General features: G+C 34.3%; 10 protein-coding genes, 1 long non-coding RNA gene and 1 other non-coding gene across 69 annotated transcripts in view; 9 read left to right on the forward strand and 3 right to left on the reverse strand.

The window, feature by feature from the left end:
• The first annotated feature begins 2371 nt into the window (after positions 1–2371).
• On the forward strand, positions 2372–3828 carry LOC132051220 (uncharacterized). Its single transcript, XR_009413626.1, has 3 exons — positions 2372–3209; positions 3290–3449; positions 3547–3828. It is a non-coding gene; the product is annotated as an uncharacterized LOC132051220 (long non-coding RNA).
• Positions 3829–12938: 9110 nt separating this feature from the next.
• LOC132050560 (protein FLUORESCENT IN BLUE LIGHT, chloroplastic-like) lies at positions 12939–19679 on the forward strand. Its single transcript, XM_059441859.1, has 4 exons — positions 12939–13277; positions 15148–15316; positions 16806–17129; positions 19335–19679. Exons 1-4 carry the CDS (start codon positions 13098–13100, stop codon positions 19535–19537), a joined length of 876 nt encoding a protein of 291 aa, XP_059297842.1. The 5' UTR covers positions 12939–13097; the 3' UTR covers positions 19538–19679.
• Positions 19680–21552: 1873 nt separating this feature from the next.
• Positions 21553–28733, reverse strand: LOC132050561 (uncharacterized). 43 transcript variants are annotated; one of them, XM_059441875.1, is made up of 9 exons: positions 28217–28733; positions 24765–25589; positions 24088–24357; positions 23898–24008; positions 23205–23343; positions 22440–23108; positions 22321–22395; positions 22213–22254; positions 21553–22179 (listed from the first exon to the last, which is right to left on the reverse strand). In XM_059441875.1, exons 1-9 carry the CDS (start codon positions 28478–28480, stop codon positions 21887–21889), a joined length of 2688 nt encoding a protein of 895 aa, XP_059297858.1. In that variant the 5' UTR covers positions 28481–28733; the 3' UTR covers positions 21553–21886. The 43 variants fall into 43 exon arrangements, with proteins under 43 accessions (XP_059297858.1, XP_059297883.1, XP_059297881.1 ...); XM_059441900.1 differs by lacking the exon at positions 22321–22395 and having other exon boundaries at positions 22614–23108; XM_059441898.1 differs by lacking the exon at positions 22213–22254 and having other exon boundaries at positions 21553–22212; positions 22321–22353; positions 22614–23108.
• A 1237-nt stretch (positions 28734–29970) lies between these two features.
• LOC132050564 (probable inactive histone-lysine N-methyltransferase SUVR2) lies at positions 29971–37559 on the reverse strand. 3 transcript variants are annotated; one of them, XM_059441907.1, is made up of 7 exons: positions 37410–37559; positions 34830–34983; positions 34627–34698; positions 32748–32980; positions 32376–32411; positions 31941–32262; positions 29971–30686 (listed from the first exon to the last, which is right to left on the reverse strand). In XM_059441907.1, exons 4-7 carry the CDS (start codon positions 32928–32930, stop codon positions 30280–30282), a joined length of 948 nt encoding a protein of 315 aa, XP_059297890.1. In that variant the 5' UTR covers positions 32931–32980; positions 34627–34698; positions 34830–34983; positions 37410–37559; the 3' UTR covers positions 29971–30279. The 3 variants fall into 3 exon arrangements, with proteins under 3 accessions (XP_059297890.1, XP_059297889.1, XP_059297891.1); XM_059441906.1 differs by lacking the exon at positions 34627–34698 and having other exon boundaries at positions 37410–37558; XM_059441908.1 differs by lacking the exons at positions 32376–32411; positions 34627–34698.
• Positions 31035–31139, forward strand: LOC132051286 (U6 spliceosomal RNA). The gene has a single exon (XR_009413663.1). It is a non-coding gene; the product is annotated as a U6 spliceosomal RNA (small nuclear RNA).
• A 5632-nt stretch (positions 37560–43191) lies between the features above and the next one.
• LOC132050565 (mitochondrial import receptor subunit TOM9-2) lies at positions 43192–44584 on the reverse strand. 2 transcript variants are annotated; one of them, XM_059441910.1, is made up of 3 exons: positions 44308–44584; positions 43805–43840; positions 43192–43279 (listed from the first exon to the last, which is right to left on the reverse strand). In XM_059441910.1, the coding sequence occupies exons 1-2, from the start codon at positions 44582–44584 to the stop codon at positions 43815–43817; spliced, it is 303 nt and encodes a 100-aa protein (XP_059297893.1). In that variant the 3' UTR covers positions 43192–43279; positions 43805–43814. The 2 variants fall into 2 exon arrangements, with proteins under 2 accessions (XP_059297893.1, XP_059297894.1); XM_059441911.1 differs by lacking the exon at positions 43805–43840 and having other exon boundaries at positions 43192–43304; positions 44245–44584.
• Positions 44585–49243: 4659 nt separating this feature from the next.
• On the forward strand, positions 49244–56601 carry LOC132050566 (uncharacterized). The gene is made up of 9 exons (XM_059441912.1): positions 49244–49671; positions 51394–51686; positions 52820–53032; positions 53125–53325; positions 54004–54111; positions 54208–54345; positions 54437–54688; positions 54989–55309; positions 56232–56601. The coding sequence occupies exons 1-9, from the start codon at positions 49332–49334 to the stop codon at positions 56397–56399; spliced, it is 2034 nt and encodes a 677-aa protein (XP_059297895.1). The 5' UTR covers positions 49244–49331; the 3' UTR covers positions 56400–56601.
• A 7960-nt stretch (positions 56602–64561) lies between these two features.
• On the forward strand, positions 64562–69164 carry LOC132050567 (uncharacterized). 3 transcript variants are annotated; one of them, XM_059441914.1, is made up of 3 exons: positions 64562–64840; positions 65635–65814; positions 68212–69164. In XM_059441914.1, exons 1-3 carry the CDS (start codon positions 64813–64815, stop codon positions 68472–68474), a joined length of 471 nt encoding a protein of 156 aa, XP_059297897.1. In that variant the 5' UTR covers positions 64562–64812; the 3' UTR covers positions 68475–69164. The 3 variants fall into 3 exon arrangements, with proteins under 3 accessions (XP_059297897.1, XP_059297896.1, XP_059297898.1); XM_059441913.1 differs by having other exon boundaries at positions 64589–64840; positions 65618–65814; positions 68212–68777; XM_059441915.1 differs by lacking the exon at positions 68212–69164 and having other exon boundaries at positions 64591–64840; positions 65618–66148.
• Positions 69165–80339: 11175 nt separating this feature from the next.
• On the forward strand, positions 80340–102581 carry LOC132050568 (myosin-6-like). 6 transcript variants are annotated; one of them, XM_059441919.1, is made up of 40 exons: positions 81358–81681; positions 84716–84844; positions 85069–85212; positions 85315–85460; positions 85925–86081; positions 86425–86483; positions 86568–86727; positions 88009–88158; positions 88256–88392; positions 88684–88830; positions 88981–89082; positions 89978–90035; positions 90126–90227; positions 90952–90989; positions 91144–91270; positions 91365–91535; positions 91641–91772; positions 91856–91965; positions 92038–92098; positions 92910–93087; positions 93167–93372; positions 93547–93666; positions 94501–94599; positions 95241–95453; positions 95561–95700; positions 95800–95908; positions 96004–96048; positions 96595–96675; positions 96772–96942; positions 98108–98263; positions 98706–98885; positions 99570–99698; positions 99809–99879; positions 99959–100058; positions 100149–100205; positions 101101–101157; positions 101257–101337; positions 101431–101513; positions 102097–102222; positions 102260–102581. In XM_059441919.1, the coding sequence occupies exons 1-39, from the start codon at positions 81679–81681 to the stop codon at positions 102209–102211; spliced, it is 4524 nt and encodes a 1507-aa protein (XP_059297902.1). In that variant the 5' UTR covers positions 81358–81678; the 3' UTR covers positions 102212–102222; positions 102260–102581. The 6 variants fall into 6 exon arrangements, with proteins under 6 accessions (XP_059297901.1, XP_059297903.1, XP_059297902.1 ...); XM_059441918.1 differs by lacking the exon at positions 81358–81681 and adding an exon at positions 80340–80461 and having other exon boundaries at positions 102097–102581; XM_059441917.1 differs by having other exon boundaries at positions 81358–81660; positions 84715–84844; positions 102097–102581.
• Positions 102582–104132: 1551 nt separating this feature from the next.
• Positions 104133–114775, forward strand: LOC132050571 (cullin-1-like). 6 transcript variants are annotated; one of them, XR_009413450.1, is made up of 19 exons: positions 104134–104281; positions 105363–105531; positions 106149–106248; positions 106714–106902; positions 107000–107047; positions 107161–107364; positions 107456–107533; positions 108881–108970; positions 109085–109165; positions 109265–109324; positions 109911–109937; positions 110024–110110; positions 110202–110413; positions 112809–112898; positions 113270–113350; positions 113452–113511; positions 114036–114062; positions 114150–114232; positions 114428–114775. XR_009413450.1 is itself a non-coding variant. In XM_059441923.1 (13 exons), the coding sequence occupies exons 2-13, from the start codon at positions 105395–105397 to the stop codon at positions 110319–110321; spliced, it is 1221 nt and encodes a 406-aa protein (XP_059297906.1). In that variant the 5' UTR covers positions 104134–104281; positions 105363–105394; the 3' UTR covers positions 110322–111279. The 6 variants fall into 6 exon arrangements, 1 of the variants encoding a protein (XP_059297906.1); XR_009413453.1 differs by lacking the exon at positions 112809–112898 and having other exon boundaries at positions 104133–104281; positions 109265–109312; XR_009413449.1 differs by lacking the exon at positions 112809–112898 and having other exon boundaries at positions 114428–114773.
• An 8835-nt stretch (positions 114776–123610) lies between these two features.
• On the forward strand, positions 123611–127886 carry LOC132050570 (cullin-1-like). The gene is made up of 12 exons (XM_059441922.1): positions 123611–123866; positions 124491–124590; positions 124973–125161; positions 125250–125297; positions 125396–125599; positions 125700–125777; positions 126423–126512; positions 126620–126700; positions 126800–126859; positions 127151–127177; positions 127264–127350; positions 127411–127886. Exons 1-12 carry the CDS (start codon positions 123736–123738, stop codon positions 127537–127539), a joined length of 1224 nt encoding a protein of 407 aa, XP_059297905.1. The 5' UTR covers positions 123611–123735; the 3' UTR covers positions 127540–127886.
• A 14979-nt stretch (positions 127887–142865) lies between these two features.
• The window catches only part of LOC132050572 (probable indole-3-pyruvate monooxygenase YUCCA8), a 3324-nt gene continuing 2960 nt past the window's right edge, over positions 142866–143229 (forward strand). Inside the window, 1 exon segment of the mRNA XM_059441924.1 lies at positions 142866–143229. This exon segment is cut by the window's right edge and continues 674 nt beyond it. The gene's annotated coding sequence lies outside the window, so the exon portion shown is untranslated.

The following is a 143229-nucleotide window of genomic DNA, read 5'->3' on the forward strand; positions in this document are numbered from 1 at the left end:
GGAAATGGGATGAAATGGCCACTTACAATTTCAAATTGGGTAAACGACCCTCTTAGTTTTAGCATTTTTTTTTAATTATTTTTCTATACATTTTCCTACATGGCATTTTACATGGCAAAAAAGGGTATGTTTTTGTAAAACTGAATTTAAAAAGGGTATCTCTGCAAAATTATAAAATTTTGTATTAATATCAAAGCAATACAAATGTCATTCTGTGCAAAACATTTGGGTCGTGTTTTCCTCAAAACCCTAAAGCAAAGTTTCTCAACTCCTCTTAACATCAAAAACGAGTTTCTCCATTGATTTTCAATTAGCTGCAAATTGAGCTACATTCTCCATTGATTATCAAAGTAAAGTTCTTCAATCTCCATTTATTTTCTTCAATTTTATTGGGCTACAAATTGTTCCCTTGTATTGGATGTAAATTGTTCTCTTAGCTTCTACTCTCCGAGTGTTGCTGATACAAGCCGAGTTGCCTCAAAGACGTTGTCATGGGCTGTCCCGGGAAGTCTAAGAGTGGATGATAGCATGGGAGGACAGATTGGAGATGGATGCACATTGAAGGGGCCAAACGAGCAAGGAAGGCTATGTTTACAAGAGGCCACATTCGCAAATTCAAGATTTCCATCTCCACAAGACTAGCCGAATAAGGCCCTTGCCTCATTAATGGCATTTATGTAATAATAGGGTCTTCTATTATTTAGTTAGTATAAATAGCTAGTCTTTTATTTCATTTGGGAGCTTCTGATGAATTGATGAATATTTTGAGTGTTTTAGGGTTATTTCTAGAGAGAGAAACTTGTGAGAGGCCTTTGGTAGGCTCTTGTTGAATCTTGTGTTGTTGAGAGGTTGGTTGCTCGGGAATTCAATTCCCTTAAGATCAACTTAAGAATTTGGTGTTTCTTTTGATAATAATTTAGAGGTCTTAGTTTTATATAACTTTGGTTGCTAAATTGAATCTTAAGTTGTGTCAAATTATCTATCTTTTCTTTTCCTTTCGTTTATCTTCTTAATTTCTCATTTCCGCGTATCCGTTATTGTATCAGTTGTTCTTTTCACTTTTTCATTGCATTTGATCTTTAAGAGATGACCAAAAAAGCTCCTTCATCTAAATCTATTGGGTCGGAGTCCCATGGAAATGACGCTGAATTAGAAGAAGTTTTCAATGAAACAAACGAGAAGGAGAGAGACGAAGAGCAGGCAATTGATGAAGAGAGAACAATAGAAGAAAGTGATGGGAATGAGTCAGAGAAGGATGAATCTGCTGCTAAGGAAGAGAGTGAGCATGAATCTTCTGCTCAAAACGGAGAGAATGTCGAAGTTGGGGAAAACGAGGCAATTCTATTTTGTTGTTCGGTTCTCCCATGGTAATGGAGGAAAATTGTCATTTCCATAATTTTTTCAATGAATTAGTCAATACTTTGTGGGTTCAAGAGCCTTGATATTTTCATAGGTGGTGTTGTTTACTTTTATGAGGAATTGATATGTGACTATTATGATCATTTTTTACGAATTAGTTCCAGTGCAAAAAAAAAAAAAACATGTATTTTCTAACTTCTAATTTAGTTTATAATTTTTACAATTTTTGTAGTTAATAATCTTCTGTTTACAATCTCTTTGAAGTTAACAATTTTTAAAGTTAATAATCTTTTGTTTACAATATCTTTAAGTTTATAATTTAGTTAACTTTATGTTTAAATCAGTCATCTCTTATGTTTTGTTATATAATCTCTTGTGTTTAAAGTAATATCTCTCCTGTATTGTTCAAATATCTCTTATGTTTGTCTGATGATCTCTTGTGTTTAAAGAAATATCTCCCATGTATTGTTCAAAGATCTCTTATGTTTGTCTGATTATCTCTTGTGTTTAAAGTAATATCTCTCCTGTATTTTTCAAAAATCTCTTATGTTTGTCTGATGATCTCTTGTGTTAAAAGTAATATCTCTCCTGTATTGTTCAAATATCTCTTATGTTTGTCTGATTATCTCTTGTATTTAAAGTAATATCTCTCCTCTATTGTTCAAAGATCTCTTATGTTTGTCTGATTATCTCTTGTATTTAAAGTTAAATATCTTATGTTTTGTTCTGAAATCTCTTGTATAACTAGTTGAAGGTCTTGCTACTGTATCTACTCTATAGTTTGTACCATAACTAGTTAATAGTCTTTACTGATGTGTGATTGAATATGCAGGAAAACTAGTAATTCAGTTAATAGCCATTGTATTTAAATAGGTGATCTCTTATGTTTTGTTTTTATTATCTCTTGTGTTTAAGATCTTTTGTATAACTAGTTGAAGTTCTTACAATTGTATTTACTATACAGTTTGTACAATACTAGTTAAAAGTCTTTACTGATGTGTGCTTAAATATACAGGAAAACTTGCATGGCGATCCACCCCCTACACCTATGAGGTTGAAATTCATTTTTAAAACTGTTCAAGGTGAAACCAGCTATTTCCCTGGTAGAGTGATAGTTAGGTGTAGAATGGGATTTGCTATCGAAAATTTGAGAAATTCCCTTGAAAGGATAGAACCCGACGAAGTAGTTCGTCCCTTTTTGCGTAAGGCTTGCCTAGATCAATTCCTTGACATAAATGTTGATTGTTGGAAAAATAGCTTTCACGGTCTCTTGTGTCATTATTTGTTGCTGAGGGAAATCAAGACAAAGAAAAAAAAATGAAATGTCATTTTTGACTTGCAACAAACCTGTCCGCTTTGGAATGAAAGAATTTTGTCTTTTTACTGGATTGAATTGTCGTCCTTTTCCAAGTGAGAGCGAGTGCTATCAAGTATATCCGCGTGGTTTGAGTTTTGTGTGTAGAGTGAAGGAATATTCTTTTTCATTAAAGGGGGACGATGATGATAAAAAGAATAGTTTGGTAGGTGAAGATCTATTACAGATTTTGAATGCGAGAACAAGGTTATTCAAAAGAGCCGAGAAAAATGGTATTATTGCCTTATACACAATTCATTCAGTCTTATTAGCTGCAGAGGATGCTAAGCAAATGTCTGAAGAATACCTAGCGTGGGTAACAAATCCAACATTCTTTGCGGCATATCCTTAGGGTCGAGTGTGCTTTGAGTTCACACTTAATAGTTTAAGGAAGGACCTTCACGAAAAGGCAAACAAATGGAAGCAAAATTCAGAAACAACGGAGAAGAAGAAACCACAATCATACACTATAAGAGGCTTCACTGATGCTTTTCTGGTAAGTTTAATTATTAGCTAATATTTTTTTTATAACATTGTATAGTTAAATGAAATATATACATTTGTTTCCCTGAATAGGTGTAGGCTTATGAAGCGATAGATGTGTTTGGAGCCAATCTTGGAAAGAAGTCTTTGATTTTGAATAATGCAATACCCCGAATACCTCGAGGGCATTCAGAAAAAAACTCCACAACACTTGCGTTACGATTGGTATGATAAGTTGATAAGTGAAAATGAGGTATGATTTTGTTATTGATAAGTTATTACTGGTATTAATAAGTTGGCGAAAAGATACTTTATTACTAATATTAATAATACATGTTGTTGTCTTACAGGTGCACTGTATACCAATAATGAACCATCTAAGAAGGAAGCTAAAAGTAAATGGGTGAAGCTCTTCGAAGAATTGGTGGATGAGAAGGATGAAACTATTAATGAGTTAGTAAGCGAGCTGGATAAAATAGATGTTTTAGGTCCTCTTGATGGCATAGATGAGCAGCAGCAGCAACAACAACAACAACAATAAGGACATGACCAACAGCATGAGATTGAACAAATGCATGTGGTTAACAAAGAAGCTGGTGTTGAGCAGATGCAAGTGGTTAATGAAGAGGATTGTCTTAATCAAAGTCCTACACATGAGACGCCTTGACGAGCGCAAAACACAATATAAATTAAGCGCTTCGCTAGTCAAAGATATTATAGTTTAAGATCGTCTCCACAGGGATTGGTACAAATAATTACTCAAACAGAACCTTGCTCAGTATTATTCAGGAAATAAAAACTTGAGTTTGTTGTGGTTCTAAACCACGATTATCGACTACAACGTAATTAAAGACAATTGACAACGAAAGAAAAGGTTACTATTAATATGAGAAGTAAGGGTCGTAGACAAGACAAATGCAAGATTTTAGCAATTAGCTTCGATTCGTTTTATCATTCTCCTCTAAATTTTATTGAGTCTCTCGAATTCAATAAGTAATTAGTTTACTCTAGAATCTAATAAACATCTTCCGATTATTTATACAGATTTCACAAATTAAACTAATGCAAGCCCTGAGAATGTTCAAAAATTATGGATAGAAATAGATCTTCAGACGACTTCTCACGAATATCGTCAGCTTATAACCCAAGATAAATTATTCAAGAGTCTCTTCCGATTACTCAATAAAATCATTCAATCATGAGCTAAATCAGATTTATATTAAGATAATTCATAAAACACTTTCTCTTCCGATTAAAGCATAAAAAAATCTCAATAATCAAATAAAACTACTATCCATGAGTTCAAGACTGATGAAAAGCCTGTGAACATATGCAAGAAAATATTAAGGGTTTAGTCTAAAGGAAAACGTCTCTCGACTATTTTCCTCTCTTGCTTCAACCAATAATTCAAGAAGCTCTTTCGATTACTTAGAAGAATCACCAATTAAAACCAAAAAAAATAATGCAAAGATATTCACCAAACTATTCCTCTTTGGATTAAATAAAATGGTAGATAACTTTGCAATTCAATTCAAAATCCTGTTAACGAATTCAAGCAATAAAACAAGAATTGAATCTAAAAACGTCAATCAATACATCATGTCTGTCAAAACCCTATAACAAACTACTCCATAATAGAATAAAAGAACATAGAAGAAATAGAATTAGAAAACATTACAACCGACGATTGATCCAAACTCCTGTATTGAATCGAATCGTGATGGAAAGTAATGAATTCGACCGTCAAATCCTCTTCTACGCTCCTCCAATGCCTCCTAGGTCCAAAGTTCCTTCAAAAACGTGTGTTTTAGGTATTTAAACCTTCCAAAAATAGGTCCGGACCGAAATACCCTTTTAAAAGTTCAGAATAAAATCACTAGCTGTGAAAAACACTGCCGCGACGCGGGTTGCCCCGCCCCATGAGCCGCAGCCGTGTTACTTTTCTGCAGCTGTGCCTTTAATTTTGTTGCTTATCTTCATCTAATTGCTGCTCTTGATCACTCAATGCCACATAGACAAAAATAATGTGGCCTCCATTTTCATTGGCTGCCAACTATATAACTTCATATCAATTGCCATTTCACACGTTCTTTGATATCAATTGTTACTTCATCCACTCATTGGCATCATAATGATTAGAATCATTAGCTAATCATTGTAACTCTTTACTTCCTCCTTAATTTGGTGATTTTCTTATTCGTTCAATCTCCGATTTAGCTCGTTTGCTCGGGAACAAGTCCTACAAAATAAACTCACATAATAAGTATAAGAATACTAACATTATGTGTAACAACCCGATATTTTTAGCGAAATTTAGAGTTACTTCGTTAATTATAACTTATTAAATTTAATGAGTTTCGTATTAAAATGTATTGATTATATCCATAATGTATATATATATATATATATATATTAGTATTGAAATACAATTATGTAATATAATATTAGGTGGTTAAGTTTTGTACATCCCAAGGTCACGTTTAAATGAATATGGAGGCACAGAAAAATCATTGTCTTATTTCTAGTCAAAACAAAAAAAAAAAAAAAAAAAAAAGAACAAGGGAAGGAGAATCGCATATTTGCAGTTGTATAGCAATGATTTCTTTGAGTTAAAAGAAAAGCATCGGTATTTATGTCATTAACTTTTAGGATATAAAAGTTACTATGTTGGAGTGATGTGTTGTCTAGTGTGATAGGATTGACAAGAATCTATTGGGAGTAAATGATTAAGGGGGTGATGGTGCTAATATGAAGAATTGTAGAATTAAGCATGAAAAGTTGGTTTCAAAAGTAAAGCTATTCTCTTCTGATGATTTTTTTGGGTTTCCCTTTCTTTATCTTATAATTATTTTCCTAATAATGCCAAAGGGGTATACCCATTATTACTAGCTACACATACATCATTCAAATTGTTTATTAAATTTTTTGCATATAGGAAAAGTTAACGTGAGGATTACGTTAAGCGTATCTTTAGTTTAAATATATAGATATTATGTTTATATACAATGCTTATTAATGGTATTGAATTACATTTCTACCTTTTAAAAGATTATGGAATCAAGGTTGAGGATGTTGGGATTTAGTTCTAAAAAAATTATGGGATTAGTTTTTGACTAATTTGGACCATTTATTTATGGTATTGAATAGATTAAGGCTATTGGAGATTGTTTGAAGGAATTTGGCACTTTCGGGAGAGGTTGCATTCCGATTATAAGGCAAGTGAGGCTTAAATCTTAGTTTACTTGATAAAAAGCATATGGTTTGTGTTGTATGTATGCATTTAAACCATTTAGTTCGTGTGAATGGGCAAGCATGATCTAAATTGGATAATTTTCAAGTTTCTAAAGTAATGACCGTAAATTTAGTAATTTCGAAACATAGATACTATTTATTTAAATGTAAAGTTTAGAATTGATTGGAATGTTCCACTTATCGTATCTTCGATCGTAAGGCATACTTCCACAGTCCCATTGATGTTCGGTGAGAGATAGATGTTAGAATTTTAAGTAACCCGGGTAAGATGGGGGTAAATAATGCCCTCTTCGGAAGACGGAGTAAGACATAGACAAATACGTACTATGTCCCGTGAGCATACATTCAAATTCAGTGTATTTCATGTATTACTCGTTCGGGTAAGATGGGGGTAAATAATGCCCTCTCAAAGACATAGAAATACATAGATTCGAGCAAAAGAATTGATGATGATTTCAACTTTCATGTTTGTATATATTTGATATACTTTTTAATTGCTTTTATGCATTATTCAAAGACTTTCCCCGGGGTAAGCCGAAGTGTCGATGATCTTGCTGGGTCTTTTAGACTCACTCTTGTTGATGTTGTATGTGTACGAGTGTGGTTAACGGTGACCAGTAGCCGATACTTGATTTATTCACGGCTTTGAAAATATAAATTGACTTAGTTAAATTTCTTTTTATATTGTCTAGTAGTTCCATGTGTTTGTTTAAACTATCGCTCTTTATATTAATGCTTATTCATTTTATTCGTTAATTTTCGCATGATTAGTAGTTCACCTTTGCGGGTCATGACATAAAATATCAATCTTATTTCTAGCCTATCATCACGCCTATGACGAATTATGTTGTAAATGATTTTGGTGTTTCTGATATTGCTATTTTCTTGAGAACTCTAATTTTGATGGAATGGTGTTTACAAAGAAACTGTTGAGAAGCGGTTAGACAAAATTGAAAGTTGTTTGGGAAAAATGCAAGCATCTTTGTATATGTAAAAAAAAAAAATGGATCTTTGATACTTATGCTTTGTTCCTAGGAATATCTTGTTTTAACGCCAAAAAATGAAACATAAAGTAGCTGAATTGATAATGCAATCGTGCAAGCGTCGATGATCCAGAAAAGGTGTAGTAGAAGTAGTTACTCCAACTGCCTTGCATGATGATTGTGTAGAATGAGCAAAGGATGTCAAATGAACAAGAGCAAAAGAATTGATGTTAGTTTCATGCTTTGTTCCTTTTTGATCATATTATAAATATTTTAAATTTCTCGGATTTGGGATAAAATATCAATTTGTGTTATTTCTAGTTATTTCTTTACAACAAGTTGCTACTGAAAAGCTTGTATATGGTGAATCTCTTATGCTATTATAAGTCATAATCTCTTGAGTTAAGCATCAATTCTCTTGAGATTAAGTAATAAATCATATTGCTCGAGAGATATCTAAGTTATTTCTACATATGATCTTAAGAGATTATTGTAAGTTGAACTTGAATTAAGAAATAATAAAGTTTATAAAATGCGATCACTAAATATAACGCGAGAGATACAAGCTATGGTCTTAAGAGATGTTTATTGTGCATAAGAGATGATTGTATGTGCACAAGAGATTATTGTATGTGTATAAGAGATTAAGATTGCAAGTTGATAGTTAGGACGAGTGATAGCCCAATAAAATAATCCCGCTTAGTATTTCACGAGAGACTAAGAAGTGTTATAATATAAGTTGATCTTGAATTAAGAAATAATAAAATTTATAAAATGCGATCACTAAATATAACGCGAGAGATATAAGCCATGGTCTTAAGAGATGTTTAATTGTGCATAAGAGATGATTGTATGTGCACAAGAGATTATTGTATGTGCATAAGAGATTAAGATTGCAAGTTGATAGTTAGGACGAGTGATAGCCCAATAAAATAATCCCGCTTATTATTTCACAAGAGATTAAGGAGTGTTATGATATAAGTTGAGCTTGAATTAAGAAATAATAAAGTTTATAAAATGCTATCTCTAAATATAACGCGAGAGATTTAAGCCATGGTCTTAAGAGATGTTTAATTGTGCATAAGAGATTATTGTATGTGCATAAGAGATTAAGATTGTAAGTTGATAGCTAGGACAAGTGATAGCCCAATAAAAGAATCCCGCTTATTTTTCACGAGAGATTAAGAAGTGTTATGATATAAGTTAAGCTTGAATTAAGAAATAATAAAGTTTATAAAATGTGATCACTAAATATAACGCGAGAGATATAAGCCATGGTCTTAAGGGATGTTTAATTGTGCATAAGAGATTATTGTATGTGCATAAGAGATTAAGATTGCAAGTTGATAGTTAGGACGAGTGATAGCCCAATAAAATAATCCCGCTTATTATTTCACGAGAGATTGAGAAGTGTTATGATATAAGTTGAGCTTGAATTAAAAAATAATAAAGTTTATAAAATGCGATCACTAAATATAACGCGAGAGATATAAGCCATGATCTTAAGAGATAATTAATTGTGCATAAGAGATCAAACAGTAAACTGCAAGAGATCTAAGTTGAGATTGAATTAAGATTAATTAAGTTTAACATAAGAGATAAAACAGTAAACTGCAAGAGATATAGACCCTAAGAGATATATATCCATGTTGCAAGAGATTAAAATCATATAACAAAAGAGATAGAATCCTTATAACATAAGAGATAAGTAAACCACAAAAGAGATCAGTCTTCAAATTACAATGTATCATCAGTTATCTTCCTGGGCACTTTGTCTTATAGTGACCCGTTTGCCTGCATATTGACCAACTTCTACACTGCTTCTTCCTCTTTGGATTCTCGCCAATTGAAGGAGCACAATTCTCTCTCTTGCGACCATTAGGCAATTTTATGGAAGGATGATGAACCACTCTTTGTTCCTCTGATTGTCTCATCCATGTTTTTGGATGAGGAACATGATAAATTGTTCTATCCCAAGATTTTTTCCACATCTCATTCAGGTACTTAGAATCACACAATTTATATATCTCCTCCCATATGTCTTGGCCTGGGGTTAGTTTCAAAACTGCTATCGCGTGCTTACACGGGAGTTTATCCATCTGAAAAAAACCTTACAAGTACATGTTTTATGCTCCAGATTAACCAAACAATCTATGTCACCATGTACATGAAACTCATGTTCGTTTAAACCGGTAGGAACTAGCCAACAAGAGGCAACATATTGATCCCGAACCAACCCCTTAGCTTTAGGGGTTAAGAAATGAATGCTATTTTGAGCTCTGCCGCTGCGTTCAATGTACTACTTGGTCATATTATCTTGGATAGCTTTGAGTACAGAAACAATAGGCCAGCTTCTTTGAACCTTTAAAACTGCGTTGAGTGATTCTGAAATATTTGTTGTCATCAAATTGTATCTATTTCCAGGAAAACAGGCTCTCGCCCATTTCTCAAACCCAATATCATTTTCAAGATACCAACTAGCTTCCACATTTGATTCCATTATTGTATCAAAAAAAAAAAAAAAGAACTCATCTGATATGTATGCTTTTGCAGCTTCTTGAAAATTATAAAGAATGTTACAATCACCATACTTGGACCGCAAATTCATAGTAATATGATACATGCAAAATCCGTGATGTTCAAGCTTGTACACATCAACAACACTTTATGCTTACATGTCTATCTGATAAAATGCACAAATCATCACTATCAGGAATACATTCAGCAAGCTTCGTGAAAAAATACGTCCATGAGTTATCATTCTCCGAGTCAACAATAGCAAATGCAATTGGAAAAATATGATGATTACCATCTTGTGCACATGCTAAGATAAGTACACCACCATATCTTCCAGTCAAGAATGTCTCATCTACATAAATTACTTTCTTCATATAGAAAATCCTTCTATAGTTGTTCCATAAGCAAGAAAGCAATAGTTAAAGTTGTTATCCTTATCTAACTTTAAGTCTATCCTTGAACCCGAATTTGTTTGCTCCAATATATGCAAGTACCCTAGAAACAATGAATAACCTTCTTCTGGGGTACCTCTTATGATAGCCAAGGCTTTTTGTCTTGCTTTCCAAGCTTTCCAGTAACTTACTTCACATCCGATTTCATTATATACCAAAGTTTTTATCTTGTTTGGTGTTGGCCCGTGTCCTGATGTATCAAAATTTTTGTGCATCATGTTTGCAATCAAGTCAGATGTAGCTTGTTTATGGTATTTTGGCGCACTTTTGATACCACAATTATGTTCACCACAATACATTTTGACAACTAAGCGCGTCGAATTTGCCAACTTTATAACACGTACGCGCCAAGTGCACTTTTCAACAATGCATTTTACAAAAACCAACTTAGGATTAGACTTCTTTGTCTTCATTTGAAACTTAGCAGTAAGAGCAATTTTTCTTAACTTCCTCAAAACTGTCTTTTTGTCTTCAAATATTTGCCCAAAATGAAGGTCGGAAAGATTACTAAATTTACCTTCATTGCGACACTCGTCGCTCGGCATGGTTGTAAAGTTTTCCTCCCAAGCCACATCTACCATAGGATAGCCCCCTTCCGTATACACTGCTTCATCATCAACAACTTGATAATCGGAGGTTACATTTTGCTCCAATTGACGTTCGGCAAACTTATCAATTGGTTGTTCTTCTTCCACAAAATAGGACTATAATGCTCTTGGATCGCATGCTGCTCCAATTGACGTTCGGCAAACTTATCAATTGGTTGTTCTTCTTCTTCCACAAAAATTGGACTATAATACTCTTGAATCACATTCTGCTCCAAGTGAAGTTCAGCAAACTTATCAACTGGTTGTTCTTCTTCCACAAATATAGGACTATAATGCTCTTGGATCACGTTACACCCATTACTTCCCACAAGAACTTGTATTTCACCACTTTCACAACTTACTGCACTTGTCTTTTCTATTCTCTTCCCATCTCAAGTAAACACACTTTCGGTGTGAATCTAGCACCTCGTTCATCAACAATCATAAAATAGAATTTTAAGTCAAAATCATCCTCTAATTGAACATATGGTGTCTCTTGCCAAGTTTTATCCAAAATCATTGGCTTGTAACTCAAACTAATGTTGCCTGGATCACATGTTATCTTGCATTGTTGACATATTACTTCTACCAACTCATTATAACATATTCTTTGACAACAATTAATATATTTTTCCTCCTTGAGTTCAGGCTCAATGTAAATAATCAGATTTGCCATTGTTACTTATAGATGATCACCTGCAAAACAAAAACAAAAAAAAATTAATACCAATATCTTGCATCTTATAAAAAAGCTCTAAGTATTGATATAAATCTCTTGCTTAAATCATTAGTTCTCTTTTCTTGTTCATCTTTTACTTCAACACCCAAATATCTTGTGTTTTGACTTCAGATCTCCTACATTATTACACAAATCTCTTGCTTCAATAATCAAATCTCTTATCTTGTTTATCTACTACTAAAATACACAAATCTCCTCTGCTTCTACTAATATCTCCTATGTTTTAATACACAAATCTCCTACATCAACTATCAAATCTCTTTTCTGGTGTATCTTCTACTTTTATGATTCCTCCATTTTTTGAATTTCACCCACAAAATAAACATAAAAATAAACTTCAAAGAATACATCACTTACCCATAAATCTATCAATTCAAAACAAGAATCTTTTGCAAGATATCTATTTTTTTGACACCATGAGAGTTTGAGAAGTTTGATATAATCACAAAACAAAATTTGAAAGAATATAATACTTACCCAGAAATCTATCAAACTAAAACAAGAATCTTTTGCAAGGCACTATTTTTCACACCATTTTGTTTGAGAAGCTTGATCAGATGGAGGGAAAAGAACTGGTGGTTCCAAATATGTGCTTGTTTTTTCAATATTTGTTTTAACAATCTTTTAATTGCAATAAGGCCCTTCTATTTTGCAAGGGAATCACAAATGCTGAGTTGGCAATTTCTTTTGAATATGTAGGTCCCACAAAGTTCATAAATTTTTAAAAAAAATTGTAGAGTTCCACAAAGCTAAAAGATCTTTTGTAAGGGGTCAAATAACCACTTGACTAGGGCTGGGCATAAATACCGAAAATCGAAAAACCGAACCGAAATTTCAACAAACCGAACCGAACCGAATCACACCTTCAAAAAATCGAAACCGAAATAGTGAACCGAAGTTTGATAAACCGAACACATTTCTTACATTACCCAAAAAAATTATGTATTAAGTTTAAAGCCAAAAAAACCCAATTGTAACAAGGGTTTGTATCCCTAATTTTCTAAGAAATCAAATTACAATTGTGTCTTTGGATAGAGTTCCTTAATTATTCTTAAATGCTAAAACCTAGAATCCTATCATGGTTTAGTTTTCTAATATCCCGGGATTTTGATTTCAAATAACCACTTGAGAACCAATATTAATCGCTTCTAATATCATATCAAAAAATCGAAAAAACCGAAACCGAAAAAAAAAAAAAAAAAAAACTCAATAGATTAGATTACAAGCCATTTTATTTCTGCTAGTTAGAAGCAGACATACGAGCTTAATCTTGCAAAAGTACATAAAAAATAAAAGAAGAATGTTATCTTGAACCGTTGGAGACAAAAAAAGATAATCCTAAACAGAGAGGCAAAGTAAAGAAGAAGAAAAATGGTGATGATGATGAAGCAAGGACTTCTTCTAGGGAGTACTTGCACTCATTTTCTCTCATCAAAAACTCCCTCTTTCAAACAACACATTTTTCAGCTCAGTAACAAATTGAAAGAAGAAAAAGAAGCTCTGTTAAACATCAAGAAAGCTACTGAATGTGTCCCCATTGATGATTTCAAGGTAAAAAACTGAAAATTTTGGCTTGTGGGTTTTGTTTATTTCTAGTTCTTGATTATTGGGTCTGCTTCAAAATAGTTTTTTTTCTTTTCTTTTCTGTTTTGTTATAATTTCGTCAGAGTAATGTCATGATCATGGTCCTTTTTTTTGTTTCTTGCACTCAGAGGCGGAGTCAGGATTTTTAGTTTACGAGTTACGGATCACAACTCTTGTTTGCTTACTAGGTTTTGGATAAATCATTTATAGGGAAAATTACAGTCAAATACCAATCGGCCATTTAGTTTACAAGATATGCACACAGTGCATAGGTAGTGTATAGTTTATATTAAATATACATATACTATACATCCTATACATATAATATACATACTTATACAGCCGAAGTGTATAGGCAGTGTATACTTCAGCCATGTTTGGCAAAACTAGATGGCCGAACTCTACATATTTGTAACTTTTCCTTATTTATACATATTAAATGAATTACTTAACGCAAATAGAGGATTTGAGCCTAAGCTATTGGTTCTACTGAACCCGTAACTGTTCCTTGATGTCAATAAGAGCATTTTAGGTAATGGTATTTGGCTGAATACAAAGTGTTAGGATGACATTAATTTGACTTATTCTATTTGTAACAGTTTAACTTATATACAGTACTAACGGTGTAATGAAATTTTTATATTATCAGATTACCTGAAATATAACTACATGTAACATTTCATAATAAGTTGAATTAGCAACTCAGAATATAAAGCAGGCAACCTGCTGCAATGGGAAAGATTCTTTACGCTATCAGTATACACAACTTAAATCCTATTAGTAATACTGAAAGAAAATATTAAATTAAAGTCTCAAAGTTTTTAACTTTGAATTGTTTAATTAGTTTAATAAGTTTGAATTCTTGATAGTCGTGAAAGTTACATAGAAGCTATATATGTTGGATTGAAATGACGTTCTTGCAACTTTGACATTACAGGAGAAAGTGAAGAACTAGCTTCAGTTGTAATGTACTTCAGAGAATTCTGAATTTTGAACTAATCTGTTGTATATGTTAAAGACCAGGCCTTGACTATACCTGTGAGGAGAAAAACGGCTTGACTAGGAATCGTGTTCAACGGGCAATATAATTGATGAGTATTGTTGTCATCACACTAATATCAGAAGAAATATTATACTTTGTGTAAATGTCTGTCGAGAAAAAGTATCTCTTGTTTTCATTCCTATTCCCGTAAGAATGAATATTATGATTTGCATTTCGAACCGGCATGAATACAACATTTATAGGATAACTTCCATCTTGAAAGTTATGTGGCTTTTTCATAAGATATCCATGATTTCTCTCTATTTGTAATCCAGTACAAAAATCAAAATGTTCCCCTTTTCTTTTTTGATAACCGTGGTGTCCGGTCCAGCTTGCGCACACCTCGACTAATTCCACGTGATACCTGCTGTCTCCCACCAATAATAGTTACCAGGCAACTCTGTCCACCAAGGCTTAGACAGTTTGGACAAAAACCCTAGTGTTTGTCTCTCCACTGGGTTGAACCTGAGACCTCATGATTCTCCTCCTACTTCATTGACCATTAGGCCACACCCTTGGCTGCAAGATCAATTGGTTCCGTTAAACTAGCTATATGTTGTGTATTAACTATTTCTACATAAGGAGGCAAGAAAATCTCTTGAGCAGTTTCATATCCAGGACCTCGACACAAATGGACGCGTCAGAAGTTCCATATAGATTACTTCTCTATACAGTTTCTTTTAAATTAATTCAATGTGTTGATTCTCAATCCGGTAAATATGGCAAAAAAAGTTGCTTGTTGATCAGATTTCCCGGCTTCTCTTCATGTTGAATTTCAATTTATACATATGGCAGGAAATCCTGCAGTTTAGGCACACCGCAACAACAGTAATTGTGGCTAATGCATTGATGATGACTTCACCCTTAGATGCCTTGGCTGAAACATGTGAAGCTGATAATTCTCTCTTTAATATGAATATGCCCTTACTGCTGCTGGTTGCGCTTATTGGGGCCACCGTCGGAGGTAAGGTGCTTAAATATGTGTAGTGCCCATGAGCCCATCATTTTCTTCCTTTGCGGTCTGTCAACTTTGAAAAGAAAAAGGTGTTGTGGATGGCTGTGAGCCTGTAACTCTTTAAGTCATAGCGCTAAATAAATTCTAATGTTATTATGAAGCGAAAATGATAAAAATGGCCCTTATGTTTGAGGGTAGGTTTGTAATAGTCCCTTAAGTATGCATTTAATAGTTTTGGCCAAAAGTTAACACATTTAGTCTCCGCTAAATATTTACCGAACTCTGTCCGTTAGATTTGACGGGACAGTGAAAACTAAAATCAGCGGGAACTCTCATTTAGAGGTACAATTTCTGTACTTTCTACTATCTTTGATTTATTTGTAATGTCTGATGCAACTTTTTGAGGTATAATTTTTGCTATTTTTTAGGGTCTTTTTAGTGTCTAGTGCAGTTTTTTGTGTTGCGTATATTAGGTTTTGATAGGACTTTCTTGGTATTTATGTATAAATCTTCTTTTCCCACTATTTCCGTCTTTCCGTCAAATCTAACGAACACAAATTGTCAATATTGTAGGAGACTGTAAGTGTTAACTTTTGGCCTAACAGCAGCAGCAGCAACAACAACAACAACAACATACCCAGTGTAATCCCACAAGTGGTGATTAACTGAAGGGACCAAAATTATTAAGTGCATACTTAAGGGATTATTCTGAACCTATCCTCAAACATAAGGGACCATTTTGTCATTTGTTCTAATTATGAACATAAGCATTACATGTATGAGAATATGTTGCATATGATGTTACAAACTACTCTGTTCCAGAAAGGCATTTGTAAGATTGCATGGGGATTCAAAATTCAATCTTAAGAAGTTAATAGCTTTTCATATCCAGCATGATACATTTTGAGATCTGTTTAGAACCACTTCATTCATCATTTCACTGCCAAAATACTGGATGAACTTCCTATTTACAAAGTTCTGTTAATGAGATTCACGACTGGTCAAAATTTTCTATATCTGTTCATGGAAATGGCTTCCTAAGGTAAAAGGTTAATGAGTCTTCTATTTAGTTCATGAAGTTTCGCACATCCAGTGTATGCTGACATCCTGTCTTAGCCGGAGCATGGTTTTACTTGTTCCTATTCTGTGATTCCCTTGTTTTAGATATTTGTTAGTTGTCTGCGCATTCTACAACTACAACAACAACAACAACATACCTAGTGTAATCCCATGAGGTGGGTTCTGGGGAGGGTAGAGTGTACGCAGACCTTACCCCTACCATGGAGGTAGGGAGGCTGTTTCCGAAAGACCCTCGGCTCAAAGAAAAGAAAGAAAAGCAATCACATCAGTCCGGAAAAAGAAATAACAGTCTGGAGAAATACTAAATAAAGCATGACAAAGCAGTCTGGAGGAAAAGAAAAAAATACCGTAACTAACACAAAATCATATGTCAATCGGGGAATTGCGTTCTACATGTTCTCTAAATTTGTATTTGCAGGACTAGTTGCACGTCAGCGAAAAGCGGAATTGCAGCGGTTGAATGAACAGCTCCGTCAGATCAATGCTGCTCTAAGAAGGCAAGCCAAAATTGAGTCTTATGCACCCAACTTAAGTTATGCTCCTGCTGGTAGTAGCAGGGTTGCAGAAAGTGAAGTAATTGTTGATCCAAGAAGGGAGGAATTAATATCTCGCTTGAAAAATGGGAAGAAATTTCTTAGAAACCAAGCGCCCGAAAAGGCGCTATTGGAGTTTAAAACTGCTCTTGACCTTGCACAGAATTTAAAAGAACCTTTAAAGGAAAAGAAAGCAGCTCGGGGCTTAGGTACTCCCTCTGTTTCAATTTGCTTGTCTTACTTTCCTTTTAGTCTATTTAAAAAAGGATGCCACTTTCTATATTTAGTAACTCCTTACGCCCTAAATCCTGACATATTTAAGACCACAAGATTCAAAGAGTATTTTGGTACATTACACACATCTTTAGTTTAAGACCACAAGACTCAAAAGTCTTCTTTATTTACTTGGACTCCGGGCGGACTCAAACTAAGACAAACAAATCGAAACGGAGAGAAGGTCTAGAAATCACTTACTGCATAGTATATTTGTTTGTTTCCGTATGTTAGCATTTATTCGAATTAGCCATGCAACCAGCTCTCTTCTTTGCTCTCACTAGAACTTACTCCCTGAATTCACTTTTACTATTCCACTATACTAAAAATGAATTTTCACCTTTACTTGTCCACTTTAGCATATCAAAAGAAATATAATTCTTTTTTTTCCTGTTTTACCCTTAACAGTGACTACTCATTCCCAAATCTTTTTTGTTTTTTGTTTTTTTGACAATGTTAACATTCTATATATCCACAGGTATACTATACCATAAAAGTATAGTCCCCCAACCAAACTATTACAGATTATAGCAAAAAAGCGCCTTCCTATATTGCTAGTTACATATTATCCAAAACATAAAAGATATCTTCTGTTTCAACTAGACATTCCTGCTTACACCAAAAATAGTAGAGAGCTAAACAATTCATCTTCAGCTTCTGTATGTCGCTATGTTTACCTTCAAAGCATCTCTGATTTCTCTCTTTCCATACAGTCCACCATATACATGCAGGGACAACCCTCCATCTCTCCTTCTGATTTGACAAAAGACCTTCTCTGTCCCAACTGCTAAGGGCCCCCTTTGTATTACCTGGCATCACCCGTCTGATTCCCCTCAGGTTAATGAAGATCTTCCAGATTTGGTATGTCCATTTGCAATGTAAAAAGAGATGGTTGGCTGTCTCTGATTGTTCCCCGCATAAATAACATCTAGAACATAGATCAAAACCCATTCTTCTCAGTTTCTCCTGTGTCAATACTGCTTCTTTGGCCACCAACCAAGAGAACCAAGCTACTTTCAGAGGTATCTTTTGAAATGCTATCTTTGGCCACCCATTCCCAAATCATTTTGAAATGCTAATAATCATGGTTATTATGGTAAAATATGCTCTTTATTTTATTATTTCTTCAGGGGAGTGCAAAGTCCATTGTGAACTTTGGTGAACAGAGGGATTGGTAGAAATGATTGGTATAAGTACTAGTCAGAGTATAATCAATTTAAACGAATGTGTTTCCTAGAATTGAGTCCCTTAACCTGTATATACCTTCTTTTATCTGTCATATGGTGGCTGTTTGGTTCGTGTTGATAGTGCATGTTTTCAACTAGTTTGCACTCCCTTCGTTTTAATCTGAGTGTCTTACTTTCCCTTTTAGTTTGTTTTAATATAATGCATCTTCCTATATTTGCTAACTGGCATATTTAAGACTACAAGATTCAAACAACATTTTGGTACATAGCATACATCTTTAATTTAAGACCGTAAGATTCAAAAGTCTTCCTTATTTTCTTAAACCCCGTGCCTAATCAAATTAAGACACTTACATTGAAATGGTGGGAATAATATCTATGAAGTGGATTGTCCCCATAGGAAGGCTATATATATTAAAGGACTTGGTATTTTCGGTTCTTATTTGAAACCTGAATTTAAATATAAATGTAAATTTAAAAGGGCGGTCTTTCCATGAAATAAGATAACTATTTTCTATAGTCTTCTTTCAACCTTATAAATTCAAATAGCAGTATAAAGTAGCCTTGTCGTATCAGGGACTTGCCTGTATTTCCTCAAATAGTATACGGGCAATATCTCTTTAAAGATAGTGATAGTGATTCTTTCATGCTTCAAAGCGTTTTTTCTTACCTTCTCTCATTATATTTTTCTAACACATGTTTCCCTCTGGTTGATTTCTGTTTTAATCTGCTTTCGAAAATGTAGATCTCACTTCTACTTTCGACTCCAGTAACTCTTGGTCCTTATGGTATAGAGAGAGAGGGGGGAGAGAGAGAGAGAGAGCTCTTTTATCTCTGGATGATTTCCTCGTGTTTGTGTGTTTATTGATACATGCAAACATGGCCACATCCGCAATGCTGTCATTCCCTCGTGTAACGTGATATACGAGTGAATTTCTTTATTGCATTTTCCAGGGGCATCATTACAACGGCAGGGCAAGTACCGGGAAGCTATTAAGTACCACTCTTTGGTTCTTGAAATATCAGCAAAACATGGAGAGGATTCGGGTAGCACAGAAGCTTATGGAGCAATAGCTGATTGTTATACTGAGCTTGGAGATTTGGAACAAGCTGCAAAATACTATGATCAATATATTGCAAGGTTAGAAACTGATTGAGCTGCTAGTGGTGAGGATTTTTGTAACTATAAGTCATCTATTATGGATATTTGTTTATCTTCATACATTCCAAGTAGAATACTTAGATCCTGAGATCCTTTTTGTATAACCATACTTTATTAAGTCGTCCCTTCCGTTTTTACTTTTGGATTACTCTTTTCCAATATATCTATCTGGAAAAGACTTACTCTTTTTTTTTTTTTTTTTTTAATGACACGGAACTGTTTACATCAAACTACATTAGTTTACCATGATTACTGTAAAAATGAGAATGTGTATCAATTAATTATGGCTAACTGATAACAGTTTATATGAAGGCATGTGTCATGTATTTATCGTGCAATTATAAGCACCAGGTGTGTGAATTTTTTCCTATCCATCAAACTACATTAGTTTACCATGATTGCTATAAAAATGAGGCGAGAATGTGTATCAATTACTATGGCTAACTGATGACAATTTATATGAAGGCACATGTCATGTATTTGTTGCGATTGTAAGCACCAGGTGTGTGAAATTGTTCCTATCCATGGGCTTCCCACCAGATGCAACGGAAGACAGTCAACAAATAGAAGTACATCTTGTTCCTTACAACAACATACTTGTGGGGTCTACTTGGGGTAAATGCAGAGCGTAGAGAGAACAGGCGCTACCTTGTCCCTACCTCGGGAAGATGGAGAGTATATCTTGTTCCTTATCTCGAAATATTCTGCCATAGTTAGAACAATCAAATCAAATCTCATACGAGTTTCCGATCATTTAATTATATAATTGTAAATCGTAAACTACGGCTGCTTTTGATTCTGTAATATTTTCTGCATTAGTCACCCCAAGTTTTTTCATGGTAAGGTCAGCTCCTTTCTAAGTAAGTTCACCTAATCCGCCGAATAGAATACACCCATGTGAGCTATATTTTTAGTGCAATTGGTGTTTAGAATTTCTATCAAGTGAATTTACGTCAAAATTTTCCAATGAACCTGGTTTCTTACACAGCCATCACTTCTCTCTCAAATCTGAAGTATGTTAAATATTGTTTTCAGCTCTGAAATATTATAATATGATAAAGTAATCAAAAATCAGAAGAGATATCCACCTTTAGAAACTAGAAACTGCGGATGCTGAATGCTTCTTATTTTGTTTTTGTTTGTAAAACTCCATATGGATGTAGCTGAGGTCTATTCAAGTTATTCAACCTCGCTGCATTATAATATAGATGTCAACAAAAGAAACATAGTAAAGCAAGTATGCGAAAACTTAGTCCAAATAACATGTCAAAACCAATGTGCATATATCAAATAGTAGTACACAAGCAACATAGCAATTTCACTATAGGATGATGACTTTAGGGAGCCGCCTTTTACCCCAGCTATGCCTAAGATGTGAAATGGGTGCATAAGGATGTTGTGCTCAACGTCATCTTGCTTAGGAAAGACACATCTCCGTCAAGACAAGACCCTTTGTTTTCTGAGGGTGAAGAACGTCTTCGATTTTGTTAATGGTGAATGCCTATTTAGCGCCTTTCCAATCGTAACCGGTTAGGTTGACTTTGGAAAGGCTACTAAGGACCGGGTGAAGAATGAAAAATGTTCCGATAAAGCCCACGGGATAAGGTTTGCAAAGGAACCTGGCCTAAGAGCGGTTTTCAAGCTAAAAACTGGTCATTCTATGAATTCGAGATAAAACTCCGATCCTGCAACTCCTTCCTTTGATAGCCTTGAGTTGTTAAAACTCCGATCCTGCAACTCTTTCCTTTGATAGCCTTGAGTTGTTGGTTACACGGACCGGAAAGCAACAACCCTTTCATTTGATATTTTGATCTTGTAAATGAGCGAAAAAATAACGACCCCAAGCAAGAGAATGCTACAATACTTTCATTTAATATTGATCTCGTAAATGAGTAGAAAATCGTTCGTTCTCTTGTTATCATTGTTGTTGAAATATGAAGGCACATATGAAGGAAAGGTATCAAAGAAAACAAAGATTTCTCAATTGCAATGTAGAAGATACAAAGAATAAGAACTACAAACTCAAACTGCACTTTAATCACAAATGAATTTAGTAACCAAGTCTCCTGTTTGGTAGCCTTAATACTGGAGGAACCTTTGTCAGGGAGGGAAATGTTAGCTCTACATTTTGTCAAAACGAGATTATCATCATAGGTTCACCTAACATAATACACTTTTTCGACCTTTTCTTCCTACGATAAAGCAAAGAAGGTTCTTAACAGCGTCAACAGCAATAAGAAGGATGCATAAATAATAACAGAATAACAGAAAAGCCACCACAAAATACTAATTCCTCCCTCTCGATGCTTCATAGGTAGCAAAAAGTGAAAGAGTCATATCTGTACTAGCTTTGTTTCTTCATCCCTTCACCAACCCACTTATCAAACTCGGTCAACAAACTATAATCAACATTATCAACAATATTGCTCGACCTCTTGGAAGAATCTTCAACACCGGTGTCACCTTGGTTTTCAGGAACTGGTTCGGGATGGCTTGGTTTTGTCAACTGTTCCGGTGTGATGTGATCTGACACCTCACATGTATCTGGAAGAATCTGAGACTTGGATACGTCCATCCTTTCGACCTCCTCCACAGGATCTCCAGGTGTCTCCCCCACCTCAACATCACCGGTAGCACCTTCATTCGCTTTCTCAACATCACCCATAGCACCTTCATTCGCTTTCTCATTATTGCTCATGTCACCCATAGCACCTTCATTCGCTTTCTCAACATCATGCCTAGCACCTTCATTCGCTTTCTCGACATCACCCATAGCACCTTCATTCGCTTTCTCAACATCACCCATAGCACCTTCATTCGCTTTCTCATTATTTTCCTGGTCACCCATAGCACCTTCAACTTCTCCATTCACCCATTCTCAACATCACCCATAGCACCTTCATTCGCTTTCTCCACATCACCCATAGCAACGCCATTCGCTTTCTCAACATCATCCCTAGCACCTTCATTCGCTTTCTCAACATCACCCATAGCACCTTCATTCTCTTTCTCATTATTTTCCTTGTCACCCATAGCAACTTCATTCGTTTTCTCAACATCACCCATAGTACCTTCATTCGCTTTCTCAACATCACCCATAGCAACGTCATTCGCTTTCTCGACATCATCCCTAGCACCTTCATTCACGTCCTCAACATCACCCATAGCACCTTCATTTGCTTTTTCATTATTTTCCCTGTCACCCATAGCAACTTCATTCGCTTTCTCAACATCACCCATAGCACCTTCATTCGCTTTCTCAACATCACCCATAGCAACTTCATTCGCTTTCTCGACATCATCCCTAGCACCTTCATTCGCTTCCTCAACATCACCCATAGCACCTTCATTCGCTTTCTCATTATTTTCCTTGTCACCCATAGCAACTTCATTCGCTTTCTCAACATCACCCATAGCACCTTCATTCGCTTTATCAACATCACCCATAGCAACTTCATTCGCTTTATCTTCATTCGCTTTATCAACATCACCCATAGCAACTTCATTCGCTTTATCAACATCACCCATAGCACCTTCATTCGCTTTCTCCACATCACCCATAGCACCTTCATTCACTTTCTCGCATAGCACCTCGCTTCTCCACATCGCCCAAGACCTTCATTCGCTTTCAACATCCCCCACACCTCATTCACCCATAGCACCTTCATTCGCTTTCTCATTATTGTCCTTGTCACCCATAGAGTCCTTGCCATTCTCTTGCCCTTCACTAGCACTGAACTCACTAGAATCGCTATCGCCATGTCTGTCATGGGGGTCATTTCCTTCATCAAGCTGTTCAAACTAGAAAAATGAAAAACATTGTTTATTTTTCAAGTATATACTAAAAAAAGAGCACATAATATGTGCAATCCAGTGAAAAATAAGGGCAAGTTACACATTTGGCCGGTCAGCCAAAAATAATTACATTCACTAGCCAAATATACAAAAAAAAATGTACACTACTATGTATAAAATATGTATATTTTACGTACATTACACATTACTATACAAAAAATATACATAATAGGGTACATTTTTTTATATTTGGCTAGCGAACACGGTTGTTGAGACACACTAAGCAGTCATGTAATAAATAGATGTCATCTGTGTGAAGGATATTGAGATAGCTTCTTCCTTCCATGTACGTGGGTTAGCCCTTGATCAGATAATTATTCTTACTTGAAGTAAAACAATAGAGTTCTTTTCACTTTAACAAGGAGGGGATTCGTTATGTTTCAAAGGCAATAAAGGATATTAATATACAAAGAATATACATTTGTTGGTTATTATTTTGGAGGACGGCTATTTATGTCAATTTCCTCAAAAAATAAAAGGATTCCTACGTTGCGCATTACCTCGTAAGCAGTCTTTTCTCCTTGTTTCTTCGACAGAGACTCGATGGCTTTAAAAATATTTGCAAAGGATGCCGTCATGCAGTCCTTGAGCGATGCAAACTCCTTGTTGAGCTAGTGAAAGAAATAAGGTTAAAAAGTAGTTGTGTATGAAAATTCAAATGTTAAACTAAAATAGCTCAAGTGTCCATACCATCTGAATCTCACTCTTCAACTCCGACTGTCCGTCCGACAGTCTTTTGAACTCGGTCCTCCAGTTAACATTTTTCAAGGGGGGGTCAGGTTTGGTTTTAGGCAGCTTCCAACTTGCTAGAGGAAGTGCACTGATAACGTCTTCATCACTAATATGAACTTCAGCACCATCTCCAGATGCTACCTCGTTAACCCTCTCAATTTCAACTGATTCGGGCAAACCAAGTGTTGTTTTCTCAAATTCTGTTGGAGATATATTCCTCAGCTTCAACTACATAAAAAATATTAGCATGAGTAGAGAAGAAACAATGACTTTGAGTACACCACTTATATAACCGTCTAGATCGTATATTACATATTTTACATATTACATGTATAACAAAACGTTACAATATATATACCCTAAATTTAAAAAAAAAAAAACATTAGCACGAGTAGAAAATAAAAATGATTCATAATTAATGATGCTAAGTAAACTTTGAATACACCATAGATATACCATTCTAAGCCGGTATATTAATGGTATATTACATGTATAAACATTATGACATACTAGAAATATACCATTAGTATACAATTTTAAACTGAGAAAGTATCCCACAATGGTGGGTACATGAATGGTTTATCAAATTTATATGTTAACACAATCAAAAATAAATGACTATACTTTCCAATTACCTGATCATCCCGCCTCTTATTGAAAATCCCACGCGACAATTCCTTAAAACTTGGCTGCTTTGTAACTTTCCAACTAAGTATGCGGGGCACTTTGTCATCAATTCGGAAAGCAATCTTATTATTAACATAAGGGCAACACTCATAAAACCAACACTGGAATGCCAATGGTAATCCACCAAGCCTGTACATCGAAGGCTTCCCCTGCAACTTACCCTTCATAGACTCCAGCGTGGCTTTAAAGACAACTTTCCCCCAAGGATACGTTTCATACGCACCGCTCTCAACAAGCTCAATTTCATCCCTCGAGATCTGTTTACGATTCACAGTGGAGAACAAAAATGTGTGTATGAAATATAGGACAGCAATCTTGACTGCATCCTCATCAGATTTCCATCTCTTTTTAAGGAAGCAGTCAATTAAGGATTGCTTAGGTACCCTGGTAAGCTCCGAAAAGTCAGAAAAGTACGTATCAACTAACCGGCCTGCTCCATCGGAATCATAGCATTTATCAGCATCGCCAGTACACTTTAACCCGGTGATAAGACCAAACTCAACAAGCCCAAAACGCAGACTGACATCTTTAATTGATATCCACAACGCATCCTCTTCCTCCTCAACCACCTCCTTCAGCAATAGGTGGTGTATCAACTGATGCTGAACCACTACATGGGGCAAATCAAGAAAATGCCCGAAGCAGGTTTCCCTGAACATCTGAATCTGCTTAGCGTCCAACTTCTCATTTAACAAGTTAACGATATCAACATTAGTGTGTGCCCCAACCCTTGGGTTGTAACGCTTCTTTGGTTTAACATAAAAATCGCCAATCTACATAACAGCAATGATAAAGATATATGTTAATACACGAGAAGGTTGTCAAATATACTATAATCCTAATGTACAATTCAAAAGCACAACAAATAGAACTAGAACATATATACGGTTTTGTATCCAGTTTGTACACTGTATACTATCAGTGGCGGAGGCAGGACTTTTGCCAAGGGGGCCCAAAAAATCAATGGAACGAGAAAATGTTGTAAGAAAGACTCGAAACTGCATGCTCTTTGAAAATTTGAACCCCCTTTACCACTTACCACTGAGCTAAGTCTTTGATTTGTGTTAAGGGGGTTCAACATTTCATATATACACATAAAACATAAATTTGACCCTATATGCACAGTGTAACTTTTCGACGAAGGGGGTTCAGATGAACCCTTGCCTCCGTGTACATCCGCCCTTGTATACTATATAGGCTAAAGTAATACGCGTCCCCATAAACTTGTCAATATCTTTTATTTTGATGCTAGAATTCAGACTTGTTACTGTTGAACACTTCAATCTTAACAAATGTGTACCTATTAGACACACACATCATGTACACAAATAATTTTTTTCCATATATACTGGATTTTTTACTGAGAAAATTTAGGGGTTTTTTGAAACTAGAACTTGGACTTGTTCCTATTGAACACTTCAATCTTAACAAATGTGTATCATATACACAAAATATATATACACACACATATATACGGTCTTATATCCAGCCTGTACACTGTATCATATACCATATATGCGGTCTTGTATCCAGCCTGTGCACTGTATACTATCAGTGGCGGAGGAGGGATTTTTTCCAAGGGGGTTCAAAAAATCAAAGAAATGAGAAAATGTTGTAACAAATACTCGAACCTGCATGCTCTATGAAAATTTGAACCCTCTTTACCACTGAGCTAAGTCTTTGATTTGTGTTAAGGGGGTTCAACATTTAATATATAGACATAAAACATAAATGTGACTATATATACACAGTGTAACTTTCCGACTGCCTCCGTGTAAATCCGCCCCTGTATACTATATAGGCTAAAGTCATAGGCATCCCCATAAACTTGTCAGCGTTTTTATTTTGATGCTAGAATTCGGACTTGTTCAGGTTGAACACTTCAATCTGAACACTTGTCTACCTATTAGACACACACATCATATCCACAAATAATTTTTTTCCATATATACTAGATTTTTAACTGAGAAAATTTAGGGGTTTTTTGACACTAGAACACTTCAATCTTAACAAATGTGTATCATATACACAAATTATATATACACATACATTATATACACAAATATATATACACATCATATACATTTCATATATACACACACAGAGTATACTAAATATATACTTCAATTATATGTATAACCACATCATGCATACAAATCTATACCAGACCCTACTTGTGGGGTTATGTTGTTACATACAAATATACATCACATATATACACCTAATATACAACAAAAGAAGATGGAAAGTAACTCCAAATCCTCGCTTTTCTCCTTCTCTTCATCATAAACTTTTGTCCTTTAGCAACAATAACACGCAAATTACTACTATTCATCAGCCTCTTCCTCTTTTTAGATTTTTTCACATAAATTTTTTCATACGCTCGCGATTTTTTACTGAAAAACTTAAGGGTTTCCCCTTTTTTGGAATCCTCAAAAGTACAACAAATAGTACATATTTATGATTTCTATTCTGTTCGTACACTGTATTCTATACACACACACACACACGCACATCATATACACTATATATAGACACATAATATACTATACATCTACACATCATACATACAAATATATACACATCATATATCACAACAACATGTCCAGTATAGTCCGACAAGTCTACATATCATATACATTTCATATATACACACAGAGTATACTAAATGTATACTTCAATTATACGTATAACCACATCATACATACAAATCTATACCAGACCCCACTTGTGGGATTACACTAGATATGTTGTTATTGTTGTTACATACAAATATGCATCACATAAATACACCTAATATACAATAATATACAACAAAAGAAGATGAAAAGTACCTCCAAATCTTCGCTTTTCTCCTTCTCTTCATCATAAACTTTTCTCCTTTTAGCAACAACAACACCCATATTACTACTATTCCTTAACCTCTTCCTCTTTTTAGATTTTTTTCACATAAATTTTTCCATACACTCACGATTTTTTACTGAGAAAGTTTAGGGTTTCCCCTTTTTTCTATTCCGTTCGTACACTGTGTTCTATATACACACACACACACACACACATACACATATCATATACACTATATATAGACACATAATATACTACACATCTACACATCATACATACAAATATATACATATCATATATCACAACAACAACAACAACAATAACATGTCCAGTATAGTCCGACAAGTATACACATCATATACATTTCATATATACACACAGAGTATACTAAATATATACTTCAATTATATGTATAACCACATCATACATACAAATCTATACCAGACCCCACTTGTGGGATTACACTAGATATGTTGTTGTGGTTGTTACATACAAATACATCGGATATATACACATGATATACACATAATATACAATAAAAGAAGATGAAAAGTACCTCCAAATCTTCGCTTTTCTCCTTCTCTTCATCATAAACTTTTCTCCTTTTAGCAACAACAACACCCAAATTACTACTATTCTTTAACCTTTTCCTCTTTTTACTTTTTTTCACATGATTTTTTCCATATACTTTGTTTTTTTTCAAGAACAAACTTAGGGTTTTTTTGGGTTCTTTTCGAACAGCAAGTGTTTGAGATCGAGTTCTTCTATCACTTGAAATTTGTACTTTTTTTGAATCATCAGAATTAGGTGAATTCTCCATTTCTTCAACACAAAAAGAGTCAAAAATTGCAGTAATAAACCACTTTTTCTTCGAATTCACTATGAAAACTGAGTTTTTGTGGCCAATTCTGTAAAAAAAAAAAAATGAGAAAATGGAATGGGGTTTTAAGTTATCATAGCTAATTATTACTAATTATTACTAATTATTAGTGTTATGAAGAGTAAGAGAAGATTAATAATAATGGAGGAAAAGAGAGGGTTTGTGAAAAAACCTGGTTTACTGTTTTTGCGGAGTAATGAGAGAGTCTAGTGGAAAAAAAAAAAAAAAAAGAGGAAAATAAAAATTAGAAAAAACGTTTTGATAAACATGATTAAATAATGGTAATTTGTTAAGATTTGGGCAAATTGATGACCCGACCATTTATCATTAAATTTATTTTGATTTCAAATTCAATTTAGCTAAAAGTTATGATTGATTTAGATTAAAAAAGTAGTTTATATAGATTTATAATAATCTTGTTAATATTTTTAAAAAATTATGTTTGGAATTTAATATATAGCATTTAGCAATAATAATTAAAAAATTATTTCTTTTATTTAGTAATAAAACTAAGCAAATTATTAGTAGAAAAGAAAAATTCTACCTGCAGGTAGAGTTTGAAGTTTTGCGTTGAAATTGTGTACGCGGCTATTTTCACATCTTTCTGTAAATTTTGAATGCAAATTCTCACTGCGAGCACGCGTAGGTAGAGTTTTCTTCAAACCTGTTGCGCTTGCGAATTTTTTTATTTTTTTAACTGAGCCAAAATTCAAATCCCAAACCTCATAATATTAGACGAAGAACAAATATTAAAGACCACCCCAAAAGAAGGGCATTCCGGCGAATTGCCCTTTTCTAGCTCCCGCACACTACAAAGAATTTGATGCCATTTGTATGCTACTGCATGACATGATTTTATTTGTGGAATTATAATATTGAAGATGGACTATGCTTGTGATGGTTGTACCTTGTGCAGTTCGAGAACAGTGAGAGTTGATTTACAGAAAGACAACACAAGTTTCATTATTTACATTCAGACCCCTTAAGTTTAGTTTTCATAATTACGCATTTACCTCATGTCCATTAGTTACGCTTTCTTCCTTTATATTCTGTTCTTGTAACCCTGTTGAGGTTCATCAACGCAAAATCATATTTTAGCTCTCAGTATAGTTTTAGATTAGCTTAGTTACTAGCTAGATTTCTTCCCAAATTCAAACTTGTATCACTGCAAGGAAGGTTTTGATAGGAAATATAATTCAGGAGGTAACAACATCACTCCATAATTTAACTATTAAATTGACAAAACGTAAACAGTTTAAGAGTTATTTTTAGGTATTACTCGACAAAAAGAAGACAAAAGTCACAATCTCTACCTGAAGTAAAGGTATAAAAGAAAACAAAGATTTTCTTGACTGTGAGTGTGATGTGCTTAAATAAAGCAGAGAAAACATAAAAGGCAACAAACTCAACTGCCAATTCACAAATGAATATAGTTGCAACACTCCGTTTGTTAACCTTATATTGGAAGAAGGGAAATACCTCTTCATTTTCAAGAACACAGGTTCACTAACATATTACACATTTTCCTCCTCTGAAAAGCGAACTTCTTAACAGTAACAACAGCGAATTCATGCCACATAGATACATAAAAGAACACGGGAAAGAAAAATAACAGAAATCGGGAAGATGTTATTAAGCTCAATTTGAGCTTAACACAAAATGTTGTTAGCTCAATCTAAGTCTGCTAAGTTAAACCTGTCTCATTCCTCCCACTCCATGCTTCTTAGGACATATGTCGTTCATTTGGCGGATGATTTATTTGTTGATTCACTGCCCATCTCCCAGAAGCACTGACAAACATCGGTCATGACCTTCATCACGGAAAAATTAGGATCAAGTTCTTTGTATTCTTTGAGACATTTATCATCCATTAACTTCACCACTGCATCAAGAGTAGGCATTTGGAAACCTGATTTTCCAAGAACCGAGTCATAATTCAACATAATTTTCACCTCTCCAGATTGTGAAGAAGCTATCTCAAGGCCGGAAGGAGATTTAACCCTGTTTGTTTCAGGCTTGCCATTAGCTACTCCTGGACAAGGTGGATCTCCATCATTTTTATCTGATTCGACTACAGTTGCCAATGCGTTATCTTGTCTGCCTATTGAACCACTTGCAACTGAAGACTTCCCTTTACTTGATGAACCTGCAAATTCAGATCACATACTCTCAAAGAAGCAAAAGACACACCACGTAGTTCTTGTACCAAAGTTAAAAGACAGACAGAAAGTATACTGATAGACTATTAGTAATAGGGGTGGCAACATTAGCCCATGTAAATATGACCCGCCAACCCGTTTAAGTTTGGGCAGGTGGGTCATTATTGGCTCAACTCATTTTGACTCGCTCAACTGAACTCATCTGAAAAGTGGGCTGATGTGTAGCCCAATTTGACCCATGAGAAATCTTGTCAAAATATTTTAAAAAGACTTTTGTTTTGTTTTGTTTGATATGTTATATAATAGTGATCAAGGATACAACCATCATAATGTCCTTCAGAGACATCCCATAAAATTGTAAAATTGGAATGATAGAGAGAAGATTAGCATGGCCCTAACGCAAGGATGACATGCACAAAAAGGATACTGCCTTCATAATCACAACTAGCAACTTTTCATGTTTCTTTAACATTCCTGTATAGATTGGAATACTTTCTGTACAGTTGGCTACAAGAACAAATGGAAATGGATAATCTTACCAAATCTGAAGTTGGATATACGAATAGGAAATTTGAAATTCAGTGGAAGAATTGGGAAAAGCTTAATTTAAATTTGACTGTAAAGGCATCATATAGTATTAAGCTGGTGCCTTGAAAGCAAAATTTTCAGAGCAAAGCAATCTTGTTGTAGAAGAAGGTATCAAACTAATCATCAACCTAACATGTTATTCCATAACTTTGCCAATCTCAACAGCACACATAAAAGAGTGCCTTCCAACACTTAGGGTGTGTTTGGTATGGAGGAAATAGAAAATGTTTTCCAGTTTTCTCATGTTTGGTTGGTCAAAATATTTTGGAAAACATTTTCTCTAGGAAACAAGTTCCATAGTAATGAGGAAAATGACTTCCCTAAGGGAAATAGGGAAAACAAGTTCCATAAGTAACATTGCAAGTTCATTGTCTCCTCCTCACACACCCAATTCCCCCAAGCCCCACCCCTTGACCATCCCACCCCGCGTCACCGCCAAACCCCCACTCCCCACCCCATCCTAGCCCCATAGTGTTTTGCTAGATTACATGTAATTGGTCTTGAGATAATATTTTTTTGCGTATTCACCAAACACTAGAAAATAAAAAGAAATCCACTTATTTTTCAAGAAAACATTTTCCTTTGTGCCAAAAACACCCTTATTCTAATATCATAAGATTGAATTATAAGAACGGGGATGAGAGAGCCTCTACCTGGGCGGATGATGGAAAGTGGAACTGCATTATGTGGCAGGTCATCAGTGATTGGCTCATCCTTAGGTTTGATAAAAGTGTGATTAGCAACAGCATTCTTCTTAGGTGACAGTGGGATGCCAGAACCAGAAGTAAAACCAATGGGTTGCTTTCCTTTGCTTCTACTAAGTGATTCGTTGCCCATGGACTGAGGGGAATCAAAAACACCTGGTGACTGGTTTTGCAAATGAGATTCAAGAGGCTCATTTGGTTGACTTGAATGATTTTTTAAGCGCTGCTTTTTCAGAGGTGGTTCAGGCTCATCTTGCCCCAGAGCCTCTTGCTGAAGGAAACCGAAAAACGGAAGGAAGTAAAGGTGAGTAGAGAGACCTGAGGAAAATGACAAATCAGGAAATACAGTAGCAACAAAGCAAGAACATTAAAGTAGTTCAATACTTCGGCAATCTCGGGTGACTTTTTACTTTCTGCATCCTGAAATGAAAGAAAGCATGTCAGCAAAAAATAAGCTTACTTGAAAGAGACGGCAGAAAACTGAACAAAGTACTCCCTATGTTCCATTTTATGTGACCCTCTTTCCTTTTTAGTATGTTCCAAAAAGACTCAAACTTTTCGTATTTGAAAACAATTTTACATGCTTTTATAGCTATAGAAATGACATGCCACGTTTAAGAACACAAATTCCAAGTCTTCTTTTCCTTCCTAAAATCCATGCTCAGCCAAACATCCTCATGTAAAATGAAACGGAGGGAGTACTCATTGGAAAGGAAGAGAAACAAAAGTGCATTGAATAATGAAGGAAACTAGCACCTTTGCTTCCTCGTTATCAAATATTGCATCTGCAAGGACCCTATAGTTCTCCTCTTCTATAAGGTCCCAATTTTTGTTATACAATTTTAAAAGATTCTTCAACACTGGCTTCACTTTCTCTCCAGAAATCCCGAGAGCTTTCATAGCACGAAAGGCATTATCGACCCTAGGGTTTGGAGGCATTGCTGATCAAAGCTGATCTAAGATAGCAGGTTTGAAATTAGTCACTGAGCCTGCATTGACATCATCTGCTTCAGACGGGGATAAGAATACAAATACAAGATAGCCAACGGAATCACACAGCCATAACACCAAAGACATATAAATGAGGCCATGTATACCCAATTATAATAACTAATCTAAACATCCACACCATGATTTTGATTAAAAAAAATTAAATTATTTTGCAAGGTAAGTCAGTAAGAAAGCCACATAAAGCTGATAGGGGTGTCTTCTACTGGCATATAAAGATGGCTGAATATTCTAAGAGTAGGAAACCAAAATAGGATTTTTAAAAATAGGATTTGTTTATTTTCTATTTAAATATGTTATATATATATAATGTCATTTTTTCCCCTTCCTTGAAAGGGTAAGACACAGGTACTTGGTTCGCTCTATTTCTTTATCTCCCCATGAATAAATAACACTGAAAGCTTCTCTTACCATCTTAAGAAAGCGGTTATGAGCACAAGCAGACAAGAATAAGAATATAAACAAATCTATTATATAGTTCATTCTCTTCTAACAATGTTGAACCTAGTCTAAACTTTATTCATCCAATGAGAAGTCTATACACGTCAAAGGACAGGTATTTTTAAAGATGTTTCAGGTTGTACTTCAGTTGTATAGAAATATCCCTCTGCATAGTAGGTATCTTTCCTCTTCCATTAACTAATTGCTCATTCTGAATTATCAACTCACTGAAGGTGCAAACCAGATATTCGAGAACGGATACACATGTTAGAAGGTCACTCAAATTCTTGAGCGTCATATAGCTGTCATGTGGCACTTATGTTACATGTAATTGCCGTTGCCATTTATGATGAAAATACATGCTTGTCAGAGTTTAGCCAAGACTGGTATGACACGAGGGGCATGCTACTGGAAAGCGTCCTTATAAGAGTTTTATTTTGCATGTAGAACCTAACCATGCTTGATGGTAGTACTCATTCAGCCAATGGTTCTTTTTATAAAACAGGAGCTATTTCCTAGTATGTCCTACCGCGGATTGCAGGCACTCTAGTTAGGGATGTAAGACGAAAACATAGGATAGTAACTAATAAGTAGATTTGATAGTGGACAATAAGTATGCATGTAACTGGATTAGAAGCCTTAAGAAGAATAAAGAGTTACAACCTTGGCACACACAAATTCTCATTTCATTATCAAAAAGAGTTCCAAGAATTTATGATCAAACTATCAACTAACAGTATAACACAACCATTATATCACTAAGGGTGTGTTTGTTAGGAGGGAAAGCATTTTCTAATTTTCTCATGTTTGGTTGTTGAAAAATATTTTCTCGAAGAAAACAAGTTTCTAGAAAATCAGAAAAATGAATTCCCTAATGAGTGTAGGAATAAGTTCCATAAGTGGTACTTCATGGGGATTTTTTTTTTTTTTTTTTATATTCTTATCAAAAAAAAAAAATCCCCAACACCCCCACCTACACAACCATACTCACCCCCTATTCTAACCTACCCCACCAGCAACCCATAATGTTTGCCTAGATTATATACAAAATCTCTTGGGACAATATTTTTTGCTTACTTACCAAACATCCAAAAAATAAGGAAAACATTTTCCTAGGAGACCATAAATAAACCCTAAATCATGAATAATCATAAATACTGATATGCTCTAAAATTAACATTATTACCAACATGGAAGACCATAAGAAAAATATAAAAATCTTTATGAGCATCTCCTGTAACTGAAACCAAAATTCCATCCACACGTAGCAAAAAGCAACTTCAGTTAGAAATTTTATAAGAACAATTGAATTGCCACAACTGAAAATACTGTACAATATTAAAGAAGAAGAACCCAGTCGCCAAGTGGTCTCAAAGCTAGAGTAATGACCTTGATTGTACGAATCCCAGCAGAGTCAGCGGGTGGTGAATTCTTTCAATCTGCCTAAGTCTTGGCGAGCAAGGTTACCCTTACCTCTCTTGATGGGAGGCAGCAGGTAACCTGTAGATTTGCGGAGGTGCAGGCAAGTTCACTCCAACATCACCTTTATCCAAAAAAACGAATGTACTGTCAAAGGAGAACAAAAACGTGGTAATTCATGCCTAAAGCACCATAGCAGATAGAAACAGAATGCAGCACCAAAAACACTTGACACTTCTACGAAATAAAACTCAAAGCTGTTCTTACACTTGTTAAACTGAGAAAATTCACCCAAACTGTAAAACTGAAGGGGCATTGAAGAATAGCAAGTCAACGATCCTCATTTCTACCTAAATAATTTTTATTTAAAATTAATGTCAAAGGAGAACAAAAACATGAAGTAATTGAAGAATAGCACAAGAAACTCATTTCTACCTAAATAAATTTTTAAAAATTATGCAAAGGAAAAAAAAACATGGTCTGTTCATGCATAAGTCATAAGTGTTAAATTGGGCAAATTCAGCCAAACTGGGAAAATAAAATTCAAATCTGTTCTCATAAGTCATAAGTGTTAAACTGTCATAAGTGAAACTGGGTCAATTCACCAAACTATAAAACAAAGGGACATTCAAAATAAGAACAAAAACATTTTAAAAATTAATGCACAAAGTATACTCCTAAAGCACCACAGCAGATAGAAATACAATGCAGCCACAAAATCACTTGACACTTCTGGAAAATAAATTTCAAAGCTTTTCTTATATTTTTTAAACTGGGCAAATTCACCCAAACTGTAAAACTGTTGGGACATTGAAGAATATCAACTCAGCGAAGTTCATTTCTACCTAAATAAATTAATAAAAGTACTATCAAAGGAGAACAAAAACATGGTAATTCATGCACAAGAATTCTCCTAAAGCACCACAACAGACAGAAACAGAATGCAGCAACAAAGGGTGTGTTTGGTATGGAGGAACACATTTGGTTGGTCAAAACTTTTGAAAAACATTTTCTCTAGGAAAACAAGTTCCTTAAAAATGAGAAAAATCTAACGGAAACAAGTCCCACAAGTGTCATTCCACATCGACTGTCTCCTCCCACCCACCCCCCACCCCCACCCCCACCCCACCTCCCCATGGTGTTTGCGTAAACTGCAGGGGCGGAGCCAAGTGGGAGCAAGGGGGTTCATCCAAGCCCCCCTTTGGCGGAAAATTACACTGTATATACAAGGTTAAAATTATTTTTTATGTATATATAGTAGATGTTGAATGTGGTTTTACTTATTCAAATTCTGAATCCCCTTAGTGAAAATCCTAGGTCCACCCAAGGTAAACTATATACAAACAAATTTTGATATAATATGTTTTGCTTACGTACCAAACACAAGAAAATAAGTAAGAAAACCACTTATTTTCCGGGAAGGTAATTTTCCTTCATACCATACAAACCCAAAATCACTTAGACACTTCAAGAAAATCAAATTCCACATTTGGTATGGAGGAACATATTTGGTTGATCAAAACTTTTGAAAAACATTTTCTTTAGGAAAACAAGTTCCTTAAAAAATGAGAAAAATCTAACGGAAACAAGTTCCACAAGTGTCATTCCACATTGACTATTCCACATTGACTGTCTCCTCCCACCCTCCAACACATCCCACCCCCACCCCACCTCCCATGGTGTTTGCGTAAACTGCAGGGGCGGAGCCAAGTGGGAGCAAGGGGTTCATCAAGAACCTTTGGCGGAAAATTACACTGTATATACAAGGTTAAAATTATTTTTTATGTATATATACTAGATGTTGAACGTGGTTTTACTTCTTCAAATTCCGAATCCCTTTAGTGAAAATCCTAGGTCCACCCCAGGTAAAACTGTATACAAACAAATTTTGATATAATATGTTCTGCTTAAGTACCAAACACAAGAAAATAAGTAAGAAAACCACTTATTTTCCAGTTAGACACTTCAGGATCAAATTCAAAGTTGTTCTCATAGTTATGAAACTAAGCAAATTCACCCAAACTGGATTGCAATAAAGGGGTTTTACAAATTGTACCAAATCACAATTCAAATTCAACAAACCCTAAAAAACCAAAACACCCACAATTAAAAAAAAAAAAAAAAAAGATCATGCTCTCAATTGAATTAGGTACATAATTGAAACTTTTTTTAATTTGTAAAAACATATATTTATACTGCATTTGTACTCACTGCAACAAAATAATAATTGCAGTTAAAAAAATTCACTTAATATGTATAAACAAGGTTGTTTCCATTTATTTTTTTCACTCCAAATCGCTCACAAAAATTCAAAAAAAAAAAAAAACAACTCCAATTTGTATTAATAGCTAAACATAACTCCAATTTCCAAACAAAAACTACTTTTATCAAATTTTCATGGCCAAACGAACCCTTAAAATTCATAAACTCAAAATTCTATCTCTGCTTCTAACTACAGTAATATTTTTTAACTGAGTGATTCTAAATACTGTAAATAATTAATTGTAAAAATAAGAAAGTGTTTGGTACTCAAAATAAGTTTAAATTTACCTGCAGCAATGGGTAAATGTGAAGTGAAAGAGCACGGCGGAGAAATATATATGAGGAGCACGAGAAAAAAAAAATGGAGTTATTTGACGTGTACACTGGCATTTGTATTATTGAGTTTTTTTTCCTCAAATAGTCCCTTAATTTTGAGGTAAATCTAACTTTATTATTTTTAATTATGGAAAAGGTTAAAAACACCCTTTTAGCGTTTGGAAAATTTATCTGAATGAGAAAAATGATTCCTTATATTTAAGGGTTGGTTTATAATTGTTCCTTACGATTCATATGCATGGCAGCAGTTGTGTGAGCACTATTTGGTAGTACGCAAAATTTTAGAAAAGAAGAAGAGACTTTTAAACTTGTAGTATTAAATGAGTTGCATATATCTTGTGTGGCTATAGATAATTATATAAAGGTAAATTACTTTTAAATATAGAGAAAGATCAGTCTTTTTAACACGGATCAATAAGAAAATAAGTTCACATAAATTGAAACAGATAGAGTATTAATTTAAAATTGTTATTGAAATCGATAAGCTTCAATTTTAGATCTGCATCTGTTGAGCAGGTAAGGTCCTTTGTTGGAGCTTTACGTCGGGTCATTTGTTTTAGCTCACATGTGGGCCTTTCAGTTGTAAAAATTGGAGACATTATTCAATTGACGGGATCGGAGGGTATAAAGATCTCTTAAACTCCTACAATTTGAATAAAAGAAAATGACTATTTCAAATCTCTTATGTTTTTTGTTTTATTGGGGGATCTCTTATGTGTAAATAATTAAGATCTCTTTTAAAAGGTCATAAAAATAAATAAAAATTGTAAAAGGCCAAATATTTATTTCTCCCAACTTTAAGTGGATCATTTAAAATTAACGGAAATGTCACACGTCCATATCCGTGTTACTAAGCTTGATAAAATCGCTTCGAAGTCTTTCTACACAATTAATTTTTCCTCGATCATGATTTATATTCTTTTAAGAACTTCTGTTTTATGTATTGCGATGATCCATCCTATTAACACTTCTATTTTGCTTTTGCTATGGTTAGTATTGAAATTGGAAGAAAGATAAAACAGGAAAGAAAATTTCTATAGGGTTTGTTTGCTCCCATTCAGCCACATTTCTAATAATTTGAGGGACTTGTTTATATATTCAATTAATTGGACCAAAAGGGTTCACTTTTTGGAAATTTAAAGAATGCAATCAAGATAACATAATGGAAGGAAATTGCCCTCAAACTTAAGGGACCATTTGAGTCAAAAACTCAACAAATAAAAGGGAGCTATGAAGAGCAACTTCTGATTTTGCATAATCTACGATTTTAGGAAAAATAGCAATGCGTTAAAAGTAAACTTTAATTATAAGAGATATTTGACTAAATTTATACCAAAACCAACAGATTTTTAAGATAAATACTAACAATTAGTTCAATCAGCTCGATCGATTTTCAAAGAACCATTATCACTTCACTTAAAGGTGTGAACACGTTGTTCTTAAGGATATTTCGCCTTCATAGTGAATGACTTAATCAAATATATCCCTCAGAGTCGACGAGCTCTTCCATAAGTTAACTGGGAGCAAAAACATCATATTTCTAAGAAGGTAAACCCATACCTATTAGAAGAAAGAAGTAGTAGAAAGGGAATGCAAAAAATAATTTTCCGAAAAATGGCTTGAACTAAAATTCTTTATAAAGAGAAAAAGAAACTTATCCAACAGACATTTCCTTTTGAGATACACCACACTAGTTTTCCAACAGAAGTAGTGTGTTAGTAAACGTATCAAACACCAGAATTTATAAGCACACTAGCCTAAAATTAAACTTCATTATGCCTCACGCATGATATGGAAATGTAACAAACAGCAGAACATCACATTAACAAACATCTTTATCCAGGAAATGAAAGATTTTGCGTACATTAGAAACAACTGATTCTGATATCACCAACCTTGGATCCTACCCTTTTTTCTTTTCTGAGAAGTATAACCTAACCAAATCTTGTCAACATGTTCTCTGTTTTCCTAGATATGCACAAGTAATCATATATTCATTTGAAAGTTGCACTCACCAACAATAATAGTTCAGAAAAGATTCAGTCCATGAACTCCTAGAGAACTCAGAATATCTACCAAAGTCTCAGACTGCTTCCTTGGCATCTAAGGAGAACTTGAACAATAAGTTAGCAAGTGCTACAAATAGCTGTCCTTTGAAAAATACTACGATATGCAAATTGGCTCTAAGTTTATTTTTACAAGTACAACACACCAAGCAGCTGATAAAAAAGGAACCATGGCTGCACTGATCAGCCTTGGTGCGACTAGGAAAGTGAAACTATTGAAGAGAACATCCTCAGTGTTAAGTGTTGTTTATGTTTGTACACCTTAAACACCGCCCAGCATCTTATTTCACCAATTATTACTGATCTACTAGCAAAGGACTAAACTTAGCAGAGAATACCCAAATGATCAAAGTTTTGTGACTTGACTCTTTTCGGGTTATCATAACTGTTGAATACTATGCAGAAAAGTGCATCTAATGGCATTAGGTTTAAGAAAACCATCACATGTCCCCTTAACTGTGACTACCCTTGTTCTTTAAGATGCTTGGTGAACATTGAAAGGGACTTGGGGAAACTGTGAAACTAAGAGCCTGTTTGGATGGGCTTAAAAAAGCGACTTCTAAAGGCATTAAACAGCTTATAAGCCAAAAAAAAAAATAAGTTGGGGTAGGCCAACTTATTTTTTTGGCTTATAAGCTGTTTTCGAACATAAGCTGTTTAGATAAGCTAAGTCAAACAGGCCTAATTATTATTTTGGGCTTATTTTAAGCACAAAATGGCTTTATGACCGACCAAACACTCAAAAAAGCTGAAAACAGCTTTAAGCTGTTTTTAGCAACTTATAAGCCAATCCAAACGGGCTCTAAATCTGGTTAACTTATGCTGCTAACTGTTTTCCCTGATACTCTACTTTTTTCCTCCCTTACAAGTCTGTCTTGCTTTAAAGTCTCCGAACAGGAAACATTAGCCTTCTGCCTTGTTTATCATCCCCTAAGTTTGCTCATCATTTTTCACCACGCATTTCGGCAAATGCACAAAAGCTGATAAGTCAGTACCACATTAACCTCATAATAATCAAACCACCAGACAGATGACCTGACTAACCAGCTTCTAGGAAATTTATCCATAATTTCTCTTCCAATGGTTACCTGCGATTCAGTTCAAATCTCACCTTTTATGTCTTCATTAAAGGATTAGCATCAGCAGATGCTTCTAAAATCATGTTTTTTAATAATCGTGGTGTGAGGGCTTATCTTGCGCGCACCTCGAGTAATTCCACGGGTAACTGTTACCTCCCACCAGCATAGGCATCAAGTACCTTTGTCCACCAAGACTTTGAACAAATAGGAAGAAATCACCTGGTGCTTTTACTTTGACAGGGATTTGAACCTGAGACCTCATGGTTCTCAACTCACTTCTATGACAACTAGGCCACACACCCTTGGGTGCGCCTCTCAAACTATCTATTATGATAATGATAAACGCAAATCCAATCCATTGAATAATTCTACATCTATTTCTTGTAAAAACCAATTCTTAGTAACTATGATGGTTTAAGAAAGTAGTTTGCAAAAGAAAGAAACAGCACTGATGCATAAAACACTTTATTTCCAGGTAGAATAATCAGGGACTTGCACAGAAGCGGGGTTTACCCTGTGCGTACCCAAAGGGTAGCGGCTGCGGGTTCCCTTGTCATCAAAAAAATAATCAGGGACTAGCACTTCTACGGGATTGAGGGAAGTTACAAGCATCATCTTGACGAGGCAAAAATAACCGTGACACTAGGGCTGGCCATAATTTACAAGTATGAAATCAGCAAATAGTGAAGCCAAATTGTCGCATTCAAACAAGTAAAGGCCAGTGGGCTAGATGTGACACACTCCTTATCACTTGAGCACTCCTGGCCCTTGATACAGGCGTAAATCTATATATGTCTAGACCATCTTAAGTTCAAACACCAATCTTAATATAATAAATAAAACACACAGAATGAATCAATCACGTGCATCGCAATCCAAAATTGGTTGGGATCGGCCATATGAATCGTCTTATCCGTTCCACTCTATCACACAATATAAAAATAAAAAATAAAAACAATTACCATCATTCTATCAGATTTAACAGATAAGTTCTAACCAGTTTTGCTGTACCCTCACAAATTTTTAGTTCTTAATCACTGGATAATGAATTTGACTTCATCTAACACCGATGTTTAGAATATCAGACAACTAAACCAGAAATATCTAGGTATTTAGTGTAGGAGGTTCAGGTCTCAAACTCGACATTTACTGTTTTTCCTCAACAGATTAGAAACACTCAATCACAATCCAAAATTCCCAAAACTTACTCAGGCAGGCTTCAGCTGCCCAACAATCTATAACCCTAGTCACTACCTAGTCACTATCATTAGCTTTCAGCCGGCAGGAGAAGGTGTACCCAACAAGCTAGCTTATTGCATCTCAAGCTCAGTAAGCTGAGCATCCCAATCCATCTCAATAATAAGCGGAACAACAAGTATCAGGAAAGTAGTTACGGCTATCCAGGCAGCTTTACCGGTGTTTTTTTGAAGTTTTTTGGCCACGAAGGCGGATCCAGGAATTAAGTTTTATGGTTCAACCTTTAAGGTTTTGAGCATTGAACTCATTATATTTTTAAAGTTATGTGTTCATATCAACTATGTATTGCATTTTTACACATAAACCGAAAAAGTAACAATAAGTCGTATACCTACCACTGAACATAGTAATAGAGAAAGTAATTGCCAAAATAAGATTCATTACATAATGAAGACTCAAAGATTAAATCCATCACATTAAAGAAATTGCGAAACCCTAAAATTGAAGAAATTCCATAACATCATCTTATTGTAAGGTCTTTAAAACCCTAAATTTGAACTCACTTTGCACCTGCAGGAGGAGATGTACCCATCAAGCTAGCTTGTTGCATCTCAAGCTCAGTTAACTGCGCATCCCAATCCATCTCAATAATAAGCGGAACAACAAGTATCAGCAAAGTAGTTCCAGCTATCCATGCAGCTTTTCCACTGCTTTTGGGAAGTTTTTTAGCCACAAAGGCGGATCCAGGAATTAAGTTTTATGGTTCAACCTTTAAAGTTTGGAGCATTGAACTCATTATATTTTTAAAGTTATGTGTTCATATCTACTATTTATTGAATTTTTACACATAAACCGAAAAAGTAACAATAAGTCGTATACCTACCATTGAACATAGTAATAGAGAAAGTAATTGCCAAAATAAGATTCATTACATAATGAAGACTCAAAGATTATAAATCCATCACATTAAAGAAATTGCAAAACCCTAAAATTGAAGAAATTCCATAACATCATCTTATTGTAAGGTTTTTAAAACCCTAAATTTGAACTCACTTTGCACCTGCAGGAGGAGGTGTACCCAACAAGCTAGCTTGTTGCATCTCAAGCTCAGTTAACTGGGCATCCCTATCCATCTCAATAATAAGCAGAACAACAAGTATCAGCAAAGTAGTTCCAGCTATCCATGCAGCTTTTCCACTGCTTTTGGGAAGTTTTTTGGCCACAAAAGCGGATCCAGGAATTAAGTTTTATGGTTCAACCTTTAAAGTTTGGAGCATTGAACTCATTATATTTTTAAAGTTATGTGTTCATATCTACTATTTATTGAATTTTTACACATAAACTGAAAAAAGTAACAATAAGTCGTATATCTACCCTTGAACATAGTAATAGAGAAAGTAATTGCCAAGATAAGATTCGTTACATAATGAAGACTCAAAGATTATAAATCCATCACATTGAAGAAATTGCAAAACCCTAAAATTGAAGAAATTCCATAACATCATCTTGTAAGGTTTTAAAACCCTAAATTTGAACTCACTTTGCACCTGCGAAGGAGGTGTACCCAACAAGCTAGCTTGTTGCATCTCAACTCAAAATTTTTTTGCTCAGTTAAGTTTTTATGCAACCTTTAAGAGCATCCCTATCCATTTCAATAATTTTCATGTTTTTAACGAACAAGTATCGGAAAGTAGTTCCGGCAATCCAAGCAACTTTTCCGGTGCTCTTGAGAAGTTTATTAAATTATGTGTTCATATCTACTATTTATTGCATTTTGAACTCACTTGAACTGCTTACGCATAAACTTATCCACATGTAAAGTACCGAGTTTTTACACATGAACCTAAATAACATCATCTTAATAGAGAAAGTAATTGCCAAAAAGAGGATTCATTAACTCACAAACACAATAGATAAAAATCCACATTAAACAAATTTGGATGCCAAAACCTAAAATTGAAGAAATTCCATAACATCATCTTTATTGTAAGGTCATTAAAACCCTAAATTTGAACTCACTTTGCACCTGCGGCTCTTGGAGGTGTACCCAACAAACTACCTTGTTGCATCTCAAACTCATCTTAATAAAAAGTTAACTCACAAACACAATAGATAAAAATCCGATCCCTATCCATTTCAATAATAAGCGGAACTACGAGTATCAGGAAAGTAGTTCCGGCAATCCAAGCAACTTTTCCGGTGCTCTTGAGAAGTTTATTAAATTATGTGTTCATATCTACTATTTATTGCATTTTTACTGAATTCTTACGCATAAACTTATCCACATGTAAAGTACTGAGTTCAGATGAACCTAATAACATCATCTTAATAGAGAAAGTAATTGCCAAAAAGAGGATTCATTAACTCACAAACACAATAGATAAAAATCCAGCACATTAAACAAATTTGGATGCCAAAACCCTAAAATTGAAGAAATTCCATAACATCATCTTATTGTAAGGTCATTAAAACCCTAAATTTGAACTCACTTTGCACCTGCAGGAGGAGGTGTACCCAACAAGCTAGCTTGTTGCATCTCAAGCTCAGTAAGCTGAGCATCCCTATCCATTTCAATAATAAGCGGAACGACGAGTATCAGGAAAGTAGTTCCGGCAATCCAAGCAGCTTTACCGGTGCTTTTGAGGAGTTTTTTGGCTACGAAGGCGGCATCGGATGCGGCGCGTTTTCCTTGGTAGACGATTGGTGATGATGAAACCCTAGATAGGATACCGTCTCCGGCGCCGGGGCGGTCTGGTAGTGATACTCCGCCTTTTTTGGAAGACATTGGTGGTAAGGAGGAGAAAGAAGAAGGGAGAAGAGAGGATTTTAGGGGAGAGATTTCCTTGTACAGTATACTATGGTTATTAGCTTTTTGAGTTAAAAAGGGTTAAAAACAAGTGTCCCCTGAGGGTTAACATACACTCCCTTTTTTTTATTTTTTTTTAGTTTCCTACCGAATGACAGTTTTCTACTTAAATTATCACTCATTAGTTTGTAAAACACACTTTAATTATCCGTTGTGAGAGTTTTCTATCTAAATTATTATCAATTAGTTTACAAAACACATCTCAAAACTGATAGTTGATGTGTGTTTTGTAAACTAGCTGGTGATAGTTCAGGTGGGAAAACTGAACAAGTGATAGTTGAGATGTGTTTTGTAAACGAATTGGTGATAGTTTAGGTAGGAAACTAAAAGAAAATTGATATTTGAGGTGTGTTTTTGTCTATTACTCTCTTTTAATTTGCTATCTAATTATCACCAAACTAAATAAGATGTGAGAGTTTTTTATTTAACTATCACCAACTGGGTAGTAAAATATATCTCCAGTTATGAGTTATTCACAATTTTTTCACCTGATAGTTGTGATTACAAATTGTTATGATCTACGTATTTCTTTTGACATTTAATCAAGAAAAAAAGCTCAAATACGCCATCAGACTATCAGAAAAGGTTATTCATGTCACTAGTTAATAGTTTGATTAAAAATGCTACAACAATTATGTTTTGAGTCATATATGTCATTATTCACTGACAAAATTCTATCACTATCAGATTTTATCAAGTGGCATTATGTAAATCCTTCATATACGAGTGGCATATATGAGTCATTTCGTTAAGCTCAATTGCATATTTGAGCCATTTCACAGTTCTTTTTTACATCTAATTTCTAACAAAGGAGAAAAAGAACGTATCATTTAATTTTAGAGGTGAAAACAAGTCGGCCACAAGTTTGAATTTTAAAACTTGGGTGGGTTTTAATTATTCTAAAATAAAATGTGGCACCAATTAAAAATGCCACGTGGTTTTTTAAAGAGTCAAATTTGAATGGTTAGTTTGAGGGGTATGTTTGAGCCAAAAAAACAAATCTTAAGGATATTTTTAGACTCAAATATGAAAGAAGCGTATTTATGAGCCTTTTTTCATGGGTTAGAGATACTTATGAGCTTTTTTTCACAGGTTAGGGATATTTCTGAGCCTTTTCCGTAAAGCCTAAAGGCCAATTCGCAGGAATGCCCCTCATTCGGGGTGGTCTTCAATTTTTGTCCCTTAAATTGCTGATCTTTTGTCACGCCCCGAACTATGGCCTGGGCGTAAACACGGCACTCAGTGCCTGACTGCATGTGACCGAGCGAACCACATGGCTTGTTGAATCATCATAAGGCATACATGAGCTGAAATATAACATGAACCATGATGGGCTTGAAGAAAATACATGAAGTCATAATAATCTGTAAAATACTTGTTTAAAACATAAACGCGGATAATATCATAAGCGAGTCAAAATGGCTAACCGACTGCGAAAGTACGACATGACATCTTTGGCTTGTCTAGTCTATGAAACCTCTAACATGAGTCTGAACATAAAAACATACTTACTGGGACAAAGCTCCCAGCATACCTTTAGATGCAAAATCAAATAAAGAAGGACAATATCTAAACACCGGATGAGATGGGCCTCACGAATAAGCTAGTACATGTAGATCCTAATGAGCAGAGGCGTCGTCCTATAAATCAGTACCTACATCGTGAAATGCAGGCCCCCAAGGCAATAAAAGGGACGTCGATTGCTTTGAATGTCTTGGTATGTAAACACATGGGAGAAACAACGGGCACGTAATATATAGACATAAAACCGAGCGAACATGAATGCTGAGCGAACATGAACATGAATACGAAAACATGAAATAATTTATAGCGAGATGAAAACATGATAATAAACAATACATACATGAACCACCACGGGAGAAACATGGAGTCCGATCTTGGCCCGATCGGCTAAGCCGTCTTGTGCCTTGCCGGTACAAGACATGAACATGACATGAATGGATTCAAATCCCTCAATGGGAAAAACATGAAGGAATCGTCCTAACTGGGCGGAGCGATCCTTATCCTACGTTGGCATACGTAGTTTCGGGCTATCTGAGCCTTTTCGGTATTAATACAACTCCCGAACATGAAAGGTAACTGAAGACATGATTTCTGATTCTTAACATGAACATGGATACATGAAGACATGACAACAAATACATATATACAAGCTTTTCATGGAAATAAGCATAATATCTCATATCTTGTGTTATAGAACCCATGGGATGCAAATTATGGGTTTTTCATAGATTACGGACTGAGTCTCAATCACCCAAAACATTAATTTAAGACTGATCAACGGAATTATAACTGACAATATAATATATCATGGTTCAAGTGTCTAGGGTTTATCATGAGTATACCTAGAATCCTAAACCTAGTGTGTGTAAACATGGAATACTGAAACATAGGGAAGAACAAGGATGTTCTCACACGTGGATAGCGTTTACATACCTGGTAATGTTCCAATTTGCAACAAAAAATCTGATCTTGGAAGGAGAATCCTAACCCTTGGTCTTGAATTCCTATAATTGGGTTTTCTTGAAAACCCTATGTTAAAGAGAACGAGATTCTACATAGGGTTCAAGGAAAATTAATGGAATTCACTTAGGGTAGTGTTAAGATGCTTACCTTGATGCTTGGAGAAGTTGAGAGGAGAGGGTTTTCGTGTTAGGGCTTGAGAGGAATGGAAATAATGAAATAAAACTGAAATTCCAGTTCTTTTAACGTTTCATTCGCGGCACCGTTACGGATCGTGTTACGGTCCGTAACATTAGACCGTAACATGGGCCAAAATTCTAGTGATGTTTGATTTTCTGAGGTTATGATATGCTGCCACGTTACAGGTCGTAACACGTGTTACAATCCGCGATCCGTAACGATGAACAGTCCTTTAGTCCAAAGGTTACAAGACGGCAATTTTCCAAGCGTGCCTGTTACAGTATGAGAGACGGGCCGTAACACATGTTACGGGCCGTCCCTTAGAGCGTAAAACATGATTTTCTGAACTGAAACATATTTTCGATTCTAACACTCTCCTTCTTGGGTTTCTAACCTCACAGTTATGGATATGGTTTAGTACGGATTTTACGAGGTGTTACATCTTTAATTCTTGTCCTTCGCGTGGAAACCTTGAGGTTCTGGGTTCGAACCCTGGCAGCAGCATAAAAATAAAAAATAATTTCACAAGACAAGGCTTAGGGAAAGTTATGCCGGATCCGGCATAAACGCCTTAACGCATAACTAAAGTTATGCTGGATCCGACAGAGGTTGCCTTATAAGGCATACTTTTAGTTATGCTTTAAGACAACTTTTTCCGGAGACAACATAGGTTGTCTTTAGTTATGCCGGATCCAACATAAGTTGCCTTATAAGACAAATTTTTAGTTATGCTTAAGGCAACCTATGCTGCATAAGGCATACTTTTCTCAAAGCCTTGCCTTACGAAATTATTTTTATTTCTGTACCTGAGCGGGAGTTCGAACCCAAAACCTCGGTATTTTCGATTACCTTTTTAAGCAAACTTAAAGACTACCAATTTGAGGGACAAATTTTAAAGACCGACAAACGAAGAAAAATGAAGACTAAAATCATAACATTTGCATTTTTTAAGCGGATTGCCCTTCTTTTTTAGGTGGTCTTTAAATTTTGCCCCTCATGTTGTAGTTCTTTTCAATTATGCCTCATATTCTTGGTCTTTAATTTTTACCCTTCGCGTCGCAACTTTGAGCTTTCACGCAAAATCATGAGGGATTCGAGTTCGAACCCACAATCAAGCATAAATTAAAAAAAAAAAAATTACAATGCAGTTTGGGTCGCGTGTATCACGGACCCCGGCATACTCTTGTTAAGGAATTACAAAATTTATGTCGGACCCGGCATACTCATGCCTTATGGGCAGACTTGGCATAAATTATGCTGTCCGGCATAACTTCGATAATTCCTTCACAAGTTTATCTTGGAGTCAGGCATACTTTTAATGGGCAAACTTTTATCTTTGGACCGGCATAAACTTGTGAAGGAATTATCAAAGTTATGCCATACCCGGCATCTTTTGTACTGATACTGCCCATAAAGGCATAAGTAATGTCGGGTCGGCAAAATAACTTTGGTAATTCCTTCACAAAGTTATGCCGGTGGGGGCATACTTTTAATGAGGCAAACTTTTATGCGGATGGGCATAAACTTTTGAATGAATTATCAAAGTTATCTGGGACCGGCATACTTATGCCAAGTCTGCCCATAAGCGTAAGTATCTTGGGTCCAGGCATAACTTTGGTAATTCACTTCACAAGTGTATCGGATTAGAGGGGTAAGCGAAATTTAAACTTGCCTTGCGAATTTTTTTTAAAATTTTGGCCTTGCGCGTGGGTTCGAACACCAGGAACACTATGGGTTTTAATAGAAGGACGAAATTTAAAGATTTCAAATATGAGAAAGCGAAAATTTAAAGACCACCCCAAACGAAGGGCAATTATGCGAATTGCCCTTTGTGGCCCAAAGTAGGCCCAAACATAACAAATTCTCTATTTGGGTCGGACCCCGGCATGACCCGGAATGATCCACTTTTCTCTAATGGCGGCAAACAAATCCCAAATCTATAAATTCACAACAAATGAAAATATAGTTTCAGAAATCTAAACACAGTGATAACAACAATAACATGGCCGATGAAGCAGAGATATATGATGGAGTTAGGGCACAATTCCCATTATCATTCGGTAAACAAGCTAAATCCCAAACAAATCTCGAACTAGTCCACAACGCTACTCGCCGGACCACCACCACCACCACCGCCACTGACGGTAAACTCGAGGCATCACCTTTTCCTTCTCTATCTTCCTCTTCCAAATCATGGCTTAATTCACTCAAAAACCCTAAACCTAATCATGAACATAAATCTAGTTCAAAAATTATCGGGCCGACCCGTCCAGCTGGCTTCAGCCCGAGAAATGACAACGAAGAAGAGGACCAGGACGACAAGGGCGGATCTAGCTCTTCAGGTACAGGTTCTCGGGAACCCAATAACTTTTGCTTATATATATATATATATGTATGTATGTATGTATGTATGTATGTATTACTCCCTCATTTCCCAATTTATGTGACACCATTTCCTTTATAGTCTGTTCCAAAAGACATGTCACCCTTCTATAATTAGAAACAATTTAGTAGGCGGTTGGCCAGAGGCGGATTCAGGATTTAAACTTGTTCAACCTTTTAAGATTCTTTGTTGAACCCATTGTATTTTAAAAGTTATGGGTTCATATCTACTATTTATTACAATTTTAATAATTTTTTACACATAAATATATGCTTCGCGTCGAGAGTTAGGGGTTCAATTGAAGCCCCCCCTTTAAGGCTACATACGCCCCTGCGGTTGGCCATAGAAACCAAAAAAAAAAAATTCACTTTTTTTTTGGAATTTTGGAGTTGGAGTTGTGTTTTGCCATAGTTTTTGCAAATAGTATTTTTTTTGTTGAAATGTACTTATTGTATTTGGAATTTTCATGGCCAAACACTAAATTTTGAAAAAAGTGAAAAAAATTTCCAGAAAAAAGTGAATAATTCTTATGGCCAAACGGGTCCTTAACTTTAAAATTTCCTTTTTAATGAAATGATTTATAGCCACATAAATGTGTATGGTTTGTTTTAGACCATACATTTCAAAAGTCAACCTTTCTTTCTTAAATTTTGTGTCAAGTCAAACAGTGCCACATAAATTGGGACGGAGGGAGTAAAAGATTCTACTTCCCCTCCCAATTTAAGTGTGTCAATTTCCCTTTTGGTCTGTGTGTCCCAAAAAGAGTGTCTATTTCTATATTTAGTAAGTTGATCATTCAAACGCCATACATGGCAAGTTCAACAAATAGGTTTCCGGGAACTCAATAGCTTTTGCCATACCCTGTATATGTATTAGAGTAATGGGAAAATTATGCTCTATGTTTACTGGGAGAAAATATTTACGTTACGTAGCCCATATTTTGAGTTTGTTATCCGGTTTAGCCCATATTTTGTATAATACGCATAAACTGAAAATATGGCTATGTGGCATAATATTTTATGTAGCTTCACTGTATATGTATCCCAGTAGGTTTTGCTCATACGATGTATATGTATTAAAAATTGGGAAAATTATCTGTGTTTACTGGGAGAAAATATTCACGCCACGTAGCCCGTATTTTGAGTTTGTTACCCGGTTTAGCCCATATTTGTATATAAACACCTTTTATACCGGGTTGATGCATTATGTATATTGCTTTCCCTCAGGTATAATGTTTTATAATACTCCCTTCGGTTCAAAATAAGTGTCCACTTAACCTTTTTATTTTTAGTTCAAAATAAGTGACTACTTACATTACCAAGAAGGAATTAATTATTTTTTCCCTAATTTACCTTGTTTAGATAAGTGAGTTTTTTTTTTTAATCAAGAAACACATCAATTAGGTAGTATTTAATTAAGGGTAGTTTAGTCCAAATACTTTTTTCTAGGAGTTAGTATTTTCTTAAGGTGTGTGCAAAAGACAAAGTGGACACTTATTTTGCACCGGAGGGAGTATTGTATATTGGGCTACGTGGCATAATTTTTGATGTTGGGCTATACATTTTTGAAAATTTCCCTACCCCATTGACTTTTGCTCTGTATATGTATTAAAATTTCTATTATAATTTATATTTGATTGTGAACCCAGTTATCATTGTATATTAATTTGAGATTACTGTAGGAAACCATAAACTTCAAATTCCGCCTCTGGATGAGGAGGATGGTGCTATGATTGGGCCACCTCGGCCGGCCGTTGAAGCAAAGACGGAGGAGGATGAGGATGGTGAAATGATTGGGCCTCCACGACCGCCGTTAGAAGAAGAGGATGGGCTGATGATTGGGCCACCACCGCCACCATCAGGTTCAATGGGGTCAGATTCGGAGGATGATATGGAAGAAGAAGAAGAAGAAGATGAACAAAATAAGTATCGGATACCTTTGAGTAATGAAATTGTACTGAAAGGACATACAAAGGTGCCATTTTTTGTTTTTTTGTGCTTTACTTAATGTACATGGATAGTTTCTTTTAACTATTACATTTTCAGCTCTTTCAACTTCGCCTGTGTGAGCTTAGCTTAGTCAGTCCTAACTCTTAAGTACTGGATAATCCATGGACAGCTTAAAAATAGTGATAATATGATGAAGCCTCTAAACATTTAGGGGTCGTTTGGTTACTGCTTAGAGTTATGCTTATACAGGGTTTTAGTTATTCATCCATTACTATTCATTATTAGTTATTCCATCTTCTAACCTGCATGAAACAATACATAAGTTGACTCATAACTTATACATGTGCTAGTTATGCGGGATAAACTGGTAACCAGACACCATACTTGGTGTGCTGTATTTTATACATAGAAACTAAAATGCTACCAAACATGATACTAGTTATGCTGGTTTTAATACATGAGCTAAACAGCTACCAAACGTTCCCTTAATTCATCTGGACGTGGATATAGAGAATTCGTAGGTTGAGTCCAACTACTTTGGGGTTGAGATGTAGTTGATTGGTTGTTCCATTTGAACAAGACACTATAGTTAATTGGTTGGTAACTTTTGTTTTGGACTCCTGATTTCTTCCCAAAAGATTGAAGTTCAGCTCTCCCCTTGATTGTATTCAGTGTTCCACCTAATCTTACTTGAATGCATACAACAACAACAACAACATACCCAGTTGAATCCCACAGTATGGGGTCTGGGGAGGGCTAAGTGTACGTAGACCTTACCCCCACCTTGGAAGGTAGGGAGGCTGTTTCCGAAAGACCCTCGGCTCAAAAGAAAGCAAGGGAAAAAAGTCAGATACCGACAAGCAAATCAAAGCAATGCGAAAATGAGAAATAACAAGAGCAAAGAAGTCATGATAAAACAGCATGGAAAGACAAGACCCAACACATAAAAGCAGGAATCAAAGGGCAATAAAAAGTAGAGCAAAACTACGCCTACTAGTGCGACAGAAAAGCAAGACTACCTACTAGCCTTCTATCCTAATCTGAGCCCTCCACAACCTCCTATCTAAGGGTGTGTCTGCGTGCAGTCTTTGCTTAAATTGTCCTTTTTATCTTCCTACAGGGTCTTTCTAAAGAGATCCTTTCTGATGCTTTTGGCAGGTTGTTTCTGCTCTTGCTGTGGATCATTCAGGATCAAGGGTTCTCTCTGGTAGCTATGACTATACTGTTCGGATGTATGACTTTCAAGGAATGAATGCTCGGTTACAGTCGTTTAGACAGCTGGAACCATCTGAAGGGCATCAAGTTCGTAGTTTGAGTTGGAGCCCGACAGCAGACCGTTTCTTATGCGTTACTGGGTCAGCCCAAGCAAAGGTACTTGTCTAATTGTGGTTCTGTACTCTCATTAATAATAGAGGATATGCCTGTGTGTGGTTTAACGTGATTTATCTTTTTTCGTATTTCAGATCTATGATCGCGATGGACTAACACTTGGGGAATTTGTTAGAGGAGACATGTATATACGTGATCTTAAGAATACGAAAGGTCATATATCTGGATTGACATGTGGAGAATGGCATCCCAAAACAAAGGAGACAATTTTAACATCCTCAGAGGATGGTTCATTGCGCCTGTGGGATGTTAATGATTTTAAGAGTCAAAAGCAGGTTTGTGTTCTGCAGTAAATAGACAATATTGCATAGCATGGTGGACAACTGGGTATCTTTCTGGTACAGCATGCGCTATTGAGTGACTGAAGGAAAGACCATTTTTCGTCTTTTCCAGATAATGTGACCTATAGTGGAATCCTCATCTCTACTGTAATACCGAGTAGAAGATAAAGGCAACGTATTCAGATTGGAGGCATTTTGTCATTTTCTTTATTTAGGGTCATTCGGATATAATTATATTTAGTTTTTCTTTATGGAGGAGGAATCTCCTTTTTACATATATGCTGAAAAAAGAGGCACTGGGATCGGAGAGGTTTGATGAATTGTTGAGCAGGATGATAACTTGTTAATCTCTTAATAAAGCTGCTAAATATGGGGATGGGCTATGGCCTACAGCAAAGCAACCATGGTTACCTACAGCAAAGCAACTATGGTTAAATCAAACACTAGGGTAAATACCTTACCGCCTCTAGAACGTAACACCATTTTTCCTTTCGTTTTAACCTCTTTTGGGGTCATTTTACCTCCTGACTCCATTTTCCCCTTTGGGGCCTGGAACACTTCATTGACCAAAACAACATCGATGTCCTTGCTGCTGTTATTGTAATTGCTTTCTTGACACTAACAGTTTCCGGCCTGAACCTAAGTCTGATTTGGACTAGTTTCACTGTGTAGGTTATTAAACCAAAACTTGCTCGGCCTGGGAGAGTTCCTGTAACGACATGTGCTTGGGACCGGGAAGGAAAAAGCATTGCAGGTGGTGTAGGAGATGGTTCTATACAGGTATTTCCCCTATAAACAGAATGTAAGAATGGTCCTATTTGAATTTTCTTTGTTTGTCTCAGCTCATCCTGCTCATATGAACTTCTATTCTTAAAGATATGGAATCTTAAGCCTGGATGGGGAAGCAGACCAGATATATATGTAGCAAATGCCCACTCAGATGATATTACAGGAGTCAAATTTTCAAGTGATGGCCGGATACTATTGTCAAGAAGTTTTGATGGTTCCTTAAAGGTATTAGTAACGTCGAAAGTGAGCCTGCTTTGTAGTTTAACACTTGCATTCATTCTCTCTGATGTATAATAATCTTGACTTGGCTTCACAGGTTTGGGACTTGCGCCAGATGAAAGAACCCTTGAAAGTGTTCGATGATCTCCCAAATAATTATGCTCAAACTAACATAGCATTTAGTCCTGATGAGCAACTGTTCATAACCGGGACATCTGTTGAAAAAGATGGGACTACTGGAGGAATGCTATGCTTCTTTGATCGAGGAAAGCTAGAGCTAGTGTCGAGAGTTGGAATATCTCCTACTTACAGTGTTGTGCAGTGTGGCTGGCACCCTAGGCTGAATCAGGTATTTTCTGATGACTCCTAATCTAGCAAATATTCCATCATGTCACTTGATTACTACACATGTTTTAACCGCCTTGCATATCATGAAGTGGGAAATACATTTTTTTATAACAATACTGGAATGTGTTTTCTTGAACCTGTTTCCCACAAAAATCTGCATCCTTGGAATGAAAGAATAGGTATGTGTAGTTTTACAAGGTTGTTTCCCTGTGCACTAACTGCCCCTACTCTCTGTTTTTACTTCCCACCTTAGCATGCACGAAGGTTGAGATTTTGGTCTAAAATTTTCCCTTTATCTTAGATCTTTGCGACAGTTGGGGATAAACGTGAAGGTGGAACACACATTTTATATGATCCAACACTGAGTGAAAGAGGAGCGCTAGTTTGTGTTGCTCGTGCACCCAGGAAAAAGTCGGTGGATGATTTCCAGGCAGAGCCAGTTATTCATAATCCACATGCATTACCCTTATTTAGAGATCAACCTAGCCGCAAGCGTCAGCGAGAGAAAGTATTGAAGGATCCACTGAAGTCTCATAAACCTGAGCAGCCAATATCAGGACCTGGTTTTGGTGGTAAAATTGGTTCAACCAAGGGAAGCTTGTTGACACAATACCTTCTTAAGGTAATATCCTTATTAGCAATGTCTTATATCAGTTATATTTTTTTGAATGGAGCAAAAAGAACCAGCATCTGTAGTTGTGGTAAATCTGGTCTTTTCTTTGTTCTTTGCTTTATTTTCTTTTCTTATCTACTCTAGACGTTTGGTTTCTAGAAGAGAGAAAGTGGAGTAACATAGATTTGACAGCATGCCTCCATTTTTGTTGAAAGTCAATGCTAGCTCGCGTATGTTGAGTCCTAAGTTATCCATCTGTCAGTAACTGTATCCCCTCATCGCAGATATATAATCAACCCGCTACCTTCAACTCAATATTATGGAGAGAATGTTCGTTTGATTCTTATTGTTTCTTAGTTGGATTTTAAGTACGATCACGTCAGTAGCTTACTTCAGCCTCATTTTGCCAGTGTATTTTGTTACCACGCAACAACCGTGACTTTTATCCCCAGGAAAAGAAAATAAGATAACAAGTCAAAAAGAGAGAACCCCAAGAACGTGAAAAATGCAACTGCTGTATCAAGGAAATAATAGCCAACTGCACCTGGTGGCGTGTAGGAAATTATCTCTGTGTATGCTATTTACATTCATGTGTATTTTGAGAGCTGGTTTCTGCACGTTTAGACCATGATTTGTGTTTTAAGTTTGTGCTTCAATAAAATTCCGTTTTTACCTGAACAAGTGGGGATGGATGCTCTTTGAGAATTTTATCTTTCGTCCGTTTCGCAATTGAGAAGGAAAAAGTTTCCTCTTGGGGTGTTCCTTTGTATTGCTGTAGAATCAATAAATCTTTGTATTTCTCCCCTCTTCCCAAACAAAACAAAACTACAGTCTACTTTATTTCAGTTGTTACTCTTCACTCCCTTTTATCTTCTCTTATGTACATATTAATGCTGGCTAAATTGACCTAACTTTTTGCATGATTTTGCAGCAAGGTGGCTTGATAAAGGAGACCTGGATGGAGGAAGATCCTAGAGAAGCAATCTTGAAGCATGCTGATGCTGCTGCAAAAGATCCAAAATTTATTGCCCCAGCATATGCTGATACACAGCCTGAGACACTCTTTGCGGAGCCGGATGCTGAAGAAGAAGATAAGTAATCTTCATGCTTCCAAATGGTTCTCTGAATTTGCTGTTGCAATTTGTGTAATAGTAATTTTTCTTGCTGTAAAATGTATGGAGAGTAATTCTCGTCTGTAATTTGTCGTTTACCTGCTCTCATTCCATAAAATGATAATGAATCAGACTACAATCAAACGTCTCTATAATGGCAGCGTTTGTCCGAGAATTTCATGGCTGCTATAGTGAGGTGCCGTTATGTATGTATACTGACATTTCATATTTAGATCTCATTTAGTTGTTATAAACAAAAATACGCAAAAAACTATTTTTCTATATCTTTTATCTTATAAATGAAAAGAAATGCTTGTTAATTTTAAAATCTTAAGTGATTTTTCATATTTCATTAATTAAAAATTAAAAGACTAATAAATTATTCATAAATTCATAACTAGTCATACCATACCGATAAAAGATTATAATCTAAGGATCACATGCATTTGAAATTAATTAAAAGTTTGATGTAAGAATTCTACAATTATAGGTTGTTTCGTAGTTTTAGGTCTCTGTGTCATAATATAATGCTTGAACTGATTTAGATTTTTGTTCAAACTTTCAATAAAAGAAAATTCAATAGCTTTCCATTGAAGGTCGTCTAAAAGCTTCTTTTTTATTAAACAATAATACTAAAATATATCCAAATAGCCAAATTGAGATTTTTCTGAAAGCAGAAACAAAAATATACATATAGTGTTGACTTTTGTGTAAGAGCTTAACCATTGACTCTTCTATCTCACCCCAAGTATCTGTAGGTTGATGCTCTTCATCAGCACTTCCGTTGTCACTTTTTGCATTCGTAGCTCTTGTTCTTTCACTCCAATGACTCGTGCAATAATCTCTTCATCACTGTAAGTTTCAAGGATTGGAAGTGTTGCGTCAAACTTCATATAAGTGGTAGCATCCTTTGCCTGATTGGTTTTATGAGATGGGATATGGGCTATAATTTTTTTCTTTTATATATTTATACTTGAAATTTACTATGTGCGTGACATTAATGATTATTAGCATAATATTTTAATATCTTGTATACATAATACATTCTTATAAAATATTATGACACGATATTTGAGTATGACCGTTACAGAGAGGTAATTTTACAAAGAGTGTACCGCTATAATGAATGCTACTGTTGTTAAAGGTAGAATGTTGTTATAGAGAAGTAAAATATAATATGAAAAATCGGTTTCGAAGAAAATCAGGCCGTTTTACTGAAATGCTTTTATAACGAATGACAATTACAGAGAGGTTTGACTGTACCAGAAGTTGTAAGTTACTTTCTTCAAGACAGTATCAGATTTACAAGAATCAAATCCAAAATTGAAATCCCGATTGTAATGGTGAACAGTACCTTAGTTAATATCAGTGCTTCGTGGTAATGCTATAAGAATTTCTGAGATTTCCATTTGATAGTTCAGGATTTAGACGTAATGAGTTAAAAAAGTGTTGGCTCTAAAGAGTACCGAATTCTATGTATATTACTTACTATTATATATAAGCGCTGATCCTAAATGTTTGTCGTCCTCACATACCTTAAAGGTCCTATAGGAAGCCTACACGTTGCTTTGATGAGCAAAAGTTTTACTTCGGGTAAAGTTATGTGGGGCAGTGTTACTTTTAGACAAGCAAAGAAAAAAAAAGAGGAAAGGATATATAGTTGGTATTTTAAAGATAGGCTGGATTTGGTGGATTAAACTGTTTGGAATTCCAGGAAGCACGGTCCACTTGTCAGATGATTTGTGGACAATTTTATCCATCACTTTTGAAATTCTATGATGTATTACAATTTACAAATACATAAGGGGTTGTTTGGTTTGAACACAAGTTATGATGGGATTAATTATGTTGAGATAAGTTATATTTTGAGATTATTTATGTTGGAAATTAGTTATGCTGATATTATTTCTTATTGATTGTTTGGTTTGTTATATTAAAAGTAACATGCATTGCGTAACTTTTAAGAAAAAGTTGTTTGTTTACAAAAATACCCTCCACCTTACGTAGTAGAAAAAGAGTTTTGAGAAAAAGATTTTAGTCAATTTCAGAACTATTCTTCTTTCTATCATGCCTGGTTTGTTATATTAAAAGTAACATGCATTGTGTAACTTTTAAGAAAAAGTTATTTGTTTACAAAAATACCCTCCACCTTACGTAGTAGAAAAAGAGTTTTGAGAACATCAAGGCTATTTTATCAATTTCTCTTTTATCTATTATCTTATTCTTTTTCTATCATGCCACTTATATTTGTACTTGTGTGCTCTTTATGCTTACAGAACAAAATTCACTATATCACTTAAAGATTTGAGGATAGTTTGAAAAATCTCTTTTCTCAAAGAAAGATAAAATCAGGCTTTTTAGTGGTAATTAAAAAAGTCGCCACTAAAGGTTAACCATCCCAAAACATGTATAATATGTGTATATTTAATAAGAAATATCCCAAAAAACCGAGGCGTTTTTATATATAATATGTATCATTTGTATATAAAAATATATATCGATCTATCTCTAATGTATAGAAACCGTATAAAATATGAATCACTAAGCTATGTATCATTTTTGTATATAATATGTATCATTTGTGTATATAATCTGTTCTTTAATTATTAGAGAAGAGTTTAACTTTTTTTCCTTTAAAAAAAAAAAAATTAGACCAAACCATCAAAGTCAAACTCAAAAGAATGGAGGAAAAATGGAGTAACTCAAAGCCTAGACTTGAAGAACTATAATTTATTTTCTACTTTCACTTAATTCGAGCCGAAAAACTTTTTATTGGCTTGATAATTTTAAATGGTGAAACTCTAACTTACTTCCATTAACTTCATTCAAAGGATAACGTATTTTTTTCCAAAAGATATGACTGTGGTGAGCTTGTACTTAGATCTTTTGGTGGCTTGTACATACCAAACTTTTGATGGCCCAGACGGTCATAAAAAAGCAGTTAAAATATACAGGACTATTCGTGCTTATAGCTTTTACTCTTAGTTTTGCCCATTGTTAAAATGTGTTTTTGTCAAATAGCACAACTTAGGAGTCTTGGAACTATAATCTAAACTGCTTGTTCAAAAATGCAATGTAAATATAATCTACTTTTTGGTTTGAATTAGATTGTGATTAGATAGCTTCATTACTTTAACCTCTTCTTATAATTCTTCCTCCGGTGATATAAGTGATACACTTTGGGTATGTTTAATAATCCCCAAAAAGGTCTACTGAAAAAAGTGCGGTAAAAAAAAATTTGATACAAATTTTTATATTTTGAGTTTGGGTCCGGGTTTAAAGACGGGTCGCATGAAACTAGTATTCTTCTATACACATATATAATATAATATAATATAATATAATATAATATATATAATATAATATAATATACTGGAACTGAAAGTTAGTAGGTTCTACCGAACTCATATGACTTATACTACAAATAGGGGCGGACCCACCCTATTAGGAGGGGGGTTACGTGTCCCCCCTAACCTCGGAAATATCCTGTACATATATGGTGTATATACCTTAAAGAATGTAGATGTATTTAAAAGGACCCTTGAGAGATATCTATTGCTTTGGTGCATTTGGTTGTTGTGCCCCTTAGGTCCTTATATGACACATAGGTTCAAGTCTCGCTTGCAGTACCTTTATTTCTATTTTTTGTTGAGTTTGTGTTGTTTCCGTTCTAAATCTATTTTTGTGTCTTCCAGTTTTGAAGTTTATACTTTATATTACTACTTTACTAATAACTTAGCATAATTATTAAGTTTTCAAAGAGTTGCACGCCAAACTTTTATATAATAAGGAGGGGAGAAATTATGCATTAAAAATGGGTCACGTGAACACATGGTCATCCGACTAAATTCGGTATATTATGTATATAATTCCTAAAATATATCTAATATTAACTGAAGGAATACATGGTCAAACTAGATTAGGTGGAACGTCAAACTTTAATTAGGTGGAACATTAGTTAAGTATTTATAATCATTAACCCATTCTCTGGGATCGAACCCCACTAAATGCACTTCCATTTTTTTTTTTTAATTTTATGGGAGCCTAAGGGAGGATGTTTGTGTTTGTTCTACACTTTGGCCAGAGATGGGAAAGCCGCATAGTTTCGTTGAGTTTTTCCACTAAGAGGATGTTTTTATATGAAAAAGGAAAATAAAATACATAAAATTATATGGAAAGAAGTATATATATATTTATCTTGAACTCAGACCTTTTATTATTATGAGTGTAATGATACTTCACTTTTTCGCTTAAAACTTTGACTTGATGTTTGATCTTCGTCGGCATCAACTATTCTTTTTGTTTTTGAGATACGGGTTAAAAACACACCTCAACTATTATTTTTTTTGAGTTTCATATCTAAACTATCAGAATGTTGAAAAAATTACCTAAACTATCACTATCTAATTTGTAAAACACACATCAAATTATTCTTGAATGGCATGTGATCTACACTCCATTTTATATAAAAATGTTACCAAGTGTTGTCCACGTGGATAAATAATGTCACAATGGCATCTATATGGAAATTAAAAAAAAAATTATTTGTTTTAAACAAACTGAAAAATAATAATTTTTGTAAAAAAATATCAAAAAATTTAGAAAATCAGAAAAAATGATTTAAAAAATGGAAAAGTTGATTATTATTTTTTAAAAAATGTGAAAGCTAAATAATTAGTTTTCTTTTAAAAAAATAATAATAATAACTTTTCCATTTAAAAAAAAAACTTTTCATATTTTTTTTTAAAAATCCAGATTTTTTTGTTTTTGAAAATGCTGATTTTTTTAAAAAAAATAATGCAGTTTCTTTAAAAAAAATGTACAGTTTTTTTTTTATAAAAAAATATTATTTTCCAATTTCCATGTAGTTGCCACCATAGCATTACTTATGCCATGTGGATAATTTTTTTGAGAAAATTTCAGCTTTACTTGCCTTTTGGAGAGTGAGTTCACACATTTAGTTCAGGTGTGTTTTGCAAACTAGATAGTAATAATTTAGGTATGAAAGTAAAAAAAAAAAAAGTGATAGTTAGGGTGTGTTTTTGACCCTTATCTCTTTGTTTTTTGATTTTTCTGTTTAGTATTTATTGTAGAGCGGATTAATTTGCTGCATAAAATCTACTTCGAAATGAAATGTTCCTTATTAGATGTTAGAGACGGATTCAAAATTTAAAGTGTATGAGTTTTCACAACAATTTTAAGTTAATATACAATAATAATTGAGTTTACAATCAGATATTTATAGATATTTTATAGATTTTTAATGCATGATAAAAAGCTTTTTTTTTTTTGCGTTGATGACATCGTAGATCCATCCTATTATAAGCCGACTTTATTTTTAAGATTCAAATCCGAAACCTCTATTTAACTATGAGAATGTAACTATCTACCTACCACAACTTTTGGATGGTAGCATAAACTTATCTGTTCCTTGAATAATGTTCAGGTGGACCTCTTCAAACTACCACAGTCCACATTCATGCAAACGAGGAATTATAGGACACTTGTCAGACTTTAGTTGCACATTTATTTGCACGTGACGTCTTTTTCCTTCCTTATCTACTATGAGAAGATATTTTTCGATTGGACCATCTGATGCTAGACTGGTCCGACTACTCTAAATTTCACTAAGTAACCTTATTAAGAGGTAAAAAGAAATCTTTCTATTTCGAAACTTAGATCTAAGATCTTTAATTAAAAATAAAGAAATTTCAATCATCTCATAACATTATTGGTGTTGTTACCGACGAAGAAATTGCACAGTTTGCCTTCAAATGGGCTGTTCTTAAGGGTTTAACTTCAATTAGTTGGTCTTTTATTTTTGCCTTTCAAATTGAACTTATTCCAACCCTTCAAAGTTGTTCAGGTCGCAAGGTATGACTTGTGTGATACTATGGTGTGAAAATATAAATTTATACCCTCCGAGAAGTTATTTGTCTTGAGGGATAAAAATTAAAGACCAACACAAAATAGGTGCAAAAGTGCAAATGACCCGTTGCCGACAGAAGATGATCAAATGTATTAGACAGTTAACGTTCAAGTCAAGTAGTCCGAATCCTAGTGCAAAGATAACTCCTAATCCTATAGCAATTGGTTAACTGCTTGTAGTCTTTATGTTGTATGTAAGAGTCCTAGACTTGGTAGTCTCTATTGTGTATATATTCCCTCACGTATCAATGTAACAGTGTGTAAGAAATAATAACTTGTGTGATATTATGATGTGAAAATATAAATTTATACCTCTCGAGAAATTGTTTGTCTTGAGGGGTAAAAATTAAAGACCAACACAAAATAGGTGCAAAAGTGCAAATGACCCGTTGCCGACAAAAGATGATCAAATGATCGTTGTAATTGCAATAACAACAACGCCTCAACCCAAAGCAAGTTAGGTAAATAATATGAATTTTTACTGATCATGTCGCTCCAATATCATGTGTTGTGAATTATTATATACATACTAAATTTACGTTGCATGTTAATTTGTTGGTATCCTCATTATTTGGACCTGAGATAAGCAATGTGAGCAAGCAAGATTAGGGGAAGTTAAGCTTTCAAAGAATCAGAACATGAATGAAGGGTTACCACATCATTAATTAAGAATGAAATGATTTCAATCATCTCACCACATTATTAGTGGTGTTAGTGAGAGATGACAATCCAATGATAGTTGTAATTAATTGCAACAATAATAATGCTTCAATTCCAAGCAAGTTAGAGTTGATTGCATAAATGTTTATTGATCGAATGGCTCCAAGATTTGCATTGCTAGGATTTAATATATACAAACTAATTTTACTATATCTGTCAATGTACTGCTACATCTCACCATATTATTAGTAGTGTTAGTGAGAGAAGACAATCCAATGATAGTTGTAATTGCAACAATAATAATGCTTCAATTCCAAGCAAGTTAGAGTTGATTGCATAAATGTTTATTGATTGAATGGCTCCAAGATTTGCATTGCGAGGATTTAATATATACAAACTAATTTTACTATATCTGTCAATGTACTGCTACCTCTCTAATTAGATGAATTAACAATGTGAGCAAGCAAATTAATGATAATAAGAGTTGCGAAAAAATGATAAAACTCAAAAATGTATAAGAGAATATTGATCTGAACACCATAATTATTGAAATAAAAAAAGAAAAATAAAAGCTTGAAAAGCATGAGAATATGAATAAATAAATATCCATCGCAACACAAAAAATAGAAAAAAGTGGGGAGGATAATGTGTCAAGACAGATACCTTGGTCGTTGTCCCAGTTATCTTAATATTGTCTTCCCACTTTTCCCTGTCGGTCAAAGATAAATTTGGTCAACACTTTGACTGGAGATTCCTATCCACAATTTTATCAATTAATTTTTATTCCTTATTTATAGCCAAAATTGCAATATTGCAATGTGGAGTAACATTGGGGAAGGTCGGCTATTAAATAATAATAATTTTATAAATTTAACTTTGTTTGCTTTATAAGGTCCTTTTGTTAATTCAGAGTAAGTTCTTTCTTAGAGGTTCATGCATTAGCAACTAGATAAGAGTGGCAAACATTAAAAAAAAAATGGTTATGATAATTATGCTCTAACCACATAATAAAACGTTTTAAAAGACAAAAGCATATATAGTCTGAGACTCTGAGTATCATATTTTATAAAGGATTTAAATTATATACTTAGGCATTAAGAATGATTTTTAAACTATGTATAAAACTTGTGATAGCACGCAGGTTAAGTATCATGTTTATCAAATTATCAATTAATGTTTGTTATAAACGTGTACTTATAAGTACCTTGTATATGATTTAATTATGTAAATATATTTTTATACCGTGTTAATTCATTTCTAGAAAAGGTAAATAAAATTAAATGAAACGTGGTTGAATATCTTAAAGAACTTCTACAAGTTGTACCGCAACAACTAGCTAATCTAATATTTAAAAAATGTACAATAATACTTCCTCACTTTTCTTACAAATCATAATAATAATAAATAATAAATAATTACCAATTATTTTATGAACACGACATAATAAGATGTGATAGGTCAAAGGATATGTTGAAAAAGTATACATACAAACAAACTTATTTGTCTAAAATAAGAGACAAAACACCCCCACTTTTGCTTATCTTCTTCACCCTTTTGCAATTATTCTTTATATATATCATATGTCCTCTTCTTTTTTCCCTCTGATGTTTTTCTCCATTCCTCGTAGAAGAAAAGATTCTTCTGTCCCCCTAATAAATAACCTTAGTATATAAAAAAGAAGAAAACAAAGGGTGGATGCATATATCAATATCTCTTTCTCTCTTTAATTTTCTTTCTTGATGGCTGCTTCTTCTTCTTCATCATCAAATCTAAGAATAGTTGTTCAAAAGAACCCCTCAGAATCTCAACTCAATGAATTGGGCATCAAATCTTGGCCTAAGTAAGTACACAAACTTATGACTTTCTTGCTATTAATTTTTTTTCTTTATTATATATTTATGTTCTCCGCATGTGTGAGCTTGCTCAAATTATTATTGACTCCTTCACAACACATAATATGTTATATCAGCTTTGATAAACTTTGAAAGACTCCTAGCTCAGATGAAAATGGATGGTTAATTGTGATAGGTTAACAACTAACATAAAATTAGTCAATTTATGATGAATCTTCATAGAACATAACAATATAACATGTTAGGTGTATTATAATATGTGTTCTCCACCCATGTAAACTTGCTCAAATTATCGGCTCCTAGTTAGCTCAGATGAAAGAGGCGTTTTGTGAAAAATTGAATGCCAGCGCAAAATTAGTCAATTTATGATGAATCTTCACAGCACACAATATATTTTTATATTATATATTTGATTTTTCCGCTTGTGTCAGCTTGCTCAAATTGTCGTCTTCTAGATAGTTTAGATGAAAGAGTCGGGTTATGATAGACTGATAGCCATAAAAAAATAGCAGTTTACGATGAATCTTCATAATACATAATTATAATATTTGTATGTGTTCTTTGTCTTTGTCTTTGTAAACTTGCTCAAATTGTCAGCTCCTGCCTAGCTCAGATGAAGAACGATTGTAATAGGCTAACATCCGACATAAAATTTGTTAATTTATGATGAATCTTCACGATGCACAATATGTTGTTAAATTATATATGTGTGTGTGTTATTAATGCCTAGATATTTTTTTCTTTTTTTGATGTAAAATTTTCAGATGGGGTTGTTCTCCAGGAAAATACCAACTAAAATTTGATGCACAAGAGACATGTTATTTGCTTAGAGGGAAAGTGAAAGTTTCAACAAAGAACTCAAATGAAACAGTGGAATTTGGAGCTGGAGATCTTGTGATTATTCCCAAAGGATTGAGTTGCACTTGGGATGTATCAATTGCTGTTGATAAACACTATAAGTTTGATTCATCTTCTCCTTAATTCTTCTTAATCCTAATTAAACTTAGTTAACTATATCATTAATTGTTTTCTTGTTTAATTGCTTAATCAACTGCAGTTCATGATAAACATCTCATGATTGTACCATTTTCCTTTAGTCTTCTTGATATAGATATATGTCCTTCATATGTTCGTATAATTCTTTTTGCATCAAGTGTTGATTAGTAGAGGTGGATCCGGCATTTAAACTTGATAGATTTAGTATTTAAGGTTTTTAGAATTGAACATGGTGTACTTTTGAAATTATGAATTTTAGAATTTGATATTTGTTGAACTTTTAGTGATTCATTTACATATATAGATGTTTCGTGCTAAAAATATTGAGTTCAGTTGAATACATCGAATCGTTATTTTGTAGTGTTATTATTTTTTTGAATCATGATGATCAGAGGGGATCCATAAATATAGTTGATTGTTAGTCCCTCCGTCCTGTTTTATGTGATGCATTTTGATTGAGTATGCTTTTAAAAAAATTTATGATCTAAAATAAGTTATAGGTATTTGTGATCATCTCATTAATGGTAAAATATAAATTTAAATTATTTCTAAAAATAAATAAAATTTAAGATAATCTAAAGGAAGTTACATCATATAAATTGGGATAATATAAATTGGGATAGACTACCTGATTGATTATTGCAAGATAGTTCTCCACCATGTTAATAACTCCTTTTTCATTAAGTGTTGATTAATTACTATATTACTGTTGTTTGTCTCTTGTGCTTTTCTTGTTTTTGATTCTTTGGTAATTAATTAATGTTTATAGTTTAAAAGTTAGTCAAAGAAGAGCAATTAGTCAATGAATGTCACTTTCAAACTCAACTACATTTAGTATAAAAGTATCCCCCTTTCTAAAAAGCTGTAAATGCTCCTTTGACTGGTCAACGCATCATATTTTTATCGTGAAAACCATATCTCCTTTTGAGTCAGCAGTGATGAATTTTCTGCACAAACCATAAATGTTTATGGTTGGACATTTATAAGTTCTCATGTGGAATGTTTAATCTTTCATACTTGTCTATCGTGTGTAATGTTTAATACTCCCTCCATTGTAGTGTTTTTAGCTTATGCACACTCCTTAAGAAATTGCTTACTCCTAAAAAATTATGAGTGTTTTTAGTGTTTTTACTAACTTACCCCTAATTAATGTCAAGAAAAAAAAGCTATTTAATGATTCTTGATTATAAATAAGGGTAAGTTTGGAAGAATAAGATCATTTTCTTCTTGAAATCCTAAAACACCACTTATTTTGAAAAAAAATAAAAAGCCTAAAACATCACTTATTACGGAATGGAGGGAGTATATTCTAATGTGGTATATTTACCACCAAAGTGTGTAGTGTGATAGTTGTGATCGCTCCATTTTTTAATTAGAGATTTGAAAATGAAAATATTGTTTGACGACAACGCTTTCTCCTTTAATCAGTGGATATACTCAACACAAATTTGAATTAATTTTATCTGTTCTTTAAGGTCTTAACGTGTTCATTTGAAGTCATTTAATTGCATAAGTCATAAGGGATATTTGACCGAGTTACACGCTTATCTTTTCCTTAAAATGAGTAATTAACAATGATTAAAGGATTGCAACAACTACAACAACAACATATCCATTGTAACCTAACTTAGATTCAATGCCCGAAATGATTTCACATGTAGCTAGCCCGTTCTATTACTAATACAAACATAGTGGATTCAATTGATTAATGGATTTGTGAAATCAGTTCATGCATTTTTTATCCCGCCTCCTTTCTATTTTACTACAATTCCAACACTAAAACAAAATGGGGTAATTGCCCATGAGTTAGGTTAAAGTTTGTGAACAAGTTAATTAGACAGACTGAATTATAGTAGACTGAATGAAATTGTTAAAAGGAGTGACAACATCAATGGAGATTGAGAGATGGAGAAGAAGAGAGGAAGAGCACTGTGAGTTTGTGAAATAACCGACTCAACTTTTCATTGATCACTTTATAGATATTTACACACCTCATTAATTAAAGACTGTGTAACTAACTATTATAACTGTGTAACTAACCATGTACAACTAATTTAAGCAATTCTATAAAATGTACAAGTAAGAGCAGCTATCACTAATTCTACACTCCCCGTCAAGTTGGATCCTTGAAAATGTCAACTAATCCCAACTTGAATAACATGTCATTGTGGAGCTGCTTCCCTAAAGCCTTGGTGAATATATTTGCCATTTGTTCCTTGCTTGCGACATACTTAGTTCTTATCAGTCCTTCAAGTATCCTTTCTCTAATAAATAGAGACAGTGATAATATATTTCGATGTGTTTTGTTCTTTCATGATATATGGGATTTGAGGAAATTTATAATGTTGCCTTGTTGTCACAACCATTGGCAACTCAACTGTGGCACCCAATTCTTGTAACAAACCTTGCAGCCAAACCAGTTTAGCAATTGTTGTTGCCATGCTTCTATACTCAGTTTTTGCTGAGCTTCTTGACACTGTGCTTTGCTTCTTAGACTTCCATGAGACTAAGGAATCATCGAACTTTATACCAAAACCTGTTACTGACTTCCTAGACAATAAGCAAAATGCCCAATCAAAGATCACAAAATGCAGTAATCTTGCCAGAAGTTCTGCTGCTCATTAAGAGTCCTAGTCCAGGCTGCTTCTTGATATACCTGACCACATGTATGGCTGCGTCATAGTGCGACTTCTTAGGGCATGCATAAACTAACTTACGTGTTGTATATCAAAAGAAATGTTTGGCCTTGTCATGGCAAGATATAATAGTCTCCCTCTTAGTCTTTAATATATTCTCCTGTCTTCCAGCTCTGCATCATCATCGGTTAGTTTAGATTTATCATCATCATCTGCTGATTTAAACATATCATCATACTCCAAACTAGAAAGCTTTTGATTATGTTCAAGAGGAGTTGTAGTTGGTCCCCCCCCCCCCCCCCAAACCACATTCTGCTATCAATTCCAAAGCATACTTTCTTTGATTCATCAATATTCCTTTGCCAGTTCTAGCAAATTCAATCCCAAGAAAATATCTCAACTCACATAAGTCCTTCATTTTGAAGTTATGATGCAAATTGATTTAGCTTCCTGAATTAGTGTTGGATCACTGCCTGTAATCAATAAATCATCAACATACACAAGTATGACTATACCAGTTCTATTAGTCTTAGTGAATAGTGAATAATCCAGTTTACTTTGAGAAAAGCCTAATTCTGTCAAAGTTGTGGTGAGCTTAAGGTTCCATTGCCTACTGGCTTGTTTCAAGCCATATAGTGATTTAAGTAGACAACATACTTTATGCTCCCCCTGGCTACTAAAACCAGGAGGCAAGGTCATGTAAAAATCTTCAAGTAAATCACCTTAAAGGAAAGCATTATAGACATCCATTTGTAATAAGGGCCAATTAGACTAAGCAACTAAGGAAATGATACTCCTCACAGTTACCATCTTGACAACAAGGGAAAAGGTGTCATGATAATCCAATCCTTCTTGTTGAGTGTACCCTTTGGTAACCAACCTTGCCTTGTACCTTTCTATAGTGCCATCAGCCTTATACTTGATTTTAAAAACCCATTTGCAACCGCGATCGGAGTTTTACCTGCAGGCAAATCAACAATCTCCCAAGTATGGCTGTCATTAAGGGCAGCAATCTCTTGTTCCATAGCCTGGACCTAACTACTATCTTGAGCAGCTTGGGTGAAAGAAGAGGGTTCAGAGACTGAAGCAGAAAAGGCAATAAGGTAAGACTTATAGGAAGGTGAGATAGATGAATAGGATAGAGAACCGGAGATAGGATGTGGAGTAGAAGAGTTGGTGACATAATCAGTGTGCCAAATAGGAGGCTTAGAAATTATTATAGATTTTCTTGGAGCAGGTTGGATAGGTTGAGCAGGAGAATTGGAAGGAGGAAATGATGAAGAAGAGAAAGATGAAGAAAGACTAGGATCAATAGGAAAAAAAGGATCAGGGGCAGAGTTAAGAGGTAATGCAGAGTCATTTGGTGGAGCACCAACATCTGGTGGTGCAGAAGCATCAGGAGAAAGAGCAGGTGATGAGCAATCAAGAGAAGAAGGGATTATTGATGCAAGGAAAACAATATCTGCAAGATGTGGATAAGAAGAAGGAATAATAGGAAATGTAGTCTGAGAATGATCTAGTGCTAAGAAAGTATGTCTAGGATATTTGAAAGGGAAAACAGTTTCTCTAAAGGAAACATCCCTACTAACAAAGAAAATACCACATGAGATGCAGTAAAGTTTGCCTTTTTGTGTATCTGAGTATCCCATGAAAATGGAAGGAATTGCTGTGGAGGAAAATTTGTTAGAAAATTGAGGTTTGGTTGCATAACAAAGGCAACCAAGCACCTTTAAATGATCAAAGGAAGGAGAAACTCCATGAAAAACTTTATAAGGGGATTTGCCTGATAAAGAGGAGGAAGGCAGTCTATTAATGAGAAAACAAGCCGTAAGCACACACTCACCCCAGAGTTTGAGGGGGATGTGAGCTTGAAATCTTAGGGCCCTAGCCATTTCAAGGAGGCGTCTATGTTTTCTTTCAGTAATACCATTTTGTTGAGGTGTGTGTACACAAGAACTTTGGTAGATTATACCAAGGGAATAAAAAAAGAGTTCTTGAAAAATTCAAGACCATTATCTGATCTAACCGTTTTGACACATGCAGAAACTGAGTTTTAATGAGATTTAGAAAATGTGTAATACAAATAATGACATCACTTTTTAATCTCAGAAGATATAACCAAGTCATTCTAGAGTAGTCATCAACTATTGTAAGAAAATACTTGTGACCATTGTATGTACATTGCTTATATGGGCCCCAAACATCCATGTGAAGAAGTTCTAAAATACAAGTAGTTTTATTTGTACTATTGGGGAAAGGGAATCTAGTCTGCCTTGCAAGTGGACAAACTGTACAAGGGGAGTTTTTTTATTCTGTAAATGAGGTTGTAATGAGATAATCTTTTGTAGTACTGCAATTGGGGCATGACCAAATCTTAGATGCCAGATAGAAGGATCAACTTGACTGGAAGAGGAGAAGCATTGAGGTGAGGTTGAACCCAATGTATTGACAAGTTCAGGTGTCTTGGTAGATGGAAGCAAGTAAAGTCCTTCTTTTTCCTTACCAATCCCCAACACCTTGCCAGTGCAAAGGTCCTGAAAGAGACAAAAAAAGGATAAAAAGAAGCACAACAATTTAATTCTTTAGTGAGTTTGGATACAAAGAGCAGATTGTATTCAAAATGAGGGACATGAAGCACATTGTGTATGTCTTTACTGCCAAATTGTGTTACTGTACCAATGTGCTTAACTTCAGTAGTTTGACCATTTGGAAGATGAACAAGACTAGAGTATGGAGGAACTAGGGTTGGTTTAAGTAATGAATCCAGACTAGAAACCACGTGATTGGTAGTTCTAATGTCAACCACCCAAGGTTTTGTATCTAAACCTGCAGATAAACAACTATTTGAAGTAGGAGAGGAACTAGGACATATACACCCATGTATGAAACTGCTTGCTGTGGAAGATTGTCCTTATCAACCATCTTCAGAAAATACTGGTATTGCTTAAGAGTAAATGTTGGAACGGTTGGAACAATTAGTGGAGAAGCAGCTCCATGTGGTGAACTTAATTCTCCCACTTTCAATCCATCAGCATAAGTCACATTGTTAGCTTGAGGTTTTCTGTTTCCTCCAAATCTTTGTCCTCTATTATTCCTGTCTTCTCCAAAATTATGTCCTCTATCATTCCTATTATCACCCTTCTTTTTTGCATACTTGTGATCCGGAGGATATCCAATCAATTTATAACAGGATTTTCTAGTATGATTCCTCAAGTGATAGTTATCACAGTACAAGTCAGTTGTTTTCTTGTATCTATTGTTTTGTATGGATGCTAAGACAGTAGAATCATGTATATCTAATTACTGTAATGACGATAAACTTAATCCGAATTATAGAGCTAAGACACAATCAAACCCGAACGAACAAAATATTGAATTGAATCGTATCACCGATCTACTCGGGGTTTATTACTCATTTTTGTACTTGCTTATAACAGAGTTAGAAATCAAGTTTGCCTGTACTCGTTGACTCTCATCCTGCATAATCATGTTGTAAGCCTGATTGAGGTTAGGGCTAGGCACTGTTATGAGAATTTGACTCCTAGACTGTGCAAATGTCTCATTTAATCCCATTAGAAACTGCATGAGCTTCTGTTTTTCCATGTGGTTTGCATATTCTTTGTATTTATAGCAATTACAAGCATGAAGTGGTACCAACAAAGTAGATTCATCCCAAAGATTTTTCAGCTTAGAGAAATACTCAGAAACTGTAAGAGTGCCATGACTCATAGTGCATATTTCGCGATACAGTTGATATATTCGAGTTAGGTTACGTTTGTCAAATCGCTCTTTCAAATCTTTCCAAACATTGTGTGCATTTGATGAAAGCACAAGACCATTGGCCAATTCTTTTTGAAACTGAGTTTTTTAACCATGACAGAACAAAAGCATTACATCTCTCCCATTCGTGTTCCAAATCTCCTTTGTACTGTTCCTTAAGGCATTTTCCATCAATAAACCCTAATTTGTTCTTAGCTAGTAAGGAAATCCTCATAGAACTACCCCAACCAGTGTAATTTTCAATTCCGATGAGTTGTTGAGGAATTAGCACAATACCTGGATTATCTAATGGATGAAGATAGAGAGGACTTCTGGGATTAATGTGTTTGAATTGTTCAGTTTGTTCAGTGTTCGATGATTGCAAGATTTGAGTTCCATTCGTCATCTTCAATTTTCAATGAATCGAGTGATTGAATGCAAAAAAAATTGTTCAATTTTGTAGAGAAATAGACCAATTTTTGATGAAAACCACAAAATTAAGCAGTTACAGATAATGAAAATTGCCGATTTGCGAAGTTTAGAAATCGCGATTCGAAGTTGGTGACCAGTTCTTCTTCACCTTTCTTCTCCGATGTGTTCTTCCATTGTTGAGTTCATCAACTAGGTTTCAATCGTCAGCCTTACTCTGATACCATGTTAAAAGGAGTGACCTAACTGTTAAACATCAACTGAGATTGAGAGATGTAGAAGAAGAGAGGAAAAGCACTATGAGTTTGTGAAATAACCGACTCAACTTTTCGTTGATCACTTTATAGATATTTATACATCTCATTAATTAAAGCTAGCTATGTAACTAACTATTCTAACTGTGTAACTAACCATGTACAACTAGTTTAAGATATTCTATAAAATGTACAAGTAAGAGCAACTATCACTAATTTCTACATAAATCTTTACCATTTAGGGTGCGCGCACGGTAGGATGAGTGAGATTCCTTCACCTTTAATCAAATTAGGTCTCGAGTTTGAGTTCTGAAAATGAAGAAACTCATGATGCAAAGTGCTTCCCAATTTATAAACCCTACGCTTTAGGAATCTAGATTACTAGAACATGTATACACACACACCCTGTCATTGGACAAGGATTATACCCTGTCATTGAACAAGAATTATACCCTGTCATTGAACAAAAGTACAAGTCTGATATTTTTTGAGAAAAAGGTTTTGTGCAAGTTGTCCTTTATCATCTGTGTTTCTTGATAATATTTGGGAAGTTTGGGCATTTGAGGATGCATGTGGCCTAACGAAAAAAGCCAAGGCAGTGATCCGGTGCATAAAGCATCCCGCGTTAGCATGGTTCGGAGAAGTGGTCTAACTAAATGGGTGAAAATAGCAGAATCGAGGTTCACATTCCAACAAACGCTAAAAGTATTCGGTGATTTCTTTTCATTTGCTTGAAACTTGGAAAATTGAACCTTCTACATTGACAAATCTAGTCATTGGTGAGAGTGTAAGCAAACATACTGCTCCAGCTCAAAGTAAAGATCACATTCACTTTGAATCCACTGTTTCCAATATCATGTTCTTCTTTGTTCATTAATGTTTGGAAGCTTAAATTTAGAGATAACTTATTTCTCATATATCATGGTTTCTTTCAAATGCCCATTAGCATGTTTCACTTCTATCGTTTAGTCGATTTTTGCTTTTCCATTTTTCATCTAAAAAAGGAGCAGAAACACACATAAACACGTAAAACGTACGATTTAAATATACTGATATATAATGCAAGAAAATTTTACGTTGTGAATGTAATTTAATAATGTAATAGCATATTCATTTCCATGTTTTTTATTATGTCACAAATATACATATTAAAATTTATCGTCCGCTTACCGAATTAGGCCAGTTAATTATCTACAATATTTTTTATTTTTTAGTTTCTATCTTCAACTTTTCATAGTATTCAATAAAACTCACTCCACCTTTTTTTTAACCTTAGAATGAATAGAGATAAAAGAAAGAGAAATGGAGATGGGCGCATATATTTGTTCTAGTTTGTTGCCAGCAAGTTTCAACTTTGCTGTAACTATTTTTTAACAGCCGGTCTCATTTCGGAACAACTATAGGAGTATCAAGCTATTAATTGAGTTACGTAATGAAAGTTTGGGAGAGAGTGATCGAGATGCAACTGAGGAGGGATGTGTCTATCTAGAGAATCAATTTGGAGCCGGTCAACTATAGAAGACATTTACCTCGTGAGGAGATTGTTGGAGCAGTATAGGGATAGAAAGACAGACTTACACGTGGTATTCATTGATCACAAGAAAAGACATACGATAAGGTTCTAGGGGTTCTATGGAGATGTTTGGAGTCTAGAGGTGCACTGATGGCTTACATTAGCGCAATTAAGGACATTGTATGATCGAGCCAAGACTGGGTAAGAATAGTGGGAGGTGACTCAGAACACTTCCCAGTCATGATGGGGTTGCACCAAGGATCAATCATTCACCCATTTCTATTTGCCTTAGTAATGAACAAATTGATTCGACATATTTAGGGGAAGGTGTGGTGGTGTATGTTATTCGCAGATGACATAGTATTGATCGATGAAACGTGCGATGGAGTTAACGATAGGCTAGAAGTTTAGAGGCAGGCCTTGGAATCTAAAAAGGTTTCAGGTTAAGTAGGACTAAAACAAAGTACCCGAAGTGCACATTCGTGATGTTACGCATGAGGCGGAGGTGGAGGTGAAGATCGATACATAAGTCATACCCAAGCGGGGAAGTTTCAATATCTTAGGCCTATGTTCCAAGAAAAATGAGAGATTGACGATGATGCCGCACACCGTATTGGCGCGGGGTGGATGAAATGGAGGCTCGCGTTCGGAGTATTATGTGATAAGAATGTGTCAGGAAGGAAGTTCTACAGAGTGGTGGTTAGACCTACACTATTATATGGGACAAATTGCAGGCCAATCAAGAATGCACACTTTTTGAAGATGAAGGTGGCGAAAATGAGGATGCTTAGATGGATGTATGGGCATATTAGGAGGGATATGATTAGGAACAAAGTTATTTAGGACAAGGTTGGAGTGATCTTTGTGGTGGACAAGATGAGGAAGTGAGGTTGAGATGGTTCAGGCACGTGAAGAGGAGATGCGCGGATGCACTAGTGAGGAGGTGTGAAAGGTTGACTATAACAGATTTTAGGAGAGGTAGAGATTGACCGGAAAAGAACTGGGTGGCGGTGATTAGACAGACATGACAGTCGAGGATTAGGGTAGTAGGTAGCCGTACTTTTTGTGGGAGAGGCGGGGGCTAGTCTTCTCTTCTCATCTCCTCCTTTTTTAGTAGTACTATTTAGTATTTGCGTAGTAGCTTATGCTTTAATTCTTATTACTACATGTTGCTTTATTTGCTTTGTTTACCTTGCCATTTTATTATCGTTATTTTCCTTTCTACCATGGTTTGATTACACTTCTTTTGAGCCGAGGGTATATCAGAAATAACTTTTCTACCCCACAAAGATAGGGTAAGGTATGTGTACATCCTACCTTCCATAGACCCCACTTTTGCGATTACATTAGGTCTGTTATTGTTGTTGTAGGTCTCATTTCGGAGTCGATTGCCCGATTGGTTACTCAATTTGTGATAATTAACCATTAAAATTATCTATCTTTGTTTTTTCTTCCAAAAGTCATCTTACTTTACTTAATTTACTTCAATGATTATCTTAGCTGGAATTTGTATTACTTGGAGAGAATTAATGTTGTGACAAACTGATGTTTTTTTCAAAATAGTTAAAACAGTAATTTAGAATCTAGACCAATTTAAAATTCAACCCACTACCTGACTCGATCCATCCTTTTTATTCCAAAAGGGCCCAAGCACTCATATTTGCAAGGCCGGTCCAGAAGTATTGCAACCATGTATGTAGTCCCAACCTTATAAGTATTCAAAATAACAACAACAAAAGAGGGTGGATTTACAAAAATTTGCAATGCCGGTCCAGAAAGTATTGCAACTATGTTTAGCAAGAAAGTCAGCTAGATGTTTTTTCTTCCTATACGTGTTAGTCACCTGTGGGCTGTGATTCACCTAGCTGTGTGATCAAGTACCTGCAATCAGGGGCGGATTTACCTTGACCCGAGGGGTGTCACGTGACACTGTTTTGTCGATTTTTTTTTACTAGATATGCATATATAAATAATAAATAAAATGAAAATAGAAGTTAATAACAATAAAAGGACATTGCTTGTAAACAAAGATGCGCATTGGCTTGGTGGTTAGGCGCTCCGGCCTTGAGTGAAAGGTTGTGGTTTCAAACTTGCTTAGCCTACTTTTTTTCTCTTACAGTGGTAGTGGGCACAATTCTTTAAATGGTGACACCGCTTATCAAAAATCCTGCGTACGCCCTGCTTGCAATCATGAACAATATCAGCATAATGTAAAGTTGGGGAGGATAGGAGGGACAAAATCTTCTTGGCATCAATGCATATAACAAGAGGATTTTTTAGAAATTTTTGTTTAGGATATAAGAATAGTAGTACAGTACCAAACTGGGAACCAAAAAGCAAATACCTTTTTGAGTTTGTTGTAAAACTGAAAGCTTCCATCTCTAACCAATTTCCCTATGAAAAGTTCTATTTTTAGTTCAGAAAAGTCTGCGTTACATCAGCAAGAGCAAAGACAAGACCAAAATCTGGATCTGCCATTTCTCGTTTTTATAACTAGAATCGCTGCCCCGATAACACAAAACTAATTCTCATGGACATAATTATTCGATGTCTTTGTTATCTATCTAAATTTTAATTGACAAATAAAGTTATTCAGTGTTATATAAGATAATAGGTAAATATTTGAAGTACGATGTACCACACAAGGGTTCGAGGAAATGATCTATGAATCGTTTGGTAATTTGATGAAAATGAACACTTTTGATCTCTATCAAATATCTAATAAATTCTATCTATTAGATTTAACGAAAAATGCAAGAAAAATATTTCACCAGAAACATTAGGAAAGTTCCGTCAATTCTCGGAAATCACAATATCAAAAACTGCACTAGACATCAGACTTAGATGAAAAATAGCAGAAATTGCACCTCAAATAGCTACATTAGACTCCAAAAATAAATATAAATAGCAGAACTGCAAAAACTACACTTCTCGATGTGAGTTCATGTCAAATCCATTTTCTTCACAGTTCACGTTAACTCAATTAACCAAAGTTTGTTAAATATTTTACGTAAACAAAAAAAAAGGTCAACTTTGACAAATTTGAAAAATCAAAATTGTTGAACAACATATTTAAGGGACCATTTTGAACCTAGACCAAACATAAAGGACCATCTTTATCATTTTCTCAAAATCCTAAATCCTCGGCTCGTTGCATCCGCGCCATTTTGTGCTCTTGGCTGACATGTTTCAACGTTTGACTTATTAAGATAGTTGTATTTTTCTAAATAAGAAATTTGTTTAAAAATTAGTGAGATTTGAACAATTACTTAAAACACACAACTCCAAATATATTTTTATATTTATGTTGCTCGTAGAATTGCTGCGAAAAACCTTATTGAATTTACTTATTGAAAGAGTATTTTGCACTTCTTTCTTGAGGGGATAGCAACATTTGATCGATCTTTCCTAGCATAGCCCATTAGCCATAACCCCGAATGCTCCCATTTTCAACAATTAATGCAAATTACACTAATAACATTCTTTATCAAAAGACAATAACTATAGAATAGAGTTTAACGAAAATAATTTACTTTCAACACATAGAGCCTATTTGCATTGGCTTATTTTAGGTGCTTTTAAGCCAAAATTATTTTTAAGCATTTTTATAGTGTTTGGATAAAATAAAAAAGTATTTTTAATCACTCATTTTTAAGCCAAACTAACAAAAATAAGTCAAATCTATACTTATACTTATTTCTTTTGGCTTATAAGTCAAAAGCCAACATTTATCCAAACGGGCATACTTTGGTCTAGATAATTCCAAGATTCATTTTCAACTATGTTTCTTTGATAGTGATTTTTGAACTCTTTAAACATAACAACAACAAAAGACTATGAAATCCCACAAATGAGATTTAAAGGGTAAGTATAATGAAAATACCCTTTATCTTGAACGGAGAGATTTTTTCTAGGAGATTTCCTAGGTATAGCCAATGCAAAGCCATGAAGAAAAAAAGATAATGATAGTGAATAATAAGCCATGGCAAAATACTATAAAAGCATGGTAAAACAGTCTGAAAAACGAACAATAACTACCACAAATTATACGATAAACGAAGTACAAGCAACAATAGATAGTAGCAGAAATCGAAGGGCAAGAAACTACAAGAGTAATACGATTACTAGTATAAAAGAATAAGCGGGACAACACTCAACTACCTACTAACCTTCTACCCGAATCGTGAACACTTTAAACATAAGTTGAATGAAAATAATGAGGAAAAATGTGGCAAAGGGAATAACATAACTATTGATTAGAAGGTCAGTACTTGAACAACCAAATTTGTAATATGAAATTTGGAGTAGACTATAAAGTGCTCCCCACGAGAAAAGTCCTGCTTGAATTTTGCTTACATACTTTTTCACTAAATCCAAATCACAAGACAAAGGAAACATCCAAAAACAAACTAAAAAAGTTGCTATCTCTTTTTTTTTTATTTTTTGGGGTAAAGTTGTTATCTTGACTTCATCATGACTCATGAAAATCTTATAAAGCAAAAAGATATCGACTCCAAAAGCACAAAGTAAAAAAGTCAGAATGTTGCCTCCATATTAAGCTTCCCTAACGTAGCATGTATTACACTTGCAAAGATGATTTGAAACATAGACATTTATATGCAGAGTTTACACACTAGTGTTAAAAGTAATTATTAAAAAAAAATTAATTAATTAGAAGGGAAAATTGTTCTTTGCTTTGATTTTAATGAGAAATTGTCAATTAAAATGGATTGATCGTACTATCCAATAATATAATATGAATTGTGATGGACTCACTATTCACTTAATTTGATTTTGGGGTCATAATCAATTAACACTGAGAAAGAGATTTCCTAACAATCCAAAATAACAATTCCTTTTGGGGGCCAAAATTACAATTCAAGTAGAATAAAGGCAAACAAAAGAAAGACTTCGTATTCCATTACTTTTTTCCCATTGACTTGGTTTTTCAAATACTTCGCCTTCAATAACTTGGGTATTCCATTACTTTTTGCCCATTGACTTGGTTTTTCAAATACTTCGATTACCACCATTCACCACCCTCAATCACAATTACAACCACGTTAATCACCATGATCTGCAGTCACCATCGCTAGTCATCATTTACATTTATCACTGTCACACAACCATCAATCACTTAACGATTACCATCACCATATATCTTATATCATCATTTTGATGACCATCCAAGCATTGTTAGCAATCATTATCATCCATCGCAATTTATTAGCTGTCATCACCAACGACCACCAACAACTATAAACATTAACCACTATTGCAAACTACAAAAAATATTACGCTGATATAGTATTAGATTTATTAGTATTTTATTTGAAATTTTAATTCAAATGTTAAAAATACAAATACTTTTAATTATTTAATATTTAAATTTTAATATATATTTATCTTTAGGTGTCATTTAAATCAGACATCTTAATATTTAAATATGTATTAAGACTAAGACGTTTTAATCTTAATACAAGTAAATAAGGTTAAGATGTTTAAGTCGACAGCTGAAGTAGCTAACCAATTGATGTAATAAAGCAAATCTACCATGGTGGACTTGGTATTCCATTATCTTGTTTCCCCATTGACTTTTAGTGACTTGGTATTTCGATACTTCAGTTACTACTCTTTAATTACAATTTGGACATTAAAAAATATTAATTAATGAACTTATTAGATGATAACCCCCAAACAAAAGAAACCAAAAAACAAATAAAACGAAAAGCCTCCATTTTTTTTTCCAGCTATTAATAGAGCAAACTTTAAACTTCTTTCCTTTTTACCCCCAAAAGTTTAAAATAAAACCAAATTGAAAGAAGTTCAGCTCACAAATCTTTTTTTTTTAAAAAAAAAATTGATTTATGGAAAGTTGAAGAATTAGAAGAAAGTTGAAGTTAAAGAGTAAAGTTGAAGTTGATCAGAAATTGAGTTGAATTTTTTAAGAAAATTGATTGATTTATTTATTCTATATGATTAAGAAGCTGCTTCAATAATCTATCTGATTGGATTAAAATGGTAATCAATTGCCATGCTTTTATTATTTTTATTTTTTTGGTTATTGATAAACAGCATTTGGTTGATTTTCAAGTCTTTCACATATTGTTATTGAGTTTAATTTTAATGTGCATTTTTAGCAGAAACTGGTTGAATTGTTGAATGAAATTGATTTGAGTTATTTAGAAAATGGTATTTGATTATAATCCTTTTTTTTTGGTTTGGTTATTGATATACAGCATTTTGTTGATTTTTCATTTTCACATTGTCTTAAGAGTAAAGTTTGAAGTTGAACAGAAATTGGGTTGATTTTTTGAAAGAAATTGATTGTTTATTTGTTCTGAATTCGGTTGATTTTTTATTTTTTTTAAATTCATTTACAGCTTGTTTGGATGGTTGTTACCTATTGTATTGTGTTGTTTGTTTAATTTTTTATAAATTCATTTACAGCTTTTTGGATGGTTGTTTTGTATTGTGTTGTTTGTTTAGATATAATGTTTTTTTTGTTGCTTTAATTTTATTGTATTTTAATATATATCTATCATTTAACGACCAAAAGTCCCATTTTAAATTTACAGAAAATATTTGGTGTTGTATTACCTTATTTTATTTTTCTCATTTTGTCCTTACTTATTATCTAATAATCATATTTTCTCCTTAACATATTATGTTCTTTTTGGTTATTGATATACAACATTTGGTGTTTCGGTTGATGACATAGTTTTTTGACGAGACTTGATGTAATAAAACAAATCTACCATGGTGGACTTGGTTTAAATTATTTTTTTCCCCATTGACTTTCAGGGACTTGGTATTTCAATACTTCAGTTACTACTCTTTAATTACAATTTGGACATTAAAAAATATTAATTAATGAACTTAGATCATAACCCCCCAACAAAGGAAACCAAAAAACAAATAAAACGAAAAGCCTCCATTTTTTTTCCAGTTCTTAATAGAGCAAACTTTAAACTTTAAACCTTAAACTTTAAACTTCTTTCCTTTTTACCCCCAAAAGTTTAAAATAAAACCAAATTGAAAGAAGTTCAGCTCACAAATCTTTATTTTTTTTTAATTGATTTATGGAAAGTTGAAGAAATAGAAGAAAGTTGAAGTTAAAGAGTAAAGTTTGAAGTTGATCAGAAATTGAGTTGAATTTTTGAAGAAAATTGATTGATTTTTATTTATTCTATATATGATTAAGAAGCTGCTTCAATAATCTATCTGATTGGATTAAAATGGTAACCAATTATCATCTTTTTTTTTTTTTTTTTTTTTTTTGGTTATTGATATACAGCATTTGGTTGATTTTCATGTGTTTAAAATATTGTTATTGAGTTTAATTTTAATGTGTATTTCAAGAAGAAACTGAGCTGAAGTTTAATTGATTTGAGTTTATTTAGAATATATATGTATATATATATATATATATATATATATATATATATATATATATATATATATATATATATATATATATATAGGAGTTGCGATTTTGCTCATTTGTTTTGCCATTTATTGATGTACAGCATTTGGTTGATTATCATGTCTTTAAAATATTGTTATTGATTTAATTTTAATGAATTTCTTTCTTTCCAAGAAAGTTTCTCAATTTTTTATTGAATTGAATTACATATTTAGTTTTCGGTAATGGTATTTGATTATGTTTTCCTGTTTTCCTCTTTTTGTTTTTTTTTCGAAACAGCAAAAGGTTATTGATATACAGCATTTTGTTGATTTTCTGGTCTTTGTTGTTGTTGTTGGTTGATTTTCATAACTTTGAAATATTGTCTTATTGAATTTGATTTAGTGTGTATTTCATTTTCATATTGTCTTAAGAGTAAAGTTTGAAGTTGAACAGAAATTGGTTGAATTTTTGAAGGAAATTGATTGGTTAATTGTTCTGTATTCGGTTGATTTTTCAGAAAATGTTATTCGATTATCGTCTTTTTTTGTTATTGATATACAGCATTGGTTGATTTTCATATATTTAAGAGATTGTCTTGTTGAGTTTCATTTAGTGTGTATTTCATTTTCACATTGTCATTTGGTCTGTTAATCATGGATATTTTTTTTAATCCTAACTTTTTGATTATTCTGGTCTCATTTGCTTTAGTAACTGATTTGGGCATGTTAAATATATGTTCTTTTGCAAAGTTACTATTCTAGGATCCAAGCTTTTGTTTTAAAAAACAGTAATTGGTATAAGTACTCTGTCCGTCCAGTTCTATGTTATAGTTTTCCACTGGTCATAGAGCTTATAAGATGTTAACTTTGACCTATATGTCAGTTTATTACTAATAGTGAAAGAAAATATTAGAGTACTAGCTGTAAATTTAGTTTGATATGAAAAATATCATAGCAAAGCTTAAAAGTTTTGATAGTTTGATGAATTCGAATTCTTGAAAGTTGAATAGAAATGGAATGGTCTCGTTTGCTTTAGTAACTGACTAAGGCTTGTTCATATATGTTCTTTTGCTAAGTTAATGTTCCAAGCTTCGAGCTTTGGTTTGAATCAACGGTAATTGGTACAAGTTTAATGAATATGAAGGAACTAATTTGAGTTTTGTTTCAACTACTTTGTCCATCAAATCCTATGTGTCCTATGTGAATTGTGATAGTTTTCCACTGGTCATAGAGCTTAAGATGAAATTTGACTTATGTGTTAATATACTAGTACTAATGGTAATATAAAATATTATAGGACCATCTGTAAAGTTAGTTTGATATGAAAAGATCGAAAAACTTTATTTCGTGCCTTACACAACTGACAGTAGTTGTGTGAGGCTTTCTTTTGTCTCACAGGTTGGTGGACCCGAATCTTACACTTTTGAGTCCATAAACTTTGGGTTTACTAACTTGTAAGACAAAATGAAGACTCACACAACTAGTGTCAGTTGTATGAGGCACAAAATATTTCTTTTTTCCAAAAAGTCATATCAAAGCATAAAATTCAAATATTTTGATGAATTTGAAATTTGAAAGTTGTATAGAAATGGAATAGTTTGAAACATTTGGGAAGTCCCCAAACAGAAAGTGAGTCATATAAATTTGGAAGATGGAGTATTAGAGTTATTTTGCTTTATTCTCAGCTAATACCTTCTGTAGCTCTTATACTCCATAAACTAATATTGTGAACTACTTTTCACGGAAAAAGTCTCATGCATCCTTTTTTTTTTTTTTGAATTGCTGCTAGTTATTAGTGGTTTTGCGTTCTTAATGGTGAGCAGATTGTCACACAACTTTCAGGCAGGATAAAGAGATTAACAAATTCTACATTTTTAGATGCAATCATGCACAGACCGAGCCAGAATTTCAAGTTTTTTTTTTTTTGATGACAAGGGAACCCGCAGCCGCTACCCTTTGGGTGCGCACAGGGTAAACCCCGCTCTTGTGTAATAGCCCGCAAACCACACAGGAGAGATAACCCGCACTAGGCAAGCCATGTGTGACAAGCTCGAGCTAGAAGGCAAATCCCCTGCTGTCGTAGGCAGGGGGTATCGAACCTGAGACCTCCATTATGGAAGCCCCATGCTCAACCAACTGAGCCACCCTTGCGGGTTCCAGAATTTCAAGTTTATGGCTTCTGAACTTGCTACTGAACCCATAACCCGTCTTAGTTACTGGTTTCGCAACTAAATATCTATACATATTTAACGGATATTTTATTCAAACACAGGGTCTAAGCAAAAGTCACTGGATTCGTCCGAACCCATAGCTAATAATCTAGCTCCGCCTTTGCAATCATGGCTATTTTCTAGTTCAAGTAGCTGGCACTTTCTGCATTCTTCATGTCTTCAATAAGTTCAGTGTCATGTAGCATTATGCCTATACTTTGGAAGACTTTATTTTATTCTTATTGCTTGGGTTGTTGATATCAGATAGGCCTTATTTTTTTGAAGCTGTCTGGCAGCATCAAATTGAATTCTTAACCATTTTGCTTATACATAAGGCCAGAATAAAGGAATACAAAGTACTCCCACTGTTTTGTCCCAATATACGTAACACTCTTTCATTTTTTCCAAAAAAAATGACACGTTTCTATATTTAGTAACAATTTGACTTTAAATTTCCCATTTTACCCTTAATGAGATGATTTATAGCCACACATATATATATGGCTTATTTTAGACCACAAGTTTTAAAAGTTTTGGTTTCATTCTTAAACTCCGTGCCAAGTCAAACACCTTGACATAAATTGGAGCTGAGGGTGTATCTATTATGGACATGATCACATATTACTTAATGGAGAATATTACATTGTTGGATTTGCAGGCTGTTTCCGTTAGCTTAGCAGTTGGATCACTTGTTTGGGTGGAAGATCCTGATGTAGCCTGGATAGATGGGGAGGTTTTAGAGGTCAATGGTGGAGACATCAAGGTTTCTTGTACTTCCGGGAAAACGGTACGCTTCTACATCGCTTATGGCATCAGATTGCACTTTATGGCATCAGATTGCACTAAGTAGTCAGTAAATGATAACTTGCTTCTTATTTTAAGTGATGCTCGAAATTAGACAAGGACCTGTATTGTATTGATCCCCCCATATTTTTGTAATGTTATCAACTAAGCAGATTTAGGGATGGACTGAATCTCGTTCCTCTTGTTTCTTGTTAATCTATTGTTCAGGTGGTTGTTAAGTCTTCTAATGTCTACCCTAAAGATGCTGAAGCTCCGCCGAGTGGTGTTGATGATATGACAAAGTTGGCTTATTTGCACGAACCAGGAGTCCTGCACAATTTAAAGACTAGATATGATATTAATGAAATATATGTGAGTTATGTGGTGTCACTTCGTTATTATCTTTTCATTTACCTTTTAATATTTGGAGAAGCTTAATGTTCACTGAACTAACCTTGTAGATGGTTGTTTCAGACATATACGGGCAATATACTAATTGCTGTCAACCCTTTTAGAAGATTACCTCACCTATATGATAGCCATATGATGGCCCAATATAAAGGTGCCACGTTTGGTGAGCTGAGCCCTCACCCTTTTGCTGTTGCAGATGCAGCATACAGGTCTGTGCTGCCCCATGTTTATCCTTGATTTTGCATTTTCAGTAGGGCTGGGAAAATGATTAACAAAAAAAGTAACCTCCCAATCCGACCCATTAGGCATGGGTTGGAGGACTGGCTTTTTAAAAATGGATGAAATATGGATATTAGCCATGTTATCCACTAAAAAATGGATATCGAGATGGATAATATGGATATTCATATTATCAATACTCATTCATGTGCTTGTTATTTTTCACGAGTGCTTGCTTTCTGGGAGTCTAAGCTTATTTTGGCTTTTTAACTTGTGTTCTCACTCTGAAACCATTGATAATATGGATGTCCATATTATCCATTGGTTAACCCATTCTTTATTTGTGTTAAATATGGGTGGGTCGGATGTTTTATCCGTTTTTAACCGTTTTCGACCAGCTCATATCCGATCCGACCCCCACGTTTGCCACTCCTAATATCCCCCATGGATGCAGACTTATGATCAATGAAGGAGTAAGTCAATCAATATTGGTTAGTGGGGAGAGTGGAGCTGGTAAAACAGAAAGCACAAAGCAATTAATGCGCTATCTTGCTTACATGGGAGGCAGAGCTGCAGTTGAGGGTAGAACAGTTGAGCAGCAAGTCCTGGAGGTAACATGTCGAGATCTTTTACCATAGGTTTTTGCAAAAAAGATTGTCCTTTTTCTTTTTTGGGTTTCCCATCTGGTGTCGGTACCCGCATTGGGGCCCCGACTAATCTGGGTTCGCGCTGTGTAAGGTCCATTTAAGGGGGAAGCGCTCCCTAACAGGATTTTTTCCATACTCAGGACTCGAACCCAAGACCTCTTGTTAAGGGTGGAGCAATCCTATCCATCCCACCACATCCCTTGTTGGTTTTTGCAAAAAAGATTTGCAACTCTGACAGTTGGGTGTCTTGCACAATTTGATGCTAGGTTTCAGGCTTAACGTTTAGCTATATTTGTGCATTTTGCAGTCAAATCCTGTTCTGGAAGCATTTGGTAATGCGAAGACTGTTAGAAACAATAACTCAAGGTGGACAGATGTAATTAGCTAACTTTTTTAGAGCATCTTGTATTATCACACATGGTTGTAATATATCTTACACTGAGATTGCAGTCGCTTTGGTAAGTTTGTGGAGATCCAGTTTGACAAGAAAGGAAGGATTTCAGGAGCTGCTATTAGAACATATTTACTGGAAAGATCTCGTGTTTGCCAAGTTTCTGATCCAGAAAGAAATTATCACTGTTTCTACATGCTTTGTGCTGCACCACCAAAGGTAATGCGCCAGTATCTACTTAAATAAATTGCTTTTGCTGAAGATGAGCCTTCTGAAACCACGGTGTATCTTTGTTTCTCCGTCAGAAATTCATTTCTACGCACATATGTTTCTCAAAGTGAAAAAAGTTCATGCTACTATCTAATAAAACTGAATACGGTGAGAAGTGGATTTTTATCATTGTTGAAACCAAATCTATCTTTTGCAAGTGAAACTCTCACAAAGGTAAGTTTGAGATCAGAAAAAAACTTTAGGCAACATTCTCTGCCTTGTACACCTAAATGCTTCATTCTATACACTTGATTCAATACGAGACTCGTCTCTCATCCCTTGACTATAGGAATCTGTCTCCATGAAAAGGGAGGGGGAGGGGGTCCACTAGAGTCAACTCTTGAATGACTTGGGAGAACAATCTCATTGATTTCAAGGGAGCCACTATGAAGAAGTTCCGGAAGTTGCAACGGACGCTTTGAGCTCATTTTTTTGCGACAGAGAACCCATCATCTGTGTTATCTGCAAGCACAAGTCTGGTTGAATCTGCCAATTATTCTTTCTGCTCCTATTTCATGCAACTGACAGAATTCTGATTGTGGAAATGCATAGAGGTTACTGCATCTCGAGGAAAACTTATGTAGAAACCTCACAATCCAATGTTGCAATGCACCTTCTGCAGCCATGAGAACCCCAAAATGAACAAAACGTATCCAAGCATCACCGGGATACTTTAATCCATCTGAAATCCATGTTGCCCGTAACAGGATAATACAATAACTCTTGCTGGAATAACATGCTTTAGTTTTTGTTAGCTCATTTGGGACATGCACCGCGCTCTCTCTAACAGTTTAAGCTTTTAGATGAGATGGTCACACACTTCAACATGGTGTCCGAGCAGACAAGTCCTAGGATCAAGTCTCGCTGCCACCCATTATCAAAAATAATTTCAAGTGCTTGGCTCATTATAAAAAAAAAAATAAAAAAAATCAAGCCCGCACGTGAGGGGGTGTATTGAGAATATAATTAAGTAAATAACAAGTGTGCTCTCTCTAACAGCTTAAGCTTTTAGATGAGATAGTCACATTTCAACTGTTAGAATAGCTGTATGAGAAGCTTCACATATAATACAATAAATTGGTCTAGGGAGCATCTTGTAACAACCAGTACAAAGGGTGGGGCGTTCTCATTCCCAGCCTTTTGTTGTTCTATACCTTAATTAAAAATTAGTACTGATCTGTTACATAGACTTAAAATTTTTACCAGTCTTATTCTGTTCTCAACTCTCAGGATACTCAAAGGTACAAGTTGGATAACCCTCGGTCATTTCATTATCTAAATCAATCAAATTGCTATCAGTTAGATGGGGTTGATGAATCCAAAGAATACCTAGCTACAAGAAGGGCAATGGATGTTGTCGGAATAAGTTCGGAAGAGCAGGTACGCCGGACGTTTGAAAAGTTGCAGAGACGGAAAAATATATTCAAGGGTAGAATTTCCGTAAGTGGTTACTTAACTATCTCTTGCAATTCCCCAGGACGCAATATTTCGAGTAGTGGCTGCAATTCTCCATCTTGGAAACATTGAATTTACAAAGGGGGAGGAGATGGACTCCTCAGCTCCCAAAGACGAAAAATCGTGGTTTCATCTAAGAACTGCTGCTGAGCTGTTCATGTAAGTGCTGAAAGTGGCTCATTGAAGTCAATTAGCATTCTGAATTACTAGCTGGAAGCTTTTCTCAAAGAGAAAAAGTGCAGCCCTTTTGAACTTTTAATATTGGGATGTTTTCATTTTTGGCCTGTCGGGCAAAATTAATTACAGGCGCTAGCCAAATATACAAAACCTATACACTGATTATGTATATTATATGTATATTTATACTTAATATGCAAAACACATACATTTACCGGCTAGTATGTTTTAGAGCGGTCCAAAAAATGTAATTATCCCTTTAATATTTCCTAGGTGTGACATGAAGGCTCTTGAGGATTCACTTTGCAAACGTGTTATTGTAACTCGTGGTGAAACCATCACCAAATGGCTGGATCCGGAAGCAGCAGCCATCAGTAGAGATGCTTTGGCAAAAATAGTATACTCAAGATTGTTTGATTGGTTAGCTTTAACTTTACTGGGCAGTCAGTGAATCAGATCATCAGTTATCTGCTATGTACCTGATGCATTTACTACTTTTTTACAAAATTTATCAAGCATATTCAATGATGACTCCAATTTTTAACCTGTGCTCTTTAATTTCAATTTCAGGCTGGTGGATAAGATTAATAGTTCAATCGGTCAAGATCCAAATTCGAAGTCTTTGATTGGCGTGCTGGATATTTATGGATTTGAGAGTTTCAAGACTAACAGGTGCTTGACTGGTATGCCTGTCTGTTTGGATTGTATGACATGTGTTCTTCTCGAATGAACTATGTAAATTGCCTTAGCATATCCACATGCAGTCCATTTTTATTAAGCTTTGGATTATTTGGTGTCTTGTCTTTATCATCTTTAGCACACTTCACAGGACTCATAGTAAAATTTCCATGAGCACCACATTGCCAATTTCACAACCCTTTATTTGCTATGACCTAGTCTTTGCTTTCTGGTGCCTGATACATGAGTTATGAGTCAGTTTGATGCATCCTACTGCCTCTTTGTTTACTTGTCGCCTAAAGAGAAGTTTCAAATTCATAAAATATTGTCACACAGGTTCTCTTTTTCTGTCATTGAATTAGATAGGCATGCAACCCTTAGGCTGGGCTCAAAGGGGTGAAATTGCTCCTATAATCTTAAATAGGAAGCTGTTATTAACTTCATGCTGAATGAAAAATATTTCTTTCGTGTTGTTTTGAAGGTTCTTGAGCTCCGTCTATTTTAATTTAATGTTAAACTAGACAAATGAGTTTAGGGTTGCTCTATCATCAGACCTTCAAGTGTCAAAGTGCTTTGAATCACATTAGGAGTCGCTCTTAAGTCTGATACAAAATCAATCAAACTACGTTGTATTGGGACTTAGGGTCATGCTGTTTAGGTAATAATGTGGCTTTCTTTCTGGAGGGCAATAATATTGAAATTTGTGGACATCTTCATGGCATGCACTTTCTAATTTTGTACTATTTGCTTCAAAAACAGACTACAATATCAGTTTTTTATTCCAAAAGATGACTAGTCATGGACCTGGCTTTGTAGATTGTTTCATATTTATGATGCTGTTTATTTCTGCAGCTATTAATCATACTTCTGATGCTCTTTGTTTATGCAGCTTTGAACAATTCTGTATCAATTTGACAAATGAGAAACTTCAGCAGCACTTCAATCAGGTTCTGGTTATTTCCTCATCTTTGAGTTTGTTGAATGAGATATCATTACTACTGTACGCATCTTTATCATACCTGCATGTGGTTTGTCAGCATGTTTTCAAAATGGAACAAGAAGAGTATACAAAAGAAGAAATTGACTGGAGCTACATTGAGTTCATTGATAATCAAGATATTCTGGATCTCATAGAAAAGGTTTGTGGTTAAGATTGGTTTTTACTTCTTACATTTGTTTGCTTGTAATGACTTCACATTATCTATTTTCAGTGTATATGACCCAATTAAAAAAAATCTGTTCCTTGTGCACTTTGATGCAATATGTCCAGTCTCAATACTTTTCTTACTCTCCTTCATTTCCATTTGTAAAATCCTTTACATTTACATACATCAGATTGTTTCCTTAAGAATATGTTGTCTTCTCCAAGAATTATATTTCAGTTATATATGCTTGATCTTGACTATAAGTTGAAGGTTGCAGCTCTATTTAAACAAAAAAGCTGGAAGTTGCAGCTGATAAAGTTTAGATGAGATTCGCTTAGAGATGTGTTTTCCGTTGATAACAGTAATAATAGTTACCGCAAGACTTAGCAATCAAAGAAGAGAACATATAAAAGAGAGGTTAAAAAATGCTGAGATATGCAAATGTTTCGATTTCAGCAAGAAAAGCCAGAAAATTTGTTTTAGCATTGAAGGCTGAAATCACGCTTTTCTGTAAGTTGGCTCGACTCAAGGGAGCTAAGTGCCTGAAATCTTGTTTTTGACAAAAATACCTGCAACAGATGTTCCATATAAATCTCCCTTTTGTGATGATGTTGATTTCATTTTCTTATTTTGCATAATTTTTCATTGATGGACCAAGATTTAATTCTTTCCTTTGTTTCTCCAGTAACATATTTTAACAGTTTTTTTTCTTGCTCAGAAACCAGGAGGTATCATAGCACTCCTTGATGAAGCTTGGTAAGCTGATGAATGAAGAACTATTTTTTTTTTTCAGTAGCTTTTCTTATTCTTCATTCTCATTGTTTCGATCCACATCCCTTCTTTTTGTCCCTATTTATGCTCATTTCTTTGGGCATAGTATATTCAGACTGCTGTTGTTTTGTTGTTGCAGTATGTTTCCAAGATCAACTCATGAAACATTTGCTCAGAAGCTCTATCAGACTTTCAAAGACAATAAACGATTCAGCAAGCCCAAGTTGGCTCGTACTGACTTCACTGTTTGCCATTACGCTGGTGATGTAAGTCTTTTCATATACCGTAAAAAGTTTCGTGCTTAGATCTTCAATTTTTATCCTGAAGCCGTGGATAACTATACATGCTCTTTTCTTACAGGTCACATATCAAACGGAATTGTTTCTGGATAAAAACAAAGATTATGTTGTTGCTGAACACCAGGCACTCCTGAGAGCTTCAAAGTGTTCTTTTGCATCTCGTTTGTTTCCAAAATCAGTAGAAGAATCCTCAAAACAGTCGAAGTTCTCTTCTATTGGCTCTAGCTTCAAGGCATGTTTGCATCTTTTTTATAACGAATTTTTCTCTTTTCTTTTTCATCTATGTAATTACAGAGAGCATATTGAATCATCATTTGTTCTATTATATACTTTGCAGCAACAACTGCAGTCTTTGCTTGAAACTCTGAATGCAACTGAACCCCATTATATTCGATGTGTGAAGCCAAATAATCTTCTAAAGCCCTCTATCTTCGAGAATCACAATGTTCTGCAACAGCTGTGCTGTGGGGTAAGGAAATGTGTTGAATCTTTTCACATTGGTGTCATAACTGTGAATCGAACGTTTCTGCTCACTGTTTTTTTCTTCTGTAGGGAGTGATGGAAGCAATAAGAATAAGCTGTGCTGGATATCCTACTCGGAGACCCTTTTATGAATTTTTAGATCGATTTGGCATCCTTTCACCTGAAGTTTTAGACGGAAGGTACCAATTTACCTTGTAATATTTGATCAGATTGACCATGGGTTCTGATTTTGTCTGACTAACTCATGACAGTACGGACGAGGTCACTGCATGCACACGCCTTTTAGAGAAAGTCGGTCTTCAAGGTTATCAGGTAATACATCACTTTATTTAAAGTTATAATTTTCCCAGTTCATTTCCGTAATTTTGGAGTCTCTTATTAATTTCAGGCTATAGCATCAATGGACAGAAAGTGTGCTTTTATTCTATTAACTGACATCTATCTAGCACATTTTAGCACATTCTTCATCCGGTAAAATGTTTAAAATGGAACGACTGAAATTCATTAAACATTTTTTTTTTTTGGATAAAAAGTAATGTTTAAAGAATTTCAGTCGTTCCATTTTGCATTTGTTGCACACCTGAATCCTATCAGGCTTTTGGTAGGTTAAAAGAAAGTAGAATGCAGATGTTTGGTGAATAATAAATCTGTAAATTCTTTTGCCTTTCTGGTGGCCTCGTGCTTTCTTCCTTTGTAGCAGTTCTTTATTTTAGGTATTGTTAGTTGGTCAGATTGTTCAGTTGTATTATACGCTCCTCTTTCTTGTTTTTTCTTGTAAATTCCTCGTGGATGCACTGTGACCTTCTTTAGTTTTTGAAATTTTCTAGTTTTGAGTCTTTACTGATCATGATAAGTGCATATCTCTTTTCATAAGTCTAGTATTTTGTTCATCATCTTCTTCCCAGAGTTCTTTTGGTTCTTGTTTTATAATCATATGCAAATGCAGAAGATCGTTGACTTTTATAGCCACAAGCATTAACTTAATGTATGGCACATATTTAATACCTTTTTTTGTCTTTTTACTTAGATCATGTGTAGCATATTTCATTCTTTTATTGATCTAAAAAGGAAGAAAAATAAAGGCTTCAGGAAAGCCAATCATTGTTCCGTTTTGCCTTTGCAGATTGGTAAAACAAAAGTGTTTCTAAGGGCTGGTCAGATGGCAGAACTAGACACTCGCAGGACAGAGGTGTTGGGGAGATCTGCGAGCATCATTCAGAGGAAAGTTCGTTCGCACATGGCTCGAAAAAGTTTTACGTTTTTACGTCAGTTGGCAATAAGGATACAATCGATGTGCAGAGGTAGTTCATTTGCTAAATGCTTGGCTTTCTGGTTACTAGATTATAAATCTGTCAATGTTTTTATCTCTTGTTGTTACAGGAGAACTTACTCGGCGTGTATACGAGAGCTTGCGGAGAGAAGCAGCTTGTCTGAAGATCCAGACAGACGTGCGCATGCATCTTGCTAGGAAGGGTTACAAAGAATTGTGCTCTGCTGCCATTTCGATTCAGACTGGAATGCGTGGGATGGCTGCACGCAATGAAGTACGATTCAGAAGGCAGACAAAAGCTGCCATTATCATTCAGGTGACTTTTAGTAATGAAGAATAATCCTTTGGAAATTTTGAGATAAATTTCTAATTAAGAATCAATAGACTATTTGGTATAGTTCTCCTTGCTGCTATTGCTCTACCTATGTATTAACTCAATGCCCTGGAAGCTGTGACTCAATTCCTAATGGTCCTCATGCTATATGCGCAGAGTCATTCTCGCGCATTCATGGCCAGGTTGAAGTACAAGAAGCTCAAGAAAGCTGCTATTACCACTCAATGTGCTTGGAGAGCTAGAGTGGCGCGTGGGGAATTACGGAAACTTAAGATGGTGATATCTCATTCTTCATCTCCTCTTTGTATTCTTTGTCGATCCCAAGGTTTTTAACTGCTGCAGCCATCTGTTAGAGTCTGTATTCTGAGTTTATACACAGCTTAAATTTCTTGGATATGTTAATATATTAGATTACTGTATGCTCGGTTTCAAAAATAAATAAGTGTTAGATTACTGTATGCTTAAATCCTGTGGAAACTAACTGCAGTTATGCTTCTCACTTCATGCTTACATCAAATTTAGAGCTCTAAATTTTCTTTTCTGCTTTCGGCCATTCGGACTTGGAGTGAATACTTTGAAGGGAATCGGCATTAACTTCTAAAATAAGCATTTAAGATAACTGGACTACCTTCAAGAACTTGCAAGCTATAGTACACAACTGGAGATGTGGCTCTTAATAAAAATTAGGGACTTATTTTTGCAGCCATTAGAGTCTTGGAGTTCAGAAGTCATCATGCCATGCTCGGAGGGTTGCATTTTGTCGAGTTCCCCTACGGCCAAGTCAGCTTTGCTTTTTTAGATCCACTAATTGTTGTGCGAGACAGATAGTTTTCGACGATATTTTTATATATTCATCCAGATTTGATTTATTTCACATTTCAGTGCCAACTCATTTAACATTCAATAGTTAATATCTTCTAGGGAAATCCCCCGTGTTAAATTTATCAATACAAAGGCAAGTTTTTGCATTTCATACGTCGTGCTCTGTTTAAACAAGCAACATGATAGTTGACTCTTTTCCTATTACTGTTCTGTTGATTGAATATCTATTTTTGCTCTTAAACAGTTTCATTTATATTCGGAGTTTGATTCTAACTTATTTCTGCATAGGCTGCACGGGAGACTGGTGCACTCCAAGCTGCAAAGAACAAATTAGAGAAGCAAGTTGAAGAATTAACTTGGAGACTACAGCTGGAGAAACGCATGAGGGTGAGTAGATCAAAATTATTTATCTTAAGATGCTACTGTGCGCTATTCTTCAACCAATTTTTATATTCAATCATCTAGAGCACATACTATCCTAGAGGAACTCGATCTTGAAATAATGCTGTATGATGGACTTGTTGAAAGCTTTTTTATTGGTAGAGTGTAAGTCTAGTACTGTAAATCCTCATATGTATCCATGTTGATCTGTTAAGCTGTGGAAGGAAAAACAAACTTGTTAACTAGGGTAAAGTTTTTCACGATGTATCTTAGAGCAGGAATAGTTACATCATACATGCTATTGTATAACCGTATTTGATGAAGGAAACACAAACAAAACCACTGCTGATTGAGGAATAGGGTGACTTTCTTCTGGTTTGTGTCTCACAAGCTGCATCATTGTCAACACGACCTCTGTGAGATTGGAAGCACATACAGACTCCCTATTTAGTCGAAGTGGTTAAAGTATGAAGAAAAATGGACCATAATTATAGATGGGCTTAGTTGACTAGAAGTATTTGCTTCTGTCAAAGTGGAATAGGAATATAAGACAATGGTAATAAGAAAATAAGCTGATTCCATCTCTACCACTGTATGCTTTTAAGTGTCTGCCTTCCAGTTTAAACATTTTAATTATGTTCTTGTAGGCTGACATGGAAGAAGCAAAAACACAACAAAATGCGAAACTGCAATCTGTTTTGGAAGAAGTCCAACTTCAGTTCAAGGAAACAAAAGAAATGCTTGTCAAAGAACGTGAGACTGCAAAAAAGGCGGCAGAGAAAACCCCTATTATGCAGGAAGTTCCAGTTGTTGACCATGAAATGATCGATAAACTTAGTGTTGAGAATGAGAAGCTAAAGGTAGGTTTGTTGAAACTAGGGAGCTAAGTGTAAATGACTTGCTTGTATTCACTGGAGCTACTTGCATCCAGATTTTGATAATCCCTTCCCTTTTTTTCCGATATTAGGCTTTGGTAAGCTCTCTAGAAAAGAAGATTGATGAGACAGAAAAAAAATATGAAGAGACAAGCAAACTTAGTGAGGAGAGGTTGAGGCAGGTGATGGATGCAGAATATACAATTGTTCAGTTGAAGACTACTATGCAAAGGTTTAATGAACTTCTGTCAAGTTTTTTATACCGACAGGCTCGTGAATACAACTCAATGTAATTTTTTTTTCTATTCGTCATTGCGTTTTCTGCTTATAGGTTCCAGGAAAAGAATTTTGACTTGGAATCCGAGAACCAGATTCTTCAGCAAGCCTTGTTAACCCCTGCCAAGCAGGTGTCAGATCATTCGCCTAGTTTGGCTTCCAAGGTATTTGCCTTTAAAATTCATTAGTTTCCTTTCCTTCCCTTCACTCTTTCCCTTTGACAAATACCACCTATTACGTTGACAATATGTAAATGCAGATAGTAGAAAATGGCTACCATCTCAAAGAAGAAAATAGAACATCTGTAAGATACTCTTTTCTTGTCACCCTGCAACATCATATCAAGTACAGGTAAAAAATAGGCAGGTTTTGTCAAACTTGGGCGAGTCAAAATGGTTCAAATCAATAAATGGATCATGATCCAACCAACCCGAAAGTTGGTTGGGTCAAGATGGGTCAAATAATGAGTCATAATCCATCCACCCAAACATGACCAAACCTTCCCTCCTTTTTATTTTGGCTTTCGGGAAAAATATGTGAAATCTAATATATTTTTCTTAAATTATTAGCTCATGTCTTCCAAATTTACTTAATTGTTAATTCCCAATCTCCACACTTGATTTTGTATGTTTGGGTTTGTATTGCATTTTGACCCGTTTGACCCAATAGTTCGAAGGATCATTTCGGATTCAACCTGTTGGCTCAAATAAAAAAAGGGATCATAATCCAACACGTTTGCAATAGGGTGGGTTGAGTGGATTACTAAAAAATGGATTGATCACACTAACGACCAGAAAGTTGTCAAACTCCAATTTGTGCTCCATGCTAATGAGAGGATTGACTTTTGCAGGACCCACCAAGTTCAACACCTGCTAAAAAAGTTGAAACCCCTAATAGCAAGTTAAGGAGGCCTCCTATTGACCGACAACGTGTATGTACTCCCCTGGGGAACCTTTCATGTCATATTTTTTAAAGTTTTGGTGAAGAAGTTTTTTGTTAACTGATATGTTGGTGGACCATGCTGCAGGAAGACATTGGTGCACTCATTGAATGTGTGATGAAGGATGTCGGATTCAGTCAAAGCAAACCTGTTGCAGCTTTTACCATCTACAAATGCCTTCTTCACTGGAAATCTTTTGAAGCAGAAAAGACTAGCGTGTTTGATCGTTTGGTGCAGATGATTGGTTCTGCCATTGAGGTAAATTTAGTTTTAATTATTATTATTATTTTATTTTTTTTGCCATTGAGGTAACTAGATGGAGAATTGCGAGCATTTGACTTTAATATCACGTCTCCTGGATATTGGGGTAAAACAACGATAGAAACAATACAGTAAAATGTTTTTACCTGGTTTTATTGACACTAAGTTGGAAAATAGCGCAAAGCTTCAACAGGATTTCATTATAAGCTACTCCTGATTTCACGCAACTACCTGCTGTCCTTGCAGCATTTGATAAAAAGTCAAATAGTCAATCTACTTCCACCGTTGGTTGTCGCATAGCGTTTATTTAAATCATCATTGGGAGAGTGTCACTATGATATTCATCAACAAGGCTAGTAGCATCATAACTTATTCCGAAGAAAAAATGTTTATCAGTGTTATAATCTCATGAGTCATATTATTTGCACCAAAACATTTGGTTTAGTTTTAGTTTAAATAGAGCATTCCGATAAATTTTTTGATGTAATTGATATTTCATTGGTGTGGATATTTATTTGTGTGCTGGAAAATCATATGATAACGTGTCAAGAAAAATCATTTGGTGGGTGCTCGAGAAGCAAAAAATTCATACCAACTATATGAAGGATATGTACAAAGGAGCATTCGCCACAGTCTAAATAGTGGGTGATATAGAGGAGTATTCCAATAAAAATGGGTTTACACCAAGGATCTAACTTGATGCATACTAATTGCTATTGATAAGCTGTTAACTGGCAAAATCAGCGAGAAAGTCAACCAGAAGTTAGAATTATGGAGAATTACTTAGTAAGGGTTTAGGATAAGTAGAACTAAAACAAAGTATGTCTCGCTGCAATTGTAACCCCCCATAAGAAGAATGAAGGTGAAGTGAGATTTGACAGAATTATGCTGCCTACATTAAAATAATTAAGAGTGCGAGTATTTCAGCTCTTACGTTAATCCCCGTGAATACCATTATAACCTGCATTATTATTAAAGCATGTATAAGGACTGTTATCTGTGTCACTCTGCTGCATTGTGATGAATTCTTATAATCTTCAAAAATGACTCCTAAGGCGATAAGAAGACAGGAAGGCGATTAATTTCTTGAATTTTGGAGTTTCATGTTTCAGTAGACTTAATGCAAACCAGAAACATGATGAAAAGTCTCTACTAATTGCAGAATCAAGATAGCAATGACCACATGGCATACTGGCTGTCGAATACCTCGACATTGTTATTGTTAATCCAAAAAAGCTTGAAGCCAGACAGTGCAGTTGGTGCAACTCCTACCCGTAAACTACAGCCTGCAACATCCCTGTTTGGGAGAATGACAATGGTACGGAAACTTTCCATTTTGAGTCAATTCTTGCTTTGAAACTGATTTATAGCCTGTTTGGCCAAGCTTCTCCAAGGCCAAAAGTGCCTTTTTTTTTTCTTTCAAAGTTGAGGTGTTTGGCCAAGCTTTTAGGAGAAAAAAAAGTGCTTTTGAGTATTAGCCGAAAAAAAAGTAGTTCCTCCTGAAAGATTTTTCTTTTTTCGAGAATATACACTTAGAAGCACTTTAAAAGTTTGGTCAAACAATAATTGCTGCTCGAAAGTGCTTTTCAAATTGATTAGTCAAACACAAACTGCCTTTCACCAAAAGTACTTTTCTGAAAAGAACTTTTCAAAACTGATTTTAGAAGCTTGGCCAAACAAGCTATTAGGTACTAAGAGCTTAGCTGTAGCAGTTATGCTTCCATGTATGTATTAACTGATTGTGCTGTTCTTGTTTTCAGGGATTTCGCTCGTCCACTTCCGATGTCAATCTTGCTGGTGGTGCAGTGCACCAGGTTGAAGCCAAATACCCAGCTCTGCTTTTCAAGCAGCAGCTTACAGCATATGTAGAGAAAATTTACGGAATTATTCGTGATAACTTGAAGAAGGAGTTAGGGTCCCTTCTTTCCTTATGCATCCAGGTATGTTGAATCTTACAAACTGCAATCCACGGTCTTCAATTAAAATAGTCTTTCTCTATTTATGCATGTTCCTTTTTGCCTTATGCTTCCAAATCTTCAGGATGCTTCTAAGATGATACTGCACAATAGAAATCTGTAAATTTTTTCTACTTAATGATTTTACTTCTTGATTAAATTCTTTTTAGACGATCATCAGTGTTATCCTGTAAGCAGAACCATGGTAATTTAACAAGTATTACATGATGTAAAATATATGCACTCTTCGAAGGAAGAGATAGATCTTCAATTTTATCATTTAGTTTATTCGCATAATAATATGTTTGGTATCACCTATATGGATATTTGTTTCCATTTTGTTCTATTTTTCACTAAGTCCACATAAATTCCGATAGGACAAAGCATAGAAGTGTAAAATTTGAATAATATAATGAATTTGAAATTGTGAAAATTATGAAAGTTATATTAAAATGGGATGGTGACAAACATTTGTTGACATTTCTGTAATTTTTCTTCACTTCTATCGTTCTTTCACCTGTTTTCAAATGTTTTCTTGTGATATATTCAAATTTATCACCGTAATTTATTTTCCTTGTCAATTATTTGTATTGTGGAGCAAAGGTGAACATTATTTTGTCTATTAACGCCTTCAATTTTCCGCATAGTGTGTGATATGTTGAATTTCAGGCACCCAGGACCTCCAAAGGAAGTGTGCTAAAGTCTGGTCGATCCTTTGGCAAAGATTATTCAATAAATCACTGGCGGGGAATAATTGAATGTCTCGATTCTCTTCTCTGTACAATGAAAGAAAAATTTGTATGGACTCACAGACCTTTATCTCTTTCTCTATCTTTTTTCAGACCTTTATGTCTTTCTCTATCTTTTAGTCATAAGGAAAGCTAACGTTTGCTGCCTTTCATTCTCAGATGCCTCCAATTCTTGTTCAGAAGATATTTAGTCAAGCCTTTTCGTACATTAATGTACAGCTTTTTAACAGGTGACCGGGGTTTTCTTGTCTAAGTTGTCTTTAGTTATTTGTCTACTTAACTAATCTCAGATAAATTATGCAATTGTAGTTTTCTTCTTCGTCGGGAGTGTTGTACGTTCAGTAACGCGGAATATGTTAAATCTGGTTTGGCTGAGCTAGAGTTGTGGTGCTGCCAAGCAAAGGAAGAGGTAATTTATGGTTCACTATTATCACCTAAATGATTTATTTAAAAAAAAAAATCTAATTCCCTTTTTGTTTCGTGTATTCCTGGCTTGCAGTATGCTGGCTCATCCTGGGATGAACTCAGACATATAAGACAAGCTGTTGGATTCTTGGTACGTTAATATATATTTCAATTTTTCTTTTTTAACATTTTTCTTCTTGTATCATTGGTTAGTAGTAGTAATTAACTTAGCATAAGTCAAGTTTTTAAGGCTGGGCTTATGTCACCACTAAAAAATCGCTATTTTTCCACTGAATTTCAGTGGCTATTCCCACATATATATTGATTGAATCAGTGAGAGAAGAAAAAATAGTAGTGTTTTCACACGGAAAAATTAGGAGTTTCCCAGCGTTTCAATGGGAACCTGTTTCCCACCATGCATTTTCCCAGTGAGCTGGTTCGGTGAGAATGAGGTGGGAAAATCATGTTTTATAACACAAATTTCCCACTGATTTTCGGTGGGAAAAGCCCCTGTTTATAATAGTGTGTTGAAAGAGTCAGACGTGGGCTTAATTTGCACATCCACGCTGCAAGGTTATTTAATGCCAGATTTTAAGAAACTTTCACTTATTAATTTATCTTTAATACTGTTATTTGATTTTGGTAGTCTAAGCTCCTCTGGTTCCATCTATCTATTTAAATGTGACATCTGTATTTCCTCTTATCCCTTTTTATTATTGTGAAGTACTTCATTTAATCCGGATGAAAGTGTTTGAGCAAGTAGATATTATTTACTGTGTAAGGAAAAAGTTATGAGACATCGTGTCTGGAAATGAATTTGTGGTCAGCTAAATAGCTGAAGTTTTCCTTGAGGTATTTTGGTTACTCACTAACTTCGTATGCTTCAGCGTAGAATTGTGGCTATTATGACTTGGCTGTTGCAAGATAATTGTTGCTTTTCCTTTTTTTTTCCTAATTACGAGAATTTGCTTATGTCTAGAATTTTACTTATGCAACGCAATCCACCGTTGATATGGAGCTTTCTGTTTATTGTTACTCTTTTGCAGGTTATACATCAGAAGTACAGAATTTCGTATGATGATATCACTAATGATTTGTGTCCTGTAAGTCCTTTTTCTCTATCAAAATTAGCTTTGCTGCGAGCCCATTGTTATGTAATGCATATGTAGAAGACTTAAAAATGTGAAATTCGGGTGTTACAGGTTCTCAGTGTCCAGCAACTTTACAGAATCTGTACTCTTTATTGGGATGACAAATACAATACACGAAGTGTGTCCCCAGATGTAAGTTATGAGTTGCTGATGGTGTTTTGCGATTAAAGTGCATGTTCATATCAGTAATAGTTGAATGAGGGAGTTTCCCTTTTTTCCTGACAGGTTATATCTAGCATGAGGGTACTTATGACAGAGGAATCAAACAACGACGAGACGAACTCTTTTCTATTGGATGATAACTCGAGGTAAGAAACTATTCAGTGTTTAGAAAAGTAAATCCTCTGCAAATTTGGCAGAACAAATTGGTCCTGGATGCTTCTAATGACGTGTCCTTAGGAAGTGTGCTATTATAAATTGAACCAGGAAGCTTTCTTTATGTACAATGTGGATGAGTACTAGGCTATTCTTCTAAATAAGCCAACCTATCTATCTTACAAAACTGTGTTCTTGTTTTCCTTAATTTCTTTACACTAAAAGCATAAGCGAAAGGAAAAGGAACTCTTCATTTTCCTTCTATTGCCTTGAGACATCCTCAAGGGGAGTCAACATCTATTATGTGTACATCAAAAATAACTATAACCTTGTACATACAATGTAACTTTTCGACCAAGGGGGTACCCCTTTGCGCCCCCTTGCTGTAGTGATACAAAACAAGGACACAAAATATGTGTTTATGCTTAGACGGCATGGATATTTTTGAAAGCTAATTTCTCAGTTTAACAACTACCATCTCTTCCACCTACTAAACTTCTGTTCAAATGTTAAACTGGCGATCAAAAATTTTAATTTGAGAAGCTAGTGCTAACCAATGCATATTTGCAAGTGCAGCATCCCATTCTCAATTGATGAGGTTTCAGATTCACTTCAACTCAAGGATTTCGCAGATGTCAAACCTGCTACTGAACTTCTTGAGAATCAAGCCTTCCAATTTTTACATGAGTGAGGCCTAGGAACACCAAGATTTTCTCGTGTTTGCGCGATAGTTTATTGTACCATCCTCGACAGACATCCTCGATTTCTTGTAAATTCATCTTTTCCTTGTTCAATCTTTCCCCCAATATAGCTTGATTTAATGTAGTACTTTTTTGGTTTATAGTTGTAATTGTTCATAGCAAAAGGTGCAGTGTGTGAGCAGTTGAGCTTTGTATTTCTTTTGGTGGGCCAAAGAACAACACCAATTTTTTTTTAAAAAAAATTGGGAGCAAAGCATATTGATTATATTGAATGGTGTAAACGTTTTGTATCCTATCCAATTTACCGTGTAATGAAAGAGTAGCCTGAAATAGGGTAGTGTTTTCAAGATTTTTGAAAAACTTTGTGGTTTTTTTGGAAGCATACATACCCCCCCCCCCACCCCCCCCCTCTTCCCCGTTAATAGTTTGGTCGAAAATGCCCCTGTCGTTACCTGATTGAGCCAAAAATGCCCTATTTCACATAAAACATTAACAAAAGACTAATAAGGGCATATTTGGACCTAAACGCATACTTTAAGGGCATATTTGGTCCAACTTAATTAGTTTCTAACTGCATTTATGTAACAACCTATGAAGTTGCATTTATGAAGCAATTTGGATATAAATTGTGGTGAATTTTCTCACGAATTTAAGGCGTCACATTATGAGTCATTTTAAAACAACTTAATGTGCCATTTTGTACAATTTAAATTAAAAGTTACGGGTAAGACACAACAATCTTGATGTCATAAAACAAGAAAATTCATTATGTAATGAATTCTGCGTTCTTGCTGCTAATATTATCTATCTTATTGATTAATCAAAGTAGTCTTTGCTTTGCTAAGTTATCATAATTTTTTGTATTTTTACTTTTGTTGTGACTTCAAAAACCGAAAACATAGTTTCATTTTGGACAAGCACTTTTGGAACCTTGACAAAACACTAATTGATGCTCTAATATCTTCTTCATGAACTTATACCTTGTTATTACTTTTATTTAATAATCAATTCTATTTAGCGATGGATTAGTAACAAATATCTTAGCAACGAGCAATTTAGCTACAGATTAACGACGAAATTCGTAGCTAAATTCATTTTTTTCTGTAGTATTTGTTGTCAAATGAGGTATTATTTAATAATATTTCTAATATTCAAGACTTTAAAATCTAACTAAAATTTTGGTTAATAAATCCTTTCTTATTTAAATTACGTCGGAAAGTCTAATTTTTAGGTACTTAAACCCAACTAAGATTAATTATTTCCATACTTAAGTTATCTAACATTACACACAATATTATTTTACGTAACCAATTAAAATTTTATATCTCAATTCACACGAAACAAAATTAAGAAATTTGGCGCTTCCATTCTGAACATTGTCACATAATTGGACGAAAAAGCAATTGTTAGCACTTCAATTCTCTTTATTGAATAAATATATATTTAGTATTAAATTTTAAAGTTTTAGTTGATATGACTATTTTAAATTAAATATTACTAAATTTATCGTACAAATTGGCAAAATTCTTAAGTATATAAATTTTTTAAATAAGAAAAAAAATTAGTGGTGAAAGAAAGTAAAAAATAAAGCAAAATTGATTATAGTATAATATTAAATGTCAAATTGGTAAAATGAAAATTAATAATAACAATGATCAAAAAGTAGAAAATAAAATATATTTTCTATATGAATTGTTATTATTTAGAATATTCGTCGCTGATTCTATTTACAGACGGATAGACGTAATAGAAAATAAAACATATATTCTAAATGAATTGTTATTATTTAGAATATTCGTCGCTGATTCTGTTTACAGACGGATTGACGACTAAGTTCGTAGTTTAGTCTAATTCTTTTATGTAGGATTTGTTATCAAAAGACGCGCTTTTGTCACGCGCAAAGCGCATATACACCTAACTAGTCAATGCGTATATGTAAGAAATGATAATTAAATAGGTTCAAATTGTTAGTTTGTGTAGTTTTCCCTTGGTAAAACAGCTAAAAAAAAAAAAAAAAAAAAAACAACTTGGAAGAGAGCCAAAAATATCCAAAGATCTCGGTGAGTAAATTTTTGTGCTTTTTATTGTTGCTAGGGTTTAATATCTTGCTATAATTCTTTAACACTGAATTGAACTGGAATTATTAATTGAGAAGTTGTTGCTATCTCCTAAAATTACCGATAACTACCTAGAAGACTCGACTTGGGTAACTATCAGAATCTATCCACCCAGGCTTGGACATAATCGAAGAAATCACCTATTTCTTTTTTTTTTTTTTTTTTTTTTTTTTTTTGCATAAATCGAAGAAATCACTTAAGGTTTTTTTTTGTTGTTGCATAAATCGAAGAAATCACCTAGTTTTTTATTTTATTTTTTATTTTGCATAAATCGAAGAAATCACTTAAAGTTTTTTTTTTTTGTTGTTGCATAAATTGAAGAAATCACCTAGAATTTTTTTTATTTTTTTTGCATAATCGAAGAAATCACCTAGCCCCCCCTTAAATGACGAAATCACCTAGGGGTTTTTTTTTTTTCTCCATTCGTTGGGATTTGAACTTGAGACCTCAACCCACTTTATTGACCACGAGGCTACACTCTTGGGGGCTGGCAGTGTTGTTAAAGGCGCGCTTAAGCCTTGAAGCGAGGCTCAAAACCTGTTGGAGTGTTACGCCTTGCTTAATGTGCGCTTCAGTGTTAACATTAAGGCTCTACGACATACTTTTCCTTACCAATGACCCTCCCTTGAAGAGGCGATACTAAACAATTGATATTTCACTTTAGTAGAAGAATTTCAATTTGTTATTCATGCTTATAATTATTAATCTTGGACTAAACATATAAATATTGTATTTTTTTCTCCTTTTCCACATTCTTTTACTTAAAGTCCACACTTTATTTGAGCTTTAAGCTTAAAGCCCTAATGAACATTAGAGTTTTTTTTTTTTGCGCTTTTCGCTTTTGATAACACTGGGTGCTAGGAAGTTGTTGCTTGTTGCTGTCATAGATGATCTTTTTCTTGGAAGTTGAATTGATTGTTTATTAGTTTGCATGTGATTGGCTTTTTTTTTTTTTTCCTTATGATGCTTCTAATATGGTGTAGTGTTGTGATTATATGTGTGGTTTTCTATATGGCATATTCAGGTGGCGATAAAAGGCGTGCTTCTAAGTTTGAAATGAGGCAAGCGTTCCCGTGCATAATTGAGTTGGAGGAAGGATGGAAATTTATACAGAAGGGGATCAAAAAAGTGAAGAGAATTGTGGAAGAACGGCAAGAATCATTCAGCAGTGAAGAATTAATGATGTTATACACGTATCCTTAACATTTTTTGTTCTTGAAGTTTGTCTTTATACATGAAATATTTTTGGCATAATACTGTGTGTATATATATACTAACAGCTTGTTTGGTTGGTTGTTACCTATTGTATTGTATCGTATTGTTACTTTAAATACAATGTTTGTTTTGGTTGTTACTTGAACTTTATTGTATGTATCGTTAAACCCATCATTATGTAAAGTCCATTTCGTCCCATTTTATGTAACGACCTGTTTGGTGTCATCGCATCTTTACCCTTTTTTTTTCTTTCTCATTTTGCCTATGCTTATTGTTAAATAATCATATTTTATAATTTACCCTACTCTTTTTTATTACAACTCTACCTTGTACCTTACTTTTCTTTATAATATTGTAAGTATATTCTTCGGATTGGTGATGTGTGACATTATGAAACAATAAGAAATGATACAAGCTATCTGAATGTTATATTCATCAAAACAATACAACACAGTGCAAATAAGATATGTTATGAAATGATATGTGATGACCATCAAAACGAGTTAGTATATATACACTGTATTATATTTGTAATCTTTTGTGGTAAACCTGTACTCTTGCCATGGAGGAAGCTTCTCCTTAATTTGAAGCATAGAACTATATATAACATGTGTACACAAAAGCCTCCTCACAGTTACTCACAACAGCTGTATGATAAGTACAAGGAAGCACTTGATGAGTACATCAATTCTACTGTAAGAAGTGTTAATTTTCTCCCTTATGATCTATTTTGCTCGGGTTCTTCAAAAATTACCATCGGGTATGTGTCAGATCCTTAAAAAAAAATGCATTTCTGGAGGATCCGACACAAGTTCGATAGTATTTTCAGTGAGTCCGAGCAACATAGCTGATAATATAGGCCAACATATTCATTCAAATTAGCAGACACTTTGGTCGAGTTGTACTTTTATTTGGGCAATTATCGAAGAACTTAGTTTGGTTTGGACAATTTTGGTGCTATTGTATTGGTATAACTGACACACGTGCTAGTCAACATTACTTCATCTAATTTGAAAAGGATACATGCCACATTATGAATTTATTCTAGTCTATATCACACCCCTTAGGGTGCGGCCCTTCCCCACCTGCTAACACGCGATGCTTTGTGCACCGGGCTGCCCTGCTTTGCTGATTGCTGTTCAATTTGTATTTTTTACCAGGTTCTGCCTGCTTTAAGGGAGAAGCATGATGCTGAGTTTATGTTAATGGAACTTGTACAGAGATGGGACAATCATAAAGTTATGGTCAAGTGGATCTCACGGTTCTTCAATTTTCTCGACGTGTGTTTTCTTACCCGAAGGGAGCTACCTTCACTAAATGAAGTTGGTCTGACGTGCTTCCACGATTTGGTTTGTTTCTTTCCAATCCTATTTAATTATGGGAAGCATATGCATTCGTCGTATCTTTGTTGTGTGGACAACTTATTTCTGTTTTTGCTGACAATAGGTTTATCAGGAGTTGAGCGGTATAGCTATAAATGCAGTTATCTTGTTGGCAAGTATCATATCTCTTATTTTTGTTTCTTGTTTACCCACCCCCATTGACCCCAAGTCTTGTGATACTATTTGCTAGTTATGACGGTCTGATTAAGAGTTAGCTTGTATCAGATTGAAAAAGAACGTGAGGGCGAGCAGATTGATAGAGTTTTATTGAAGAACGTGCTTGATATATTTGTTGAAATTGGAAGTGGGACAATGGTGTATTATGTGAATGACTTTGAAGATGCAATGCTCAGAGATACAGCAACTTATTATTCTCGTAAAGCTTCAAGTTGGATCGTGGAAGATTCTTGTCCAGATTATATGTTGAAGGTACCATTCATGCTTATATAATTTTCTCTGTAAATGGTTGTTTATTGCTTTGAGGAAATTGTGATACTTGTGCTTTGCTTCGCTAACACAGGCAGAGGAGTGCTTGGAGAAAGAGAAGGATAGAGTGTCTCATTATCTCCACGTTAGTAGTGAGACAAAACTTCTGGAGGTCAGCATTGAAATTTTCCTCTTTTCTTGTTTTGTGATATTTGTCAGCCCTAGTCAAACCTTAAGTGTTATACTCCCTCCATTTCAATTTGCTTGTCATAGTTTGACTCGGTATGAAGTTTAAAAAAATAAAGAGGACATTTGAATCTTGTGGTCCTAAACTAAAGATGCGTGTATGTACCGAAATCTAAGTTACACGGACTCGCCATTTTGGGTGCTGTCCCCGTCCCGGATACGGACGGTTGCGGGTGCTGGAACGGCAAACGTTCCGGATACGGTCAATCACATATGGATACTTTGACCGGAGTCCGTTGACAAATTTGGGGGAAAAATTTGAGATTTTGATTTCTCAAAATTAAAATAAAACATATTTAAGATAAGGAAAATGACATACCTTCAATATTATAGTACTTTTATTTCATATACGTTGCTTCATGTTTTAGATAAACCAAGAAGTACTTTTATTTCATATACATGTAAGTTTTTCATAAGAATATCTCTCAAAATTTGTAATATCTTTATAGTTCTATTTTTTATATAATTTTGAATTTTCTTAGTTGAATCCCCGCACCCGTATCCATAACCGGATATGCACCCCCGAATCTTAAATTTAGATTTTGCCGAATCCGACACTCGAATCCGTACCCGTATCGGATACCCGCACCCGAGTCCGTGTAACTTAGACCGAAATGCCCGTTGAATATAATCTTGTGGTCTTAAATATGCATGGAGGATGTTGGGTGTAAAGAGTTACTAAATATAGAAAGTGAGATTCCTTTTTAAACAAACTAAAAAGTTAAGTAAGGCAAAAAATTTGAAATGGAGGGAGTATTACTTAAAGCACATGTTCTTCGTTTGTGCGAGGTGGTGGTTGGCCGGTGATACAACAACAACAACATACACAGTGAAATCCCACAAAGTGGGGCCTGGGGAGGGTAGAGTGTACGCAGACCTTACCCCTAACTTGGGAGGTAGAGAGGATGTTTCCGGCAAACCCTCGTCTCAAGGACAAGCAATATGAAAAAGAGATAATGGAAGAGAAAAAGTCATGGCAAAATATTATAAAAGCATGATAAGGCAATCTGAAGAAAGGAACAGCAACTTCCACCAATTAATATGAGGTGGTTGGTCGGTGATATTTTTTTTAATTTTGTTTGAGGAAATAAAATGTGAAAAGCAAAGTTAACAATCTCATATTTCTACAGCGCACTTATATTTATATCTTTGCTTTAAAGTATTCGCTTGATAGATACTGATTTGGAGGGCTGAAAATTCAGACCTTCTTCATGTTGAAAATCTTCCTTTCATTGGATTTTTTCCCAATGCTGAGACCAAATTTGTGATGCAGAAAGTGCAAAAGGAATTACTGGCTGTATACACCAATCAGTTACTTGAGAAGAAGCATTCTGGATTCCTAGCTTTGCTTAGAGATGATAAGGTATTGATTCCTTGTTTTGCTTTTTCACTATTGGTTTTTCAGCAGTTTCGATTTACATGTTATTTGATGCTCTCTCTTCTGCCCTTACGGCCCCACTCTCTTTTGTTCGTTCAGGTAGATGATTTATCTCTAATGTATAGGCTATTCTGCGGAATTTCTAATGGATTGGAACCTGTTGCAAATATGTTTGAACAGGTAATTTTGTTTTCTATGCCAATTACTAACTGACAAAAGGATTAGTTAGTTTGTTTTGTTGCTTTGGCTTAACATATGCTGACTATACGTATTCTGCAGCATGTCACTGCTGAAGGCATGGAATTGGTGAAACAGGCTGAAGATAAGGCAAGTAACAAGGTGAATTATCCATGTTCCTGTTACATATTTTTTAATGGTTTTACACTTAAGAGCGATGTTTATCTTAATTATGCAAGGGTCTGTAATTGTAAGCGAGTCCAACTCCTAAATCATTACTCCCTCAGTATCAATTTAGGTGGCACTTTTTGCTTTTTGAAATTCAAATTATATGAACTTTGACTAACATTTTAAAATGTATTTTTTATCATATTTATATGAGAAGATTTGTATCTTATATACTTTTCAAATAATTTTTGAATACCTAAGTTTAAGTTTAAAAATATTGAGTTGATCTAATCAAATTTTGCTTTAAATATTAGTCAAACTGACTCTTGGGAAGTAGAAAGTGACGCATAAATTTGTACGGGGGTGTAATAGGAAAAAACAGCGGGAGGGAAGTAGAATGCATGAAACACCATTTAGAGAACAATTTTTTTTTTTTCGTGGAGCGGAAAGCATTTGTTAAATAAGTGCGCAATGATATGAAGATTCTTTGCAGCACTACTGCCCCTATGGTCTCGAGAAATTTTGGTTCCGTATAATAATTTTACAGTGTTGAAGTGCTCATATGTGTGTTCTTGCACAGGCTGAAAGTTCGGGCACAGGGAAGCAGGTAGAACCATAGTGCCTATATTTTGTTTCACTTTTATGTAGTATAAAAGTACTTATTCATTAACCTGGACTCATCTTTTTTCTTAGGTCTTTGTTCAGAAGTTGATTGAGCTTCACGACAAGTATATGGCTCATGTTACAAACTGTTTCGCTAATAACTCTCTCTTTCATAAAGTATGTTCGACGGTTAACAATTGTCTGTTGATCCCTTTAACCTTGAATTATTTGTCAATGTTTCTGATGTCTAAAGCTTTGACCTTTATAGGCTCTTAAGGTGGCATTTGAAATCTTCCTCAACAAGATTGCATCTGGAAATTCAAGTGCAGAGCTCCTTGCTTGTTGTGATAATATTCTTAAGAAAGGAGAGAGTGAAGCTCAGGCATGACGCTATTGAGGAGATTGGATAAGCTGTAGCATGGACTGCACTGTTTACTTCCTGGAAAGTCCCTCTTTCTGCCAGATAACCACCATAATACAGTAAAGACCTCTCTATAACTGTCATCCTCTGTATTAGCATTTCACTATGACGGCCATCTTTGGAGCCGATTTTTCATGCTATATTATGTTATATGTTCTTTATAACAACATTACCCTATAGCAGCCAAAAAATGTTGTTTGACTGTAATAGGTTTAAAACTTTTTAGACGCATAACACAGGGAGATCTCTGCAGTACTCCCTTTGTTATTAAAATTTACTCAATCTTCCCATTTTCACATGTCCTATTGAGTGTCTGATAGTCTTCTTGTTGGCTAAACCTCTGGCTCTCCAATTCAACTTTTTTGGTAGATATCTGTAGTTCATAAATATAGAATGATAAACAGGTTGATTACATAATGCATCCGAGTAATTCTTTGAGGGATATATAGTCAAATAGCTGGTGGAATTCATTATTACTTTTTCTAGCTGATATGCATATATTATATACTGATTATACACATTTATACACCTATTCCACAATGACTATACATATATCATACACTCGTCGACTATTTTTAATTTAAGCGGTTGAGTGGACGGGTATTTAGGTTAATTTTTTCAATCTTTTATTATTAGGTCTATTTTGTTATCTATTTTGGAGAAACAATGTTTAGATGGGGATCAACGTTATTTTAATTTTTTTTCTTTGATGTTGTGGTTGAAGCCCTCGTGTCTTGGCCCCAACGATACCAAGAAGTCATTAATAATGAAAACAACTTATGTACGTCTTTAAAACGTAATTTGGAACTCAAGCGCTCAAATGAGAGGTCGGGTTGTTATAAATCAATCACATAATCATGATTGAATTACCTCTTTTTTTCGTCAAAGGGCTAAATGCAAAACCAAAATGCTCCCTCCGTCCCAATTTATGTGATATAGTTTGAATGGGCATGAAGTTTAAGAAATAAAGGAAGACTTTTGAATTTTATGGTCTAAAACAAACCAAAGGTATGTGTGTTTATAAATCATCTCGTTAAGCCTAAAAGGTAAAGTTTAAAGTTAAATTGTTACCAAATAAGGAAACGTATCATTCTTTTTAGGACAAACTAAAAAGGAAAGTGTATCACGTAAATTGGGAAATATATGCGAACTTTTGAAAGGTTTTACTTCCCAATCGCCCAAAATTTAGAAGCTACTTAATGTTTATGTATTTACTCTTCTTAGATCACTCATTTAGGTGTCGTGACTCGTGTTGTTTAGGTCTTTATTCTGTGTCCTATCATTTTTTGAGATTTCCTATTTTTGAAAAAGTAGCAGTCTGTGTAGAGCTCCGGTTCATAAGAAAGTTTACTTACAGTTGACTAAGTGACCTTTATTTTAAAAACAAATCAGGCATATCATAGGTTGGGGTTGGCATAGTTTGGGCAAATCCGCAATTCAAATTTCTTGGAATTTTGCTTTGAATTTTCGGATTGCAGATTGGAGTTTCAGATTTATATTTGAAAATCTGAAGCTTTTTTATACCTTATATATAGCTCTACCCATTAAACGTTAGCCTATTATACATATGTCGTTTACTAATAAGTCCAATATCCTACTCATTAGACATTAACTCATATATTCAATACTACTAATTACTGCGTGCTGTCAATTCTATTTCGACATGATTTTAGTATGTTGTACTTATTATTTTTTAACCCTTCATTAATGCTTTTCTGTTGATTTCCTTGATCATATCGTATCGTTGCTTGCATGACTAGCCAGAAACTTTATTTGGATGATTGTGGTGGGAATGAGGAACAATTAAGACATTTGAGTGGAATTAAGCTCCACTTATAGGCTCAAAAATGGAAATTCGAAAGATCCTAGTCGATTAATCAAAATCGAATTAAAAGAATCCGATCGAATTCAAGCTTATTTGGATTGGATCTAAATGTAATGCTAAACTGAGCAATAGCGGGCCACACATAACCAAAGCACCGACAAACGGTGAAGTCAATGCATGCTGTCCCATAGGTAGTTTAAGTAATTAATAGGTAATATGTATAAAAAATGGCAATTAGATAGGTTCATGTTCTTCATTGGTGCGAGGTGGTGGTTGGTAGATCGGTGATATTTGTAATTTTGTTCAAGGAAATAAAACATGAAAAGCAAAGTTAACAATCTCATATTTCTACAGCGCACTTATTTTTGATGACTTTGCTTTAAATCTATGTTGCTCGGATTCTTCAAAAATGTTGCCGCATTCGTGTCGGATCCTCCAAAACATACACTACTTTTGGAGGATCCGACACGCACCCGTTGACATTTTTGAAGAGTCCAAGCAACATAGCTTTAAAGTATTCGCTTGATAGATACTTGATTTGGAATGCTGAAAATTCAGGCCTTCCTTATGTTGAAAATCTTCCTTTAGTTGGATTTTCTTCCAATTCTGTGACCACATTTGTGTTGCAGATAGTGCAAAACGTATTATTCGCTGTATATACCAATCAGTTACTTGAGAATGAGCATTCTGGATTTCGAGCTTTGCTTAGAGATGATAAAGTATTGATTCTTTGTTTTGCTTTTCCACTACTCCTTCCATTTCATTTTAACTGTCGCCTTAGCTCATTTCACGCTCAGTAAGAAAATAATAGACACAAGGTATAGTTTACTAAGCCATCCTTTTCAATTAAAGTAGATTGATTGTTTCCTCTTAAATACCGTGCATTCTTCTTATCAAGGGTATTGTTGGAAATAATAGCTTACTTTAGTCTTGAGTTGCTAAAGTGACAGTTATTTCGACAATTTTTTTAAGCTAAAGTGACTGGTAAAATGGGACCGAGGGAGTATTAGTTTTCTGATAGTTTTGATTTTAATGTCATTTGATGCTCTCTCTTCTGCTCTTATGGCTCCATTCTCTTCTGTTCGCTCAGGTAGAGGATTTATCTTGAATGTATAGGCTATTCCATGGAATTCCTAATGGATTGGAACCTGTTGCAAATATGTTTAAACAGGTATTTTACTTTTCTATGCCAATTATTAACTGCACAAAAGGATTGGTTATTTTGTGTTGTTGCTTCTGTCTTAACATATGCCGACTGTGCATATTCCGCAGCATGTCATTGCTGAAGGCATGGACCTGGTGCAACAGGCTGAAGATACGGCAAGTAACATGGTGAATTTTCCATGTGCACGTTACATATTTTAATGGTTTTACACTTAATAACGTTGTTCACCTGAATTTTGCAAGGGTCTGATAATTGTAAGCGAGTCCAAGTCCTTCTAAATTATTACTCCTTCCGTCCCACATTTATGTGCTGGTGTTCGAATTTGAGAGTCAGATGATTTATTCTATGACCACAATTTTTTCAAATATGTAAATTTTATTTCAAAAAACTAAAAGATTCTATGTCCAAATGTACGGTCAACATTTAAAAGTTTGAATATCGAAAAGCGAAAAGTGTCACATAAATTGGGACAGAGGGAGTAATAAGAAAAAACAGAGGGAGGGAGGTAGAATGCACGAAACACCATTTAGAGAACAGATTTTTTAACGTGGAGTTGAAAGCATTGGTAAAATGAAGCGTGCAATGATATGAAGTTTCTTTATAGTCTTGTTGTCCCTGTGGTTTCAAGAAATGTTGGTTCCTTATAATAAGTTTATAGTGTTGAGGTGCTGAAATGTGTGTTCTTGCACAGGCTGAAAGTTCGGGCTCAGGGGAGCAGGTAACCATAATTCCTATATTTTGATTTCACTTTTATGTAGTGGTAAGTACAATTATTCATTAACCAGGGACTCATCCTTTTCCTCAGGTCTTTGTTCAAAAGTTGATTGAGCTTCACGATAAGTATACGGCTCGTGTTACAGTTTGTTTCGCTAATAACTCTTTCATAAGGTATATTCAACAGTCGTCTGTTGATCCCTTTTACCTTGAATTATTTGTCAATGTTTCTGATATCGGAAACAACCTCTCTACCTCCCAAGGTAGGGGTAAGGCCTGAGTACACTCTACCCTCCCCAGACCCCATTCGCGGGATTACACTGGGTATGTTGTTGTTGTTTCTGATATCTAAAACTTTGACCTTTATAGGCTCTTGTGGTAGCATTTGACGTCTTCCACAGCAAGATTGTATCGGGAAATCCAAGTGCGGAGCTCCTTGTTGCTTGTTGTGATAATATTCTTAAGAAAGGTGAACGCTACTGGGGAGATTGGATAAGCTCTAGCATGAGTTAATGATACTATAATACAATCAGACCTCTCTATATAACCCCCATCCTCTAACATTTCACAATTATGTCGCCGGCCAAATGTTCTTTTTTACCTATTTTTCATGTTATGTTATGTTATATGTTCTTTATAATAACATTTCGCTATAGTAGCTAAGTAATTGTTGTTTGACTATAATGGGTTCAAAACTTTTTTGACGCATAACACATGCCGGTGTCTGCATTATTCCCTTCGTCATTAATCTTCCCAGTTTTGTATTTCCTTTTGAGATTCTGATAGTGTTCTTGTTGTCTAAACCTCTGGCTTTCCACTTCAATATTTTTTTGGTAGATATTTGTAGTTCATAAAAAAAGAATGATAAACAGGTTGATTACATAATGCATCCGAATTCCGATTAATTCTTTGAGGGATGTTTATGCAAATGGTTGGTTACCAAAAGGTGGAAGGAGGGTATCCTTGAGCAAAACATTAAGGTTGAGGGTATTTTTCAGACGAAAAGGTGGAATGAGAGTATTTATGAGCTATTTGTCATACGTTAGGAGTTTTTTGGCCCTTTTCCGAATACTAAATTAGGAATATATATGCAAACTTTTGAAAGATTTTTACTTTGCAATTGCCAAAATTTCTCTCTTTTTATTTTAGAAGCTATTTAATGTTTATGTATTTACTCTACTTAGAATTAATATGATACACACCATGTGGGTATCATAGAGACATAGAGGACGGGTTCATCCTCCAAGAAATACACAACTAATTGATAGCATCAATTGTGACATACGATCACTAAAGCTTGATAAGCTTCAATGAAAAATCAAAAAAATGCTTATCATGTAAGAAGTGTTCAAAAATGAACTCAAGAAGATGCTTATTGTGAAAGAAGAGCCCAAGAATGACCCAAAAAATAAGGGTATATTTTTGAAGCCCTTAGGTCTCAATCCCAACCATAGCAACAAGTCATTATTTGGTGAATTCGGGACTTCGGATATCCAAAAATCCAAAACCATTATACCTTACATTTAGCCCTACACATTAAACATTAACGTATTATCCATATGCCGATTATTAATACCCTACTCATTAAACATTAGCTCATCTATATGCAATACTAATTACTAAGTCATTGTCGGTATACTTTCTATTTTGACATGACTATGTCGTATTTTATATTTTAAACGCTTTATGAATGCTTTCCTTTTCTGTTTAGGAAATGAGATCTCTTGATCTTCTAACTTGAATAGAACAAAATAGACTTTTGAGATCTCTTATGTGTTATAAGCAACTTTCCAAACGATCTCTTTCCTTTTGTTTATGTGTAAAAAAAATGAAAATCTCAAGATGATATGTGTAAAAAAATGAAAATCTCGCATGAGAGTGTTATAAAACTAAAAAAAAAATTTTGTAAAAAACTAAAAAACCATTTCTCCCTTTTCTGTTGCATTTCCTTGATATTATGCGGGAGAAATGGTTTTTTAGCCAATTACAAACTTTTTTTAAGTTTTATAACCTTTTTACAAGAGATCTTCATTTTTTACACATAAGAGATCTGAAAAAAAACATATAAGAGATCTGAAAAGTAGCAAAAACAAATCGCAAAAACCCAACCGCATAATTGGCTTATTAACGGTTAGTATTACCACATAATGGGTTACCGGATTAACGGTTGGTGAATGGATTAAAATCGTACAGTTAATGGCTTATCGGTGCGGGAGCGGATTACTCAATTTCCTTATAGGGTTAACCGTTAACCCGTTAAGAATTATTATATTTATTTTTTAGTCCTAGATATACAAAATATCTACCATAAATCCTAATGCTATAACCCGTTCACTATTTTATTCAGTTGCTTAGGAAATAACTGCCACTAGATAAACATTATTCGATTTCCTGCAATATACTTGAAATTAATTTCAGCTTAAAAAAAGAGTGCTAAATTGTTCTAATTGAACTTTGTTACTTAAGGCGGTGATTCTTTTGTTTGGTCCTCCTTATACAGGAAGAACCATGATAGCTAATCTGGTTCTCGTATAAATTTCATCAATATTTTAATTTCAAAGTATTTTTCAAATTTGCATCAATATTTCATTGTCTTTTAGATTTAGCCGATACAGAGATAATTGCTAAGCCAATGTCGAACCAACCGATATCTTATCGGTTGGCTAGCGGATTAGTACATTTAAAAGTCGATAAACGATAAGCCGAACCGTTAAACATAATTAACCGCCCGATAAGCAGCCCTACTGAAAAGGTCATTTTCTTCTATCCAAATTATAAGAGGGCAAGAGATCTCGTAGCTTGAATGGAAGCATAATACTTATTTAGATGATTCTGGTGGGAATAAGAAACGAGGAAATGAGATCTCTTGCCCTCTTACAATTTGAATGGAAGAATGATTTTTTCAGATCTCTTATATGTTTTTTTAAAATCTCTTATGTGTAAAAAATAAAAATCTCTTGTGAAAAAGTCATAAAACTAAAAGAAAAGTTTGTAATGGACTAAAAAATCATTTCTCCCGAAATGAGGAAATGAGATCTGGCTTGAATTAAGCTCAACTTATAGGTTCAAAATTGAAAATTTCAAATATCCACTTTTACATGATCAAGAAGTAATTAATTGTTTTCTTTCAAATTTATCCCTATTTAGATAAGTGTGTTTTTATGCAATAAGAAACTATATTTTGTCTGGTATGTAGTTCAATCAAAATAATCTATTTTTTTCTAGAAATTAATATTTTCTTAAAGGGTATATAAAAGGCAAAATACACCTATTTTGAACAGGAGGGAATATTATACTTATATATAAGGGAGAATATGCAAGTTTTGTAGTCCTCACATTTTTTATTGACCATTCATGTTGCATCAAGTGTATTCCAATTGTTGCATTTTGGATGGTTATTCCCAATTCTTAACACTAATTATTTTTCTTAAGTTCATTCTTTAATTTGTATATTGATATTGTAATAAATTTTTGTGGGTTTTTTTTTCTTCTCTTTACTCCCTCAGTTTTATATTATAGAGCAATATTTTTAACTTTTATACTTAGTTCAAAATAAATATTACTATTATATATAAGGGATAACTAAGAGACTTTTGTAGTCCTCACAAAAGTTTTCAATAAAATGCCTTCAATTAATTATTTTTAGGTCCTAATTTTATTTTTTAAAATCAAATTTACTTTTTGTTCTTAAGGTCTACTTTTCGAAAACTGTCGAACCTCCTACCTCATTTTTCCTGTTTTTTAGTTTTCTATCCGGTGCCCGATATTCATATTTGAGCCAGATTAATCCAGATAATTCGCATTGTGTAGCGCCTATTCGGGGAAAGTTCTCCCTCCAAAGATTTTTTTCATACCCAAACTCAAACCCGTAACCCCTAATTAAGAGATGAGCAGCCTCATCCGCTACACAAATTTTGTATTTGTCTTAAAAGTTCATTAACTATGTATAGATTATTAATGAACAAAATAACTTTAAAAAAATTAGGATCCAAAACTCATGACCGTCAAATTCTGATTCCGCATTTGATTTCAAGTAAATAATTTCATCGAAATGAAAGTTAAAATATTAAAGGAGTGAAATGAAAGTTTTGCTTTTATATATTGAAAATATACTCATATGAGATTTAAATATTACTAACATAAATTATACTTCTTTAATTAAAATATCTACTTTTATATATTGAGTTTGGGCCTGGGTTTAGCACGGGAGCATTTTTTTGCGCGGAGTGCCCTTCTTTTGGGGTGGTCTTTAAATTTTGCCCCTCATATTTGAAATCTTTAAAAAAGGTTCAAAAAAAAAAAATTCGCAAGACGAGTTTTTTCTCAAAGGGTGTGTAAACACGAGAGATAATTTGATAATTCCTTCACAAAGTTATGCGAGTGCTTAAAAGTTTGCCCATTAAAAGTATGCCAAGTCCGCCCATAAGGCATAAGTATTCAAGAAAAAGCACATAATTTTTAACTTCCTAATTAAAATAAACACCAAACTTAACAATATTAACACACGCCACGATTGACAACTTCATCATGAATTGCATTTGCACCGACAGTTTCCAAGCATGTTTATTCTGTGTAAATCTTAGATAAAGCCGATTCTGTAAGTAAGCTAGCTATAGATGGTCGATGTTGCTATCCACAATATCGAAACTTTAGGTCCTCCACGTGATATACCTAGCAAGCTTCCCACAAGAATGATGAATATTTTGAACCACTTTCGGGATAACCGGGATAACAAAACATGCTATGACTTATCACTCAAATATTTATTTTCGTTAGGACCGCATAACTTTGATAATTCCTTCACAAAGTTAGAGTGGGGCAAATGGGCAAACTTTTATGCGGATCCGGCAAACTTCTTGTGATACTTATGCCAAGTCTGGTCAAGGCATAAGTATGCTTGGTCCGCATAACTTTGGTAATTCCTTAAAAAAGTATGCCGTTGGCGGCATAGCGAAATTTAAATTGCCTTGCGAATTTTTTTTAAAATTTTGACTGCGCGTGAGTTCGAACCTGGAACCTATAGGTGTTAGCCGAAGGGTAAAATTTAAACATTTCAAATATGAGGGGCAAAATTTAAAGACCACCCAAAAGAAGGGCAATTCTGCGAATTGCCCGCTCGGGAGTATCCTTATACATAAATAAGTAAGTAAAAAAACAAAAAAAAGTCCAATTTTTCTCAAAGGGTGTGTAAACACGAGAGATAATTTGAGAGTGCTTACCCGATTCTTTAGGAGAGCCAAAATTTCCCACAGATCTCGGTTTGTAAATTAGGATTTAAGCTTTGATTAGTGGATTCTTGTGCTTCATATTGTTGCTAGGGTTTAATATCCTGCTAAAATTCTTGTGACATTGAATTGAATTGGCATTTTGCAAAAAGAGAAAGAAAAGTGTATGTGATTCTTGGTCTTTTTGTATAGAGTTAATAGGTTAAAAAATTCTAACTATCATCATCTATGTATTAAAATAAAAACAGTTCAGGTGCAAAAAAGGGAGCAACTATTTTTCGCAACTGAAAGTTGGGGCCTAAACCCACGAAGAGGTGATAGTTCAGATGTGTTTTTGACTGTTAACTCAAAAGAAAAAGAAAAGTGCATGTGATTCTAGGTCCTTTTGTATAGAGTTAATAGGTTAAAAAACCCCTAAACTATCACCAATTTTGCTAGTTTCATACCTAAATTATTATGTTCCTGTTACCCAGAACTACAATCCCTTTATATTTAAAGCCCTTGATGGAATATGTTTCAAAATGTTTGAGATAATTGAGAGGCGCGTGAGAGATGTAAAAAGTCTTAAATATGAGTTCACCTGACACCACGAGTTCTTGGTAGTTTGGGGGGTTTTGTGAACAACAAAACAACAACATACCCAGTATAATCTCACAAGTAAGGTTTGGGAGGGTAAATTTAAGAGAGGTTATTTCTGATAGACTTTCCAAGGTGTATTTTCATATGAGTTCATGGTAGTTCAAGGGGATTTTGTGAACACCCGATATTTTAGGTATGAAACTCGCGAAACAACGATAGTTTAGGGTTTTTTTTAACCAATTCACTCTTTTGTATATGCAGGAATTGACATTGTAATAAAATATTTCAGCTTGTTGCCGTCAACGGTGTGTTCAAATGATTATTAATTGAGAAGCTGCTGCTTGTTTTTTTTGTAAATGTTATAGCCCGTATTTTGTACGTTTGGAAATTTCAAAGTCGACGTGGAAAGTTAAGGGCGAGACCATTTTCAAAAATTATTTTGATGTACGAGTTGTTAAATATTATTTATGCACATTATTAGTATGGAAGTATTGAGAAAGGTTAGGGTGAGAAATTCGCAGAATGGCCCATCGTAATATTAAGGGGCAAATGGTAATTTCACAAAGTGAAAATTCTTGAAGGGCCAAAACTTACAAGAAGACACTTGGTCTTTAATTTTCAAGAAAAAGGATGGAAATGATGACAAATAAGTCATCTTTTGTTAAAAGAATTTTAAGAAAAGAAGAGGAAAAGAAAAGAAAAGAAAGATCAAGAAAAAGAAGAAAATTCTAGAAAGGAGAAGGGGGACATGACCATACTTGAGGGACTTAAGTGTAAATACATAAAAGTGGTGGAGGATGTATATATATGAAGTCATTTTTAATTCAACAAAAATTTGGAGGAAGAAAGAACAAAAAAAAAAAAAAAAGAGAAGGCATTCCATGGAAATTTAGCCATGAGAAATCTTGTTCCAAAAATTATTTTCTTGTGGTATTCCTACAAATTCAAGGGTCCTCTACAACCATGTATTTGTTTCGAAGATAGGACACTCGTTTCATCTTTGCACTTTGGTCAAGTGAAGGAGTTGAAGAAGAAAGGTAAGGATTAACTTCTCTATGTGTGAATGATTTATGCATGATTGGAGTGTATTAAAGTGGATGGAATTCATGAAACATGCCCCGTAAAGTGTTGGGTGGATATGATGAATTGACTTCATTTAGTATTTTGATTATTGTAGATGAGGATTCTATGATAAAAAAAAAAAATGAAATGAGGATTTAATGATTGGAAGTGAAGTTGTGATTGTTTAAGGATTATGGAAGAAGTTGGTGAGACATTAGTATGATTTCTTATATTTGAGAGAATAATTCAATGTTGTAGTATTGAGAAATGAATGAAAAACATGAAAATATGTATGTGTGTGGTCGTGTGTGTTATGTAAGATTAAGGGGCCAATTTTATGTAATATGTTGTTTGTTGTTGTAATGTCAAGAAATGAGTAAAAATTTATGAAAATATGTTCTATGAACACCCAAATTTGGCAAGTTGTGGAGAATTGATTCTAATTGATATTTTAGTTGTTGTATTGTGAATCTCATGATGGAAAGTGAGGATTTAATGGTTAGAGATAGAGTAGTGTATGAATTGAATTGAATAGAATTGAATTGAATTGAATTGAATATAAATGGAATGTTGTTGGCAAGATTGTTGGTATTGTTGATTAGTGACTTTGGCCGAGTTCCATTCTCGGGTTGTTGTTGTTAACTAGATTCTCGGGATGGCGCATTTACGGAGGGAAATGTTGCCGAAATTTCGTAAACAAATGTGAATTCAAGATTGGATTCTGAAAGCTCTAATCAATATTTGGTAAATGTGACCAATTGTAGATTTTGGAGAGTTTGGGACTTGAAGTTGGAGTAGCGTAAGGAGCGGATAAAGGTATGTAAGGCTTCACCCTCTCTTCTTTGGCATGTCTTAGATGTAATTTTGGATACGTGCCTCGGGGACCACTCCAACTCTAGAAATCCGAGTTTGAAATTAACCCTTTTTCATTCAATAGAATTGAATTAAGTTCTTCACATTTATAATAGTTGCACCCAACATCTATGTCTTGTCGAATGAGATTACGTAAAAACCTCATAAATGGCTATGAAGCTTAATGTATAGTTTGGTGTACGCCACCTCTATTGACCCGAGGTGGGCCCGCTATTCCCTAATTCCCTCCTTTTGTTCTATTTGACTTGTTTCCGCACTAAAATTAAAGGAAAACTTTTGGTTATCATTCCGATTACTAAACAATAGTGCTTTAACCAATCTAGTGATTCCAAGGCATGATTCTTCTTCTCTGATAGCTCGTAAATGTTTTCCAAAGTGCCCGTATTTTCCCAAAACAAAGATTTGGTAATAAGCTCTATGACGAGGACATGAATATGTCCTACAATGACATGGATGATGTCAAGGAAGAAAATGTTTATATGATGAATATGACAACGATGATTCCACGAGTGAAGGTTCCAAGTTCATGATTTCAATGACGATATGAGAACGTTGAGCTATTTCTTGAATCCTCTACTCTATTCATGAATGATGACTATTTAAAAGATTCCAAAGTATACGAAACAACGCCTTATGATCTTGTTTTATGTTTTCTCATGATATTACTTTCTATTAATAGTCTCGCCTTATATTAACCGTTCCTTCACGGTGAGACAAGCGCCCATAGTTATTCCATAACATAATCGGAGGTTACCGACCTTACGTCGCTCCGACGGAGTTATAGCTCTTCCGTCTCTCCCGCGTACGTATGATATATATATATATATATATATATATATATATATATATATATATATATATATATATATATATATGTATATGGGGAAGATGGGGAAAAGAGCCGGAGGTATAGACGCCGGGATATACACGGCGGTACATGTATCCGTACTTGACTTGATATCATCCCGACGCGGGATACATATACATTTATGGTTAAATGGATCGGTTAGACGCCTCGGCAATATGATATATTCTATTTTCTATATATATGAAAGAAATGTTTTTCAAGGAAAAGATAAGCATGTATGGCATCCGGTAGTTCAATGCACAAATTTACTTCCGCAATCCCTGATATGTTCTATGTTTCCAACTGCGCAGTTATTGTTCATATGTACATTTCTTACTATGTTACTATTCATGCCTTACATACCCGCACATTGTTAACTTTTTCGGATGTGTATGCCGCGCAGTACACCCGACATGATGCGAAGTTAGCATAAAAGATGTTCCGGCGTAGTTGGCGAGCTCAACCGAGTGTAGCCGAGTCGAATATATGCTAGGATTTATGATTGCGAGTTTGCGAGACGAGTTGTGGGCATAGAGAGTCGGGCCGGCCGGCGGCTCCGGCCGATATGTCATAAGTGTTATGTTATGTGTTTCGTATAAATATAGATTTGGTTTGAATTGAGTACAAAAAGAAATTTCGACGGTTTTACTACGTTTTTCATTCTTATTAATGTAAAAGTCTAAGGGAAGTCTATATATGTAATAAGAGTCGATTGGGTTCGCTTGGATCACACCCTAGTAAGAACGGGGTGTGACAGTAAATGTGTTTTCCACCAAGGCTTGGACGGAAGGGAAGAAATCGCCTAGTGTTTTTGCCTTCGTTGGAATATGAACCTGAGACCCATTGATCCTCAACCCACTTTATTGATCATGAAGCCTCACTCTCTCTTGGGTGCTGATTAGTTGCTCTCACCTGTGTACATAGATGATATTTTTCTTGAAAGTTTTGAATTCGCATTGTTTATTAGTTGGCATGGGATTGGCTTTTTTACCTTATGATGCTTGAAATATGGTGTAGTGTTGTGATTATATGTGTGGTTTTCTCTTTGTCATATTCGGGTGACGATAAATAGCGTGCTTCTGAGATTGAAAATGAGCCTGGTGCACATAATTGAGTTTGAGGAAGGATGGGATGTTATACAGGAGGGAATCAAAAAATTGAAGAGAATTCTGGAAGGACAGCAAGAATCATTCAGCAGTGAAGAATACATGATGTTATACACGTATCCTTAACATTCTTTCTTCTTGAAGTTTGTCTCTTGAGTGGATAGATTTACAAAACCCCTAACTATCACTTTTTTGCGAGTTTCATACCAAAATTATTAGGTGTTCCTATTACCCTACTTCCTTTAGATTAAAAACCCCCAGTTGAATAGGTGGCAAAATGTTTCTGATAACATGGTGAGAGGCGTGTGGGAGATGAAAAAAGTCTTAGGAATGAGTTCACATGGAACAATGAGTTGTTCAGGGGGATTCTATGGACACCCAATAGTTCAGGTGTGAAACTTGCAAAACGGTGATAGTTTAGGGGGATTTTAACTTATTCACTCAATTTTTCTTCTACATATACTGCCACTTGGAACTATTTGGAGGAGCTTTTGGAGGGTGATGTTCACAATACATGTAAATACGAGTTCATGGTAGTTTAGGGGTTCTGTGAACACCCAATAGTTTAGATATGAAATTTGCAAAACGGTAATAGTTTAAGGGTTTTTTTTAACCTACTCACTCTTGTGTTTATATATGAATAATTATTGCTTTAGTATATATACATTGTATTATATTTGCAATGTGCAAAACATGTACTCTTGCCATGGGAGGAAGCTTCTCCGTAATTTGAAGCATAGATATGTATATTACATGTGTACACAGAGGGCTCCTCACAATTACTCTCAGCAGCTGTATGATAAGTACAAGGAAGCACTTGATAAATACATCAACTCTACTGTAAGAAGCATTAACTTTCTCTCTTATAATCTATGTTGCTCGGATTCTTCAAAAATTCCATCGGATGCGAGTTGGATCCTCCAAAGTAGTGCATTCAACTGGGTATGTTGTTGTTGTTGTTACATAGAGGATCCGACACGAGTGCGTCGATAAATATTTTCTACTAGAGTCCGAGCAACCATAGCTTATCCGACACGAATGCGTCGGTATATAACTAGGCCAACATATTCATGCAAATTAGCGGACTTTTTGTTCGAGTTATACTTTTAATTAGGCAATTAACGAATAGAACTTGAGTTTGATCTGACAATATTGGTGCTCTTGTAGTTGCTTTGCTAATTGCTGTTCAATTTTGCAAATTTGTGTTTGTATTCTTGATTAGGTTCTGCCTGCTTTAAGAGAGAAGCATGATGCTGAGTTTATGTTGAGGGAACTTGTGAAGAGATGGGTGGATCATAAGCTTATGGTCAGGTTGCTCTCACGGTTCTTCCATTGTCTCGACGTGAAATTTCTTACCATAAGGTCACTACCTTCACTGAACGAAGTTGGTCTTACGTGCTTCCACGATTTGGTTTGTTTCTTGCCATTCCTAATTTTGGATAAGCATTTGTCATATCTTTGTTGTGTGGGCAACTTATTTCTGTTATTGTTGACAATAGGTTTATCAGGAGTTGAGCGGTAAAGCTGTAAATGGAGTTATTGTGTTGGCAAGTATCATATCTCTTGTTCTTTTTCTCTTCCCCCCACCCCCACCCCCAACAATCTCATTGACCCCAAGTCTTTTGATACTATTTGCTTGTATCAGATTGAAAAAGAACGTGAGGGTGAGCAGATTGATAGAGCTTTATTGAAGAACGTGCTTGATATATTTGTTGGAATTGGAAGGGAGAAAATGGAGTATTATGTGAATGACTTTGAAGATGCGATGCTTAGAGATACTGCAGCTTATTATTCTCGAAAAGCTTCATGCTGGATTGTGGAAGATTCTTGTCCGGATTATATGTTGAAGGTACAACTCATAATTTATAATTTTCTCTGTAAAATGGTTGGCTATTGCTTTAAGTTGCCGGAGTAAATTGTGATACCCGTGCTTTGCTTCGCGAACACAGGCAGAGGAGTGCTTGAAGAAAGAGAAGGATAGAGTGTCTCATTATCTCCACGTTAGTACTGAGACAAAACTTCTGGAGGTCAGCATTGAAAGTTACCCTGCTTTTCATTTTGGAGCAGAGAAGATGGTGCTTCTTGTTTTTGTGATATTATGTCAGCTCGAGACAAATCTAAAGGGGTTGTTTGGTTGTTGGTTAGAGTTATGCAGGTATTGGTAATGCAGGATTTAGTTATGCAGAGTTTAGTTATTCATGTATTAGTTATTTCATCTTCTACCCTGCATAAAATAATACATAGATTCCCTCATAACTTATGCATGTATTAGTTATGCGGGATTATAAATTGGTAACCAAACAACGTACTTGGTGTGCTGGATTTTATACATAGCAACTAAAATGCTACCAAACACAGTACTAGTTATGATGGTTTTAATGAATAATTCACTTTCTAACCAGCAACCAAACAACGTACTTGGTGTTATATTACTTAAAGCACATCTTCTTCGTTGGTGCGAGGTGGTGGTCTGTCAGTGATATTTTTAATTTTGTTCAAGGAAATAAAATCATGAAAAGTTCTACAACGCACTTATTGTTTATGTCTTTGCTCTAAAGTATTCGCCTGATAGATACTAGACTTAGAATGCTGAAAATTCAGACCTTCTTCATGATGAAAATTTTCCTTTAGTTGGATTTGTTTTCAATGCTGAGACCAAATTTGTGATGCAGAAAGTGCAAAACGAATTATTGGTTGTATATACCAATCAGTTACTTGAGAAGGAGCGTTCCGGATTCCGGGCTTTGCTTAGAGATGATAAGGTATTGATTCCCTTTTTTGCTTCTATTAGTTTCTGGTAGTTTTGATTTTACTGTTATTTGATGCTCTCTCTTCTGCCCTTACTGCCCCACTCTCTTTGTTCACGCAGGTAGAGGATTTATCTCGAATGTATAGGCTATTCAGCAGAATTTCTAATGGACTGGAACCTGTTGCAAATATGTTCAAACAGGTATGTTTGTTTTCTATGCCAATTACTAACTGACAAAAGGATTAGTTATTTAGTTTTATTGCTTTGGCTTACCATATGCTGATTGTACATATTCCGCAGCATGTCACTGCTGAGGGCATGGACTTGGTGCAACAGGCTGAAGATACGGCAAGTACCAAGGTGAATTATCCATGTTCCTGTTACATATTTTTTAGGTGGTTTTACACTTAAGAACGATATTTATCTTAATTATTCAAGGGGTCTGTTAATTGTAAGCGAGTCCAAGTCCTTCTAATTAAATTATTAAGAGGAAAAAACAGCGAGAGGGAGGTAGAATGCATGAAATACCATTTCGAGAACAAATTCTTTTGCGCAATTATATGAAGTTGTCCCTATGGTTTCAAGAGTTTTTTGTACCGAATAATAATTTTATAGTAGTGTTGAAGTGCTGATATGTGTGTTCTTGCACAGGCTGAAAGTTCGGGCTCAGCGGAGCAGGTAGAACCATAGTTCCTATATTTTGATTTCACTTTTATGTAAATTAAGTACTAAATCATTAACCGGGGACTCGTCCTTTCCCTCAGGTCTTTGTTAGGAAGTTGATTGAGCTTCATGACAAGTATGTGGCTCATGTTACAGGCTGTTTTGCTAATAACTCTCTCTTTCATAAGGTATGTTCGACAGTTAACAGTTGTCAATGTTTCTTATATCTAATGCTTTGACTATTATAGGCTCTTGTCGCGGCATTTGAAATCTTGCGCAGCAAGATTGTATCCGAAAATGCAAGTGCAAAGCTCCTTTATTGTTGTGATAATATTCTTAAGAAAGGTAAGAGTGAAAAGATCAGTCGTGACTCGTGACGCTATAGAGGAGATTGAATAAGCTATAGCATGAACTTCACTCTTTGCTTCCTGGAAAGTTAGATGATACCATAATACAGCCAGACCTCTTTATAACCGCCATGCTCTATATCAACATTCCACTATGATGGCCAAATGTTCTTTGGAACCGACTTTTCATTATGTTATATTTTTTTCTATAATAATATTTCGCTATAGCAGCCCAAAAAATGTCATTTGTCTGTAGGGTTTAAAACTAAATAGACGCATAACACAGGCAGATTCTGCATTTTACTCCCTTTGTTATTTTCTTCAACAGTAACAATGACATGATAAAATTTACTTAGTCTGCCCAGTTTTACATTTCCTATTGAAATTCTGATAGTCTTCTTGTTGTCTAAACCACTGGTTCTCCAATTCAATTTTTTCGGTAGATATTTGTAGTTCATAAATATACAATGATAAACAGGTTGATTATATAATGCATCTGCTTAATTAATTCTTTTAGGGATATCTATACTACTAGCCGGTGTACATATATTGTACATTGATTATACATAGTTACATACATATTATACATGGATTATAATATATTATACATCCGTCAACTATTTTTAGTTTAAGCGGTTAAGTGAACGGCTATTTAGGTTAATTATTCATTGTGAACGGCTATTTAGGTTAATTATTCATTCTTTTTAGTGTAAGATCTCTTTTGTTATCCATTTTAGCAAACTGTTTAGATGTGGATCAAGGTTTTTAAAATTTATTTCCTTCGTTGTTATTATTGAAGACCTCAAGTTTCAATCTCAACTATACCAATTAGTCATAAATAGTGAAAACAACTTATCTACGTGTTCAAAACGTAATTTGGAACTCAAACGCTCAAAAAGAGAGGTCAGATTAGTATAAGTTGATCACATAATCATGGTTGAATTACTGCTTTTTCCATCGAAGGGCTAGAAGCAAAACCAAAATACTAAATTAGGGAAATGTATGCAAACTTTTGAAAGATTTTATTTAACAGTTGCCAAAAATTTCAGTGAACTTACTCTCTTTAGCCTAATATATTCAATATTAATTACTAAGTCGCTGTCAGAATACTTTCAATTCGACATGATTTTACTATGTTGTACTAATTATTTTTTTAACGCTTTATTAATGCTTTTTTTGTTGCATTTCCTTGATAATATGGTATCATTGCTTGCATGTCTAACTCGAATACTTTATTTGGATGATTGTGGTGGTAATGAGGAACTACTAAGACATTTGACTGTAATTAAGCTCAAGTTATAGTCTTAGAATAGAAAATCCAAAACATCCAGGCCAATAAATTTGAATATTAACTTATAAATCCAATCCAAGCTTAGTTGAATTGGATATGAATTGTAATTTCTTCAATATAAAGATCGAAATTCTAACCGATTTTGTAATATTCAATCTGAACTGCCTGAATGTCAGCCCCAAAATTCACAGGACAACTTGGTATAAAGACAAAAAAAGGAAAAAGAAGTCATGCTAGACATATATATCAAGTTGTAATCGATATTTTGCTACTCCATAGTTGTAAGCTGTAATCTTTGAAAAAATGTAATTGTTGCAGTCTTGCAGATGCCACAATTTGAGCCAGCCCATGAGGATTTCACATGCCAGCCTTAAAAAAATGGCTTGCTTGAATAACCAATGAATTTGCCATAACTCTTCTCATGCGCATGCAAACTTTGGGACCAATCATTTCTTCTATTTGGTCCATTGCTGGACCACTAAAGACTCCCCTATTTCACACCAGGATTACTGGCCCAGTGTACAAATTAAATACTCCCCTATGTTTGGCTTTGTTTGTTGTAATTTGACTTGACACAAAGTTTAATATAAGAAGGAAGATTTTTGAAATTTATGATTTTAAATAGTATTTCATAACATTTATGTTGCTATAAAACTTTGTGTAGTAGTCGATAATTTGGGCTGACAACCATGAGACCTCAGTTTCAATTCCCCATCGGAGACAAAAAACACTAGGCGGTGTTTTCTATCTATCAAAGTCTTGGTTGATAAAGTTACACGGTATGTGTTGATGAGAGGTAGCAGGTACGCCATGAAATTAGTCCATGGTGGGAGGTAGCAGCTATTCCATGGAATTAATCATCGTGCATGCAAGCTTGTCCAGACAATTATTTTATTGAAGAATTAACTGAAATGGACGCCCACACCGCTTAGATTGAAAATAGCCGGCGGATGTATAATATATGTATAATTGATGCATAATATGTGTATAGACATGTATAATATATGTATGCCAATTAACAAAAATAAACAGTGAATCCAGACTAGTCGAGTTCAATATTCATTTGATGAATCACACCACTTGCCAATTTATTTTTGTTTTGGAACTTCCCTTGTCCATATTAGAAAAATAACAAGTAAACCAAATAGGTAAATATAGTTAAGTAGGCTATAGTTGACACATATAGTGTAAATCAACCTTTACTTAGATTTACAGCATCGAAGGGAAAATAGCTAGCTAGTGGGCATGTTGAGGACAATAGCAACCAATCCAGAAGAGGCTAGGGTTTGGCACTTATTTATGGTCCCAAAAATGGGCTAAAGCTTGTGAATTTCACCTGACAAAGTCATTATACCACCCTGTAACTGGTCCTGCTCTTAGTTTGAAGAAGGTCCCCTCCCATCTCCTAGATACATATTTTCACAAGGTTTTGTATTTATTGTTTTCATTTGATGACAATAGAAGATTCATACGTTCTTTCATAAACCAAGTTCCACCCCCATCATCATTGACTTTTTAAGTGAATTTTTGTCAATATGCCATTCAGAGTCAAATCTGAAATTTTTGTGTGAGTACACTGCATTCACTTTCTTTTCATGCAGGAGTACTATCCAGAATTTCGAGAAGACGGACTTACTATTAATGAGAGGTGAATTCTGAATTTAAACTTGACGGGTTCAATTTTTAAATTTTTACCATTGAACCTATTACACTTTGAATTATGGGTTCAATTTTTTTTTTTTTAAAAGAATTGTAGTAACTTTTCACCTATATATTTATAGACCGTTTTGAAATTACTGAGTTAAGTTGAATCTGCTGAATATATGCTACATTTTAAATTTCTACGAGTTATAATATAGACATTTTGTTTAATTATATAAAATTTGGCAGTGACAAGGAGAATTGGAATTTCAATTTTCAAGCTCAGGGATTTTGAAAGAATAAATCAAAGAAGCAAGAAAAAGATAATTAAAATGCAAGAGTGGACACATATGTATCTTATCCCCCATGGTGGACCTGATAGGATCTGATAGTAAAAGTTTCTTTATGTATATCAGGTAAAAATTTCACAAGGTAACTTATTTTGACGATGCTATTTAACATGTACCTACTTTTTTTTTTTTTTTTTACATATCTGCTTCGAAACAATTTCATATGTGTGGTGTCTAACTTTAGATAAAAATGTCTTAAGTTATACTGAAGTTCAGATATACTTCAGGTAAAAATGACTGAATTCGATCACATATGATAAAAGTTTAGGCAAAAATGGTGAACTTCAGCCACATGTGTCTGAACTTCAATCATATGAAACTTCAAATACCGGATATATAAAATCGCCCAAAGTGGATAGATTTATAAATTTTACGCACAACGAATATGACTTAAATAGAATCCCAAAATCGGATATCCATACACTTGAGCCGTGTATCAGTTAAACTAGACTTGGATTTATAGTTTTGTAAACATGCGCTTGTCGTCATTTGATCTTCAAGAATCCAACTAGCAAACAACAAAAATATTGGCCCCACCATAGTCAAGTATGTTACATCAATATAAGATTTATTTCAAATACTCCCAAAAAGAGCCTCCCCACACCCCAATTATAGCATATAATATTTTGTTTTTATTTTAAAAGTATTAGTCTTAGATTTTGGTAGCTAAGGGATGACGATTTAGATGATAAGACTCAATCACATAGAAGCCTAAGTTAGTCGGTTTCCATGAGTAATTATGGCATTGGACTGCTGCACAAAATGTCCAAAAACCTATAAAACCTATCTATTTTTAGACATAGTATGACAATTTGTATACATGCAAATTTACCATGCTCATGTTTGTGGCTAATACTTGACATTTTCCTTAAGGAATGGACCATCAAAAACTCAATAATTTTAGGAGAAAGATTCACCCTATCTGTTCGATTAAGATTGACACGACTACATGATTAAACTAAGAATTTATATTCTGTGTACTGACAATAAAAAGAAATTTTTATATGATTAGGCTAAGTTAATATGCGATAACATCAAGCCTATTAGCCTAACGATGTTATCTCTAAGTCATTGTTTACTAGGGGAATGATAAACGGGGGAGGAACATTCCAAAAAATTGTTTCTGCCTTTGTTGTTGTTTGAATATCTAGGGAACTCTTGTATCTTGCTAGCTTATCTGCTACCTTGTTTACGTCACGAAACATGTGCTGGATTGGAGGATGTTGATTTTACTAAGATTGGGTTTTATTTCTTAGTACAAAAGGTCCGGAAAGAAATTTAGGATTTGAATTTATACCACTTCATTCGTAATTTTAATTTATATATAATTTAATAACTACATCTCAATTTCAAACGAGTAAAAATTGATCATTGTCAAAAGTTGCCTAAATTTCCAATGGTCTTTTAAAGGTCTATATCAAAAACTCAATTAGTTGACTTTAACAAATCCGCCAGCCAGCACAAAAATACGTGTATACTAAAATGTTCTATCTTTTTTTTTTCCTTGTGCCTAAATCACATACTCCCTCCATCCCATAAACGTTGAAGAGCTATGTCTGTTCTTTGCCAAAAAATTATCCCATAATAAAACAGTCTACTTTTTTTTCAAGACATAAATTGACTAATTTTTTAATTCTACCCTTAATCAATAAAAGAACATACATCTAAATGCTATTGAAATGTTCCTTCCGTGATACAGAAGTATCATGCTACAAACACTAATAAGGTTTGGCTCTAATCAAAAACAAAAGTAATTTATTTTTATTATATAGGGATAATTTTTAAAATTCACAGGAATGGACCATTTCTTAATATGCGCAAACTCAATACAATTAATTTCCGTGGAGAAAGAAAATTTGTTCTTTGTCAGAATTCGATCTGGCGCAACAGTCCAAACAGCACTTTTTTAAAATCAGAGCTAATCAATTGATTTAAATTGTTTTTAGCAAGTTAATTAATTAATTAATCAGAGATAAAGAATAATGTATGGCCGTATTACTATTGAAGGGAGATTAAGAAATGTGAAGGACAGTGCAATATACAAACACTAATAAGTTTGAAGTTGGGTAATACAAACATCAAATATGAAGTAGAGATTACCAATTAGGCTAAGGATTAATAAATGCGATATTTAATCAACACCGAATTTCTTGCCATATGAGAATTTTTTTGAAATTATCAATTCACCCGCACAATATTCGTCAAAATTTTAGTAATTTTTCACGTCTATGCTTTGTCCTTTACATTATCAATGCAAAACTTGCTCATAATTTAAATGTTATCTCTAAGAGAATTACATTGTTTACTAGGGGAATGATAAAAAAAGAAATTCAAAAAATTGTTTCTACATAGTTGTTGTTTGAATATCTAGGGAACTCTTGTATCTTGCTAGCTTATCTGCTACCTTGTTTACGGCACGAAACGTGTGCTGGATTAGAGGATGTTGATTTTATTAAGATTGGGTTTTATTTCTTAGTATAAATGGTCCAGAAAGGAATTTAGGATTTGAATTTATCATAGAATACCACTTCGTTCCTAATTTTATATATGAGTTAATAACCAAATCTCAATTTCAAACGAGTAAAAATTGATAATTGTCAAAAGTTGCCTAAATTTCCAATGGTCTTTTAAAGGTCTATATCAAAAACTCAATTAGTTGACTTTAACAAATCCGCCAGCCAGCCAAAAATACGTGTAAACTAAAATGTTCTATCTCTTTGTTTTTTTTTTCTTGTGCCTATATCACATATAATATAGGTGTTAAAAATTGGAAATGTTCTTTGTCAGAATTCGATTCGACGCAACAGTCCAAACAGCACTTTTTGGTTAAAATAAGAGCTAATCAATTGATTTAAATTAATTAATAAGAGGAAAAGAATAATGTATGGCCCTATTACTATTGAAAGGAGATTAAGAAGTGTGAAGGAAAGTGCAATATACAAACACTAATAAGTTTGAAGTTGGGCAATACAAAATACAAACATCAAAATATGAAGTAGAGATTACCAATCAGAGGCACACTAAAGATTAAAATTTGATGTGTGCGACTTTTAAAGTTCTTAATACTGAATTTATTGGATGACTTTTAAAATTATGAATTCAGAATACAGTATTCGTCAAAATTTTAGTAATTTTTCACGTCTATGCTCTGTACTTTACATTATCAATGCAAAACTTGCTCATAATCTGAATTACTTCTGGAATTACATCATGCATTTGGAAATAAATAAATTAAAAAAAATCTACATAGAGAAATATAATCAAAATTGGTTGGCATTTGTGCTACGTACTCGAAATTGCGAAATTCTCCTTGCCAATATTAAGATTTTCTTTTCAGAGATAAAGAGATATTCTCGAATTACCAGTTTACCACATGCTATGCCTCCTTTTTTGGTTTTGTTTTAACCCTCTTTCATTAATTAATTTCCACTTGGGAAGCTAAAACTAATATTAATTAATGCAACGATTTAAGTGCTAAAACATGGAATGAGTAGAGGAGGGCGGCACCTAGGTCTTAGAGAACAATAGTTAGATCAATAAACTAAAGTTCAAATGAAAATCATATATTACCCCATTACTTAGTGGATTAAGTATAGCATTAGTGTTACATGCAAGGCAGCTTATATTATGGCAAGTAGCATGCTTCTAATTAACATGGGATCACCATTTGACTAATCATGATCTCTTACAACTATTTCCTCAGGAATGTATTCACACCTTTTTTATAATAGTCATCCTCTATAATAATCTTTTATTATAAACTTTTGTTAGAATCGATTTTCATGTTAACTTTATTATATGTTCTCTATAATATTATTTTACTTGCTATTACAGTCAAATGATATCCGAACAAACGCCGTTGGTATAAAGAGATTTGATTGTAGTTATTTAGAAATCATACTAAGAAATTAGAATAGAAATAGATTTTATTAGAACTGGATGACTGCTTCATCTAAAAGTTTAAATTGTCAAGATTAATATTTTTATTTATTTATTTTTAATTCTATAAGTCATTTTACGTGCGAGTTAATTGATTCTTTTTACAATCAAAACGTGGAGATATATCGTCCCCTATTCAGATATCATATTAATAACATATTTAGCCAAATTTCTAGAAGGAAAAAATTCGAAGAAGTGTTTATTATAGAGGCTTAAGAACATTTTGAGGAGAACAAAAGTGCTTTTGAATAATAATAATAATAAAGAAAAGAAGACTTTTTGTTACAGTGAAGAAGCTGAAATTAATTTGTAACTTCTCTTTTGAAGCAGAAGAAGAAAATTAATTTATTCAGAACATAAATACGGTACAAAAAAATATTTACCAAATCTGTCCTCGATCCTCAATAGATATAAGCATATTTTAGAGTCCGTTGCGTTTTGCACCCTTAACGTCTATCTTCTTTTGTGATTTGCACCCTATTCTATTTTTTTGTTTAATAATTTGCACCCTAACCTCCTTATTTCCATGCAAAACAATAAAACCACTCTTTTATAAATTTTCAGGAGGGTAAATTAGGAAAAATACAAATTAAAAAACAAAAGAAATTGCATAAAAAAAAAAAAAACTCAAAAAAGGGGGAAAAAAAAAAGACTGGTCTCTTTCCAAAGCAAAATTGCCTTATGTTACCGTGGACTCAATATCAGTGGTCTATTAGTTTGTTTGTTGGGAGGAAATTAGTGAAGATTTGTTTTAAGAACAGAAGCAATTGCAGTATACTCTATTCATTACATTCTTGCTTAGCCAAGAAATAGAAATGGATCCATTGATGGCCACTGCATTAACTACGAGGTGACTGCAACACTTAACCTTACCTTCTAGTAAGTTATAATATAATTGGCAGTTGATTATTGCAGGTCCAGAGAACAATTAGTTAGCCGAAAAGATAGATATATACATTAATTAGATGGATTTAGTGTGGGTCGAATATGATGGATTTAACTGTCTTAAACTAGGAGGAAAAGAATACTAACCTGCAGAAACATTCCATCCTATAATAGCAAATCCAGGACGATTGATAATGATTGTGTCCAACTGTCCATAATCTAGATATACTAGATTTCTTTTTTTTTTTCTTTCTAATTTTTATTATTTTTCAAGAGCTCTCAATTCCCATGTATTATTTAAGCCAAATATTTATCTAATTATCTCAATTTACTCAATAAGGTCCTAAATATTAATCCTTTCGACCCATAATAAGTGGTGCTTTTAGCTTTGGCACACATCTTATAAAAAATCTACTCACTCCTAAAATGTAAAAAAGCAAAAAGTGTACTTACTAACTTACCTTAATTGAATATATAGTATCTATGTAATATTGTTTCTTGATACATAAAAACTCGCTTATCTGAATAGAGGTAAATTTGAAATAAAATAATTAATATCTTCTAGATTATGTGAAACACCTCTTATTTTGAACCAAAATATAAAGGTATATAATAAGCCACCACTTTATATGGACCCGAGGGAGTAGTCGCTTTGGTAATTTTTGTATCAAAAATTGATGCTTTAATTTTTTTTCCTCCAGATTTACCCTTACTTCCCTAGTTACGATAACAACAACATACTCAGTATATCCCACAATCGGGGTCTAAAGAGAGTAGTGTTTATGCAGAACTTACCCCTACTTTAGGAGGTAGAGAGGTTATTTTCAATAGACTCTCAGCTCAAGGTTACTTCCCCAATTAGTTGAGTATGTTTTTGAAAAATAAAGAATAGCTTAGATAAATAATTTATGATTAAGATTATTAAATGTCTTTTTTAAGAAGAAGATAATTTTGTAAACTTTTTTCCTCTAAAATACAAAGGTTGGATGATTCTGGAATTTGTGTTGGCAATGATGAGTTGTAATTATAGTTAGAAATCATCAACCAAAAATTATTTATTTAAATTGGAGAGAGAGAGAGATGAGAGAGAGAGAGAGAATCTGTAACCATGAACTTAACCTAATTCCATAGTAAATATGCAATGCAAATTTCTATTTTTGAGAGATATGTTCAGCCTGTGATATATTGACACCAAGAAAAAAGTTGCAAGGCCAATAAAGAAGATCTTGATTTGTAGGGTTTACCTACAAATTGATTATATGAATAATTCTTTAGGACAATTAATTTTGTTGTGCAAGTGGATCTTCTACTTATTAAGAGGTGGCACCACTTTTTTTTTTTTTTGTTTCCCACTCGGTGTTCAGTACCCACATTGGAGCTCAACTATATCTTGTCAGGGGCGAATGTACTATTTACAGTACAAGTTCGTCAATATTTGTAGCTTCACCCAATATTTTTTTAAAAACTTTATTTAATATGTATAAATTAAATTATAAATTTAGAACCAGTAACTTTAAAGAATTAAAATTCAGAACGCAGGAACTTCAAATCTTGTATTCGCCACTGCCTCCCGTCATATTATCTGTCTTTTAAAAAATTTACACATCCCTTAAGAAAAACATTTAATAATCTTAATCATAAGAATATTCGCCTGAACTATGATTTATATCTTCTCAAATGTGTCATTTAACTAACACTCTACTAGTTAAAAAGTAAAATATAGGATTATATCTTTTAATAATAAATGACTTCTTAATGTTTTAAAAAACTAGTATTTCTTTAAAATATCTTCTCAAATGTGTCATTTAACTAACACTCCACTAATTAAACAGTAAAATATAGGAGTATATTTTTTAATAATAAATGACTTCTTAATGTTTTAAACAACTAGTATTTCAGACTAGAAGAGTTTCATGGGGATATTCATGATCTATTGTTAAATTTGTCACTTGTTTCTCTATAACTTTAACGGCAACATTGTTGGTTTATTTTAAAGGTGTGAATGTGAATGAAAGAGGCACCTTTTGGATTGAACATCTTCATCTCACTTTTTTACTTCTTATAAATTCATAGGCCTTGCCTCAGATTTTAGACACTGAAAAATTATCGATTTTAATCTCCTCTCACTCTTGCATTCTGCGTGCAAAACGTAAGTGTCTAATGTGATTTATTGCCGCCATTTGAGTTCGCTGAAGTTCTGCAATTTGCATTGCCGTTATTGTAGAATAGTTTTCTGTTCTATCCTGGGAGGCTTGGAAATATTCTGATTCTTCTACATTTTTGTCCTTAACATTTTTTTTTTTTTTGTTATTTGAATTCTCAAAATAGAAACTAGTTTTGTTAAATTACTGCTTTGTACACACAAATATAACAAATACATATCTTATCTTCACCATAAGCGTTTACTCAGAACCTTCACACCAACAAAACTACAAGAGGAAATATACACCTATATAGAATTTCTTTTGCAGTTAGTGAGGGAATGTATGTCGTGCAAAATTCCAAAAAAGTGGTACTTTAAATAGAACATGGTACTATGATCAAGTAGAACTTTAAAAAGTTTTTTGGGTTTTAGCTAATTATTAGATACCTGGAAATAGTATTTGATTAATTAATAATTCAACTTTCTGCGGAATGGAGAATGTCAGAGTTGGCAGCTAAGCTTCTAGGAAGTACAGTGTACTAAATTACAAAGAAAAAGTTTAATATAAATTAACAGTATAAAAGCCTTTATACTATAAATACAATTTAACTTATTATAGCAAGTTTATTACTTACTATTTTATTATTTTGTTAAAGTTACTTTTTGAGACTTGATATAAAAAGTTGTCTGTTGTTATATATCGGTTTAATTTGATAAAAAAGAATTTTACACTATCAATGCACAAAATATAAATTCATTAAAAAAAAGGATAAGTCAATCAGTCCTTTGGACTTATAGCATGTTTTGTTAAACTTTCAAAAGTTATTTATTTTTAAAAAGTACTTTTTTGTTAAAAGTGTTTTTTAAATTAAGATACTTTTGAAAAGCAGCCATTTGTATTTGGTTAATTAATTGAAAAAATACTTTTTTCAAATCGCGAAGCTTGATTTTGTGCTTGATCAGGATTTTAAACTTGTTTATGGGTTTTTTCGGCTATTAAAATACAATTGCTCCTAGTACTCAAAAGCACTGGTTTTAAAAATAAATACTTGTAACTTCTAATTAAAAATCTTGGTCAAATAGATTTTTAGTTAGTCATTTGTTTATTAGTGTGAATTTATCTTTCTCCAACTTTACTCTACGCGTGAACAAACTCATAATGTACCCTATATATTTCATCAAAACCAACACTTTTTCCCTATTTAATTATTAATCCCTTTTTCATTAGTGTATTATTAGCTTCTTAATTTATTTAAGTTACCAAAAAAAGGCCACTAAATATATTCTGCCCAATTACGTACGCGCTTGCTTCATACAGCCGACCCACAGATTTTATTATTATGGGATTAAAACGAAGCTCCTACGCACTTGCTACTATGTTGCCATTTTACGATCAAATTACTTAGGCTTGAGTCATCGACGGCCCCGTAAAGTTGTCCACATAATTCACTGAGATACCTCAACGTAGACTTGTACCACCTATTGAAGCGGCTGGAGAAAAAAGGTTAATGGCAGTGGTTGCAGGCCGGCAACGGGGGTTGGTGGCGGATGGTAGCAAAGAGAGATGACGAAGAAAATATATCCTTTAAAAAAAAAAGAGGCTAATTTAATGCCTCCCAGCGCTTACTTGAAGTGCATCACACCATTATGACAAATCAACAAAAAGTGTCTAATACGAACACGTTTTAAATGTTATAGGTGTTCAATAGGTACAAATTTAGGTTGAGGTCTCTAAGTGAATTAATTATGTGGACAACTTTAAGGGGTCGTCGATGACTTAAACCAATTGCTTAAAAGATAACTATACATAACTGTGGATGATGAGTGAATTAATAGAGGAAGTAATTTGCTACCACGAGTTATTTATATCAACTTAAGTGGACCTGACACCGACTGTATAAAAATGGTTTGCATAATCAGATCATTCAAAAAGTAATTGAAAATAACTCTAGTTAATAGCATTGATGGGTAACCCAGAATAAATGATAAGTAACCTTTTATAATAGATTAAGCTACATAACTAGTGTTAAAAATCATTACATTATAACATATATAACTTTATCTGCAAGTGAACATATCTAGTGTTATCCACAAGTGGAATTTGAGGAGGGTGGATATACATAGACTTTACCCGTATCTTTGCGAGATAGAGAGGTTGTTTCTGATAGATCCTCAGCTTAAGAAAAGTGATTTCAACACAAATCTGATAAATACAAAAGTAAAAAATTGTAAAAATATCTCCATACTATTAGGGTAATAGATCATAAATTCTTTATTTAATTGTTTTTTTTAAAAGAGAAGAAAATAAGAATGCTAAAAGTAGTAACCCTGGCCTCCAAATGATCAACTACCAAGCTGGCCAAAGATGGTGGGTGGGGATCAAGAATAGGGATAAACAAAAACACATAACCCCAGAGGCAGACGTAACGTTGTGGCATCGAATTTATCTGATTCAATATTTTTTATTCGAAGTATCAATTTATGTTTAAAAAATCATTAAAATTGTATGTAATAAATAGTATATTTGAGTCGATAATTTTAAAAATTCAATGATAAGAACCTTAATGGTTAAATTTATCGAGCTTCAATCCCGAATCTTCCTGTATGCATCCCCACCAAATCTTGCATAAATATCAGTATGATTTTGATATCAAATCTTCTTTTTTTGATATCAAATCTTCTTTTCGATCTTCTATAATTCCTTGGATGTCTTTGTTATTTTATTTATGTACTTTTTTGGTTATTAGGGTCTGGCCACTTGATAAGGTACTTGCTCATTCCAAAGCCATTAGTGTTATTTTGTAATGTTTAATAAAACCTAATAAGAAAGGCCAAAACCTAAGCTAGCTCCCAAATCCTTTCATGAAAAGCAGAGAAAGCTCCCTAAAACCAAGCTTATGCACATGCAACCCCTTCTTCTTTTCAATGAATTGCACTTGAGAGGGCCAACTAGTACGTGGTGGGTACATGAGAGGGGTGGATCCAAAATTTTAAGAAGATGGGTGTATCATTATGAATAGACGAATTTTAGGATTTAAACTTGAACCTACACTGTCATGAATAGGTAGATTTAAGATTTAAAGTTTTGACATGTTCAATCTTAGCTTTAGATTCTTACAATTGAACCCATTACACATTTGATTTTTTTTTTTTTGTTGTTGAAATTTTGGTGATTTTCACATGTATATTTATACTCCATGTCAAGAATATTGAAATGAGTTAAACCTACTGGCAATATGCTACAATATCATCTACTGCTACTATTTAATATAGACATTGGTTTGTTTACATAAAATATTACGATTACAAAAAGAGAATAGAAATTTCAATGTACAAAGAAAGAAAGACAAAAAGAGTACTTAAATAAAATACAAGATAGACGTGAGAATTTAACTCTAAACCTAGTTATAGAGGTATGAATACCAGATTGATATCATATAGGACTTTTGTGTGTACAACACATATATTTATATAATTTTGGAAATAATGTTGCTATACATAATCTAGGAAGGGAAGTGTTAACAGTGTATATATAATCTAGGAAGGGAATTGAATCTCTACTCCTTGTTTAGGGATGAAAATTCGAATTTAATTATTGTTAAAATTGTGTTTGAGTGTTGATTATTTGTGCCATTTTAGTTCAAAGACTGACTTAGTAATTTGCTTTAAAATCTCAAAACTTCAGTCTTGGTCCTTAGAAAGTGTTGATGAATACAAAGTGGATTTCTTGATTTGGTGCTATTTGACGAGATTGGTGATCAGTGACCGTTTGAGTTGGTGTTTGGACTCTTTATTTCAAATTTGAGATCATTTTGAGCAACTTGTGGTTTAATTGAAATTTCGAAGAATGCCTTGTTAAATAACATAAAACAAATCATGTCAATTCGATATGACTTTTGAACAGTTTAACAAGATAGGTTAAATGGAGATAACACAGAGTCATGTCAGTCTGACGAGATTTGATGAACAATTGAACAAGCATAAAGTCATGCTTATCAAGTAGAAATTACTTTGATCTTACGGGTTTGTCATGTACAACATTAAGAATATTTCAGTCTAAATTTTTCACTAAACTTAAAAAAGCCATTAACGCATAAATATCAAAAGGGTGAACAAAATTTAAATACCAAGACAATAATATCCCTTTCATACAAATCAGCCACAAACTGCACTTATCAATGTAAAGAGATTTTTGGTGTTTGTTTAAAGAAAATGCAAGGAAGTAGAATGGATATAAAGAAATAAAGTGGGGTCAATATACATGGCATCAAGGTGGTGCAAGCCATGGGTTTTCAGCTGGCAGGAATGGGCACACTTGTGGCTAAAAACAGCCTCAGCAGTAAGTTATGACTAACCCCCTTTAGGCCCCTATCCTAGTGTGAGGATGTGTCCACTAGATAATAGACAGTCTAACTTTTACATATCGAGGCAATTTAATGAGGAACTAGTTATCTTGAAAATAAGACATGGGACAAAAAATATAAGTAAATTATTTATGCGAATATAAGCTAATGAGAGAAGTATTGGGAGTAGCGATAAAGTTATATTTATATGATCTATAAGTCACCTCTTCAAGCCGTGGAACATTCAAAGATGTTTGTGCGTATGCTGCCTACATTACATCCCTTAGGGATTCTACTTTTTTAGATTGTGTGAATACGATATGTTTCGTGCATCGAGGTGACACCCCTTTAGGGTACGTCTTTTCCTAAACTACGTGTCAATAGAACATGTTTCGTACATCGAACTGCCCTTTTTTTTACAAGTGCATCAAAGTTAATCCGACTTAGAAATCCCCCACCTGTACACGTGTACATCCTTTCTATATCCCAGTCTTCCTTCTATGCCAGCTCAACTTCACCTTCTATTGACTTATCAGTTTCCTTGAATATAAAATGGACCGTGGTATTATTTTAGTCCCCTATTTTAGTATGATACAAATAGTTTATTAATTTAATTAACTTTTAAATAAAATAATAGTTGGCAGACTTTCAACTTATGATTTGAGAATGACCCCTTTTAGAAGTCATAAACTTCCCACCTTCTATCACATGCCCCTTTCATGTATCTCACTTGTATCTATTTAAACACCTTCCACCCCCTCCAATTCCCTTCAAAACACATCTTCAACTCTCTCTCTCTCTCTCTCTTTACAACATCCACACCTTTAAGTACACATCCACTGAGTGTTCTTGCCGCCACAATTCACTGAGATTCAGCTATTTATCACTTCATATTCAAGTATTCAGACACTACAATTGCTCAGTAAAAATCTCGAATCGCATAAATAGGTTCGTGTTCTGTTTTCAAAGTTAGTCATCAACTTTTTCTCTAGAAAAAGAAAAACCACTTCAAAGACAAACTTAAACCAATTTCCTCTACTTTCAAGTCTTCAAACACCACCATTTTGCTCAATAAAAATTCAGAATAGCGGAAATAGGTTCGTGTTCTACTTCCAAAGTGAGTAGTCG

Source organism: Lycium ferocissimum, chromosome 3 (genome assembly GCF_029784015.1).
Source record: "Lycium ferocissimum isolate CSIRO_LF1 chromosome 3, AGI_CSIRO_Lferr_CH_V1, whole genome shotgun sequence".
Classification (NCBI taxonomy): Eukaryota; Viridiplantae; Streptophyta; class Magnoliopsida; order Solanales; family Solanaceae; genus Lycium; species Lycium ferocissimum.

Coding starts and splice junctions, on each gene's coding strand:
- LOC132050561 (XM_059441860.1), bottom strand. CDS start 28,480: ATGGAGAATTCACCTAATTCTGATGATTCAAAAAAAGTACAAATTTCA. Junction 24,358..24,764: donor ATAAGAGGCGGGATGATCAG/GTAATTGGAAAG, acceptor TTTTTTATGTAG/TTGAAGCTGAGGAATATATC. Junction 23,344..23,897: donor GAGAAAAGACTGCTTACGAG/GTAATGCGCAAC, acceptor TCATTTTTCTAG/TTTGAACAGCTTGATGAAGG.
- LOC132050566 (XM_059441912.1), top strand. CDS start 49,332: ATGGCCGATGAAGCAGAGATATATGATGGAGTTAGGGCACAATTCCCA. Junction 53,033..53,124: donor CTGGGTCAGCCCAAGCAAAG/GTACTTGTCTAA, acceptor TTCGTATTTCAG/ATCTATGATCGCGATGGACT. Junction 54,112..54,207: donor TAGGAGATGGTTCTATACAG/GTATTTCCCCTA, acceptor CTATTCTTAAAG/ATATGGAATCTTAAGCCTGG.
- LOC132050567 (XM_059441913.1), top strand. CDS start 64,740: ATGGCTGCTTCTTCTTCTTCATCATCAAATCTAAGAATAGTTGTTCAA. Junction 64,841..65,617: donor GGCATCAAATCTTGGCCTAA/GTAAGTACACAA, acceptor TAAAATTTTCAG/ATGGGGTTGTTCTCCAGGAA. Junction 65,815..68,211: donor TGTTGATAAACACTATAAGT/TTGATTCATCTT, acceptor TTGTTGTCACAA/CCATTGGCAACTCAACTGTG.
- LOC132050565 (XM_059441910.1), bottom strand. CDS start 44,584: ATGTCTTCCAAAAAAGGCGGAGTATCACTACCAGACCGCCCCGGCGCC. Junction 43,841..44,307: donor AGCTAGCTTGTTGGGTACAC/CTCCTCCTGCAG, acceptor TGTTGGGTACAC/CTCCAAGAGCCGCAGGTGCA.
- LOC132050560 (XM_059441859.1), top strand. CDS start 13,098: ATGGTGATGATGATGAAGCAAGGACTTCTTCTAGGGAGTACTTGCACT. Junction 15,317..16,805: donor TATTGGGGCCACCGTCGGAG/GTAAGGTGCTTA, acceptor TTGTATTTGCAG/GACTAGTTGCACGTCAGCGA. Junction 17,130..19,334: donor GAAAGCAGCTCGGGGCTTAG/GTACTCCCTCTG, acceptor TGCATTTTCCAG/GGGCATCATTACAACGGCAG.
- LOC132050564 (XM_059441907.1), bottom strand. CDS start 32,930: ATGCCTCCAAACCCTAGGGTCGATAATGCCTTTCGTGCTATGAAAGCT. Junction 32,263..32,375: donor AGTCACCCGAGATTGCCGAA/GTATTGAACTAC, acceptor GGTTTCCTTCAG/CAAGAGGCTCTGGGGCAAGA. Junction 30,687..31,940: donor ACTTTCCATCATCCGCCCAG/GTAGAGGCTCTC, acceptor CTGAATTTGCAG/GTTCATCAAGTAAAGGGAAG.
- LOC132050570 (XM_059441922.1), top strand. CDS start 123,736: ATGAGCCTGGTGCACATAATTGAGTTTGAGGAAGGATGGGATGTTATA. Junction 125,162..125,249: donor TTACGTGCTTCCACGATTTG/GTTTGTTTCTTG, acceptor TGTTGACAATAG/GTTTATCAGGAGTTGAGCGG. Junction 125,778..126,422: donor CTGAGACAAAACTTCTGGAG/GTCAGCATTGAA, acceptor TTTGTGATGCAG/AAAGTGCAAAACGAATTATT.
- LOC132050571 (XM_059441923.1), top strand. CDS start 105,395: ATGAGGCAAGCGTTCCCGTGCATAATTGAGTTGGAGGAAGGATGGAAA. Junction 107,048..107,160: donor TAAATGCAGTTATCTTGTTG/GCAAGTATCATA, acceptor AGCTTGTATCAG/ATTGAAAAAGAACGTGAGGG. Junction 109,166..109,264: donor TTGCAAATATGTTTGAACAG/GTAATTTTGTTT, acceptor CGTATTCTGCAG/CATGTCACTGCTGAAGGCAT.
- LOC132050568 (XM_059441918.1), top strand. Junction 85,461..85,924: donor GTTGCAGATGCAGCATACAG/GTCTGTGCTGCC, acceptor CCATGGATGCAG/ACTTATGATCAATGAAGGAG. Junction 88,831..88,980: donor TACTCAAGATTGTTTGATTG/GTTAGCTTTAAC, acceptor TTTCAATTTCAG/GCTGGTGGATAAGATTAATA.